Source organism: Brienomyrus brachyistius, chromosome 11, assembly GCF_023856365.1.
Source record: "Brienomyrus brachyistius isolate T26 chromosome 11, BBRACH_0.4, whole genome shotgun sequence".
In the NCBI taxonomy this organism is placed as follows: domain Eukaryota; kingdom Metazoa; phylum Chordata; class Actinopteri; order Osteoglossiformes; family Mormyridae; genus Brienomyrus; species Brienomyrus brachyistius.
This window is the reverse complement of record NC_064543.1, coordinates 8,660,876-8,805,054: the sequence shown is the minus strand read 5'-3', so window position 1 is coordinate 8,805,054 and position 144,179 is coordinate 8,660,876. Positions and strand designations below refer to the sequence as shown.

The 144,179-nt window shown below is 49.1% G+C and overlaps 4 protein-coding genes and 1 long non-coding RNA gene across 8 annotated transcripts; all 5 read right to left on the bottom strand.

The window, feature by feature from the left end:
• Positions 1 to 8,702: 8,702 nt before the first annotated feature.
• polr2m (RNA polymerase II subunit M) lies at positions 8,703 to 11,352 on the bottom strand. Of its 3 annotated transcripts, none has more exons than XM_048969516.1 (4): positions 11,254 to 11,352; positions 10,137 to 10,727; positions 9,827 to 10,061; positions 8,703 to 9,152 (listed from the first exon to the last, which is right to left on the bottom strand). In XM_048969516.1, exons 1-4 carry the CDS (start codon positions 11,268 to 11,270, stop codon positions 9,009 to 9,011), a joined length of 987 nt encoding a protein of 328 aa, XP_048825473.1. In that variant the 5' UTR covers positions 11,271 to 11,352; the 3' UTR covers positions 8,703 to 9,008. The 3 variants fall into 3 exon arrangements, with proteins under 3 accessions (XP_048825473.1, XP_048825471.1, XP_048825472.1); XM_048969514.1 differs by having other exon boundaries at positions 11,119 to 11,331; XM_048969515.1 differs by having other exon boundaries at positions 9,827 to 10,049; positions 11,119 to 11,328.
• A 1,543-nt stretch (positions 11,353 to 12,895) lies between these two features.
• Positions 12,896 to 24,676, bottom strand: LOC125751846 (myocardial zonula adherens protein). The gene is made up of 15 exons (XM_049031222.1): positions 24,551 to 24,676; positions 24,124 to 24,295; positions 23,061 to 23,147; positions 20,654 to 20,788; positions 19,071 to 19,232; positions 18,431 to 18,523; positions 18,170 to 18,283; positions 17,268 to 17,420; positions 15,963 to 16,088; positions 15,635 to 15,763; positions 14,830 to 14,927; positions 14,628 to 14,733; positions 14,228 to 14,311; positions 14,048 to 14,106; positions 12,896 to 13,958 (listed from the first exon to the last, which is right to left on the bottom strand). Exons 2-15 carry the CDS (start codon positions 24,187 to 24,189, stop codon positions 13,583 to 13,585), a joined length of 1,788 nt encoding a protein of 595 aa, XP_048887179.1. The 5' UTR covers positions 24,190 to 24,295; positions 24,551 to 24,676; the 3' UTR covers positions 12,896 to 13,582.
• A 4,230-nt stretch (positions 24,677 to 28,906) lies between these two features.
• On the bottom strand, positions 28,907 to 56,996 carry LOC125751566 (cingulin-like protein 1). The gene is given in 22 exon segments (XM_049030553.1): positions 28,907 to 30,155; positions 30,296 to 30,459; positions 30,801 to 30,909; positions 31,191 to 31,315; positions 31,987 to 32,070; positions 34,407 to 34,496; positions 35,160 to 35,321; positions 36,625 to 36,798; positions 36,906 to 37,055; positions 38,223 to 38,327; positions 38,462 to 38,668; positions 45,161 to 45,271; positions 45,273 to 45,296; positions 45,298 to 45,375; positions 45,590 to 45,731; positions 45,850 to 45,980; positions 47,317 to 47,418; positions 47,793 to 47,878; positions 47,881 to 47,897; positions 49,450 to 49,544; positions 50,074 to 51,841; positions 56,838 to 56,996. Coding segments are annotated over 21 exon segments (4,002 nt in total). The 5' UTR covers positions 51,790 to 51,841; positions 56,838 to 56,996; the 3' UTR covers positions 28,907 to 30,025.
• Positions 56,997 to 60,925: 3,929 nt separating this feature from the next.
• On the bottom strand, positions 60,926 to 141,492 carry LOC125751616 (transcription factor 12-like). Its single transcript, XM_049030663.1, is given in 22 exon segments — positions 60,926 to 63,905; positions 64,130 to 64,283; positions 64,414 to 64,646; positions 64,736 to 64,886; positions 65,128 to 65,236; positions 68,074 to 68,262; positions 68,686 to 68,757; positions 69,253 to 69,291; positions 69,293 to 69,327; positions 72,725 to 72,821; positions 75,028 to 75,095; positions 75,188 to 75,332; positions 75,944 to 76,068; positions 77,198 to 77,297; positions 90,907 to 90,959; positions 91,343 to 91,472; positions 96,586 to 96,647; positions 116,090 to 116,192; positions 121,360 to 121,433; positions 139,635 to 139,707; positions 140,281 to 140,373; positions 141,302 to 141,492. Coding segments are annotated over 20 exon segments (2,073 nt in total). The 5' UTR covers positions 140,353 to 140,373; positions 141,302 to 141,492; the 3' UTR covers positions 60,926 to 63,905; positions 64,130 to 64,140.
• On the bottom strand, positions 133,412 to 134,432 carry LOC125751617 (uncharacterized). Of its 2 annotated transcripts, none has more exons than XR_007400715.1 (3): positions 134,374 to 134,432; positions 133,825 to 133,999; positions 133,412 to 133,518 (listed from the first exon to the last, which is right to left on the bottom strand). It is a non-coding gene; the product is annotated as an uncharacterized LOC125751617 (long non-coding RNA). The 2 variants fall into 2 exon arrangements; XR_007400714.1 differs by lacking the exon at positions 133,412 to 133,518 and adding an exon at positions 133,520 to 133,625 and having other exon boundaries at positions 133,898 to 133,999.
• Positions 141,493 to 144,179: the final 2,687 nt, after the last annotated feature.

The window sequence follows — 144,179 nt, the reverse complement described above, 5'->3', positions numbered from 1 at the left end:
AGGAGCACAGCGGCAGCATTAGAGTACCGTCCCTGGGATTCAAACCAACAACCTTCTGATCACAAGCAGGCAAGCCTATCGGAGAGCAAGCAGTTTTCCCATCACACCCCAGGGCATCTGGCAACATCCGATTGGCTGTGTGCCGCTGGCTTATGGAGAGGATAGGACGCTGAGATCCTCTCACAGCGTGCGGCAAGCGGTCACCGTGTCTACCCTCATCCCTCTTCTTCAAACAGGAAACGGCAATGTTCAATCAACAAGGGGATAGAGAAAGCGATAAAATTAGCAAAATTGAGAGGAATATTCAGCAGTAATGAGAGTTACACGGAAACGCAAGATTCACCCATCAACACTCAAAGCCACTAACTTGTTAGCATCTGCAGGATGCTAATTTGGTCTAGTGGGACCTGAATGACAACCTCCTGGTCCCTTTTCCAGGAATTCCCCAAATGCATGCAGCAGGTGCAGACTGTGGGCAGGGATGACGGTCTATCTAAACCCCAGCCCAAGCCACACCCCCTTTCCAATCCATGGACACCCAGAGAGGTCAGAGGACAGCCATATCTCAAACAGCCAGGTGACATCCATCTGCAGCGTTTGCCCCGTCGTTCTGGATGGAGGGATGCAGCTCCCTGTGTGCCCCCCTCTCCCCCTCCCACCCCTGCAGCTGCTCCACCCTGCACTCCCCCTGCTGTAAATCTGGATGAAATAGCTTGCAGGTGTCCGGATTAAAGCGCAGTCACACAGGACCGCGAACCGGGGCTCCAGCTGGCCCGTCCTCCTGCCAGCTTCTCGACGCCGCTTGTTTGGTTTCTGAGATCCCCTGATGGTGCCGGTGATGGTTCTGGGCTGAGTTACGCTCTAAGCAGGATGAGTAAGAGAGCAGCTGTCACCCCGCTGTGTCCCAGACAGTTTAGGGTACCTGCCTCCTCCGGTTAAACAACATAACCTTCACACGCTCTCCTAGACTGCAGACGTCAGACAAGCACCGAGGAACAGCGACTCAAGGCGTTGTTATGGCAACCACATTCTCAGTTCCTATTGGGCACCAAGCGTTATAACCCGCTTGTAATGTGCAGTGAGCACCCAGCGGACAGACTCAAACCGTGCGGAGCAGGAGGAGCAGACAGCCAGATAGGACAGACGAGGATTTGTAGCAGCCCGAGTCAGACAGAGCAGCAGCTGGGGAAGGAGAGATGGACAGGGGGCAGGAAGGAAAGGAGGGAAGGAGGGAGGGAGAGAGGGAGTGAGAGAGGGCTTTTAAAGTCACATCATGGGGACTTCAGCCAAAGGGTTACCGAAATCTGTAACCACAGACGGAGGGGCACAAACTGACCAGCCTTCCCAGCCGGTCGCTCACATCTCATTCTTCATGGAAAAGTCTCCAGACTAAATAATCTCTTAGGGTTACATTATTAATGCACAATTACCAAATAGTATTGTGTAATAACTCATCTTCAGAGGCAAAAAAGAGACCCTATTAAAAGAAACCCTTACCAGAGGGACAGTAAACTTTTAAAATTTTTCAGTTCTTGGTGTGAGTTTGAAGGAAGTTTCCGGGGACCAGCAACTAACCTGCCTGCGGAGGCGAAGATGGCGCAGCGATGGACCAATCAGGCGGCACGATGCTGAGGACGCGAGGGCCCCTGCAAGCCATGCGCTACTCCCTCTTCAGCTGGAGGGGTCCCAAAGGCAAGGGGGGGTGGGGGGCTCGCCCTCAAGAGGCTGATTAGATAATGGTCACACTGTTGGAAGGGGAATGATAGGCGCTGTCGGAGAAACACAAGATGCCCCGGGGGGGCCCTTCGTGGTCCATCTGAACGGGGAGCAAATAAGAGGCGTTCTGTGCTACTCCCGTCAAAAAAAAAAAGAAATATGGGGGAGGGAATGATGTCCGCCCCATTGATGCCGAGTACCAGGCTGGGGAGGGACGCCTGGGCCGGCCTCCACAGAGCGAGCGAGCGAGTGGGCGGCTGGGCAGGCAAGCAAGTGGGAGGTTTTGTTTCGGAGATGTAGACGGTCAGCAGATGTGAACTCAGGATGGATTGTCCCCAGTGGAGGCGTTAATTCAGCAGGACTCTGGGATTATGTTGTGTCATTAAAGGCATTTCAACAACTGTCCACGCTGACATATTTCTCTGGCTGCGAGGAAGGGAGTGAGAGCAGGTCTGAACCTACACCCCTGCCAAGAGAGTTACCGTCAGGAAGCCCAGAATGTCCCCCCCCCCCGCCCACCGTACGGTTTTCGGGTCTTTGCCCGGAACAGACAAGCTGAACCACATTTGTGTCCTGAATGAGTGTCTCGTCCGGGGTTCCCGCTTCCGGCCCACATTCGTTAAGTGAGGATGAATGTTCCACCGGTGTGGACAGCGACCTGGCCTTTCCGGCCCACGGTGTGCGAAGCAGTGGAACCCAGAGCGATAAAATGCGGCATCATCACCTGCCACTAGTAGGTGCTATGGGCCCATACTCTTCTGCTGAGATACCTGCAGGGAATCACACAGGAAAGACAGCCATTCTTCAATTTGTCAAGCTCCTGTTTTTTATCTGTTTCCACTCTCATGGTGAAGAAAAACAGGAAGTGAGACAACAATAAATGTACCGATCAGTTATATCTTTAAAATCACTGACAAGTGAAGTGTTTTCTTGTCACAACGGCACCTGTTGTTGATGTGTCATGATAGAAAGGTGCCAGAACGCAGTTCAGCGCTGCACAGCGCACATGCTGACCCCTGCTCATCCTCGAACGCGCCTGCAATGGGCAGGTGAGCATGAGAAACAAACCATGGAGCAATGGAAGAAGGTGGCCTGGTCTGATGAGTCACCATGTGGACGGCTGGGTGCGTGTGTGTCTGGGGGAGGGAGGGAACCACGATGCATTATGGGAAGAAGGCAAGCCGGCAGAGGCAGCGTGATGCTCTGGGCGATGTTCTGCTGGGAGACCTTGGGTCCTGGCCTTCATGTGGATGTTACTCTGACACATACCAGCTACCTAAACATTGCTACAGACCAGGTACACCCTTTCATGGCAACACGATTCCCTGTGACCTCTTTCAGCAGGATAATGCACCCTGCCACACTGCAAAATTGTTCAGGAATGGTTTGAGGAACATGAAAAAGAGTTCAAGGTGTTGATTTGGCCCCCAAATTTCAATCCGATTGAGCATCTGTGGGATCTTTTGGACAAACAAGTCTAATCCATGGAGGCTCCACCTCACAACTTACAGGACTTGAAGGACCTGCTGCTAATGTCTTGGTACAACCGGACACCTTCAGAGGTCTTGTGGAGTCCAGGCCTTGTTGGGTCTGAGCTGTTTTGGCGGCACGAGGGGGACCTACACTATATCACAGGTGATTTTAATACTGTGGCTGATTAGCGTATTCAAACGTTTCCATAGATGTGCCAGCCAACAGCTGTCCAAAAGTATAGAATTTTAAGATAGAATTTTAATGTTTCTGCCTTTCAAATACATTTTCTCTTTATGGCTGGTTGCATTTTGTCTTAAAATTTTAACCATGTGTGGTTAAAATTCTGCCACAGGTGATGATTTAAAAAGGGAGAAATTGTGACACTTTTAAGAGTGATCCGAAACCCCAGGATAATCGATGCATTTGATACTCCAGGTCTCTCTCTCTCTCACACACACAGACCTGTATTCATATCTTTGTGGGGACTCTCCATTCATTTCTATGGGAAAAACCCTAATATCAACAAAGACAACCTTAGGCCCTACCCAGCCCTCACCTTAACCATAAATAAGCAAACAAAATTCAGCATTTTTTGTTTTTTGATCACAGATTTTTATAAAAATTGAATTTCCCCTTGTGGGGACCATTTTTCGCCCCCCCACAAGTCACAAATTATAGCCAAAGTGTAATATAATGTAATGTAATGTATACCTGGACCACACACACACAGACACACACACACACACACACACACACACACACACTCACGACTCACCGAGGCTTCCACAGCACAGCCCTGATTCCTGTGTGCATTATGTCACTGGCGACATGTACACAGAGGGATCTTTCGAACCCAAGTACTGAGATCCCATCACAACAACAGTAAGGATAACATGACCAGGAGAAAGGGCCCGTGCCCACAGCAGCAGGGCCTCCACTCCGCCGTGACGTCGGATCAAATCAAAGGGCTCCCCTATCTGCAAATTCAATCCAAAGCAGGCTTTTTCTTAATTGACATTTTTGGCAGGGTAAATGAGTGTGGTATGACCGTAGAGGAATCACACACACACACACACACACGCACACACGCACGGACCCCACACTGTAGCCCGTCACAAAAACCCACAATTAGTAGCAGGTTTCAAATGACTGATAACGGGAGGCTGGAAGTTATGGGGTCTGGGACGGAGCCTGATACACTCCAGGCGGCTCAGTGGCAAAAAAAAATAACACAAAACAAAAAAAAATCAGGGAAGCCTGAACAGTAATAGACCATAAAATTAGACAACGGAGAGGAAAAGCTGAATGGCGGCTTGAAACGACAGAAGAATAACAGGGAGACAGAGGGAGAAATTAAGTCTCATTTGCAGTCATTAATGCTGACAGTTTTGAACCGCTTAAGATAATCGCCTCTTGGCTGGCGGTGCCGGGCGCGTTGGAAGAAGACGTCCAGCTCTCCAGCAGAGGGACGGGAAGAGACCAGGCAGCGAAGATGCTGGCCATTGTCTCAGCTGAGGTTCCCGAGACAGGCAAACAAACGGGGAACACCCCCTGCACACAGGCGCGCACACACAGGCGCACACACACACACACACACACCCACACTACCCGGTCCTGCACAAAGCTGGCTTCCGAGAGAGGCCTGTCCAGCGCAAAGACAGCAAAAGCACAGCGTAACAAGGACAGAAATTTGTATTTAAACAGGCCTGCGGTTCCCTGCCGAGGGCCATTAAGTGTTATGAGCTCAGCTAAGTGGGATTACATCCGTTTTACTGCATGGTTTTACCACGCTTGTAAGACACAAAGTCTACAGGGGACCGATTCTATTACCCAATACTGACCTCATATAAGACCCCTCCCCAGGAAACACACTTCACTCTGTTCCCCGCTGCATCTTTCCTGCCGTACCCCCAGTCGCATGAATGCAAAAAAACACGCTCCACAATGCACCATTGTTCTGAACGATCCCTACACAGCCACCTCCCCCTTCACACCTGCAAAATTATAGCTAACGCCAGCGATAATGATGTTTGACGTTCTGCCGATTGTGTTTCATGACCATTAAACGAAGTTACTACTCTCAGTTTGAAACGTCTGGCTTGGCTCCCTGACTAACTGCTAATTTACACTTCTGGTACATGTCAGCCGTGTCCAGAAAACAAGAGCAATGATTTCACTCAGATGGAATGCAAACAAAAAAATAAGTATATTATTTTACACTCTTGTATTCAGAGTCTTTCTGGTGACAAGCCTCCCACCCGCCCCCCCCGACACACACCAGCTGAAATTTTTTAAAAAGTGAGAGCTGCATAAAGCCCCCAGAACTTCGCACTCTGGACTGGACTGGAATTTCACCACACTTCATGGATCATGCAAAGAAACATTTATGAAACCAGTTAAGCTCTAACAGCCAGAGACGTCCAGGAGAACAAGAAAAGCGACCAAGATACAAGACAATGTTGTTTCCGCTAAAGTGGACCAGCAGCTTTCCTGTCAACCTGAAGTATAAAAATGTTTCGCCTCCTAAGTGATTTTCTGTAACCATTTAAACCCAAGACAGAGAGCAAAAAATAACACGCAAAAACATATTGTTGTTATTACACTAGTCAGATTACAAGAATAGGAATTTTCCTCCTCATTATTACACAAGATGCTGGGCCAAAGGCTTCAGTTTCTCACCCCTACGGTGTCCTGGCAACGCCGCAGAGTTCCTACAGAGACGGCTTCCTCGCGGTGATGAGGCCCTGACAGGCCCCGGCACCGGCCGCTTAATACGGTGCCAGTCCAGACGCAGAGCGGCCGGAACGCTGGCAGCTTTTTGGCCCACGTTGCTCCTCTCCAAAGGCGCTGCCGCCCGCTCATTGTCATGCCAAGATTCCCATGCGGCCGCCATTGTGGGCACTTGACAAGAACAGGGTCGAGGAGCCCGATGTTGAGGGGCAGGTCTTTGTCCCGCCATCGGAGGGCGACCTGTGCCGTGTGACCCTCTGGTGGACCTGGGCAGGAGTGCATGGGAGAAAGGCGCAGCTAAGCTGTCATGAGAGACAGCCATCCAGCGCAGCATTCTTCATGCGCCGTGCCCTACATCACGCTGGAAGACAGGCGCACAAAAATGATTTCCATTGCTGACGGCTCATGACATCACCCAGCATGCTTTGCTGCTTTCATTCCATCCCATTGCACGCAAAGTTCCTGTGACCAAAGCAGAGTGGCACAGCAGACAGAACCCCACACCTGTCCAGTGCAGCTCCACGCACAGTACAGGTCTTACCATGCAGCCTTCCCAGCATGCTCCTCGGTGATGTAATAGGCAGCCCCAGAAATGGAGCAGACACAGCCAGGCCACCGCAGCCTGGAGCACAAAGACTTAAGTGGCACTTCTGCCACCTGCTGGCTCCCTCATGTCAATGCAGGTACAGACCTGCATGTATGTTGAACTGGTTTTTCACCTACTGGCAACCGAGGTCAATCTGTCCCGAGAAAAGCAGAGTGCACTCAGTCTATGTGCCACAAACAAGTGAACATCTCAGACAGGAGGCTGACTAAAACACCAAACACCTGCCAGCCAGACCTGCTGTGCTGGACGAGTCTGCTCTGATTTAGTTGGTCTCCAAACCCCCCCCCCATCCTAGATAGTGATGTCACTAAATACCTAGGAGTAGAGCTGTTACACTTTCCCTCTTTACTGTAAGTTGACTGTAATTTTAGTGTAAGCGGACAAAGTTGCCCTCTAGTGGTGGACCTTGGCGATGAACAGAGAAATTGACTAATGCCATTTAGTTGGGGAGACTAGGATGGGGGGGAGAAAATGGCATTAATGGCCTGCACAGATATCCATAAATGGCGCAAGGCTTGTTAATCTGCAAACAAACTATGATAGGAGCATAAATCAAAGTGTTATTTAAACAAATCCCGTAGGAATGTAATTCTGCTGTAAGCAAGAAGAAAAGACGACTGGTTTTAATTGGGTAGCATGATACACGGCAGCCGTACCCACAAAAGGCCACTGAAACTTTAAGAGAGCAGAATGACTTCATTTGTGTCAAGAAAAGAAAATTAAAAAATGACAGCAGAGGGTGAGAAGCAGAAAAACCTGGCAAACAATGTCAGAGTGCAACCTGACAAACACAGCATGGCCGTTCGACCCGCAACGCAGAGCGAATGTTTGACCCAAGCATACATCACGCGTGAAGTCCTGGGGCGTCCTGGCCGAGCAGGAAAAATTTGGATTTTTTTTTAACACTCATATTTTATTTTTTCCTCTCCGGTGCCAAGACTATCGGAGATCCCCTGGAGACGAGCACTTTCAGTTCCACAGCCCAGCAAATCGTTTGCAGACTACGGCACTGAGGTGAGGGGGTGTGGGACACCAGAATTATAAAGAAGTTTGGAGGGTGGCGACAATCAGGGTCTCTGGGCCTTTCAGCATCAGCCCGGAACCCCCTCCCCCCCCCCCCCCCCCCGACTTTATCAAGCGGGCCTGTGACTGATAGCATTGGGCGGATACAACCAGGGGAAAAAAACAGCATTTAATTGGTAACAGTCTCTGTATGTATGCGAGGAAGGTAGACCTAATTAATACCAGTAATAGGGCTGACATATTTATTATTGGAAGTCAGCGCGACTCCATCTGGGGCACGTCGGCTGACGGGTCCGAACGGGCCGCCTGCTGTTTGTTCAAGCACATCCCACGACCGCGGTAACGCCTGCCAGTTACCGGGGTTATCAGAGATCATCACCGGCAGAGCTCTACTGGCTTCACCTCGCCGCCCCACCCTAAACACCCCCCCCAGATACTTGCCTCCCTTCCCCAATATGTTGTTCATCCTCCCGCCTCACAGTGGTAAGACGGGCCGTCTCTGTAATGAGTGCGAAGCACTTAGAGAATGAGCGTTCTGCCACGGTGTTGATGTTGGCCGCCCTTATCAGCAGGGCGGCGCTGATGCCTGCGTTGGACCTTCCATCATGCCCTGCTGCCCAGAGGACGGACGTAATCTAAATCCAGTCCAGATGTACGACTCTAAGCCCTGGGCAGCTTCCTTCAATGTTTTCAATAACTCACTATGCATTTTTGTCTTAACCCCTCGCCCCTCCCCCACCAAAAACATCACAGATCATCCGTGATAACGTCGGCCAATTAAAACACGTCCTCACCTCACCGAAAGACTGGAAGAAGTTGAACATGAGCCATATTATCTAAACAGTGGGTTCAGCTCTAGTAATCAATCATCTATCAATCAAACCCTTTAAAAATAATCTATTGGCCTCCCTGGGTTGTCTAATCTGATCCAGTATCAGGTTTTACTTGCCAAACTCTGTCTCTTCCCTGAGTATCTCCCCTTATCACTGCAGCTTATATGATGCTAGCTTATTAAAAAAAAACAAGGTCTAGTATCATTTGAAGATTCATTACTGGGGTGTTATAAACCAAGACCTGTCGATCTAATCGCTGAATAGTGATCAAAGCGTGCTAAATATGCTAAGAAAAACACAAGCAGCTGAAAATCAACAGGCATTTTTAAGAACATTGATTTATTTAATAAATAAGCACTGAAGAGTAATACAAAAATAATTCACTTTGCGAAGTTAGGAGCTCTGTGGACAAGGCAACGTAAAAATCTGCGGATGACAGCAGGTGCCACTCTGAGTGCAGCACTTAGGGCAGCTGTCTATACATGCTGGAAAAGGGCTCTTCTGATCAGGTCCGGGTCCTCTGATCAGGTCCCGGTCCGTGTCTCACATGTACCATCCCACTTAGGTCCTTTTTCTCATCACCTTCCATATGATTCACCCAGCATCCTGTGCGGATGCCCGACCTCCTAATCCTCATCTGAGGGGACGTGGTCTCCAATGTCACGCACCTCTCGATACGCCCGCAAGACCCGCACATCCGGGCCACAGGGTTCTGTGCTGACGCCCAACCTCTCGGCCAGCTTCTGCGCAGCCACCTTGGCCTGCAGCTCCTGTGATGCGAAAACACAGAACGTTCCGCATCAGGGTGTTAAAATATGCATTACGACAAAGCAGAGGAGTTCATTCACCCCACTACTGCGGAACATACCTCACTGTAGTCACTAAACTCTCTAAGCACAGGGAAAGAAAGATGAAAAAGATTCCAGACTAACTGAAACAGCAGGTGGTGTAAAGCCAGGTCTTAAATTCAAGTGTTACAAAGTACTTATGGTTATTGGTGCTTTGTTTCCAAGCAGTACTCTTCCTAACACCTTACTGGAGCAAATTTCAGTAAATCTATCACATCATATGTATTTTACAAACAACCCATCTAACACCTGCAGTTTTCGCCACTGTAATATATTCTATTATACTGGGGCTTTTTTTTGGGGGGGGGGGGGCATACTAATTGTTTATACTGTGGTATATGGTATTTTGATGCTATTTTCAAAAATGAAATGAAAATACCATGGGATACCCAAAATGCCACAGCAAACTGTATTACTGCCCAAGCCTATATTACAGACACAAGACAGTGGGAAAACATAGTAGTTGTATATATTTACTAATTACTGAATCAGTTAAGCCACTGGATTGGGCTGCAGTGAAAACACAGGATTCTGCGGCGGCAGGGCTGCACTGGGACTGGGTGTGTGAGACGCCAGGGCGACATGTCAACACCCACCTCGTATTTCCTGCTGTGTTCCTGCAGCAGGGAGACGGATTCGGCCAGGTTCAACAGCTGAGCAGGGCTGTGGTGCAGCGGCCGCTGTTTGGCCGCCGTGATGTCGTCCAGGTGTTTCCGGTCCCGCTGCCTCCTGGCCTCGATGGAGAGCGGCGACACAGTCCCCGGAGACTGAGCAGATGGGGAGGAGTCACTCGGGGAGCCGTCGGCCTTCAGAAGAGGCCTGTCAATACATCTGCAGAGTCAACGCCACCCCACTTGCATTATTAAAACACACACAGATATATATATATATAAAAAAACAGCTTACTGGTTGGGCTTAAACTTCACTTTCCTAGACGATACGTTTATCTCGGTCTTCTCCACAATCTCCACGCAGTGTGGCTTTTTCTGTGGGCGCCGTCCCCAGAAGGGATTGTCCGTCACCCCCTCACACAATCTGGCTTTGGACAAGCTGGGGGCGGCTGCGTCCTCAGACAATGTCACCCTCTCAAAGGCTTCTGTGATGTCCTCCTTCACCCCCTCCAAGCTGCCGGATTCCTTGTCACATGTCTCCATGCCAACCACATCGAGAGCCGTCGAGTCAAGGAAACCTATGAGCCCATTAGAACCAGCACTGTCCTGTACACAGGCCCCCAGGGGTACAATGGGAGAATCCGTGTCGCTATGTCCCATGACTTCCTGGGATGTCTTGGAAAGCTCTGGACCCGACTCAGTGTCATGATTTCCAGGAGCTCTCTGTGCCAATGCTTGCTGATATTTAGACTGAAACTCAGTCTTCACAGCTAACAGCAGGTCCTGTTTTTTCTCCTCTTCCTCATCTTTGGCAACAGCTAGATGAAGTCTCTGTACAAAGTCTATTATCTTCTTCCCTTTATCTGGAAGGGACTGAACAAATTTCCTTTAAAAACAAGCAAACAAAACAAACGCTGTCAAAAAACAAAAATACTAGCTAATAATACTCGCCTAAATGCGAACGAAGGTAGCTGGTTAGTATGACCTGTATAAAATGCATAAAAGATATTAAAGTTTTTAGTAAAAATTACATCTATACAAACATATCGATTGGTAAATTGTACATACATTTATGAACAGGTTATCAAGCAATTATCAAGCAAACATAGTGAAAATGGCTATCGGGGACTGAATGTAGGTCAAAAAGGTCATGAATATTAAAATATCAGGCGGTCGGACTGACTAGAACCTTCTGTTACTGAGCTGTGCAGACAGATACTGAGCCGCAAACGATACTTCTCCCGCTTTCCAGCCAGCTAAGGAGCAAAACATCTCACTTGTTACTAAGTAGTTTCTCCTGTCGCCGTAAAATTTCGCAAAGCTCTTCTTTACTCTTGCCCTGAAGATCTCCGACTTGTCCCTGCCGTTCGGTCCACGAAGAAGTCATTATAGTAAGTAAAAAGCGCGCTTACACTAACAACACCACCATCTCCCAGAGGACCGCTGCAGCCTGTCAACCACATTCCGGAAGTCAGCCCGGAAGTACCATAGAGTAGTTGAATTATTCTGCGACAGCGCGTTGTTAATGTTTGTTTGACTAATGGATATTGCACATCGCCACCTACTGTCTTGGAGTGTGACAACGACCATCATCCGTCTTCTAACTCATCAGGGTTGCGAGTGGTCCTGGAACCCATGCCAGGCAGCGCAGGGCACAAGGCTGGGGTACACCCTTGATGGGATGCCATCGCACGGCACATATATACACACGCACAGAATCACACTCTATAATAGAGGTTATCAGATGGTTTAGCCTCAGGATCCCTATTATTCCTTGTTCAGTACAAAAATTCCCAGAGGGGGGGCGCGACAGTTGTCGACCGATTAAACAAAAAAAATTTATAAATTAGCCTGACGACCCACAAGTTGGAAAATACTGGCCTATGGGCAATTTGGAGACACCGGTTGGTTGCCTTACGTGCATGTGTAACCCCTCAAAGGTATGCGTTGTGGTTTTCTCACTCAAAGAACGAGGGGACGTGTGACCATGCAGCCATTTTATTCTCCTGGCACAAAACAGCAGAAAGTTGGGATTCCGCAGGAGAGCACAGCTCGAGATATATCAGCAATGCGCTGGCTTAATCTCCAAAAACTGAGAGAGCCTTATGAATAAGATAAAATACAAAATGAACATAAGAAAGTGCATGATATGTACCTGGCACAAAACAGGAGAAAGTTGGGATTCCTCGGGGCAGCACAGCTCGAGATATATCAGCAACGCGCTGGCTTAATCTCCCAAAACTGAGAGAGCCAAGCAGTTCTACCTGATATCACTAGGGGTCAGTGTATGTGAAAAGCTTAAGCTCACACAGGAGTGCAAGTGGAGATAACAAGATGTCTACTGTTACACATGCATATAGAAAGAGCGGAGGCCTTACTCGCACTACCAACCCTGTAGCTACATGCCCACAAACATAGTTCAGTTCTTTATTCAGAGTACATTAAACATAATGGATAAAAACACGTATAAACTGCTATTGTTAAAATATGTAATATACATTTCATATGTGTTTTTTTAGCCTCACACCTCTGGGACCCAGGTTCGAGTCTCGTCCTCGGTTACATGTGTGTGGAGTTTGCATGTTCTCCCCATGTCATCGTGGGGTTTCCTCCGAGTACTCCGGTTTCCCCCCACAGTGCTGAGGCTAATTGGAATTACTAAATTGCCCGTAGGAGTGCATGTATGAGTGACTGGCGTGCGAGTTAATGGTGTGTGTGTGCGTCCTGCGATGGGCTGGCCAACCATCCTGGGTTGTTCCCTGCCTCGTGCCCATAGCTTCCGGGATAGGCTCCGGACCCACCCCAAGCGACCCAGAAGAATATGAGGTTTGATAAATGGAGGTGGATGTGTTCTTTTACAATTTATGTTTTTTATGTGTTCAAATACAAAACGTATTGCACATATACGAATAAAGAATAATTATTTATTACACTGGTCAGTTGCTTGCCTCGAAAAAAAGGCTGTAATAAAACTGCTGACGTGAATATGTCGCCCCCTGCCGGTATTGAACACTGTTGCAGATCTTCAACACCAGTAAGAATTACAACCACGGGTCAGCGTTTTCATTGCAATTTTAATGGTTAACGTTAGCAGATATACAGATTTTTATAATAGTAAACACAACTTGTAATATAAAAATAAAAAAACAACTCATTGAGAGGCACTGGACTGGCCATATTTACATGTGCTTTGGCCTGGATATTTTGCGATTCATACCTGACTGCTCACACGCGACTAAACGACGGCTCAGTTTTATCAAAGCATTCATTCAAGGTCTTAATATTTTTCAGTGAGCATATTCTCCTTTCTACCTTTCAATTTGTACTTTTAAACTCTATACATACATAGCACATGAATGCCAAAATGCCTAAAGCATTAAGCACTAATAAAATATTGCAATTTTTCTTTATAACTTGGTAATAGAAATGTACAAATTTTTACAGCCATAGGTTTCCATGATACTTTACCACTTATGTAAACAAAAACAAATGCATAAAATACTATCTGTACATTTATTTACAATGAAATAGAACTATTTATAATTATTTATTAAGATACTAAAGTATGCCTTGTACTCCCACAGACTGCAATGTAAACAAAGGAAGACTGTTGAGAAATCAAATCTCTTCTTCACGTGAGTAACTCGAAACTGGAAATACTGGTGAAGAAGGCGATGCTGCGAATTCAGCCACGCTTTAGGTGGAACGCGGTGTTGCGGCGAGATGGCGATCTACTGTCACTCATTCAGCCTCTGTGTGTTCTGTGATGTCATACAGTTTTTTGACTGGTGAAAATGGCTCTGCTGGACCGGAGGTCGTGCTTGGATTGGATGGTGATGGCTGGGCCGTTTCTTGGACTGAGGGGCCCGGGGGGGGCTGTACTGAGGTCTGTTGAGGTGGGCTGGGCTGTGCAGGATTTTGGGGGTCACCTGCAGACCACATGGGGCTGGTACTGGTGCTGGTACTGGTGCTGGCTGTCTGGGAAGACCTGGATTGCAGCATTAAGCTGTACTGCTTCGGGGAATACCTGAGGAGGCTCGACTCCATCCGGTTTGACAGCCGCGGGCTCCACCTGACAGGCGTGCTTTGCAGTTCCACTGGAGGCTGAGCCTCTGACCTGCCCCAACAATACAGAAACACTTCAGAACAAAAGGCTTCACTGTCACTGCAAAAGAAGAAGTGGGCGTTCCGGCTCATTCTCCGTACCTGACGGGCAGATCACAGCCCACTCCGACATCTTTGGTTTCCACACGTTTGGCGTTGTTCTGCAGAGGAAGCCAAAGTCTGCCATCAATGCCAGCCGCGTCCACATTCACGGAGCGTGTCCACATCAGCGAGCGGGTGTTAACAGGCTCTGACCGCGCATTTCAATCCTAACGTTGTTACCTTGGACTCCGCTGCAGCGATTCTGTCCAGAAGCTCGGTAATGAAGAGGTCCTTCTCCGCTACCGTAGCTCGCAATATTTCAACCTGCAGATCCCCAGAAGACGAGCAACAATTCAGACTTCATCGTTTCTGTAATGTCGACCGTTGTCCCTGTTAGTACGTTCCCTCTGGAAATATACTCCTAGATGTAACATCATGTGACAGCCAAGTGTGAACTAGCTCACACACTGCAAGTATGAAGGGGCCCTGAGCAGCCTGTGTGTTTGAGACAGACCTCCCCCTCCTTGATCAGCATGTAGACTTTCACCTTCCCTGACACCTGGCTGCTGTGTGTGAGACGACACCTCCACCCCCCTCCCCGACCATGTCATCCACCTTCGCCTCCTGCAGACCCCCTCACCTCCTCAATCATGGCCTTCACCTTCCTTTGCTGACAGAACACCATGTCATTCAGATGTTTAATCCTCTCCCGCAGTTCTGCGGCTTCGTCCTCCAGCTTCTGAGACCTGGGGAGGGGGGGGGGGTGTTGAAACACGTTAGACATCCCTGTGAACGAGGCCTTCTGAAGAAGACAAGAAGTTCGACGGCTCTCCTGATCTCACTTATTGAAGACGGCCTCGTCCACGCGGTCCGTCTCCTGCTCCAGGATGTGCAGCCGTTGCTCGCAGTTCTGCAGTTTCGCCAGCAGGTGGCTTTTTTCCTTCGACACACAAAGCGCACAAATAATACACAGCGGAAAAAGTTGCCAAATATATATATATTATATATATATAAAATGTTATTAATCACCTAAGAAAAAAAAATTCAGATTTATTTTTGGGGGTTAAAAACATTTTAGCCCCTCCCCCCCCCCAAAAAAAACAGGCCGAATGACACCCCTGGCCACTAGGTGGCATCACTGTTAAAAATATGGGCTGATACACAAAAGGGCGCTAGTTGAATTCCATGAGAAAGCCTGCTAAGAACTCTTCTGTAGGAAGCTGAACGATTCAATTAAACATAGAATAATTAAGACTTTGGATAAAGCTCAGGGTAGAGTGACCACCCAACCCATGTCACGTCCTTAACCCGATGAGCTCGGACAGGGTTTGTAAACTTGGTTGGCTTGTAAAATATTTCAATTAAAAAGACCTGGATTTCACTTTCGCACTGAGCTCTTGCTGTGTGCTGATTGGTCAGTCTCCTATAATCATACATGTGTCACTAATGTTAATGTGAAACAGCTGGACTAGTTTTTCAATCAAGGAAACAAACTAGTCAAAGCACAAGATGAATTGAGCTAATTAGCCAAACACAGGAACCTTTCAGTTTCAAAGTAGTTTGCAAAACCTGAAGCAGCTCAGAGTGTCCACCCTGACAGGTATTAGGTGGTCGCCCTAGGTCAGGGTCGGTGCCCCGGGCTGTTACCTGGCCCATACAGTCCAGAAGACGTTCCACCTCGCTGATCCGTTTGTCCTTCTCCACAATCTTGGCCTCCGCCGTCCTCACCTTCATCTCTGCTTCCTCCAGACGCTTCACGTAATTGTCGATTTGAGCCTGGTTTTGAGAGCACACCATGTCCCAGATAAACGCACCGTGTGACATCAGATGATGCAGAGAGTCGGCTTCTTGGGACGGCTTTGTCAGAGTGACGTTCTGCAGCAGCGTCTATACCCGGCGCCCGTTTAGGGATGCAGGAATCAAACCTTGCCGCCGTGTTTCCCGAGCCGGCAGAGGAGGCAGCGAGCGCGTGTACCTGCAGTGCTTCGATCTCCTCCCTGTGCCTCCTCTGCTCCTCCTGCAGTCGCTCCTCATGGCCCCTCTGCAGCCGCTCAGACATCTCCTGCAGCGCCTGGCAGCTGGCCTCCTGGGAAGATTCTATCTAAGGCAGGAAGAGGAGCGGGTCGGGGACCAGTGTGAAGGGGCCACACGCTGCTTCGGGATGGCAGCCTCGCGTACACCTACTGCCTACACCTACTGCCTACACCTACTGCCTACACCTACTGCCTACACACCTACTGCCTGTACAGTACAGCACATGAGAATATGACTGGAAACATTAAAGCAGACTAGCATATAATATATTAATATGTACATTACAGCACATTAGAATATACAGTATGTGTGTGTATGTATGTATATATATATATTTTTTTTTATATATATTTATATATATATATATATATATATATATATATATATATATACGTATATATGAATATGGTACTTTTATTTAAAGTGACATATAATTGAGACAGCAGGATTAGCAAGTGCTTGGATAAATTAGGGTTAAGGGCCTCACTCATGGGCCCATTGGTGACATCACTCAGGGGTCCATTGGTGACATCACTCTGCCGACCACAGGGACTGAAATCCTAACACGCAGAACTGTTTGACCCTAGTGTGTGTCTATTAATATACACATCATGACATTCAACTATACAACAGCATATTACATTATATTAATTAGCGTATTATGACACGATGATGATATTATAGCATACTAGCACATCTTATGGGAACGTCATAGCTATAAATTACTGGCCAATAAGGTGTTAAAGGGAGTGAAACCTAAGACTTGGATTAAGACCAGCAGTAATTCTTTGGAATTTGAGCTACGATCCAAGTGCTGTCAGTCGATACCACCCTGAAATATGGGCAAGTGGGACGAGCCGTGGTGAGCTCATCGTGACAACCAGGAAAGCAGAAGTAAACAGAGTAAGAAATTGGCTGTGGCTGGTCTGGAGGAGGTCACCGGCTCACCGACACCCCCTACAGGAGACCCACGTTTACATCTCGCAGGGATACTTGAGGGGAAGCATATCCGGTCCTGGCTGTGGACACGATGCCGGGCACTGGAGGTGACTGACATGCCGGGCACTGGAGGTGACTGCCATGCCGGGCACTGGAGGTGACTGCCATGCCGGGCACTGGAAGTGACTGCCATGCTGGGCACTGCTTCTTCCTCAGGGGGTATGGCCTTCCCCTCCCATCTCCACCCACACTGCCCCACTGCTGGCTAACCACCGCCCCCTGCAGGACGTCCTCATCTGCCTCGTACCTGCAGCCGGAGGGCCTGGTTCTCGGCGCGCGCAGAGGCCAGCTCCCGCTCCCTTTCCCGCAGCTTGGTCTCAGCTTGGCGGCAGGTGCTCCGCAGGGTCTTCAGTTCGTCCTGCTTCTCCACACGGTCCAAGCAGTTTTCTAGCAGAGACTTCTGCAAAAGGGACCCCGCCCCCCTCACTTAGCAAATCATTCCATTACCTTATTCAGCATGTGACGTGGGTGAAGCTGAAACGGATCTCAAAATAAAGTCCAGTTTCTACACCCCCCCATGAAATACGCCCCAAATATCAGAGTCATTTTAAGCAGCATTATCCTGTGATTTGCTTGGTCACTGAGCATCGCAGCGGGACGAGGCTGTGGGGGGAGCGGAGGGCTATCATCCACACGTCAGGCACGTGATGGAACTACTGATCCCCGGCAGGAAGTGGGAATGCAGGAAAAAGCGATGGGGGGGCGATGGGGGACAGACAGCCTGATGGTTCATTCAAAACACAAGTAAAGCTGATAAAATAAAGGCACAATCATGGATGGACATTAATTAAAACAAAGCGGAATTCTGGGCTCGTTCGCTTGCTTTTACTCTTGTTTGTTAGGATCTACACTTGTTTGTTTGGGTTTAGCCCTGTCTGTTAGGACTCAGTTCGGTCCTGTGTTTGGGCCTGTCGTTTTGGGTTTACATCCATGAAGTTGGCCTTGACCTCATTTGTTTTGGTTTCGATCCATCCATCATGGGCTTAGCACCACGTGTTTAGTTTAGCCGTGTTTGTTTGGGCTCAGTCCTGTAGGTTTGGATTTCGTTTCTGGGGCTTAGTCCCACTCGCTGTGGATTTTTCTCATTGGTTTGAGCTCATCATGACAGACGGGAGCATGTGTGAGGTTCGGACAGCGCTGTGATCTTACCTGCAGACTTATGTTGGCTGACAAGAGGGAGCTGTTCATCTGGTCCAAGCTCTCCATGGCACTGGTGCGCACCCTCACCTGCGCCTCCAGGTCTTCCCTCTGGGCATTGGCAGCCTGAGGAGAGATATCCCATCATGCACAGGGTCGTCACAAAGATCAGACAGGAAACCTTGGGACGAAATCATATATTCCTCACAGCTGGTCCATTTTGGTCTCGTTTCACTCAAAGGCTGCCCTGCAGCCCTCAGCTTGCCGCATTACCTTGATATCTTGTGACATCTTCTGCATCGACTGCTGCATTCCGCCAAATTGTCCGTACATCCTCTCTCGCACCTTCTCCAAAGAGTCCCTCACCTGGCAAACAGAGGATAGGGCCTACTGAGGGTTTTAACTTGATTTGAACCTGTATCTGTTGGCAAGGTCAATGAGGCGACGGATTTCAGAACAAACATTTAACAGATTTCTCCGACAAAGTAAAAATAGCAAATCCCTCAAATGGTTCAGCAAAAGGCCCTGTGCCAGAGTAACTGGCTGTCCTTCGAGGGGAGGGGCACACTGCTCTTCTAGCTGTTCATTAGCTGCCTGTCAGAGGTGGGGGCAGGAGGGGGGCATCTGGCGGACAACAGTAAGGGGTGCGCAGGAAGGCAGAATATGGGCCCAGGTTTTTGCAAACAGTAATAGGAACACGTTTGTCATTTCATGTTGAGCTTCATTTTTTGAACACTTCCCCGTGCAGAGGGTTAGGGTCGCCTTGGTGATTTTGTTAAGGAGCCCAGAATGTTAAGCCCCTGAGATATGGAAAAAAAACAAATGGAAAATAGATGGAAAATATACTTTTAATGATCACTGCGGGGATGACTGCCAGGGGACAGGGCTTCAACCCCATACCCATCACACTCACCGTTCGGATGTAGTTCATCTCATCCCTGAGGTGACTGACGGTCCATTCGTGCGCCATCACGCCCTGCTGGGTGTCGGTGTCCACCCCTTGCACGCCCCCGCCTACTATGGCAGACCTCTGGGACGGCTTCTCCATCAGCCCATTGACTGCGGGAGCTCCGTGCTGAGGGACACCAGAGAACCCGCTTCAGGAATCGACACGCATGGGGCGTGGCCTGTGCCTCCGTGTCTGTCAATGTCCGCATGCGTGTGTTTGCATAAGGGTGTGTGCGTGTGAATGTGGGTGAGAGTCTATGTCTTTATTTAATGTATTTAACCTATGTATTTAATCTATGTGCACACGTGTTTGTGTATGTGTTTGTGAGTTTCACACACGTGAGAATATTTGTGTGCGTGTGTGTGTGTCAGTGTGTGTGTGTGTGTGTGTGTGTGTGCATGTAGGATAAAAGCCTGTTACTTTGACATTGTGGGGACATTTTTTATAAAACTTTTGATTGTGAATGCAATCAAAAACCTAAAAATGCAGGCACAGTTTTTTGGTTAAGTTCAGGGTGGGGTGGGGGTTAAGGTTATGGCTGGGTAGGGGTTATCGTTGTCATTGTTGGGATTAGGGTTATGTCCATAGATATGAGTGGAGAGTCCCCACAAAGACATACATAGGTGGACTATTGTATTTGTGTGTGTGTGTGTGTGTGTGTGTGTGTGTATGTGACTGTGTGTGTGTCTGTGTGTGTGTGTGGCTGTGTGTGTCTGTGTGTGTGTGTATGTGACTGTGTGTGTGTCTGTGTGTCTGTGTGTGTGTGGCTGTGTGTGTCTGTGTGTGTATGTGACTGTGTGTGTGTGTCTGTGTGTGTGTGTGGCTGTGTGTGTGTGTGTATGTGACTGTGTGTGTGGCTCTGTGTGCGTGTGTGGCTGTGTGTGTGTGTGTGTGTGTGTGTGGCTGTGTGTCTGTGTGTGTGGCTGTGTGTGTGTGTGTGTGTGTCTGTGTGCACAAGCACAGAATTTTAATAACCTGAAAGTAAGAAACAGCAGCCCTAACAAATAATTATATAAATGCCCCAAATGCAGGGCTGGTGTCACGTTTCTGCAACACAGTAAGTTCGCCCCAGCCCCCACCTCCTCATGGGGATTGTGCCCCTGCAACCCCCCCCCCCCCCATCCCCCACTAGTGCTATACAGTACGAATGCGCTGTCCCGGTGCAGGAACGCAGCAGCCAGCAGAGACCGTGCCTCACAGCTCTGAGCACGTCCCCGGACCCACGGGAGAACCGGAGAGCACGGCACAGGCCCAACGATTCGGAGGCTTCCTAATGGTCAGATGCCTGCGGTACGTTTCTTTAATACATTTCAGGTACTCTTCATAAAACAAGCAAAGGTGTCTTGAATCTAAAGGTCCAGAGGGAAGCCTGTCTCTCAATTCACTTACAACCTCCATTCCAGCAAGCATTAGCTAACAGCTAACATCACAACAACACAGGACTCAGCGTGAGTCAGTGAGTCATTTCGGGAGTGTGCCTCCGCACGGATGACTTTGAAAGGCCGCGCCCGCCCCTCCCATGTGGCTTCGACGGCACCCATCCCCACCTGTTCGGTGTCCTCCGTGCCCACTGGCCCCCCTGGCTGCACGTAGCCGTTTCTCTTCCTGTAGGGGTCGCAGGCCAACTTGCCATCGTGTTGCTGCGCAGTTGAGAAGGCTGGAGTGCCGTTGTCAGACGCATCCTGAAAAGCGCACCACAATTCATAGCAAATATACCTTTTCAGCTTATTTAGGCAGCGTCTCAGGATAAACCTGGCGGACGGCATGTCTCCGGATGCGCTGTCACTGGGTGTGCTCCTTCTCAATTCACCTACTTCCACTGTGAGAGCGAAGGCCGCGACGCTGACAATCGATATTTGCTGTGTGTACATCCACTAATATGTCGCCACAGTACGAGAAAGGATACCGGTACGTTATGACACTTATAGAACTGTGATGCTCTCTGTTGTCAACGACCTGCGTTGGCATGGTCACATTTTCCGTCCGGATATATCGGGTTATGTGGGAATCGCTGTGCGGGGGCCGCCCAGTTCCCAGCTACATGTCATATTTTGGTGTGGAATGGTGCCATGAAACATGTAGCGACAGACAGTTTGCCCAGGGCACAAGGAAAAAACTGCCTCTTTCACTAGCGCACCTTCCCAGCTCCATCTCCACGTCGCTCACATGGACGTCATCACAAGACAGTGCTGAATCTCAACCGAAACACGCTCAGCTGCCTCAATTCTGAAGACCTTAAGGACCATGAGCCAAATCCTCATGGAAATTAGTATATCCATCATTCCTACAACTGTTTATCTTGGCCAGGGGTGCCGAGACCCCGGAGCTTGTCCTAGGTAGCATAGGACACAAAGCTGAGGTCACGCCCTGGATGGGATGCTAGTCCATTCCAAGGTACATACACTATAAGCTAGGGGTTCCCAACCTTTTGATGTCTGTGGGCCGAACTACAGATGGGGGGGTTCGCTAGCAGATGGACTGTTGATAAGTTCAACGGGTTGCATTTTTTTTCAGATGCAAACAGAACATGCGAATGTCAGGGGTCATAAAAAATTGAAGGCATATAGTTTATCTCTGGAAATTAGCCAAGCTCTCCATAAAAACCTCTTACTGTTCCATGCCGGCCCGGTGGGGGGGGGGGGGGGGGGCGCAACCCCTGATATAAGCTAATTTAGAGATGCCAATTAGCATAATGTCCCAGGATCGCTGACAGAAACTGAAGCAGCTGAAGGAATCCTGCGTGAGACAAGCAGCAAACTGCAGACACACGATGGAGGTGAGATTCAGAGTCCCAGCGTAGAGGTGCAAGGCAACCAAAGAGCAGCTGTGTCGATTCCAATAAAAAATAGGTGGTATTAAAAATAGATGCTCAGCCCCGGGCCCCGGTCTGGCCCAGCCTGCAACCCTGAAAAGGCCCATCAAAGACCCGCCGTAAGCTCTCGGCAACTTGTTTCTTTGTCACATGGATGTCGTATTCATTCATTCTGTACGATGTAACAAAATCCCTGTGATGTAAACGCAAGACGGCACAATTTTAGCTATGTCGCCATGCCTGTTTGTTATCATTCCCTCGGTATCATAGAAACCGAAGCCTCTGCTTATCTTTGTTTCGGCACAAAATTCCTACGTCACTCACTTTTATGCTGCGGACTGTCACACTAATTGATGACAGCTCATCCCCGATGACGCCGTCTGTTTTTCTGTAACCCATCCAAACACATATTTACAGAATGTGCAGTCTGTGATTATAAATAATGTAATAATTATTAATGTTAGACACTGAATTCCACACCTTAAACTTCAGCTTGTTTTTCAACTGTGCGAGGAAATTGGGCTTTCAGGGAAGAGAGAGAGAGTGGGGGGGGGGGGTCCATGAACTGGTGACCCTGAAGGAACAAGGCTGAACCCCCGTCCTTCTATATACAGGCACACATGAGCAAGGTAAAGGTGAGAGTGCTTTAGTGCAACACCTGAATGTTAATTTGTAGCCGTCAAGCGCTACACACCCAGGGGAATTCAGCAATCGTCCTGAGCAGCTTCCAAGCACCTCGGAATGAGACTGGGCCCAGTGTTCCTCGCTGTGTGCTGTTGACGTTTCAGACGCTGCATGGGACATGCAGCATCACGCCACTGGGCAGATGTTTAACAAGCTGCCACAAGGCCTGTTCGGGTAAACGATGACGTACAGCACCATCAAGATACGGAAAGCAAGCCAGGCAGTCCAGACCTCAGGCGGTCCAGACCTCAGGCGGTCCAAACCCAGGAACACATGAAAATGTGGAGCCCATTGTGCTTAAAGGGGACAAAGGCCAGACTAACTGAACAGGTTATAAGTGGCCAGAATATGTAAATGACAGGGTGAAGGTAAATGCCTGACGGCTGAGTATTTCAGGGAGGTACCAGCCCGAGGCTGTGCGTAGCACTGGGATGGAGAGTGTGTGCGTGCAAACTCACCGGGCCAGTGCTGATCGTGTGACCTTCAAGCTCTTCTGAGGAGGGGTCACCGGGGCGCAGAGTCAGACGCAGGCGCTGGATCTTCCTCTAGACAGACACACACATGGGATCAACTTTTCTAGAGACAAGAATGTGGCACCCACGGCTTGATATGACGGATATATTTAATAGAATCACATGCTTCCGCATCAATATTATTGCATTAACTGCCGCACCCCAATGATTTAAAACCCGACAGCATGTACAGCGGATTAGTGTTAATTCTAAATAAATAATTATTTATTTAACCCATTAAATAACTCCTTGTACATTAATGAGCTGCTTTGTCTGTCATTTAAGAACGTAAGACGAGAAGCGCTGGAAGAACAATAACAGGCTGTAGGGGCAGCGCTGCTAATTTTAGAGCCCAGCCAAAACAAACGGAAACAAACGAGTTGGCATGCATTACCATCACTGAGGGTACAGTGTTCAGATGCGGTGCGGGCAGCCTTTCGCTTTACGACACCCGAAGAGCTCATGACATCTGCAGAACTGAACGGCAAACTGCGCGGCTTGCATGCATTTCTGGGGCTCTTACTTCGATCGGTCTTGACGGCTAACGATTAACATTTTTTTAAGGGAAAAAATGCGCACTTCAGCTCCTTAATGGAAAGTTCAGCAGCATGTGGCCCCGCGGTGTGGATGTCAGCGCCAGCTAAGCGCAGAGTAGCGCAGGACTGGTGCAGTGAGCTGGGCGGTCGCACGGCTCTTATTACTGCCGCGGTTATACGCGCATCCAGGAGCAAACGCGAAAACTGCGATCGGGGGATCGGAACCTACCTACGGGAAATTTATTACCAGTGCAACGGCAGGACGTTTAAATGCAGCCATACGGGACCGGAAGCACTGATACTGCGAGAAAGGACGCAAAAGGGCGAATGCAAGCGAGCTGTCACAGGCGTCCGAGTACGGGATGACAGGCATCCCAGAGAGACCTGAGAGCTCTGAGCAGATTGAGGGAGTTCCTTCACCGAACACCCCCCCCCTCCTCAACCCAACCCAACCCAACCCCCCCATGTCTTACCTCAGTGGTCTCATCCGAGGTGTCCACAGCAGTAGTCACGGTACCCCTGGATCGGTGCCGCTGCATGTCTCCCTCTCCGGCTCCGCGGCTTCCTTACACTCCCCTGAGCGCAAACATACGCACGCCGCCACCTGCTCTTTGCTCTCGGCGGTGAAAGGGAACGAACGAGCGACTGAGAGAGAGAACAAGAGAGAGAGAGAGTCGGTGAGAGAGAGAGAGAGAGAGAGAGCGAGAGTTCTAAGTGCTAAGCCAGCTGATAAGGGACTGAATAACAAGCGCAGAGTATTCGCCTTGCTGTGTCAGGGAACAGCGGTGCTTCCGATCAGCATTGTTGTGTGGTAGAATTATGACACCATCCCCCTGAGCCAACTCTTAGCATCAATGGCTCAGATAACAATACAGCTCTGGGCCTCGCTGCTCATCAGACCTGTCAGGCTTGATCCAGTTGGTGAAGTTCCTTGTTCTGGCTCTTGCAGACGCTCTTCTGTGGGCTGCTCCACATCTCCTAACTGGACAAGCGTAGTTCCTCCTTCCCAGCCTACAGGAAGCTGGTTTGGGAACAGGGAGGAGGCTCTCAGTGGCACATGTTTCCTCCCAGTCCGGTTGGTTTGCTTGTCGCTGGACGGAGAGCTGTTAAGTCCTGACGAGTGAAGAGCTTTGTGGAGAATTTCGTCTTCCTCTCTTTGAGAGGAATGATAACATTTTCAGTAGGTCTTTGCGTAGTCTTTAGATTTGGGGTTTAACATTATCAAAACTATGAAATGTCTGTAGATTTTGTATACGTGATATTTTATAAAGATGAGTACTGCGTCTTTGCAGATATACTTTATCAATTGTTGGGGGAAGTTAATTTCCATACAGCAGGAGAGGGATATGAAATTCACAAAGCCGAGTACATAAACTCAGCAAAATGCAAGGATGGTACATTTGGTGCAAACTTTATGGATTCTACTCTTAAGGCGTAGTTGCTTCTTGAATCGAATAGGAATTCGCAGATGCAGATCTGACCAGCGCCTTACAGAGCTGACCCTCCATAAAGCGTTACAAAGGGCAGATATGCGCAGCTCTGAAAGGACACAATCACAACTGCAGCTGTGGTTCTAAGGTGTGGTTCCACTAGGGTGTGGATAGAGACTGGAGGGTGTGGAAAGTGTCACTGAAGCAACAGATTTATAGGCTGTTTATGTAAGAGTCACGGAATAAACAGTCTTTATCTGATCAGGACATAAAAATGTTGCCCAAACCTTAAAGAAGAACCTGTTAGAATTCAACATGAGCCGTATGTGTTGAAACATGTAGAAATGAATGTTTCTTAAAGCTAAAATGAAATTTTATATGCGGTTTACAGGGGTTAATATTGAGTTTCAGTCTGAAACAGGGGTGCTGTTCCCTCTCGTAATCTCAGAGATGCGTCCATGAATATAGAGAGGAAGTCCTCTATCATACAAGGTAAATCATTTGCTGAAATAAAAAAAATGTTTTGTTCTGTGTGGCAATTATTAACTTTCGACAGGGTTTGTATTCTGTGCACCCTTTTGGGAGGGGTCCCATCCTCGGTCTTTCTCTCTAGGTCATCATTAGCTCCGGCACGTGCCTTACAATTGGAGTTTAATATGACCCAATCCCCTCCCAGCGACCTCATCATCATGTCATTTAAAGGTGACAATAGGTCTTACAAGAATTACTTGATATTCATGGGGGGGGGGGGGGGTTTGTCAGCATTCAGCGAGTGATTGCGTAACATGCTTCAGGAGTCATTGAGGGGTCTAAGCCAAGTGCAAGTTCACGCAAACACATCATGCGCTGGTGCTGTCAGGGCTGGATGCTGATCTCTCCTCGACGTTCAGGCCTGCTCGGCAGGCTGCCCTTGTTGTCTCAGCAAGTCGAGGCGGATGTTGATCCAGCACAGGTCTCCGCAAGGCCTGTTCCACTGTGTACTCTGACAAGCATTTCTTGGAAGGACTAGGGGTTTTTGTAACTCGCATCTGGCCCAAAAGTGAATAGTGCATATCTGCCTGGACTGACGAGCTTCCAGTCCCACGCTTAAGAAGTTCCATTCCAGACGTGTAACTCACTCTATCATTTCTCTGTTTTCCATATAGTAACTTACCGCAGCTATTGAGAAATATATTTAAAGACATATATACTGTATAGAGTGTATGTATATTTAGGTAAAAAAAAAAGGTTTCTAATCAGACCACAAATTGGATTGATGAACTTGCTGTTCTTTAGCAAGAAAACAATACATTGTGACAGGAAATTACTGGCAGTCTGTGTAAACACTGCAGAAGGTCACATGTTCGACAGAAGAGGGCTGCAGCTCCCAGAAGGCCTTGCAGATAACTGTGGATGTTGGCTGTCTGAAAAGAACAGCACGGCTGATAGTTTAGAAAAATACTGATGGGGAGGAATGTTTTCTCTCCTCTTTGAAACCGTGCAGCTGAGCCCACAGGAACCCACCCCCCCCCTCACCACCACCACCAACCTCAGAACCAGCACAGGTCAAACGGCCCGCTCTCCACCCAGAACGGGCCAGACACTGGGTTCGCACACCGGATTTGGTCTCCGTCATGGAAGGAGCTGGGTTTCCATGGCTCCGACACAGCGAGTCGTCTCGTGAGGCATGAATCGAAGGTCCCGGCTGGAGGAAGAGGATGTCCTGAGCCATGATGGGGGACTCTGAGAGCGACAGGAAACCAGCACTGAGGCAGGAAAGCCGGCCTTCCTGCACAGCTCACGCCGCCCCATCGTCAAGCAGCCTCTCGCTTAACGGTGGTTATTCTTTAACCCTCCTTTTGCATATTTACAAATTCGCTCTTCGATTCCGTCGGAGGCATCATACACATTCCATTGTGTCCTGCAAACAGCAGACAGCAGAGTATGTTTTACTCCTGTCCGGCACCAGTGTCCGGCACCAGCATAACCACATGGTTTAGATAGAATCTTTTCCCAAAACCTGAACACAACAGCTTGAACAAAAATAAACACATCACCAAAGGACTACACTGGAAAACACTTTTTAAAATTCAGTTATAGAGGACATTTAGTGAATTCGTAATGGTAAGAATAACTACCAGTGTTAATTTTCTTTCATTCTCAGGAAATAATAGCGGTAAGGCCACTTAAAAAAAAAATTGGTTCTTGTCCTTTTTTTTTTGGGAGGGGGTGGGTAGGTAAGAAAATACATATTTGAAAATACATACCGAAGAGAGCAGACCTACTTAGTACACCTCCTCAGTTCTTCCAGTTTTTTGCGTTTCAAATATATTAAATGTAAGAAAATACAAGAATGTAAATTCCTTGATCCATGTGTATCTCATAAATGCCTTCCCAACTATGGATTTGGATACTTTATGCTGATGTTTCATTCGTGAATATAAAAATGACACTATTTGAAACCAATATTCTGTTTGTCATTCCCATTCTAAATGAACAACCAAGATTTTAAAATATATATCTAGAAAGAAAGTGTATTAAAACATGTTAAAACACGAGGAATTTACAAATACATAGAATGGTTGAACAAGGAAATGCAACTCTACAAACAAATACTTAAAAACATGTACCACATCACTTCCCCAGATTTAAATCTTTGCACCAGCCCATCTCAGGTAGAGACAAATTTAGGTTCATGAAACCATTCCAAGACTAGGATTACACAATGTGGATCAATCGTCGATGTGGAATGCGCGGGAAATTCAAATTTCGTCATTCTTGGGCATTTTCCATGCGATTTTAACGAAATAAAAAATAATAAAAAATTCGGGTCGGAGGCATTTCGGCGGGTCGGGAGGGGACGAGAGCATTTTTTTTAAGTGGCCCAAAATGATTTTTTTTAAATTAACAGATTTGTTCCACTAGAGGGCAACAGAGTATATCAAAACAGCGATGAACGCCCAAAATGAAGAGACGTGATACAACGCGATCACACATTAATTTGTGACAGAAGCTTCTTCTTGTGATAAAATCCAGGATAAAAGTAATACTGAACATTTGAACCATTGTTAGCCTGTTACAAGTTCAGTCGTTACATGTAGCGTTAAATAAGTATTGCACAACAATTTAGTTTAAATGTCATGAGTATTGCAGGTATGTATTTCACATTAAAAAAAACTTTAAGCAAAACATTGTTTTGCAGTAATTTATTACGGGGGTGCTGCATCCGCCCTTTCTGCGTGCAGGACTTCATTCTCTGGGGTGTGCTTGCGCTTATGCTCTCTCCCACGCATGGGACACAAAAATTCCAAAAATGGTTACCTCTTTCCTTAATCTATGTAGATCGTGAAATGACAAGTGGGGGGTCTGGGGGGGGGTTCCTTTCATGTTTAAAAGGTTAAATTGTCTGTGCTCTTTGAATTGAAAAGAAATGTAGGTCACCACCAGGAACAATAGAGCCAGGCCCCTTGGAGTGGAAGGGGTGCTGGGGTCTCATTCCTCCATCTGCATTCAGCACCGGGACTCCTTAAAAGGGTGAGGTCATCTTTAAAATACCCCCACTTCCTCTCCAACTCCATGAGTTCTGCCCCAAGGATCATCGATTTGGCTCCTCCAGGTTTGCTCTACGTCCGAGCGCATGGGCTTAGCAGGCAGCGTGCAAGGACACTGAGAGCTACGTTCAGGGGAATAAAATACCAGAGAGGATGTTGACACAGCTTGGAGGAGGTAAAAAGATGGCCATCTCAGAGCAAAGGGGAGCCAACCCAACTCAGCCAGCAAGCAGAAGCACGAAAACAACAACATTTGCTACAGATTCTCTCAAAGAGGGAAAAAAACCAGAAGAGGCTTTTAGCCAACAGTAACTTTATTGCAACAGAACAAGGTTGTTTTTAAGTCTTAGCAGAACAGCTACGTACATGGAGAGGTAGTGGTGAGATAGAGCCCTTCCCACAATGCACCGGTGTCACTGGTGTCACCAACAGCCTATTGGATTTACTTCTAAAAATCGGCATCGTTGGCAGTTCAGGCGTTTATCATGCAGTGCAACTCATGAAGCACCAAGTCACTCTGAAGCCTCAGAGTTTGCGACTCCCGACATGTCGTGTGAAGAGCCGGCCCACGCCCCGCCCCACTCCGCAGTCACGCATGTTCACTGCTAACAGCCCAAGTCATTAAAAAAAGCAGATTAAGATGTTAAGAGCACTGAAATAACACTGTCTTCTGTTAAACCTTCCCTTTGGCGGCAAACAACAAAAGAGATTTTGTAAAGCCACATTTATTAAAAGTTAACACACTTAAATCTTGGAACGTATAGTGAGCTGAGTTAAGCATTTTGCCTACTAAAATTAAGTTGTAGAAAAATTAAAAACATTAAAAATAAATGTAAATACTCAATTTGAGTGGCATGACGTAAATCCAACATTTAACAAAGCAATGCCTATTTTTATTAGACATTTATATACCGGTGTTATATAAAATATTTTAAAAGTCTTATATAGATGACTTTGTTGCATACTAAGACCACTCTGTCTTTTAAAAATATACAGAATATGTAAACTATATATGGCAATATATAAACTCCCTAACACACACACACACACTTCCCTTCCAACATAAACCTTCATTTTGCATATCCTTCATAACATAAAAAAAATTAAAGAAAAAAAATAAAATAAACTTAACATGTGCCCATTTCAGCTGCACTGTGATTCCCAGTTGCTCCAGGACACCACAGTAATGTGGGTCTCTGTGTGACCATTCACATCACTGACACTGAAATGGCAAAGATGCTTGAGCAGAATGCAACCAGGTTGAGAGGAAAGCAAGGCGTTACACAAGGGCTTCATCCTCGATAGCTCAGTCTGGGGGCTGAACAGGAAGGCGGTGCTTTGGCTCGACTTCTCAGCTCTGAATCGGTTGCGTCCCCAGCAGCCTCGCTCTTAGGACCTCCTTCTGACAGGGGGCGCTATGAGATGGAATCGTGATTTGACCGCTTGTACCCTGATGCTGATCTATAGTAGATCTCCCCGTCGGTGCTCATATCATCATCGTTGTCGTCGAGGTCCTTCAGCGACGGAGCCGTTGTGTTCTTTCGCCTGAAGGGCAGTTAAACGCGTAGAATGGACAGTTCAGAGTAATGACCTTTACAGAGAGCATGATTCACTGGAGCTGAATGGACATGCTTGTTGGAGGGACTCCCCACACGCCCGCCATTTAGCCTAACCTCAGCACTCACCTCATGTCATTGCGCAGGGCCAAAATCTGGCCTTGGAGCTGCTCGTTGGCTTCTAGCTGTTCCTCCAGCTCCCGCTGGAGTTTCTTCTTGCCGTGCTCCTGACGTTCAATCTCCTCCTCAGCCTCGTGCATCTGCCTTTTCAAAGCTTTCAGACGGAGGTTGAGCTTCGGGAAAATCGGGGGAAAGGATGAGTACATCAAAGCAATGCCGAGCGCAGGAACCCCGTGAAAGTTCACAAACCTTTCACAACAGTGTTTTCCAACCCAATCCTTAGGGACCCCGTCAGACTGTCCATGTTTTTGCTCCCTATGGGAGTTGGGAGGGAGCAAAAACATGGACCGTCTGGGGGTCCCCAAGGACCGGGCTGGGAAACACTGCTTCATATCACTGCCCACAGCAGGTTATGTTGTACTTCCTAACCTAAAAGCATTACCCAGTGTTTACAGTGGTACTCTGGCACTTCCTTCAGAGAAGGGGGGGGGGCATCTGCCTAACTGTATCTCACCTGGTCCTTCTGATCCTGCAGAGCAGTATGTTCATCATCCACCTGTATCATTAACTCCTTCACCTTTCTCTCCAGCTTGCGGTTCACCAATTGCAGGTTGGCACAATCCCTGGTAAACACAGCTGTGGGTCAGCCAGATGCGGGCAGGCCATCTCTAAGCGTGCGGCTGGCATGCTGCCAGTACCCAAGCTATGCCCAGCTTCTGATGAATGTGACCTGACCCACGAGGCACCGCAAGCGGCTGGACCATGAAATGCGACGGCAAATACTTGGTTGGATGTTCTGGCTACCATCATTATCCAAGAGCTACGATGCTGCTCAAGTGAGTAAGACTCTCCACCTGGCCTGAAGTGCCAGGAGTTACCAGTTCCCCCAGTAGTGCTCCATTACCGTTCTTCTCCTTCCAGTCTCCCCTCCAGCTCCTGGATCCGGGCCTCTAGTTGGGAGACCAGACTCTCCTTATTGGATTTCTGGGAACCTTCCAGATGAGTCACTCTGCTCTTCAGATCCTTATTCTAGAAGGTTCAAGAACATCATGTACTTTAAACACACCCTTTATAACTCAGCATAACACGCTACGACTACGTCCAACTGAGAAATTGTTTTAGAAAAATGTTCTGGCAGTGCAAAGGTAAAGCATAAAAATTCAAGTATGTTAATGGGTAACATTTTGAGTAATAGGATATAATGAGCAGTATCATCATAACTGATTATAACCTACTGGGATGCTCTCATGTGAAGCAGGAATCATTTCCACTGACCATTTTATTATGCTGTAAAAGTCTACAGAAGCAGACTTATCTATAGACTGTTTATATAGCGCGCCCCCCCTAGCCGGAGAGCAGTCACTCAGCGGCCTGAGCACAGCATGCCTGTAAATAACGGGAGAGCAGGAACGTCCAAACGCAACATGATGGCCTGTAATGGCCGATGCTCTGATCCAGGACCCGCTGCACTTATTCAGCGGAGGATGGGGGAAGTGCACTGAGACTCTGATGATTCAGAGAGTTGGAAATAAGGGACCTGGACACGGGGCTGATGGGATGCATCAGCGGGAAAATAAAAAGAGGGGGGGGGGGCAGAGGAGGAGAGCCAGCCTGGTGCCCCCGATTTAGATGTAGTGCACTTCTGCAGCAGCTGAGAGGGGCGTCCCCAGGCAGCGGGCGAGATGAACGGGGCCGTCTACCTGTCTCTCCAGAGCGACCTTATCGCACTCCAGGTCCTGCCTCATGCCTCTTTCCTGTAGAAGCTCATTCCTCATCTCCTCCACCTGTCACCAAAACACAGGGGGGGGGGGGGAGTCACGAACAAACTCAACCACAGGGGGCTCTCAAGTTCGAGGTGCCAAAGCTGAGTTGGGAAAGTACTGGTCCAGCGTCAGTCACCAGTGGTGTCGTGCGGCTCGACTTTGGTGCCAACATGGCTGATATTCAGAAGGTCTGATACCTTGAACCGTTAATTTGGATGCTTCATTTTACTCTGAAGAAGTCACTCATAACACTGGAATGCTGGGCCAATAGAAATATTCCTATTTCATTACCGCGAGATGAGTCACTGAGGCAGATCTGACAAATGTATAAACTGTGTGTATTTTACAAGTTTTAAGATATATGAATCATAATGATATTACTTACTTTGGTTGAACTGCTTCCCAAACAGATTTACTGCTGGTCGGACACCTAACAAACGCAAACCTTCTGTGTTACCAGGCTAGCTGCTGCCACAACTCACTTCCCTCAATCCAGCCAACATCTTGCATTAAGCCACCAATGAGCAAAGAACTTTCACCTGCGTCGGCTGGTTGGGTCACGTTTCCCCAAAGGTAACCGCTTCCCCCGATAAACTAGTGATTAAAAAATTCCCTTTGGGCACACTGGGGAAAGGGGGGGGGGGGGGGGGGAAATCGCGATCAATCCTCTCCTGCTGAACAGAAGATGATGAACTTAAAGTGAACTGAAAGACACCATTCTTTAATGACATTCAATAGCACTGATGCAGAGCGAGGAACAGGGAAAATGCAGGTTGGAGGGGGAAGAGAGAGAGACAATAGATCGGTACATAAAGCCTTGCTTATTTTTTTGTAAAACCCCAGAACAGGTGATATTTTATTCCAATTAGCAGCGGGTTCCCTCCTGTCTTTATGAATCACAGGCTGCATTACTGGTGTGCTCAGCTAAGCGCTTAAGGGAGCTGATTCAGCAGAGTGCATCACACAGCAAAACTAATCAGCTTTGGGAAGGGCGGGTGGGGGCTTATTCTCATTTAGACAGGGAAGGAGCACCTGGTGCTAGGAGAGGCGCAGGTGGTGTGCCTGTCACCAGGCTCGCTGCAAGGGGCCTACAGCCAGATCACCCACCCCCCTCCCCATCACATACTTCAACAGCCTCCTTCATCACTGTTGCCTTGGCAACTCACCCCAGCTACCCGTAACTGCTTTACCATTTAGATTCCATCTTCCAGTTTTGGAATTAAGTAAAAAAAAAAAGGTTAAGTAAACCTCATTCACGTCCTAGGTAAAGACTAGATCTTTATGTTCGGGAACACCCCCAACACCCCCAACCATGTTCATTCTCTTTTGCTCATTTCTCCTTGATGGTTAGCTGTAGTGATTCTGATAAGGTCTGGCCAGACGCAACCACATCCTCGATAATGGAAACATGTCCAAACAAAGATGTGTGGCAAAGGTGTCATGATCAGAGACGGTGGAGAAGGAAACAGAGAAACGCGTGGCGGACTGAAGGTAGCAGGCCTGGCTGCGGGGAGCGTGCGGTCACCCGGGAGCGCTGTCACCCCGTAGCCCACAATGAGGAGCGAGGTCCCTGGGAGTTAAATATTCACCTCCAGTTGTAAAGCACCCAAATCTCTCTCCTGGTTCACACACCAACGGCCTAGTTTTACATCTGTAACGTTTCACCCCAAGTATACAGCAGGGCATAGAGCATTCCAGCACCAGCATAATTCTCTCGTTGACAGCTGAAGAACAGGGAACGTCACACATCAGAAATACTGGAAAAATATCCATCAAGAGGAAAACCAGAGGAAAGAGGCCACAGATAAAAGAGGGGAAAAACATTCAATGCTAAATGCATGGACTTGATTTGGCTGCACAATGCAGTAACAGCTCAGTGAAACTCCAAAGCCGGCAAACCTGGCAGCCTTTGGCAGCCGGCGTATTTTGGCTGAAACGGCATTTAAAAAAAAAAAAATCCTTCTGTAATTGATGCATGAAAATTGGAAGGCGCTATTACACCGACAGGGCAACTGGCCAAAAATCCATTATGCAAGATCCTTTTACGATCCCACAATGCACTGCTCCCGCCAGAACATAAATCATCTTTGAGTTCTTGCTGCTGTGGGGGTGGGGGGGGGGGTTCTGAAAGTCTGACAGTTCTGGGGCTCGACCGGCTTCTGAGCTGTCAGCATTGCGGACGACAGACATCTTGGCACAAAGAAGTGGGGGGGGGGGGGGTTTGAAAACCTGCGAGATCCGACCTCCTGTGGCCCAAACGAGACGGTCACCTCAAGGACTTTCTGCGAGACGATGACGGAAGGCGCCATCCCTCCCCCCTCCCAGCTGTGCGGTTTGGTGGTGACAGTGCCACTCGCCTGCTTTCGCCCCTGCTCTATCCGGTCCATCAACAGGTCCCCGTTGTTACGTTCCTCCTCCAAGTCCATTTCCAGCTGGGTGATCCTGTCCTGGAGAGAGAAAGATGATCAAGGTCGCTTGTCATCATAACGATCCCCTTCCACCTCAGACCCAGCCATCTTCAAACAAACAAGAGTGCATTTGTAAATATTAAAAAGGGATATGACAGGGACTGAGTTTTATCAAGGCATCACCTCCTGCAGGACAGCGAGTCTCCCTCTTATACTTCTGCCTGGAGTCTCAGCGGGAGTCACAGCATTACATTCTCTATGGACCTTTTCAGGTTGTCAGCACTGGGTCCCTATAAACATTTGTGGACACTTTCCTTTCACCGTGTTTTGGCATCAGTGCGGCTGTCGGCATCGTGTGGTCCGGCTCCTCAGTAAGACCCAGCAAGCCCTTAGCCCTTCCTCACACACTAAAGCAGTGTTTCCTAACCCCCCCCAGACGGTCCATGTTTTTGCTCCCTCCCAGTCCTGTGCCAGACAGTCCTCATTTTTGCTTAGAGCAAAAACGTGGCTGTTTGGGCAGGGGTCCCCGGGGAACAGTTTGAGAAACACTAAGCTAAAGGACGAGGACTTTGAAGGATTAACAAAGAAGAGGAAGGAGATCCTGCAGGGGGGTTCAGAGCAGTTACCCCAAACCTGTCACTGACACTTTTAAACAGACTCTTAAAAGAAATTCAAATGTTAAATCATCTCCACAGGCAATACCTCCGTTATTTTGCTGTAGCGGGGCCGATCTTGTTTGGAGTGCGACACGTTCTCCAGCTCCACCTCCAGGTCAAAGACCTTGAGTTCCAGCTTCTTCTCCCTCAGAACTGCCTCATCTCGCTCCTTCTTGCATTGTTTCAGGTCCTCCTCAAGGTGAGACACCTGGATCAGCCCATAAAACAAGGGTCACATCCTGCCAAGCTGGGGCATTCAACCAGCACAGCATACAGTCCCTGTCCTTTCAGTTCCACGTAATTTCTTGGGGAAAGAGGCAGGGAATTTCTCACTAGAAAGTAAACAAGTTGCATCACAAAGGATATTTAAAATGTCTGAGAACTAATTTCCACAGCAACGAGGATGACTGGAGGATGTCTGAACATTCCAGACTGGAGCTTAACCATGACAGTAACATGAGACAGAAGACTGTTGGGTTCTGCACCGACTGTGGGTCATTTAGACCCCGTCCACCAGCTACATACAAGACCTTCGCCTCCAGCCTCTACAGGGTCTAATGTTGCAGAATCTACAGCGCTGCCCAAAGCTGGGACGACGACGTACATCTGGGAGCAGAGACTAAACGCGGCAAGAACAACACATCAGTACCTCTACGTCTCACATAACTATGCATCATTCCCGCACAAACACAGAAACACCTGCAACACTTATCAACGAACGTCAGCATGTTCAAGTTAAAGTGGACAACCGACTCAATACAGCCGTGGTACAACCTCTACAAATCAGCCCTTTTTTCCTACTTGATAAGAGGGCGTGGAGTTTAGAGGAATGTTAGTGGAGGAAATATTACCAGAATCAGTTTCCACACCCCACATTTTTTAAGACAAACTGTACTTATTGACTATTCCCTACCACAAAAAAAAAAAACATTCCCAGGATTCCTACATGAGCCAGCGGCTAAACACCACGTTTGTAACGACGGGAGTGGCCGTTGCCATGGTAAGTGAAGGACATTCCTGGGCAGTCACACCACATGAAGGCCCACACCACTCCAACTGCTAAATGACCAGAGACAAAGATGAATTACCGCGAGGAGAATCTGTTCCCCTTTGCCAGCAGAGCACTCCTACGGTGCTTATCGTGAAAGGCTCTCGGCCCACACCCACTGTGAAGCCGCCCGGCTCGCTCCCCGGTGCTGGTGGGGGGGGGTCACGTTTGGCGTGTCACTGATGAAACATGCAGCCCTATTCCGTCCAACTGCACCTCTGACCTTTCGCTCCGCTTCGGTCTGCCCACAGAACTCATAGAATAGCCAACATAAATCACCCCAGATAAGCCTTCTTTTTGATTTTGACGAGCTTTTGTAACCCGGCAGATAGGCATAACAGAGCCATGACCCGACTGTCCAGCTGGATGTGTGGAGCAGGAAAGGGCACCTCTGTGGACAAAGGAAGATCTTCCCGGTGGTCCTGTTTGTCCGGCGACCCCCCCCCCCCCCCCCACTCCATACCTCTTCCTGCAGCTTCCGCGTCGCCGTCCGGGAATTCTCCAGCTCCACACCCCTCTCCTGCAGCTGCCTTTGCAGTTCCGCGAGTTCTCTGCGATTCTTCTCTTTGTACTCGTCGATCTGTACCTGAAGGTCTTGGGTAGAGATCTGCGAGGCCTCCACCATGTCGCACATCTGGGGGGGGGAGCAATAAAACATCTGGCAGCCTCTCTTAGGAGTGACATTTCCCTGCATGCACATAACAGATCTCAGATCAGTGAGGTCCTCCCCCCGCAGCGCTACCTCTTCTGCAGCTTCTCCACAGTCCTGTCCAGCAGCCTCCTTTCGTCCTCTATCTCATCCTTGGTCCTCTTGAACTGTTCCTTCTGAATCCTTTCTTCCTTCAGCTTCTCATTCAGGTCTTTGTGCTCTTGGTTCAGTTTGGTCAGGTTTCTCTGCAGCACAGGTAATGGTCGTGGCCCAGTCGGACGTCAGCGAGAACAATGGATCATCCTCAACCGCAGCGTCAAGGATAAGCTTCATCAGGCATGCCTCTCACGCCGAGAGCTCCCGTAAAGGAGACCGTCACGAATGAGGCTGGAGTGCACGCTAAAAAGCCAATTACGACTGAACTTCATTATGAAACGTTCCATGTTCAATTTCACCCGATACACCATGCAGGAAGATGTCAGGAGCATTTCCACCCGAAAGTGATACTTGTAAAGGCATGAATGCAAACACATACATTTAATAAGTTTTTATCCACAGAGAACATTTGTCGCGCTGGATTTATATTCAAGTTCCTCCTTTAACCCCATTTGTTTTCACTTTGCCTCATTCTTTCGGAACACTCAGTCATAAGTGGCCAAACATCATTCATCACACATGCCTGCATAACACACTGTGGGAAACAGCGGTGCTTTGTGAGATGCTTGGCTTCAGGCTTCATGGGCGACTGTAAAGCTAGAAGTTAGAAGCTATTTATGATCATTTCCTTTTTTTTTTTATAACCTACCTACCACTGTTCATATTTATATTTTAGGCCAGAACACTACGTACTATTTAGAGACGCCATTTAAGCGAATCACATGCCTGGCGGCACGATACAGTGAGGGATGCGCAGTGCGGGGCGTGAAGGGAACCCTAAAGCCTTGCAGCGTGAGGTCGCAGTGCCACCCACTGCACCACTCTCACAGCCCGTATCGCAGTGAGTGTCAGGGGTTCCCAACATCTGGGCTGCAGTCCAAACCCCCCGCCACCAATAATCAGCGAGTGCTGAAATGCTGCGAATTGTGTTATATTTGTCTATATCGAAGGTTACCGTCAATTCATTAAAATTCATGGAATGCTGTTCTGTTACTGATAATTGTTCCAGACCTCTGGCTTAGAACAGAAAGTCAGATGTGGATCTTTGACCCAAAAGTTTGAGAACCACAGCTGTATGAACAAAAAATGAATACATAACAGTAAAGTGACTAATGTCACAGAATGATAAACAAGCCAATACTGTTATGTGGGCTGAAGTGAAACTATGGCCTGAAGCATGTGACAGCTACATTCCTAAAGCAGAAGCTTCCAGAAGGAGGGTGGAGTTTCCCTGGCGCTGCGTGGAAAATCCATACCTGCACGTCCTCCAGGCGGGTGGTCAGGGCTCTGTTTGCTCGCGACATCGCCTCCTCTTGTTCCCGCACCTCAGCCAGGGAATCTCCCAGGAGACTGTTCTCTTTCTGGTTGGACATGTGAGATTAAGTGCGAGGCCACTTCCCACCACCTCTAACGGAATTTGTCGTCGTCACTCTTTTTAATTGAGGTGTCATTGCATGGCTGGGTGATCGCATGCCCGCGCGAGCCGGCAGCTCACCTCTAGGTGGCGCATGTGATCAGTAAGCCTGCCTTCCTGCAGCTTGGACTCGTCGATGATGCGGTTCAGCTTGGCCACCTCATTCTCCAGCTCCTGGACCCTCCGGCGAAGCCTCTCAGTCTCCAGGCTGAGCCTCTCCGCACGGCTCTCCGCCACCCCCTTCGCTGCCTCCACCTCCTGCTTCTCCCGACACGCCGAGACATTGTTCTGTCAGCAAAAGGAAGGCAAGTGTTAAAGCACATCTCCATACCGCTCACACCCCTGCATTTGCAAACACGGCCACACAATGGCACTGCGGCGGGAAATGGCCCACTGCAGCGTGCCACCAGTGAATCACTGCGTTATATAACCAAACTTCACAGGCCCCATCTCCAGTGTGCATCGACGCATACACTGCCTTGTTAAAGGCCTATTTAACCAGAAAACTTCACAATATGGATGCCCAAGGCCCCCTTAACCCCTGATGAAGAAAAGCCTGACACATGAAGTGGAGAAAATGCAATGAATGCGAGGCAGAACCGCTACGATTGTAGTCCGGCACAGGCAGCACGCCGCTGGCAGCAGGCCGGCGATCGTCAGTGAAAGGGCTGCACAGCCAGTTTCCAGGGGCCGCTCCCACGTCTACGGGCGCAGCTAGCACACGTTCTTTTAGCCGACGCAGCCGGTTAGGTTGCCACAGCGCCAGGCCATTCCCACTCGTTTATGCCTGTGGGCCGTACGCGAGCGAACTGGCTAATGAGCCCGCCCACCGTCGGCGGCGCCCCCCTTTTTGTCCGCTCTTGGCCACCCCATGCGGGGGCTCCGTGAATAGGGGAACCGGCGTGGTTCCTTTCTGCCTGGGCCTGGCGACAGAGAGCCAGCATTCTGCCAACCGGCGAGGGGAGAAAGAGGAACTGGAAGCTCCGAGGAGCCTTCCTGCCGAACCGACAGGCGCACAGCGCAGAGTTCCCTCTGCTGAGGTCCCCCTACCCTCCCCTCCGAACCCCGGGAAAGAACCTCTGAAAAATAGTTTAAGTAACCACCAAATCATTTATTAAAAATTACGTGCTGCATTTCAAAGCTGGGATGCGAAATTCTCACTATCCACCGGTTCACATGTGACAGCATCCAGTGAATCCGGGAAACACTGGATCGCCCATTATAAAGTCGTTAGATATTAACTAGCCCCATCATAAATCATTAGCTGTATTTAAATAAAGGACAATGCTTAGAAAACACACGCAGCCCACATGTAGCCACGCTGATCCCAGCCAGGGCTGACTGCTCATGTCAGGCTTTGGATGTGAAGTCACTGAGCATTAGAGGAGACAGATGAATAGAAGCAGACACTGCTGTGAAGCCCCAGCCTGTCTGCAAAGGCCCCTGCCCCCCATCTGTGACGGCGCAGTGAGCTGCCCTGCATGGAAGGCCAAGCAACACCGAGCCAGAAACACATGGAGAACCACTAGGCATTATGGGGAAAGGACGAGGCGAAGCCAACAGCCCAACTGTGCCATGAGCTGCCGTGATTCCAGGCAGTACGCACAACAAAAGACAAATCAAAACTACATTACTCAATTGCAATTCTTGTTATGAACTATTAAGTCTGACCAATAAAAATGTAAGCAGTATAGACGCTCCTCTACTTACAAACTTTGACATACGAACGAAGAGGACTGCAAGTCCAAATTGTGTTCGTTGGGCTCCCGTTTTCAGTTTTTTTTCTGCGCGCCAATTCCGCTTCTGGCCGCTATTCCCGCCGCGCGGCAGCGTAGCGCGCGGACTCCCAGCATCCTAGTTCTTTGAACTTGCGCATACCCTTAAAATGTTCGTAAGTCATTATTCACCATCATTTTAAGTTACGAACGGCCGTTCTCAACGCATCTCGTTCACAAGTATAGGAGCATCTGTACTATAAAAAATTTCAGGGTTTTTTCAGTTTATATATATTCTGTGTATGGCGTGTGCCCTACAGTAACATTTACGGTGACGGGAGTAGGCAGTGACACCCAGAGAAGTAGCGCACCAAGATCCCAGCAGGTACTGGTAGGAATTCCAGTGCTGCCCATTCATCCCATTAGAAAGCTCCGCCCCCAAGCCACACCACCCCCTAATCCTGGGTGCCCATTCATCCATCCCTACGGCATCCAAATTGAATCACAATGACTCCCCCCCAATTCCAGGCCAGCATGAACCTCAAACCTTCCGAATCCTATCTGGACACAAAGGTTTCCTGTTATCAGCATGGTGGCCTGAGATTTTCCGATAGGACGGCCACTGTGACAAAGTTACAATGTTGCTTAATCCACAGCAATAAAAAAAAGAAAGAAAGAAAAGCAAATCCCTGCGGAGAGAGACGCTAGCAGCACAAGATTCGGAAGGGAGTCTGAAAAGGTTCCAATAGAACAAATGACAGAAAATTTAATTCACCAAAAGGCTGGACGATTAACTTCCCCGCTGAACAGCATGTGTTCTGAGGGTCCTGGAGACCCAGCGGGTTGCCCCCTCACCCCCCGTCTCCGACTTCACTACCCCAGTGTAACATTAGCCAGGATGGAGACACGACCTCACGACCTTCCCAGGCCCAGCTGTGATAACAGCACCTCCATAGGTGAGGCACAGAGCCTGCGTTTTAGCCCTTTACATTGGGTAATGGTAAAAATTCTTATCGCAGACCTTAACTTCTCATATCCTGGTGTTGGATAAGGTGCTGGTGAGATTTTACTTCACACCAGGGTTATTTACATTGGCAACGGTTTGGAAGGGCGTTCGACACTCACTGGGCTGGACAGCAGGACGGCGTCGAATCGAGAAAAAGTCTCATGTATCCTTAATGTCTGCACAAAGAAGCTGTTCAAGATCTTTGCAAGTCACGCGGTGAAAGCAAACACAGCGTACTGTACACAAAATCCTACAGACGGCCGCTTGCTGAGCTTGGCCAGCGTGGAGGTATGCCTTACCACATGCCGCCCCCCCCAGAAAGCACGGGTGTGAAACCTACTCACTACAGGAGTATTAATGGAGAGATCGTGAAAATTGAAAAGTGCTGTTTGAGAAGATCAGGCACGTCTCCAGCACAGGACGGCCGTAACCCGCAGCCACCCCTCGCTCAAATATCAGCGAGCCATGGCCACTTAAATTGTTAGGGAAAATAAAGACCTTTGCGGGGGGGTAACAGTCGGAGTCCAGCTTTCCCCCCCCCCCCCCGAAAGCGGCTGAAGCCTTGATCCAGCTGCGGCTTTAGCAGTAAATCAATTATTCAAGTCATTTAAGTTCATCGGCTCAATTGCTAGTGATATTAGTGGTCTGACCAGGCGGGAGAGGAGGCCAGCAGTGACTCAGAGGTGCTGGGTAATGTGGCAATAAAGGGATGCAGTTTTAAAAAGGCACAGTTTGGGGCGGGTGACAGACATGGGGCCGTTTGCCGCAGCTCTCCGGGTTTTTCCCTTATTCTCCAAGCCTCGCTAATTAGTCTGCCATGCGTCTGCTTCGATCAGCAAAGGACCCCTTGCTAAATGAAAAGCCTGCGGGGAAGTAGCTTGCAGAAACGTAGCTTGCCGGCCTCAGTCACATGGCGAGGAACAGCCCCAACTGTATCGCAGGTACGTATCACACGCTGATACTGGAGGACCTCGTCTTGCGTAAGGAGAGCCAACGAGATAGGATCAGATTACGTCTCCAAACCTGCTCTCCCAAACAGGCAACCTGGTGGCCGAATAAGGGTCCAACGGGGGAAAAAAATAAACACACATTCAATGGAAAAAAATCTCACCATTTGGCTCTTGACATGTAGGCAAACCAGCGATTAAAAGATCAAACAATCCCTTCTGCAAGAAAGCTTTCACAGAATGTGGGGGGAGGGGGCTACAAAGGACTGTTATGGTCATTCTGAGTTGAATCGAGTGCCCGGGCCCCCCACACAGCCCACATGCAAAGCGGGACCTCGGCAGGAGCGGCTGGCAGCTCGCTGCAGTGGCCCACTGAGGATCAGAGCTCAGCGGGGGTGAGGGAGATGGGACCACCGCCCCCCGCCCATCAGCCATGGAGTCCATGCCTCCTTTTTGTCATACACAAAATACACCAGAAAAATAAAGAGTCCTCAATACTGAAACAGACTCTCTCTGACACTCTCTCTCACCCACCGCGGGTAACAAAGCTTTTTCACAAAAGGTGACAGAACTAGAAAATAGGAAAGCAATCTAAGAATTTCTTCGCACTATCTTGCTTCACTGGGGCAGATCGCTGGCAGACGGGGTAACCAAGTTCCTGATTGCAACCAGATGAACGCTGCTCTGCTTATCTCTCATTCCCCCACCCTCTCTCTCTCTGACTCTCCCCCCCCCCCCCCCCCAACTCCTCCTCATCTGGCTTTACACCAAATCAGCACCTCAAACCGTCACCCCCAAAAGCCTCAGGCTTCTCGCCGGAGGCACCGAACAGCCTCGTACGTGCGAAATGGCATACAGGGGGGGTCCGTCAGACTGATGCAGCGACGCGTAACAAAAATGGCAAAGGTCTGTCTGTGGGGTGGGCTGGGCAGAACAGCCCCCCCCCCCCCCCCCCCCCCAAAAGAAGCACAGTGAGAACACCCCCGGGGTTTGCTCCTGGGGTGCGTCAACTAGGTTCACATGGGGCTGCTGACACCTGCACCTCAAAAGCAGCCTGCAAACGCCCTCAATCACAGCCGCTTTTGCAGACTGAACAACCATTTCCCCCCCAACACATACCAAACACATTGTTGGGGGTGACCTCCTCCCAGAACTCCAACAGAAGTCAGACCGACTGTACAATTTAATCATGAATCGAAACATCTAGACCAGGGGTCACCAACCTTTTTGAAACAGAGCTACTTCATGGGTACTGAGCCATACAAAGGGCTACCAGTTTGATACACTCTTCTTAAATCATGTATAATACACGTTTTAAACGTTTAAACGCTGCTCAATGGTGAGTTGTGCTATTTTTAGAACAGGTCCGTGGGCGACTCATGTGGTGCTTGCGAGCGTCCTGGTGCCCGCGGGCACCATGTTGGTGACCCCCTGATCTAGAAAATCTTAAACAAAACCTTCGCACTTCCCTACTGCAAACGTCAATCTTCAATTCATCATACTTTCTGGATTAAAATTTTTTAATCCCTCTTTAAACTTGGGGGGGGGGGGTTAACTAACCGCTCTTGTGGAGGAGTTTCACACAGCCCCCATTAACGAACCCCCCCAACACCAAGCTTCTCACTTAGCTTCTACCATCACCCTCATTATCATCTCATGAAACAAAGCTGTCATTCATCAAACCTGGCTGACAATTACCAACCTGCCAACGGAGGCACATGGGCAAGAAACACAAGGGCTCGTTAGATCAGTGACGGCCTGCCACTGCAATTAACGGACGGGGGGGCGAATCGGTGCTCCAGTTCCCAGTGGGGGGGGGGGGGGGGGGGCGACAGACGACAGCGTCGCTAAGAGACAAAACGGGACAGGAGAATCGCAGCGGGGCATTAAGCAGCAGGTCGCGGCCTCTTCCCACTGTGAAATCGGTCACCACGCAAACACGACACCAACCCCACACCGCCACTTGCGGGGAGGGGCAGGGGGAATATTCCCAGGGGGCTGCTCCAACTTCACATCATGGTGCTGAGAAGTATTTACCTCTAAACCTGATATAACGATGTCTAAATTGTTGCATTTTTAATGTCCTGCCCAGGCTAATTTTGAGAGTCATTCCACAGAGCAGAAGGATCCGAAACATACTAATAAACACTGGTGGATTTTAAGCTTATTAACCCAAGTGCTTTGAGTTTACAGGCTAGCTGCATCCCCTGGATCTGAGCACTGAAAATGCTACAAGTCATGTCCCCAGACCAGGGCGTTGAGCGTTGGTACGGTGAGAAAGTTCACACAACAAACCTCATGGCTATGGAGACTTCATACTCTTAACTTGGGAAATAACTCTATGTGAGGCAGAAAAAATGCGGAGGAAGGCTGATCCAGCAGGAAACCTGCTCCCGACACTGCCTAACAAAACAGGAAGTGGACCCCCAGCACACAGCTGCCAGACACTCAAAGCATGATGCAAGAGATTCACTCTCCAACAGCCACACCCAAAATATGCAGGGGGGGGAATAAACCAAGAGGCACAGAGGTTCTTTAGGGATATTTTTCCTGTGGCACAAATGTCGGATGATAATGCTGAAAGTACGCCCTCAGGCCTAGCGAGTGACGCAGCCCACGACCGCAACGCAGATCTGACTGTCTTCAGGTATGCCTCGTTACCCTGTCTGTCAGGGCATCGAAAGCACCTGTCGGGGTGCCGAGCTCTGGAAGAGCGGCTGACCAGAAAAGCTACACCTTGCCGTCTTCTGAGCCCTTTAGCAGACTGTCACAGCACGCTGCCGGCAGCAGGAAATGCTCACGGTCCTATGACACGAGAGAGAAACTGCCCTGGGGTATGGTTACGAGAGACACAAATGCATAAGCAGCTTTTGTCAGGAATTCAGGAGAGACCGAACCCTCGAACAGTGCGCAATCGCACTGCTAAGCATGCTGATGGATTAAGCAACATCAAGGACCACATTCGAAATAACTGAACCCAAACATCAGCATGAGAAAAACAAAGCAATTAAGAGATCCGATGTCAGCAAGCTACCACCCAGGAGAAGCTTTTGTGTTTTTTGTCACGAGTGTCATGGATTTACTCATGATCTCGTTCCACCAGTCGCCGTACCAGCTTGGCGTCCTCCACGCATGACAGCAGCTTGCGGATTTCCTCTTCGTACTGCTCCCTCAGTGTGTCCACTTCCTTGTCATGCGTGGCCACCTCCTCCTTTAAGGCCCCCCTTCAAGGCGGTCAGCTCGCGCTCACCGGCGCCGAATCAGCTCCTCCTGTTCCTCCTTCACCTGCAGCAGCTCCTGGAAGTCCAGCTTCAGCTGCATCATCTCCTGCGGGAGGAATTTGTGAGGAAAGGGGGAGGTCAGCTAGGCCAAAGCCACATACATCATCTTCCTCAACCATCAGTCCTGCAGGCACCACAATGCAAACTCCCTTATCAAGATCTCCTCTTCTGACTTGTCCCATTTGTTGTTGACAGGCGCCAGCGGGTACAGATCAAAGACAGATAAGTATCTCAAGGTTGGCCGTTCCACCACAGCTTACATCCAAAACGGCCTCCTGTTCCCTGCCTTCACTCTCGCCCCTCTTGGCACCATCCAACTCATCATGCATCTCCGACAGCTGATCCTGAAGATCCCTGATCTCCGTCTGGTGTTTTTCTTTCTCCATCTTCACCTGGAAGAGCCTTATGAGCGAAGAAGCAACATGAGAACCTTGGGAAGGACCTCCACAAGAGAGCCTGTAAACCTCAGGATGGAGTGGCCTGGGGTGCAGGCTAAGACAGCATCAGTAAAGCCAATTACTCCTCCATAGTGGTGCGCAGCTCCTCCTCTGCTTTGGAAAGCAGCTCCTGCAGGTGGGCACACTCCTCCTTACTCCTCTGCAGATCCCTCATCCCAATGTTCTCCTGGGCCTCCGCCGGACCAGCTGTCTTCTGTAGGACAAAAGCATTACGGTTCCCTTCTAACGAGGTACACCAAGGTTGGACATTACGGTTCCTCACTTCAGGGAATCTAACTGGTGCTACTTAATGACCAATTATTCCAAAGCAAACAGCTTTCCCATTTAACTGCTTTTAAAAATTTCATAAACTTTCATCAATTTATTAAAAACAAAAATGTGTCAAACAATTCAGGTATAGTGTCCTCAAATCAGGGTATGGAAGGATGACCCTCCCACTTGCAAACACAGAATCCTGCCTCTCTGAAATCAAACTATGGATGAGCCATAATTTTCGAAAACTGAAACTAGTGATAAGACTGAACTAATTGTCTTTGGGAAAAAAATCAACCCTCAAATTGGACCACACTACCATCTCTCCCTCTCCTCTGGTCCACAAGTTTGGTGTCACCTTTGACCCAACCCTCTCATTTGACGCACACCTTTGCGCCATAGTAAAAACAGGCTACTCATCTCCGTAACATCGCCCGCATTAGGCCATACCTTTTGAACTCTGCTGCAGAGTCCCTCATTCATGCCTTTTATCTCTAGTCATCTTGCCTACTGCAACTCACTACTCGCTGGTATCTCTGCTAAATCTTCCCATAAACTTCAGGTAGTTCACAGTTCTGCTGCCCTCCTTACTTACACTCATTCCTACTAACACAACACCCATCCTGCAGAGTTCCCTATAAAAGGGCGCATCCACTTTGAAATGCTGTCCGACATTCAAAGCTCTTAATAACCAAAGCCCATCGTGCCTTGCTGAACTGCTTCTCCCTTTCCAGCCTCCCCGCAGTCTCAGATCTTCCTCCACTGCTCTCTTCTCACCCCCCTTCCAAATTACATAGCTATGGTGACCGTGCATTTCCCCGTTTAGCTCCCCGCCTTTGGAACTCACTCCCCACTGCCATTTCGTTTATTGACCTCTGTTTCAAACCAAGCTAAAAACCTCTCTTTTTGCCAAGGCATCCAACCTTCCCAATGCATAATGTATTGTGTTTTTTGTGTCATTTCTCTGTAAGCGTCTGAGTTCATGTAAAGCGATATATAAATAAAAATCATTATTATTATTGTTATGACGACACTCCTGACCATAAACCCAGTACCATAACCACTGACCAGGGAAGGTCAAGCTTTTACGTTACTGTATTTTATTTTTGGCACATTGAGTCGGGGGACATTGCTTTCCCCCGTTATCCGCGTCAGAAGCAGAGGGAGCCCCCTGGACGCCATGCAGGAGATGAAGCAGCACGTTACAGAAAAACAGGACAGTGCACCAACATGGCCGCCAGCCAAAGGATCAGACAAGCAGCAAAGCGACAGGGCACCTTGGTTTCCTCCTCCAGCCGTTTCTTAAGCACTGTCACCTCTTTTTCCAGTTGACTCTTCTGGTCCTGCAGAGCTTTCACCTCACTGGCTGCTTCAGGAGGCTGTGGAGGGCAAATTACAACCAAGAATCCGCTAATTACACATGGCGCCTCCCACGGGTTTCTCACTAACCCGACTAAGACTTTGGCCTGGACTGTGGTGCGACCAAGCTACAAAACCTCTCTTTAAAATAGATTTTGTCTGTTTATAATCCTCCTGAATCCTTGACAGTAATATTTATATCTTCCAATGTTCCAACTTTTGTCAAACACACAAGGTCCCCCCCCCCCCCCCCCCACACAAACAAAAGCTTTTAACGCAAATGAAAACCTTCAATGACAAAACACATTCTAATGCTTACTTTCCTTTGCCTGCAGAGTAAATAGCTCTTTTACTACTTCTGGAAGCTTCCAGAAGGAAAAAAAAAAAGTCTTACTTTGTTGTCCCCCTGCACGTTCCCTGCAGCCCTCGACTTCAATGTCTGGATTTTTTCAAAGACCACGTTGACCTTCCTCTTTGTGTGTCGTCATTATCAGGGCTCCTAAAAACAGGCAAAGAAAGGCAGCTGTCACAACTGGTTGAACCGGCAAATCTCGGGCAGATCAAGGCGCGATGGCAGGCGTGACGAAGACAGTCTTCCATGGCCGTAACGACTTAGGGAGGGCGGCGCCGCAGGCCTCCATCACCCTCCTCATTCATTCGCTTAATCGTTTGCTCACTTTTTGCTCACGTTTTGATAGAATGAAAGGTGTCTTTGGGGGAAACGCAGATTTAAACTCATGACCTGCAATAAATCTCCCAGCCCATTATTACAATATATAACCAGTATTTTCAGCAATATTTCATTACTAGCACATGAGTAACCAACGAGGGTAAACCGCCCCGGGGCTCTGTGTCGGCACGGGATTAGGTTTCGCTTCTCTCCGCCGTTCCATCGCGGCGTTATACTCATAATTAAAGCACGGCTCCTCCGCAGGGCCCTGTTCAGCTCCGCGGCTCAGAAGAACAATGCTTTCTGTGTGGATTAGTCACGACAGGCAGGAGTGATTCCACCAAAAACAGGGCACAAAACAATTTACACGTATTAAACACGTAAAAGGGCTCTTAAGATACACTGACATAAACACGCCTTAATTAAAATTCTATGGGATAAAACCTTATCCCAATATTTATGCCTCTGACAAGCGGCTCCTCTTTCCACGTTTCCTTCCTCTGAACTTGCCGTGCCTTGAGATTGGACTCGAACACAGTACCTCCCCCATGCCGCTGCACACACACGTCCACAGCTAAGCATGCGCCATAACAGCCCCCTCCCTGTGACCCAGAATGCACTGGTCCGTATCTAAATTTCTCCCATCACAGTCTTCCCCCTATTGTCTTAATCAGATCAGCTGTGATGCTGACTTTCCCGCGTTGGGCGGAACAGGAGAGCCTGTGTGCTGTAATTCTTGAGAAACAAAGGAAAAAAAAAAAAAAACACACACACACACACACACACACACACACACACACACACACACACACACACACACACCTCTGGCCTGCATGCAGTTACGACGACGTGGGATTTTTCCATGTTTCTTTATGGATAGGGAGGCCAGGAGGTAAGATTTCAAAATAGGCAGCAGTTCAGGCCCTGGACATCTGTGGGAAGCACTTGAGCAACCAGAGGTCTGGTGTAACGTGGAGGAGCACAAATCATACGCAGGCTGACCGATGAGGAACATCTGCAGCTCACACGGGCCCCTGACAGGGAACTTTATAAACCAAGCAGGGGCAACGTTTGCACACAAAAAAAAAAAAAAGCTGTTGAGCGAAGCCTGAAATGTGGCATTAGCTTGTTCCTCCACTGTTTGCTCACGGTTCCTCCCACCGATCAAAACGTGTAGTTAACAGTCTGTGAGCTGCCTGTAGCGCGTGTGGGTGTGTGTGCGCAGTGTGCCACCCCCCTCCCCCCCCCCAGGCGTCTCGTGAGGATCCCATGCTGGATGAGCAATTACGAAAACGGCGGCGTTCACGAGGTATCGGCGACCTGGGGATACGCCAAAGGCACCGGCCTCCACGCAGGGCGGCCCAGACCCCAGCCCGCTTACCCGTCCTTCAGGTAATTGAATAATATCTGTTTAGCCGTCTCTTCGTTGGTTTGCTGCGAAAGCGTCTGCTGATCCTTCAGCAGGTCGGGAGTCACCTGCAGAAAGATGACAAGCAGCCCAATGACGGGAGGGGGTTCCCTTAGGCTGCGCTTATGATTAACTGCTCACTGCATGACTTCTCATCTTACCCCTTATAAACAGATCATTTCGTGAATGAGACACATTCCGATTGTTATTTGAACTATAATACACAATAATTGCGATCATCCATAAAACCTCAAGAATTATTATGCATTACTTATCAGTGTAGTGTAAATACAGTCCTGTAAACACGGTGTGTTTAACAGCGGGGATGCATTCTGAGAAATGCGTGGGCAGGCAATTTTGTCACTGTGCAAACATCAGTGTCCTTACACCAATCTAGGTGGTATAGTCCCCTAGGCACCCAGGCTATATGGTATAGTCTAAATAATGATAAAAATTAAATGCATAAATAACCGTTATCATCAAGTATTGCGTACTGTACATTATTCAGCTGTGCTATAATCTCGCGAGCGTTTCTGCGGTCCATCGTTGACCGAAACGTCGTTATAACTGTAAACGCCTCCCATCGATAACATTTACCAGATTGTCTGTGTCCTTCTTCTTGGGGGCACTACTCACGGACACGGCTGGAGAGGCCGCCGCCACGCCCGTCAAGACTTTGAAAGACCGCATGGATTTCGGCTCGTCTCCTCCCTTTGACTCCAGCGGCAGTGTGGAAGACCTGCTCACTGCAGTCCTGCAGCTCAGGGCGGAGTTCGCACCATGGAGCGCAGTGCCCTGTGGGGAGCCTGGAGCACTTCCGCAACGAGCCGCAGCACTTGTGCCCGCCTTGCCCCTAGGGGGCGAGGTGGGGCCAGGGGGGTCCTGGGCCAGAGCCCCCTTCAGCTGCCGCAGCTGTGAGGGCCGGAGCACATGCTCGGTGGACCGGCCCTGGTTCCTGCTGAACTCCTCCAGGTAATCGGTGTCCCCTCTGACGCCGAAGGGAAAGGCGCTGTCCACGCTGCGGGAGCGCTTGCGCTCCTCTGGGTTAATGCGATTTCGTCGCCCAGCCCGACCCCTGCGTTGGTGACCTTCCTTGCCATCAAACTTGTCAATTAGCTCCTCCACCGCCTTGATGGAGCCCGTGTCGATGTCACGGCCCGTGCCTGGCAGGAATGGGATGTACCGTCGGTTCTGGTGACGGTTGATGGGGTCTAAGCCCAGGGATTCCAGTGGGTCTCCAAGGAGAGGCCTAGAAGTGGATGAGGGAGAAGGGGAAGACTGGCTGGAATGTTGGGATTGCAGCACTGGACCGCTGGAGTCGTGCCGGCGAAGGAGCAGGACGTCCGGCTTCCGGCGACTGCGCTCCAGGCTTGAGCTGGCACTGGTGCTGGCCGGCGGCGCCACTCCGGCCTGCTGACCCCCATCAGGGGCAGATGGGGCCACGGCGGCAGCTTGAGTTTGCGGCTTCTGTTGATCCTGAGAGGTGGGCTGCACTGGCTTCTGGGGCTTTGCCTGCTGATGAGGGGGAGACTGGACCCGTGTCTCAGGTTGTGGCTTCTGCTGATCCTGAGTCTCGGGCCTGACCAACTGTCGGAACTGGGGCTTCAGATCTGGTAAGAGCATCTCCTGGGTCTCAGGCTGAACCTGGAATGCTGGCCTGTCTGGTGACGGCACGTGTCGCCGAGGGAGGGACTGGACCTCTGACGACTGCTGTGGGAACCGATCCTCGTACGCCGGTGTGGCAGAGGTACCAGGCTTATCCAAGCCGGGGGACATGCCGCGAGTGACTTGTGAGCAAGGGAGACTTCCAGTTTCGGATAAGGAAGCGGGTCGGGGCGTCAGAGCAGGAAGGTCCTCCAGGTTTAGCCGGTTGTTCTCAGGGTCGTATGGGCGGAGCAGCTCTGGGTGTCTCTGGAAGTTCAGCAGAGAGGATGCCTTCTTCTGCGACTCCCGGAACTCAGTAACCCCATTGTGGGATCCAGCAAAAAGCATCTGTTTGTGCGACCTGTACTCCACAAGAGAGTTATCTGGGTGCTGCTCCCAGGGAGGGGTGTACCTGTCCTGGCCGTACTGCGCGCCAGTGTCCCCATCGGCGCTGTGCCCATTGCTCTCGAGTTCCTCACAGGGTGAAGGCTCTCGTTCCCGGTTGTTGAGCACGACGTACGGGTGTCCGCCGATCCCCTGCACGCGGATGCTGAGGCCGTATCTGCCAGGTCCACTGCTCACGGGTCTGCTTGGGCACTCGTGGGCCAGGTATGCCGAAGGTAAGCTGCCACCAGAAATGCCACCGACTCGATAAGACTCCATCGCCATCAAAAAAAAAAAAAAAAAAATAGATCCCCGTCACTGGATAGAAGATTCGCAGCTGCAAACAAGCACAGGACCTGGTTACTGACAGATACAAGAGACTTATTTCAAAATGTTAAATAATTACAAATGAACAGTCATATGAGACATTGAACTACAGACATTAGTTACCATTCATTTAAGTACGAGGTACAACCAACTTAGAGAGAGGTGAGGAGCGCGCGCGCCGGTTACAGTGAGAGGTGAGGAGCGCGCGCGCCGGTTACAGTGAGAGGTGAGGAGCGCGCGCGCCGGTTACAGTGAGAGGTGAGGAGCGCGCGCGCCGGTTACAGTGAGAGGTGAGGAGCGCGCGCGCCGGTTACAGTGAGAGGTGAGGAGCGCGCGCGCCGGTTACAGTGAGAGGTGAGGAGCGCGCGCGCCGGTTACAGTGAGAGGTGAGGAGCGCGCGCGCCGGTTACAGTGAGAGGTGAGGAGCGCGCGCGCCGGTTAAAGTGAGAGGTGAGGAGCGCGCGCGCCGGTTACAGTGAGAGGTGAGGAGCGCGCGCGCCGGTTACAGTGAGAGGTGAGGAGCGCGCGCGCCGGTTACAGTGAGAGGTGAGGAGCGCGCGCGCCGGTTACAGTGAGAGGTGAGGAGCGCGCGCCGGTTACAGTGAGAGGTGAGGAGCGCGCGCCGGTTACAGTGAGAGGTGAGGAGCATGCGCTGGTTACAGTGCACTGCCACACCCATCTCACAACAAACCACCTCAGGGATGAGAACCTGAGTGCAAGGTGGCAGGTGACACCTCAGCACCACACTAGTCCCAATGGACCAGTGGGAGTTTTTTCCCCAGTGGCTGGACTGCCAATCCCCTCCACCAACCCCCAAATTTCCTTGTAAATTGGAGAACCAGCCAACAGGCCTGGATGCAGATTAACGTTACACCCAGAACAAAGCAATCGCAGGTTAAGGGCCTTGCTCTAGGGATTCACAGGATTCAAACCAGCAACCTTACGATTACTGGCAAAGGTTCCTATCCTGAGAGCCACTACTCCACCCACCAACTTAACCAAGGGGAGGAAAAAAAATGAAACAACTAGAAAACAGTAAACAATACTTGAGGCAATTTCAAATATTTCAGCTAAAAGGCAAGGACTAGTGCACATACAAGTTTTATCCACGATCTCCATCGCTGCATCTCAAGGCGATTCCTGTAACCTTATACAGGAATTCATACAGAACATTCATACAGACAAGTGCTCTGAGGTTAAGTAGCCCGATCAGAGGCAGCATTGCACCCGCATGCATCCTGCGATTTCACCCAGACACAGCTGGTAAGACGTTCCATTTCCCTTAATTACTACTTATCACACGCACACTTGTGATAAGTGTCAAATGTGTGTCGAGTTCCACTGTCAAGATGGATTACTGGAGGAAAAGGGGTTGCCATGGTTACAGACACCGACCCCAAAGGCCTCCCGAATGGGGTTTCGCCAGATCACTCTTGAACAAGGTACTTTTCTGAATTTCACCCCAAATTAAAGAGCCAAAACACAAGGCAGCTATGCTTAGTGTCGCTGAAATGACAGAGCCAACCTGGAGAGCAGTCATTAGCCAAAGCCACAATTTTTTTTTTAATTAGCCCCAGTAGGCTACCCAGCTAACACATCGAGAAACCATCAAACACACAACTGTCTGGAGACACACCCCCGGGAGATTACACATGTCCATCAAACATCTTCAACAAGCTGAATAGAGGGACTGTTATACAGCCATCTGCACTCTATACACACTGGAATTCATATTCTACAAGAGCCCTATTCGGCCAAGTGCAAGATACAAAGATATATAAAAATACTATGCGGCAAACACACACACACACACACACACACACACACACAGAACACAGTGTTGCTAATTCATAGATCAAATGCTGAACAGATGCCTTCCAGTATAAACGAACCAAGACAATAAAAAGTGGAACAGTACAGGGTGTCTATAGATAAAATATCTTGCTGCATTTACAGTGGGATTGTGGGCTCCACAAAACATCACTGTTTATTGATGCACATGTATGTGAGAGAGAGCAGGGAACGAGCAACGTTATAAACTCCGAGCCTGCACACGAGTCCCCAAAGCGGGGATCCGTGGTCACCTGACATTGTGAAAAACTCGAGATTTCAGTTGTAACATGCTTTCGCCAGCCTGGATGATTTCTTTTTTTCCCCCATTCAAGGACCATCTTTCACAAAGACCAGGTAAATACCAAGCCATCAGAATTCAGGGGCCGTTCTCCAAATCAGTGTTCGGTTACCTGTTCAATCAACCCTAATTAAGAGGCAGGTTGGGACACAAGCCAGCAGAGTGATGGGACAGGTGCCTGGTGACGCGTCTTACTGGAGGTCAAAGGTCAGGGGAGCAAGAATAAGGCGGATGGTTCATTCTTTGGGGTACAACGACATGGGAAGGGCACCGTACTAGTGCGCCCCATTATGGAAAGACTGCAGAAACAACCATATATCCAGTTACAGTCTATTTTAGGCACTTACACCTGAAACAATGTAAAAATATCAAACAATAAGAATATACAAAGAATAGGAGGATCTGTGTTTAATACTTCCTTGTCTTCAAGATGTCTGGCACATCTGGCTGTTAAATGGAACAACACACAATTACTGGCACCCTTCACTATATTTTTGCACAGCTCCATGCAGTGATTTACAACACAGTTATAAAATGTTTGTATGAGGCGACCAAAAAGCTTTAAAGTTTGGTTTTGATTATTACTGCAGCAAGATTTGCCGAACACTAAGGGTCACTTACAAGCAGAGCACGTCAGACAATGATAATCGGGGCCAGAGTACGACGTTAAAACACAGTATGAACCACTACTTCATATTCTTTTTGGCAGAGGCGCAAAACTTCAAGCCGTTGGCCACTTGTGTGACATTTGATCTTCACACGTTTCCGGTTGTTACTGGATTGCTGTGGACATGCCTGGGGGGGGGGGGGTCACAATTAAAGACGCACAAAACAAGCTGCACAGGAGCCATTCTTGTCTGGAAATAAGCAGACTGTGCGAAGCAATTGCTTACTAGCACGAAACAAAGTAAGGAACAAAACCAATACCATTAAGCAGGAGTGTGCAGTCAGGGGCTGCTAGGGGAACCAACAGGATCTTCAGAAGCGCTAAAATTCAGCCCTGAACTACCTAGAACCTAAACCCATGTTTGTAATCCACCTATTGTAATCAGATATCCAGATCCTACAACTTGAAGTTCCAGTATCACCCACCACAAGAATTTGAATCACAGTATGCCAGGTTTTGGTATGTACTCGATTGATCGGGGTTCATCTGAGAAAGGGAGTCATTTAAGCTCAAAAAACAAACAGGAGGTCTGAACAATGCATCACACACAATTAGACCCCATGCAACTTGAGACAATGGGGTGTTAATAAGTGGTCTCCTTTCAGGGCTATGGATAACATACCACGTTTGTCCAAACAGTCAAGATCATCGCTGTATCACCATCGCATCGAAAGCAAATGTGAAAATGGAAACGGGCAAGGTCACATTCCAACTGAAAGGGCGGGGAGATACATCCCAAGCTAAAATGTACCGCACATCGAAGTGCAAAACAGATGCGACCAGATACAAAAAGCTGTGGAAGTGATTTGAGGTGAACTCTTGCACCGGGACCGACATGATCCAAAACACCCTTGTTACACATTTTCCAAACGTTCTCGTTTTATTTTTCTACTGATCTTGCAATAATCGCTCCATTTAGACGTCCTGCTAACGACAACAATACTCTGGGGAACATCAAACTTTCCAGGGCTCAGGGAAGGAAAGAGAACAATGTGGGCGAGTTAAACAGCTGCATCGCCTTATCCAGAGGAAAGCTGCTCCGGCACCGAAAAAATAAAGGATGACAACAATAGCTGATCCGAGCCCACGGAACACGTGTATTTCCAGGGCACCATGCCGTGTGCCGAGGAGGTGTTAACGCGACTCTTTTCCGCTCATTGTCCGAAAGACTAGGAGACGCCTGTCCCGGTCCTCCTGTCCGAGCAATCGAGCCAAAAGTGGCCAATTTCAAGTTGCATTAAAAGGAATTCAGATAAATCAAAAAATGTACCACAATCTGACCCCCGCGTTTACCCGAGTCATAAAGCAGATAAATCTGTGGCGGAGGCAGAGCAGCCTTCAGCAAAACGCGCCTCTCAACAGCTGATAAAAGCTGATAATGTACAGAAAAATGTGAATTACGGATAAAGCAAAGAATGTGACAAGGAGAAATTAGAGATCAGTAGCGTTCAACGCCTATTTAGGCGTTTTCATTTAATTAAACTCGACAAGGAGCCTTAAGAAAGATGATTTAAAAGGCTCGGCGACAAAACTTCAAGTCACTTTCCATCTATAACTCGCACCATAGTTATTAGCAAATTACTTAAAACGTCCATTTCCCCCAAAAACAAGGTCCGTTTGTTTCAGAGTCATGGGAAATGTTCCCGAAGCACACAATCTGACAAGTAATTCGGAAAGAAAGCAATATAGCGGCTGCTGTTTATTAGTTTGCAACACTTTATAGTAAATATTAAGCACTAATGACCGAGTAATAGTACGAAATGTGGTTTTAAAAAAGATATTTCCGGTAACAATAGCTTCAGGTTAACTCGCCTAAGACGATGGTCGGTGCTGGTTACTATACTTACTAGTAGGAGCGTCACAGTTACTGCAGATACGTAACTTCGGCAAATTACATCTGGGTCAAGGTGATTAAAAAACAGTCAGATAAGATCGGCAAACAGCGACTATCACGATTATGTCGCCAATTTTGCAACAGTTAGCAAGTTAGCTTTAATGGTGTTTGCTGGAGATGCAACATGTGCTTCCAATACCCAAACCAGTTCCAGCATTTCTATTTTAAAAGTAGGTGACACAAGTAAGTAGAAAGGCGAACATCACGTTTATTTTGCACTTAATTACGGTGGAAGAACACCAGCTAAAAAAACCATCCGCATCGTTCCCACGCCGCGCTTATTCCAGCACTTAAGAGACAAACTAAACACTTACCAGTAAATGATTTAACACGCAGCAATCCGGATTGCCTTAAGTCTCAGCGGAAAGTCTGACGTTTTAAACAACGTGCCATCCTTGTAGAAGATAACTAAAACCACTTGTTACAACTGCCTGGCAAATCAACTCCAACAAGCCTGAAGGAGAAGTAGATCCCCGCCCCCCCGAAGCCCGTCTCGCCTTTAAATCCACCCTTTCTAGTCCATAACTAGCAGGAAACTTCGGAGTAGCTTGTGTGCGCTGATCTGATCCAGGATCAGTTATCTCCAACTTAAACCATCTAAATAGTTAAAGGCGAAAGAGGGAAGGTTGGAGTCAGAAAGTCACATAAACACCCTAAAGCACTTTTCTTTCCGAAGGTAGCGATATTTTCTGCGTTCGTTTTTGAAATACTGTGGTTGCAAAAAATGACAACGATGTCATTCATTAAAGGATTTTTCTTGTTATCCTTGTTACTTTTTTGCAACAATTAATTTCTGTGACAAAACTTCAGGCAGGAGGTTGACAACCTGAAAGAAAATGCGGACCCTTTAAACCTTTCATCTTTCTTTACAAGGTTGCTCGAATTACGCCTTTTTTGCACAGTCATAATAAGTAACAAACAGAAGAGGTACATGTTGAATACGTGCAGTGTACATTTTAGCTTGGTTTAGTCTGAAGTTCAGTAAAAAGTTCTATAGCTCCATCTAGTGCTCATTTACATTTATGCACATTAATGCGTTTAGATGTCAGTCAGACTGCGTTCCACTAGTAACAACCGTAAAACAATCTGAGTGGCAAATAACGCAAAATGTCTTTCACGGCCCTTCTTGCATAAACATTTAACGGAAATTGCTCAGAACGTAACGACAATATGCAATGGGTTTCCACATTTAATTCTTTATCTTTCTCGAATGCTAATTAATTAAAAAAAACGCTTCTATTTCATAACCACGAATGCGCATGTCCTTGCAGTTCTCAAAATCTAAAAGTGCTTCAATGTGACACTCGATTGCTAGAACAACAACGTTGGTTTTTCCATTATCATCTTAGAAAACTGATAAATCATAACGAAATAGCAACAGTGTTTTATGTCGATTTCAAGGATTTGCCAATGATTTATTTCTCACTAATGAGACGCATAAATATGTGCACTTAATGTAAAGGCTAGCAGCCCCTACTTTGTGCTGTGTTTTGACTCACTGATTTAATTTGTTTCAACCGGTGTGAGAAAAGTATAAATCGTTACAGACTCTAATCCGAACTGCAGAACGCGGTATAGAGTTACAGGGGAACACAAAGGGCCACTGTCTAGTACCGAACTGCTGCAGCTGTGCCAGGGCGCATGCGCAGTAGACTGTTTTTTTTTTTCTTCTCTGCTGCTGGACTGCGTGCGCAGGTTCACCATAAGTGCTTTGCAGTATCGCCAGATGTTCTTAGTAATGGTACTGGAAATGAGTAATCGTGACAGGTCTTCATAGAAAACATGAAGGCTCTATAACTGAATCTCCTCACCACTCATGGTTAGGTTAATGTGCTATTAAACTGAGACCTAAAAAGTTTTTTGTTTTTATTTAGTGTTTCAGTCGTGTATGAATTCTCGTATAACAATGTCAAACAATATAATCTGTACATGCGCTTAAAAGCAAACAAAAAGTTAAATTTAAAAGGATGCATATATAAACTTTCCGGCTATTATTATTATTATTATTATTATTATTATTATTATTATTGTGTGGTATTACGAGTTCCCATGCTGACTAGCCGCTCCTCCGTTACACTTTTAACACATATGTAATTTTATTTTAAGTGATCGAAGTATCACGCAAATCTGTAGTCGAAAAAATATGGATGATGCATTTCTTTGGAGCATTAATAATCGGTATTTTGTGGTATAAATGGAGAACTAGTTTTTATCATCTTTTTTCAGGGCTGAACGTGGACGATTGGTATGACACTACAGACAACAGGAAAGAACGAAAGCCAGAACCATTTAGTCAACAGGCCCCCTAGCGGTTAAATGTGGACGCCTCGGAGTGCTGGGTTCCAACACGGTGGTCCCACGCTTAAACGAAAGACGCGCATTTCCCACTCCTATAACTGACCGTGACTAACTCTCCACAGCATTCCTGGAGTCCAGCAGGAACATTTATTTATACGGCTCCATGGATCTGCTATTAAGGTCCTCTAGGCATGACAAAAACATCACAGACACTATGGTAAATGGTGAAAATTATCCGTTGGGAAACAGCTGAACTGAAACAGAAATACATCATTGCGAAGGCTGATTTTAAGGACACTAGGTCACTCATCAGGCATTTCGGAGGGATTCGTTTATTGCGTTCCTTGCGAGAAGTGCAATGAACTTTACATCCAAAAGAAAAAAGGGATCTTCAATGATAGCTTCATGGGAACACCTCTGTACAATCGCAACAATGGAATTTCCAGTTCCAGTAGCCAGATATTTTAACTGTAATGGATACGACAATTGATAACATTGTGAGCTGTTGCTATAGAACTGATGTTTCAAGACAACAAAAACGACTATAGACTCATCTCCCGGGCAAGAATTTAATGACTTAATGGAATGTGTATTGCATATCTTGGAGAACTGGCCTTTCTGAGAAAACAAATCTGTTTCCTATAGTTCAACCTAACCAGAAACATATTTTATCTGTGTTGTGTATGAATTATATTTATATAGATAGTTCATCTCAGTTATGTGTTTCAGGAAAGAGTTTTGACAGGAGTTGACATACAAATGGGTACCAGCTCAACAGGTATTTCAGAAAGATGACATGGCTGATGTCATTGCACTACACTCTAGTCATAGACGTCACATAATTATCCCGATTTACACCTCTCACGGAGAACCGGACAGGACTGGCTGGAATTCCTACTCACACACGCACACACACCCCTGATAACACTGTGCAGATGTTTTGAGTCTCCTGAGCTCTGGGACACACTCTGCGATTCAGATTTGTCTTCTAATTGCAGTAACAGGGCTAATGTCACCGAGGAGGAATGTGCAGAGAGTTCATCGTGAGAAACGGAGGAATTCAGCGACATCACGAAGGGCATTTTCTCATGGCTCATTTTGACTGTGTGCAGGTTTTCACTCATTTTCACTCGGAAATGCTGGAAAGGTTGAATCTGATCATCTTACCATTTATATATCTCTTCGTTTTTAATTTTGTTTATAGCAAGGAGATTACTCGTGCTTATATTACCCATTGTTGCTTTCCTAATTATGAATGAAGGTTGTTTTGGTTCAGGCTGTCCTCGTAATCTAGGGTAATTAGACACTTTTACTATAAACTCACTCTCCATGACAACTGAACTGGAATTTATCATTGTGGAGAACAAACATTTTTAAGCCTGTCATACTGGTTAAGCAGTAGTTCAGCAATTGTTGATTAATAGTAATTAGACCCATTACAGCAAACAAAAGATTGTGCATTTTTACATAATTATAAAATCAGTGCAACAAACGATTTGACTGCTTGTGAAATTAGTCCTGGCTCGTTGTAGAAAATGCTGTCCTTTTCCCTCAGTCTCTGTGTGTGTTCAGTTACCCCAGTGTGCCGGAGAGCTGAGGGGGGTGAACATGACCATTTGTCCAGTGAAGAGTTTCGCCCGGGACTTAACAGCGAAAAGAGGGATGGGGCAATTACAGGTGCCCTTTCGAAACTGAGGGACCCCTGTCCGCTGTCACTGTGCGACATGCAGACGTTTTCTAATCATACACAGCATGTGTGATTCGCAATGATAAACATCTGAAGAAACAGGTCCCGAGCATAGAATAACGTTCCATGATATTTTTGTGACGCTATAATTGTTAAAAGCTAATTCTGCATGCCCTCACCTTCTCTCCATCGTATAGCGCTCGTCTGGGCACGATTAAGTTCAGGGTCAAAGGGCAAAGAGAGGAAAAAAAAACAAAGGATGGGGGGATGGATATGACTATTGGCTTGAGAGGCACGTAGCATGTGACAGGGCGGCAGTCGAGAGTCAAACAAACACAGACACGGAAACAACGACATTCCGGAGAAAGAAAGATGGCGGATAACATCGCAAAAGAACGAAAAGAACGGCTCATACAGTTTTGTTAAAAAAATGGCACATTTATTGCTACATAAATGTTATATACATATTTTTTCCTGTTACAGAGACAGAAACCATTGAACTTCTTGCAGCTGGCGTCGTGATGTGCATCAACAATACCTTGAATTTTGACACAGGTACGAGTCTTTAATCAACCGAGAGTGGAGGCTGGAGACCTAGATGAGAAGCACACCATCTGAACCACTGAGCTTGTTACAATACCCCATACATACTAGACTGCAACTACAATCCTACTATGTTCTTTAGGTTGCTATTTGTAAATTTCTGATAATAATGGACAGGTTATGGTAAATAACCCTACATCTTTACTACCTAATATAGTAAAATAAAGTAAGAAACTTTTTTTTTTTACTGAAAACTTTTGATTTCAAAAATCTAGAAAGAGTAATATTTAGAATTCAAGAAACTTTCTTACAAGATTATTGTATAAAAGACTAACTACAGTAAAAATAAGCCAAATGTTTTTTTTTTTTTAATTCAATATATTTTTTATATTCATGGAGGAAAGCTTGTGGGCAAATGCTGAAGCGTAACAAAGCCAAAACAATTACAAAGAAACAAAATCAAGAACGAAAAACACGAAAAACACGAAAAATGGAAAGGGTGGGGGACTTCAGGCCTGGGAGTGAAACAGAAACCCATGTTCTGGAAACATCTTGAAGCTCAGAATACTGAAAGGTAGAACAAGGCTACACCTACAGTGGAGGGAAAGGGGCCGCGTGCCGCTGTCCCCGTCAGTATATTCTTAAGGGGCGGGGCCTAGCGAACGTGTCTTTCTTAGCCACCTGCCTCAGCGTTATTTATAGAAGCGTTTGTTCCTTTATTTAGCTGATTGTTATTCCGAACGTGGCAGCCTCGTTTGACGACGGAAGACGCCGAATGCAGAGAACCTCGCTGAATGCAGAGCCAGAAGAGGAAAGCAAAACCAAAAGAGCATGAAGTCTGCGCGCACACACACACACACACACACACACACACACACACACACACACACAGACAAATTAGCAAGATGAAAGCATCTACCACTCTTTTTCCTCAGCAGATCTTGATATAAAAAGAGAAATGAATGTATGTTCAAAACTGCTTTTGTTCATCGTTTCGCTGTCTGTCCAAGCAGGGGCGGAAGGACGGGGGGGGGGGGGGGGGGGGGGGGGGCGGCCTGTCTGATTCTTATGTCCCCTAGCTGTACCTTGCACTAAGGGGCCCTTCTGCACACAGCTCTCCCAGCACTCTTTAAAAGTGTATTAAGTGTTTAGTATTTTGCTGCTTAAATGAAACAAACAAACAAACAAACAAAGAACAACAACAGTCCAAAGCCATTCTAAATAACTTAGAATCTCCATCTGCTCATTCCACACTGGACATTACAAGCTTTTCTATGAAGCCTAGAAAGTATTATTTGTTTATAATTACAAATAAAAAAAAAGAACTTGACGTACATAAGTATGTATTTTTCTGTTTTTTTTTTTTGACAGCAAGATAATGATGCGATGCTTGAACTCAGGCCAGATGAGGCAATGGTCATGGTTTCGCTTACATGTTGGTGAGCTCTGATAGTGCAAACGGCGTGACGGAAGGCCGGAAAGTTGGGGTAGAAGCTTGGCCGAGGTCGCTCACATGACCAGAGGGCAAAAAGCAAACATATAAAACAAACGGCGGAAACAGCAATATGTTTTTTTCTCTTACACCGAACACTATATGGCAAAGGAATAAGACGACGTTAGGGTTCCTTTACGCAGCCAGGGGGCGCTAAAGCCTTCGCTCTCTCTGCCGCTTCTGATCCGCTTAAGTGGCTCCTAGCGGTACCTGGGGGTTGGAGACAGAACGCGGTGCCCTAACCCGAGCGGCCCACCCTGCCGGCCATCGAGGGGCTCGGTGCTCTCCACCAGGTTCAGCAGAACCGGCGAGGCGCTCCATCAACCCCCACCCAGGGCTTTTAAAATACTTGTGCAAAATGAAGTTTGCACTCCAGTTGCACCTGTGTGGTAATACTGGGATAATGCATGGGCCCGTCTTCGAACAGGGGCTATTATTAATATCATTATTATAAAAAAAAAATCCAGATTGTATTTGACCTTTCAGTTGACCTTTGCAGAGAACCACAGCTCATCGTCCTTGGGGAAGCATTTCCCTGCTGTACTCATAAACGAACGGTGCCATGTTGGCATGTCGCTCCAGCTGTCGACAGTAACAGTCGGTCTAGTAGCATCCTGCATGGACTGTACTACACAAACGACAAGTTAAGTATGTTTCGGCTACTTGCTGAAATTTGTGGAATGAATTTAATATGCATTTTTCTTTAAAACAATGGTCTGCGCCATAAATTCTCAGATGGGAAATTCATTTCTCAGCCTGAACTGGTTAAAAAGTAATAATAAAATGTACAAACTTCCTGGTCCAGCTGTCTGGCCCAGTCAGATGGGACAGGACAGATGTCTGGTACTTTGTGAGACGGACCAGGGCCCTGGTCGACAGGAAATCGCCTGAAACATCATTTGCCTCTAAAAGCGACGTCATAACTTTCCCTGTAGACACAGACTGTTTTTTTTTCTTAAACCTCAGTAACACAATAAATAAAAAAACAAAAACAAACAAATGTGATTACAATGCATTCGTCAATTCAGTTTAGGCACAAGTCCATGTCTTCCACAACTGGAGGAGGGAGGATCTCCTCGACCTCCGATTGTTCAGATTCGACACGCCGCGTGCAAACAGAGTGATATGTGCTCAAGTTTTTACTCGTGGGCAGAAATTCGCTGATCAACTTGGGGGGGGAGGGGGGTGGAATCTTCGCAGGGGGAGGGAGCCGCCAGTTTTACTCAATCTCAGGATTGCTTTTGCTGGATTTTTGCTTCAAGTGGTTTGTCTTCTCAAATTTTGTGTCACGAACGTGAGTCCTGTCTGTCCTCAGGAAGCAAGGTCAGCCATTCTTTATCATACAGATCTAGATGATGTCATCTATAGGAGAGAACGAAACATGAAGTGTTCGGGTTACAGGCAATCATTCCACAAAAACACGCACCTTCAGAGAGAACGACAGATATTCCTCTTTAAGAAACAGAAATAGTGTGGTGCAAGTGAAATGTAACCTAGACTGCACGAATAAATAAAGCAACGTCTTCCTGTTTCTCACAGGCTAAGCTGAGTGGAACGGACAGATGGGAGGCAGCAAGCGGGGGTACCTAGAGGCTGCTCAAAGGTGGCCCATAGGGTTGGCTGTGTCGGCCAGGCTGGGGTGCACCCCCGAATGGGCCTGCTGGGGGTCCACAGACACACCGGACACTTTCTCCTCTTCTCTCCTCTTAAGACAGGCCGCTTTGGGGTTTAGATTCCTCTCTGTGGGTGGGAGAAGAAAGTTTGGAGTTAGATCCTGAAAGACCACAGAACGAGGTGACCATAGCAGGCTTCTGGGCCTGCCCCCATCCCGCGGGGGCCGCGGCTCTCTCAGTCGGGCCGGCGCACTGACCTCGCACTTGCTGCTCCAGGCTGAGGATGACGGCCACGGCCTGGTGCAGGATCAGCAGCTTGGTCTGCGGCTTCTCGCTCTTCAGGTGCAGCTGGCACATGCGGCCCAGCTCCTTGAAGGCCTCGTTGATGTCGCGCACGCGCAGCCGCTCCCGCGCATTGTTGGCCATCCTGCGCTCCCGCTCACGCTCCGCCTTCTGCTCGGGGTTCAGGTCCTCGTCCTCGTTGATACTGCTGTGGAGCGAGGCCGGGAAACGCGTCAGCCCACCGCTGCAACCACGTTGGCTCTAAACACCTCCACCCAGCAGGAAAAGGAGCTCTACCTGGTTCGGGTCCCTCCCCTGGGAGTCTTCACGTCCCTCTTATCGCTCTCGTCGTCGGACTTCAGGTCGTCGGACGAGTGGTCCTGCATATCGTCCTTGTCTTGCTTCTCCACCTTGAGGGCACCTTGAGTGGGCAGGGATGTTCCGAGACCTAGGACAAAGGGCAGGATAGCTCAGCCCAACACGCAGCCAGCTGTGCCTCCGCACATTGTGGACACGCTGGAAATGCTTCCCAGGCAGCCCAGAAGAGCTTTGAACGGCGCCATTATTCACGCAGCGAGAGAAGCAGCAAACACTATCCGAATGTATTTTTTTTTTTCAGTCTTCTGAGCAATGCCATGGATACTTGTTTATACTGGGTGGGGGGGCATCGGTGGAGCCGGGGGGCTGACCTCTGAAGCCATCTGCCTGATGGTTGACGTCGGTGCTGGTAGCGGGGGCAGTGCTGGGCAGGCCGGTGTGATTGTTAAGACTGGAAGCTTCGTCACGGTGAGGTCCTCCCTGCCGGCGCGAAGACAAACAGAGGGACCGGTGAGCGCTGGAGGTCAGAGATGGCAGGAGCTAACCGTGATTAAACTGTGAAAGTCGCTCGGAGCATCGTACCTTTCGCAGCCAAGTGAAAACTCTATTCAACACCGCGGTGCATGTACTGAATGATAAATCATACAAAAAAAAAAAAAAAAAAAAATCCAGCCAAAAGTTTAATTTGCGACACTTAAAGGAAAACATTCATTGTAATAGTTTGAGGAAATGTGGGAGCTGGATGACTTGGCATGGACAGAATGTGTTAATGTCCAGTATTAGCACTAGGGGGAGCAGGAGAGCCAAGCGACTAGCCCTGTATACCCAAGGAACGATTTGTAGCCTGGCTAGTCACACGCTACATCTAACAAAGGCTCATTTGCCTTGGACAACAAGTAAAATAAGTTTTTGACTTATTTGACTTTGACTTTTTTTCTTGCCAATATGTCTGATTTTCTTTTTCATGCACTTAAAGGAACGATTTTTATTTTCAAGAAAAAATGGTCACATAGCCGCTAATGCTATATTCATTGAATATGATAGAAAGAAACTGTGAAAGGTATGTTAATTATGGTCTTTATAGTAACATTTCTGGTCTCTCTGGTGAAGTTCTTGACTTCTGGAGTGTCGGCCATATTTATAATCTTCAAAGCTTATACTGTGAATACTCAACGAACAGTTTATTTTAATGGCACCCTTTTAAACCAGCCCCTTTAAATTAAAAACAGAGCATGGTTTCCCAGTTTCCACACTGGGGGGGGGTTGCTGGGAGCTTGCCAGCCCCCACTAGAAAACCTGCACTGCCGTGTCAGTCCTCGGCGGGATTATCATGTGTCCCTGGGCTCTCTGGTTTCATTTTTGGGGAACACATGCGAGGTTGAAAGGAGCACAGCGTTGCTGGTAAGGAGCCCCCCCCCCCCCCACCCTCCCGCTTTCCTTTTTCTGAAGGAATGTGATTACAAGTCACTGTTGGCCTCTGTTAACCTCGGCGCCCCAAACTCCCTCCCCCAGCTTCTTCCAGGGCTAATCTCTGTGCTCTCAACAGGTGTCCAAACAAGTGTCTTTGTCTTTGGGGGGGGGGCGCTGGTGGTGGGGGTCCATTTGGGGGATGCAGGGCCAGGCAAGCTGTGAGGCCTTGACGCTCCGCATGGCCAGGAAGGAGCTCTGCCGTTTTATAATCCTGCTTGATTATCATACAGCTGAGCCACAGTTCCGCGATATTGGGGGGGGCGCATTTAAGATGTCACCCTTTGGCTGGGAAGCGAGCAGAAATCAGAGGGGTGTTTATCTAAGCGGAGCCCTGCTTCACACAGGCCGTGTCTCTCGAAGGCCAGGCGGGCATTTCTGCTCCTCTACTGCAGAACAAACCAACCTTCCTAACCGAAGGCAGCAGGGCTACAGCAAGCCAACAGTGCAGAGTCATAAACGCTACAGAGACCGTGAATATCTTGTCACCATTAAATGGCACCTCAATGTTAAGACAGGATGAATATTTCTAGAAACATGGTCAAGAAAAAAATAACGTAGACATGCCTCCCATTCATTAAGGGCAGCCATGTTTTGACAGAGCTTTCTTGAGGGGGAGACTTTGGCTGGTGTGGGATTGCTCAGTCCTGCCTTTCTGCTTTTCTTCCTCTTGCCTGCACCATGTGTGGTTATTTTAAAACTGCCCCACATCTGCGTTAAACACAGACAGCCCTCACAGTGTCGCCTAAGCCAGCGTCGGTCCAGCTGCAGGTGAAATGACCACATTCCAGCTTCAGGCCGTTAATGACATTCACGGCACAGGCTTCCCCTCTCTGCTTCCCCGCTGCTTGTTTTCCCAGCCTGAATGCCACTCCGGACACAAGTGGGTCCCCAGAGAGGCACCTCTCCTCTACCCACCTCCAGAGTGGATCAATTCTACTTTCAAAAACACGTTTAATCCAAAAAGATCTTAATCCTGCACCCAGCCGAGTCTGCCCACTCTTCACGACTGATTTTCACATTTCGGGAAATAAGACGGACTGAATTATTTTCAGCCGCCCAGGGATTAATCTAAAAATTGTTTCCTAAGTTGTTACTTCCACTACAGCTGTGCACAAATCCTCTTTCTCCTTAAAAAGGGGGGGGGGGGGTTGAGGCGGTGGGAGCGTAAACAGCCGGCGTTTCTGTGCTCTCCTTGGCCACAGCCGACAGCCCCTGACGGAGCTCACCCCCCCAGCGTTTTCCAGAACAGCGCGTGAAACCTTAGCCCGCGCAGCCTGCTTTTCCCATTCACTCTGTATATTCAACTTCAAGGGGGGAAAAGGCTTCTGCCAGCCGTGACACATCTGGAAAAAATGCAAGTATAAGCTAAACTGTCCTCCATAGGAAAGACTCGGTTTCTGCACATGGCTGTTTTATTGGTCGCCAGATTTTCTGCCCTCATACACACACACACACATAACACACACACACACACATAACACACACACACACACAGGCTTTACAAGCAGAAAACTGAAAACAAGACGTGTGAGTAGGTGGCCAGTGTTTGTAATAACAGCCCCCTTGGATCCACGCACAGATACACAGATGCTCTGATGTCTATTCTGCGTTTTCTCCATTTGATATACAGCTTTGCTTCATGGGAAAAATTTTATGGAGCTCAGAATCATATAGTGTAACCGATAAAAGAATTACAGTTCCACTTTACCTTTTTTTGTAAGACGCCACAAACCGCTGTACCCCCCCGCTGCAAAAACATCCGTAAATTTTCTGTAAATTTACCCCGACGCTGTCAGCGCATATGAGTTCCCATCGTGCTGAATGTGACGGCATGGAGGGGTGGTTACCATGGCGGCAGTGCGGCTGGCGGCCAGCGCAGACGCGGGGTAGTTCGCTGCCATGGACGCCACTGGCCCGTTGTGTGTCTGGCCCAGGAGCCCGTGTATGTCCCCGGGGAGGCCACTGGAGGCGCCAGCGTGCTTCTGCAGGACGTGGATGGCATCATCTAGCCGGTCCAGGCGGTCCTCCATCCGCGACTGGGGGGGGGGGGGGGGGAGGGGGGCATTAAAAAGTGCGTCCCGATGCCAATACAGGACACGGGTGGTGATGAAGATAATGACTGACGAACACGGAGCCATAATAAGGATGGAGGTAAACCGTGGAGACACAAAACATAAGCAAAATGGACAAACAAAAAGCACAGTGAGTGGGGGGGAAACGACGATTCTGGGGGGGGGGGGGGGGGGGGAATCTGAGAGTCTGAGAGGAGAGACGCCCACAGCATCCTGACACTGAGGGCGATCGTTACAGGGCAGCTGAAATGGCACCAGACAGACAGGCAGACATCTCTTGTAATGTGCGGAGTCGGCGAGGTGATCAGACGGGGGGGCCAGGCGTGGCGAACAGGGGGGTCGAGACGGGGTGGAGGGGCGTCACACGCGTGATGGGTGAAGCGGTACCTCGCAAACATCCTTTAAGAAAGACATGGCACCCTGCAGATGCTCATGGAGCTGCTGATGGACTCGGCTTTTCTGAGTCGAGACAGGGAACAGGAGAGAGTAAGAAGACGTTCAGGACACTGCGGGATCGTACGGCCCTCTCCGCTGCCGGGATCATCCACCGGGGTGCATGTTTGGGTGATGGGGGGCACTAAATAAAAATTAAATGACGACTGGCAGACAGATCCTGCATGCAGATATTTATCCCAGCGCGCGAAGGTGGGAATGCACAGTGAAGGGCTTGGTAATCTCCAGTGTTAGAGTTTCTGTTCCCAAGTCATCCCAGGAATTCTGGAGCCGTGGCAGGACTGGGGGGTGGGGAGAGGCACAGCTGTCTGCAGCCGGCCAGGGGGACCGGGGAACAGATGGCGGGTGACACACCCAGGGGGACAGGTATTGTTCGTCTGTGTAATGGTACCCCCTCGCGTGTGATTCCCCCATCGCTGCCCTCTGCTAACCCAATCGGCTTTGTCCCTGTTCATTAAAAAGTGCTCGGGAATTTGGGGGGGCGGGATGACGGAGCCTTACCAGGGAGTGCAGGGAGCTCTCATAGCCAGGGGATGGGGGGGGTCTGGCCAGCAGCTCGGGGCCACTGGCTGGATCCTGCAGGGAGAGAGGCTGCTGTTAGCCCCGACGACGAAGCGACCGGCCAGCCGGACAGCTGCTATCAACACGCCGCACCTTGGGGCTCCAAACTCCACTGTTTATTTCCTGCATCCTGTCCAGCCCGGTGACTCTTTGTGTGCCCCCCCACCACCCCCCACCCCCCACCCCCCGGCTTCCTACGGCTGGCCTACGTCCCGCCAAGCGAGTGGGTGGACTGCTCCCACCGGCTCCATCCGCAGCCGAGCAGGACATGCAATGCATCCGCTCGTTAATGAGCTAACGACGACGAGGCCAGGCAGAACAATGCGAGTGGGGCTGGGGGAGTCGGGGGGGGGGGGGGCGGCCCTGTTCTGCTTGCCGCGGCTCTTCGGGAAGCTCTGCCTGGGAAGGGCGCATAGGGCCAAACGGACACGGCGCGGCACGGGGGCCGTGAGCGCAGCCAGGCCGGTGCACCGGATGTGAGAGGTGGGCCTTGCGCTCATTAGCGCCTCACGCTGGACATGCAAGCATGTCAGGCTTCAGTGGCGGCTGCCTGTTTCACACAAAGCTCATGTCTAGGGGCCTCCTGTCCTCCATTTCCTCCAGAAAACCAGGCGGACCTGTTCATCGGGACCTTTTAGTCCCCCCTCTCTCTCCCCCACCCTGAAAGGGGGAGGGGGGGGGCGGCCCCAACCCAGCACCAGAGCACAGGCCACATCTGAGGAACTTTTATACGACGCAAGAAACCGTAAGGGAAAAAAAAAAGCCTTTAATTAAAAGGCTATTAAAAATAGCTTGTGGACGGGAGATGGGGGGGCGGGCTGCTCTCGGCCCTCGCGTGAATGGCGGGGGAGCTTTAATACCTACAGCCTGACTGCGCTAGGGCTTGAAAAATCAGTCTGGATTTCTCGGACCAACTTGAAACAGGGACCGTCTGAACCGCACCACCGATGGAAATGAGTAATTATGACTGTATTAAGGGCCGGCCCTAATGAACAGATGGATGTACTTAAGGTTAATCTGAATATCGTGCCAAAATCCGCACAGTCCCATAAATACAGCTCTCTTTTAATTTAATACTTCAAAAACAAACAGAGGATCAAAGGATAACACAACCAAGCAAATATTTCAAGTTTTAATTATTATCAGGAAAAAAACGGCTAAATGGAAAACAATTTTTAGTGGTGACTCAACCAGCCTTTAGCGTGCACTCAGCTAGGTATGCAGACATCTTTCATTTTATTTTTAATAGTTATACTTTAGCTTTTGTACAAAGAAAACCATAAGTAGTTGCTGTGACAGTGGTCAGACTATGCTCCATTTAGCCTTTTTTTTTTTGGCGGAGAGGAACATATTCCTTTCAGGCTGGATTTAAGGGACGTCTGATGGAGAGAAAAGAGGCAGCCACCATGCACAGGCATCACACACTGAGCACAAGGACTGCGCACAAATTCCTAGCACAGGCACCGCACGCACACACACACCGAGCACAGGCCCTACGCGCGCGCGCCGAGCACAGGCCCTACACAAATGCACTGAGCACAGGCACCATATGAAGGTTGGCGGTTGGTACCCTTAGGTCAGGTAGCAGAACAGCAGGTGATACAGCATTGTTCATAGCTTTTAGCACCATAACAACTAATTAAATGGACCATCCTTGAGCAAGCAGATCCATGCCCAGTACACAGGGACGACCAGGTTCTCCTGGGAACGGCTGGCAGGTTCAGCCCCTGGGGCAGTGTCACAGTAGGATGTGGGGACTGTGAGGAGGATCCAGTCAACACAAGTGATCACATGATCACATCTGGCACACAGCCACGGGTGAAAAAAGTCGGGCGCGAGAGACGACAACAGAGCCCACTCCCGGCGCCCGGCCCCCCCACCACGGCTCCATGGGAGCAACAGCTGAAGACGGAGCCCCGCACTTCAATGACAGCTGTCCCCCCACATCAAGCACGGGCTCAACACAACTGCTCACTGGCCATTTTTTCCCTTGCGTTCGGCATTCCTGCTGCCGCAACCCCGTCCCGCGGTGTGGCGTTTGGGCACGTCAGGGAAGTCGGCTTGCTCGTGACAAATGTGCAGCAGCTGGCCAAGCAGCAAAGGAGGCAGCCAAGGGCCCAGGGCTCGGAGCCCTATGATTTATATTATTATACAGCATTAGCAAGTAAACACAGAGCCCTCTGAAAATGTTGCCCTCACCTGACACCTTCAAAGCTCACCAGCATTTCCCAATAATAATGTTAAAAAAACAGAATCTATAGACACAGATCTGAAGGCTGACCGAGCTATTTCAAACATACATAATCTGTATGTAGTTAGTGATGAGTGTGTTGCGCAGTGAGAGTTGTGATGAGTCTGAAAATTATGTAAGATGATGACTATTGTGTGGCGATGACCGTGTAGATTGATGACACTGTGGATAGATGACTGTCTGGAATGATGACTGTCTGGAGCAATAATTGTGGGGAGAGATGCACTAGTAACTATGTGGTTCGATGAGCATGTGGAGTAATGACTGAGTAGGGTGATAACCATGTGGAGAGATATCTGTGTAAGGCAATGACTGTATGGAGTGATGACTGTGTAGGGTGGTGATATATGGAGCAATGACCGTGATGAGTGATGACTGTATGGAGTAATAAATGTATAAGGCAGTGACTGCGTGGACCGATGACTGTGTGGAGCGATGACTGTGTGACTTTATGATCATATGGAGCAATGAGGGGTGTAAGGGTGTGACCATATAGAGTGATGACTGTCAGGACTGATGACCGTGCGAAGCGATGACTGTGTGGATTGATGACCATATGGAGCGATGACTGAGTCAGGTGGTGACCATACAGAATGATGACTGTGTGGTCTGCTGACTTTAGGGTGATGACTGTATGTAATCATGAATGTATGGACTGATGACTGAGTAGGGAGGTGACCATATAAAGTGATGAATGCGTGAACCGATGACCATGCGGAGCGATGACTGTGGGATAATGATCATATGGCGCAATGACTGTGTGGAATAATGACCATATGGAGCAATGACTAAGTAGGGTGGTGACCATATATATTGATGACTGTGGACCGATGACCGTGCCAAGCGATGACTGTGGGACTGATGACCGTATGTAGCAATGACTCAGTCAGGTGGTGACCATATAGAATGATGACTGTGTGGTCTGCTGACTTCAGGGCGATGACTGCATGGAATGATGGCTTTATGTGATGACCGAGTAAGGTGGTAACCATATAAAGCAATGACTGTGTGGACCGATGACCGCGCGGAACGATGACTGTGTGAAATAATGACCATATTAAGCAATGACTGAGTAGGGTGGTGGCCATATAGACTGCTGACTGTAGGGCGATGAGTGCTCTGTGTAACAATGGTGTCCCAATGACCGTCTTTTCACTGTACCTGTTGTTCCGGCTGTGCCAGCGAGGGGCGATGGCGAGCCCACAGGTGTGGAAGGATTGGAAGGAAAGCTGCTGCTGGTGTGGTCAGGTGAATATATCTGAAAAAGAGAGGTGGGCATCAGTGAGATAGCGAGAGGCCCATGTGGGGTCAACCACTGCTGAGGTCTGCGAGTTCACAGCCTGGTCCCACGAGGAAGCTCCCCAAGTACAACTTGTATACTTCACACTGCTGGGGGGGGGGGGGGGACGCTCTTACACACTTCACCCCAGTACAAAAAATCATTATTCATTTGCCGAAGAACTACGAGACCACGGCCGGTGGAACAAAAAGATCCAAAAAGGACCGCGAATCACTCCTGGACACATGGCACCGTTACTGTGAAGAGAATCCACATGAGTGTTACTTTCAGACTCTGCTCAGTGACAACAGCTGACGTGTTGTTAGGCCGCATAGGGATGGTCGCTTCCAACATATCAATGTGATTCCTGCCCCTGTGTTTCTTACGGATCTTTCTCTCTGGGGGGGGGGGGGGGGGGACAGATAAATCCCTGCTTCAGCTGACAAGTGCCAAATCTGCCCCACACAGAGAGGGCGGTGAGGTTCAGGACAGGAAAGCGAATGAGCCGCCCGTGTGACCAAAGGCCCCGCCCACCCTGTGCTCAATCGCTTGGGAGCTTTTCTGCACGCAATGAAAGAGGAAAAGAATGCTGCAAGACAATTACTGAAGCTCATCCTCACAAACACCAGAGAGGCCTACTCTCCCATAGCACGCCACGGCTTGAAAACGCAATGCCTGAAGCTCTCTGCTAATACATGTGGTATTATGGGATTCTGCCACATAATGGAAACATCTTATGGAAACCTGGGTATTACACTCAGATCCAGCTCATTAGCTGTAGGACAAACAGCATGTCCTGAAGGCCCAGCCTGACGCCTTCCTGGGCCCTCAAACAGCAAGCCGACGAAGACACTCAAAGGCAGATACTCTCCATAATCTTCTTATTTGATCCTGAGTGACTTTTATGCGTCAATCAACTCGGCAAAATCCTGTGAGGGGCTTAATGAGTGCAAAGTGATTGTGTGAGTGTGGGGGTGGGGGGCTTTATGACACTGATTAGAAGACGCCACCCAGCAGCTGGTAGAGGGCTGGTGAAAGACAAAGACCCTGAAACCTGAAGATCTACAAACTTGATAACTAAGTCCCAGGGAGGGGGGGCTGTTGTAGTTCCCTCTGAAATAACCGACAGAATAAATCGCTACAACTATACGTTACATTCAGCTCTAAATACAAGCGTAAACAGGCAAAGAAATGAAATAATTCCTGGTGAAGGGACTGCGTTGTTAGCAGGCCTGTACCCTGATGTGAGAGACCCAGTCCCCAGTGTTACTGGCCCCCTGGCGGTACCCCCTGGCCAGGCCCACCCCCTGTTGGCTGATGAGCCGTCATTCCACTCCCCTGATTGGTCGCGCTCCGGCCAGCGGCCTCAGCAGCGAGCACACAAAAGCCGCGCGCCAGGCAGCCTATGGGGGCTGACGTCGGCCCGCGTAAATCCCATTCCCAAGCCCCCCCTTCCCAAAAAAGCCCCCAGCCGTCAGTGCTCCCCAAACCAAGCGTGTCCATTTCACAGCAGCTTTGTCATGCTAATAGAATTAAGGCTGTGGGTACAATAAGACTTCATTTGTGATTATCGCTGCCCCCCCCCCACAGCGTGCAGTGGATACCCCCCCTCTTACGGCAGGATGCACTTCCTGCATGCTCCTTATTAGGATCTGTCCTCCATCTCCTTTCGGAGCTATTAGCTATTAGGCTCCTTCTCACCTCTCCCTTCACTGGGAAACGCCTGGGGCAGCCTCTGCATTTTAGAGGTTATGGGGAAACACACATGAAGTCTTCATCACAAGGAGCAGATGTGAAACACTCCCCCCCCCCCCCGTATGTTTTTATTCTGTTTGATCTGCTGTGATCAGAGGGGGCCGCGCTCTGACATTGCGGCGTTATGCCCTCTTGGGGGCTGTGTTCCTAATCACTCCTGTCGGCTCGCAGCCGCAGGGTGAGTGTAGCTTAAGTGCGGTCCGAGAGTGCTTCTGCCGGGGACAGCTGTACACACCGGACCACCACGATCCCGGACCTCGCCCCCCCCAAGAACTGTAGGCCTCTGTAAAACACCCCAGGCAGCAGCCTATGGCTGGAAAGGCAAATTCGACCCTCTCACTTCTTTAACTTCGTTAAATGACCCCCCCCCCAATCACTCAGTGGGGTAGGGGGTGTCCTCAGGTCAGGCTGGGTGCGGTCAAGTACTCACAGAGGCCAGGGCCTTCCCCAGCGCGTCTCCAGTCTGTGACCCCCCTGCGGCGTTTCCACGGTTCCCCGCTGCCACAGGAGGAAAGAACAAAATGGCAGTTAAAGGGGCTAAACGGAGGCAGGAGCGGCACTGCAAGGACCCCTGGGGCCGGGGGGCTTACCCATGACGGTGTCGGTGGCGGTAGCGGGCGATGCGTGGGACACGGTGACGTAGGGCGAAGCGCTGGCGTTGCTGCGGTTGAAGCTGGACATGGGAGGAAGACTGGAGCTGATGTCCGTCGGGGACATGGAGTGGGGGGGGTAGTTCTGTGGGAAGTGGGGGAGCAGGTCACACCACACAGCTGGTATGAGGGGACAGCCACCGCTCAGCCTTCCCCGCATTTAGCGACGTGGATCCGAGTGGAGAGAACCGAGGATCCGCGTCTCCCCAGGTGCAGACCCTCCCCCACCCCCATGGCCCTGGAGTCGTGACCCACGGGCCATCACCAGCAGGCGAGCAGATGAACACAGATGAGACACTGATAAGGAGCCAGGCGGGTGGCATCCACCGCAGATAATCGCCAGACATGGCGGAGATAAGCAGGAATGGAAAAGAAAGAGTGCAGATCTGATAAAGATCTACTATCGGCCCCCGGAGGGCTGGAAAAACAGGGCCGGTGGTCCGATATGCCAGAGCACGGGAACGACACGCACACGCGCCGAGAAAGCAGAACACACGCGCACACACAAGAGCCACGTGGTGCCTGCAATAATAATGACGATAAAACAGGCAACAGCCCTGACTGAATCTGCTTCCCGATGACCTCACTAAACAATGCCGGTGACCTGACCGTGACCTCTGGCCATCGGCGGCGAACGTCACCCAAGTGCAGAGCACATCACCGTGAGCCGGGACCCAGGCGGCGCCTCGCTCTTACCAGGCGCTCATGTGAGTGCAGGTTGCCGTAGTTTCCCGACTGCGATCCTCCAAGCATCCCGGCGTATCCGGGCTGGCTGATCCCGTTAGAGGAATTCCAGGGGTCAGAGGAATTATGGGACCCGTCTGCAAATAAAAACGCACACAGTCGCAGCGGAATTCAAACGATGCAGGTACAGCACTTACACAGCTACACGCTGTTTAAACGAAAGGGGGTTTATGACAAACGTTCACCAGCAAAAAGGGGACAAACAAATATATTAATATTAATGGATGTAAGGTTACTACATAGCAAACATTTTTTTTTTTCTTAGTATTATTTGATTTGTATGAATTGTGAAGCAGGACGCTGAGAGCGATTCCCAAGCAGGACCCCGTCCCCCGCAGGGACCAGGCCAGACCACAGCCACGGAGCAGCTGGACAAACACGGGGGCCTCCTGGTGCAACCGGATTCCGGTCGGGAGGAAAGGCCGCACCCACGCTCACCCCAGAGCGCCAGCGACCCACTCTGTCGCAACACAAGTGCTCTTTCAAAGCTTTACTCCTTAAGTTAAAAAAAAAGAGAAGCTAACCCAATTACTTCAACTTGGAATTGCTGCTAAACCCATGGACTGCGTTGTATCAACATCAAAAAAAAAGAAATTAAATTAAAAATCAAGATGAAGCTGTATTTGATCTGCATGGTGTTATCGATTCAGCTGCTCTGTAACTAATGGACTTTAACATGTCCAATGTATTCAGATTCCTTATGTTCAATACATTCAGTATGTTCAAATTCTTCATGTCCAACGTATTCGGTGCATTCAAACGCAAAAGCTCAAACTCCTTTTGCTTAATATGTTTGGTATTTTCAAATTCCTTATGTTCAAAATATTGAATATGTTCAAACTCCATATGTCTAATACATTCAGTTTGTTCAAATTCCTTACGCTCAAAATGTTCACACTCTTTATGTTCAAAATTCCTTCTGCGATAAAAACCTTTAACCATTTCACTGTCTGAAAGATGCAACAAAGCCTGGCCAGGCTCCCAAACCCAAACCTGGTCTCACATTCAGGGGGTGGTGTGTGTGTCTGTGTGTGTGTCTGTGTGTATGCGTGCATGTTTGGGGGGGGGGGGGGGGGGGCGATACTGAGCCCAGCTCTCCGGTTTCACGGGGGTTAAACGCAAGGAAATGGATGATTTCAGAGACTGACATCATGGTCTCTGTTTCATGCCCGCTGATGTCTGATGAACAGATGCAGTTCCACTCACCAAAAAAAGTGCTTCCAAACATGCTGCTGGGAGGCTTTGGGGACGGAAAGGTGGGCGAGTCCCTGTTAAAGTCGTCCGAGTTCGGGGACGGTGCATAAACCTGCCAAGAGAATACAAATACCACCGCTGAGCACTGGAGACTCAAAGATGTGGATTTACTGCCTCTGTCAGTGGTGGCAAACACCCAGGACTAAAAGACATTAATTCAGAGCCTCTCCGTCGGCAGCGAAAAGCTCTCACACATTGAGAGAGAGAGGGAGAGAGAGAGAGGGAGAGAGTGGGTTTATCATTCATACAGGCTCATAAACACAGCCCTGTCTGCGGCTGAGGAAGGGACCTGCCCTCAGACTCGCCATATGCACCTGAGAAATGACGGAGTCTATCGGGCCTGACTACAGAGCCGAGCGCAGGCTGGTAATAACAGCGACGACACCATCAGGCTGCACACTGTGCCAGGGCTTGCAGGCCTTATATCACATGGTACAGGAGAGGCTGCTCCTCTCATGCTCTCGTGTCACTGGCTGATTGTCTTGACACTGGCACGGTGAAAACCACCAATCGTATCGCGTGGAAAAGGATCGGGGGCACTTTCAGGCAGTACCTCTGGGCAGAGGGGCTGGCAAAGCGGACGGGCTCCCTGCAGGGGCCCGAGCCAAGGGGAACAGGGCCCCCAAAGCAAAGCAACGTTTCACACACATAAGTCAGGGCAGAACAACGGTGTCCGTTTGGCTTAGTTAACAGATGCCAAGTATAAGGCAAAGCAGGCTGCATGGCAGACCATGTTCATGGTGTTTCTGAAGAAATGGAAAGATCCAACATGATGGGGGGGGTGCAAATAGCTGAATAAAGACTAATAAGTAACACCATCCATCGTGACACGGAAGATAATGAAGTTCAGACTGTTCTGGATTTGAGTTCTCACTGCTCGTTCCAGACGAGCTCATGCTGGCGATACCTCGCGTCCTTACATTAGCACGGGGCGAACCAAACAAAGGAGGAAAAGACGGCAGACATGAGAGGCTAAACAGCGACGGGGGTGCGTGGCTCGCTCGCTCCTGCACGCGGATGCCAGCCCGAGCGGCCCGGATCAAAGAGCCCCGTGGAGAGCGGCAGTGATGTGGGCTCCGACTTCGCAGGCTCCAGATGGAGGCCGGCCCCCCCCTCCCCCCAGCCCGCTACGGAGGGAGCTGCTTGCTGTGGTCTGGGGTCAGAGCACGGCGAAAATTAAAAGCAGAGGCCTCCCGTCTTCCCACTGGCAGCCCCGTCCTGTGATGGTCCGGGTCTGTCCCAATGTCCCGCCGTCCAGCATTTGGCCCCCGCGATTTACGGCGAGGCCTGGCTCTTTTCCTAGGAGCTGTACTCAAACCCCCCCCAAGGTCACAGGCTGCAGGAAAGTGTGGCCTCCCAACCCCTGACTCAAACTGCAGAAACACACCTGCAGACATATTACTCTGGCGTGATTTTTATTTACTTTGTGGTGTGACCTTTACTGTGACATTTGGAGAACATGAAACAGGGAAATTATATCTAATTTAAATTTTGTATGTCTATAAACAGGCAGAAACACGTACACATACACACATGTGCAGGAACGTGCAAGCAGAGATATGTACACACATACATACATACGTACACACCACCCCCACACACATACAAATACACACATATATATGCACATGCGATCCAGACATGAAGGAACAGATACACGCTGGCAGGCAGGCAGGAACACACACACACACACACACATACATGCTGACGTGCAGGAACAGGCACACACACGCGTATTTACACCAGCTACACATGTATTCGCGGCCTGTTCTGCACCTGCTCCCCTCCCTGACTTTGATGTGGCCATGGAAATGAGCAGAGCTTCCCGGTGCAGCTTCGGCGGTGGGGGTGGGGGGCCGTGAAGTTAACCAGCTAGGGCCCGGGTGACGCAGCTCCCATGGCGACCCCGGCCCTCCCTCGGCGGTGGCCGCCTTTGTCCCGCCCGCAGCCTCAATGGACAGCATATGGTGCGGGATAAAGCTAATTGTCCTCCTTACGGCCAGCGAGCGCCGGAGTCATTAATGAAGCTTCCCAACACCAGGCGCTTCGCCCCGCCGGCCTCCAAGGTCCTGCTCACGCAGGATGCTCTCCTCATACTCTCCTGCCAACTATCGGCTGTTTGGTCTGCCATGTCAACACTCATTCCATACAGTGACATACAAGCACGCTCAACACAGTCCCGGGTCCATACTCTTTTTTCGAAAATCATTGTGAGGCTGTTTTTTCCACACCAAAAATAAAGGAATTTGACAGTCTGGTGCATCAGGTGCTTTGGGCTTTGGTAATAAGGGAAAGAGGAGAGAGCCGAACCCACGGAGGACACCAGCCAGCTGCCAGCCTGAGGGAGGCTGCGTCAAGCGGGGAAAGCCAAACAAAAACAGGAAAAATTCAGAATTAACCCTAAGACAGCGTGAAATTATTTAAAGTAATTCATACATTTAAAATTTAAATGCGCGAAGGCAAGGAAAAACTGAGGGAAATGTGTTAAAAGATAAAATAAATCAAAGGAGGCACTTTTTAGCGGGAAAGGGGCTGATCGGCGGCGCTGAGAGGCAGAAGCCGATACCAGCGGCGTCCCGCACAACTTCGGAAAAGTGCACAATAGTTTGCTGAGCACCACTTCTGCCGACGCAACACGTCGAACCGCAAGCTGCGACGGATCCGGATCTCTCATCAAGTAGACACTCAACAACAAATAAACTGTTTATTAATATTTCAATTTAGAAATACTTAATTATTCCAATATCATTCTGTATGCTTCTAAAGGGAAATACTTTAGATGTCTCTCCTTCTAGCCATCTAGAGTGTATATGTCATTCATTAAATCTACACTCCACTTGAGAGATATTAAAACAGGGGACAGCTTAAATAAACTCCTCCCATCAAATCCAGAAATACACTCATTTACAGTTTTTTCCCCAATTAAAAATAATGGTGGGGGGGGGGGACAAGTGAAAGTGGTGAAGATCTCTGAGCCCTGGGAAGCCCGACACCCGGTCCGATCGGGCAGTGAGCGAGGTGCCCGTTTGGGACGATGGTTCTTTGATCGCAGCGTAAACTTGCTGTTTATGGCATATTTACCAACCGCTCTGGGTCATACGGTTCAGCTCAGACCAATTCTAGCCACATGCTACCAATTTTCCCATCTTCCCGCCTGCAGTCCAAGCCTGGAAATACTTAATATAAAAAAGATCTAAGTGGTCCCTTTGTGGTGCACGAACAAAAGGAATTGTTGCAAAGAGGGCACAGGCGGCACTCAGGCCGCATGAAGTCACATGGAGCGGGTGGGGGGACAAACGGGCGGGCCGCATTTCATCTTCTCCTCTGCTTCAACGAACACAAACCATCAGAACCTCCACATCGAACTTCACACAGAGAAATGTACCCAGTACATCTACATAAACCTTGTGGGCAAAGATTTGATTCAGTATTAAGACCCCCCCCCCCCCCCCCAACTGGCTCTGAAGCATGGAGCGAGGTGAGGGTCACATGACACAGCACCCCCTCATAGCGCACTTGCTTTTCCCGCCTGCCCTGCCAGCCAAGGTGCTCGGAGGCTCCAGGCGACATTCTGCACCTTGCCCCCCCCCCCCCCCCCACACCTGCGACCAGCCATCGCTTCTCACTCACACCGTCTATGACGCCTCGTAAAACGCAAAGTGCAGGTGTGTGCCCACACACTCACACGCACCTGCACGTGCCCGGCACACACGCACACACACAATCAACTGCAGACACGCAAGTCACCAGCACAGCTAAATGAAGTTTTCAGAAGGCAGTATCAAAGGGGACATTAACAGAGATGAGGAGGACCGGCATTAGGCTCCCCGTAGAGACAAGAATGTGGATTAAAAACAGATGGAATAAGAGCAACACTTGTGCCCGGACTTCAGTCTGCAAACAGGAAAAGTCTAACCTTAACAGGCAGGCAGCTCGCTGGCCCTAATCACTCCCAGACTCACGCTTGTGATTATTTCAACTCATTGCTAACAAACCAGCCAACGAAAATAAAGTTAAAGCTACAAAAACAACTTTCAGTAGATTCGCCTGATTAAGGAAGTCTGCAAAAAAAAAAACTATAAAAAACAAGGCACACACAGATAGCCCTAATCTCTCTCCTGTCATTTCCTTTTTTTTTTGTTCAAACTGATCCCCACCGGTTCGGATAGCTGCTCCAGCAAGCGGACCCTGTCGGTTACCGCTCCGGTTCAGCCGGCGCCGAGCGACTCTCCGCTCTGCTACGCACATCTACATGTCAGCGGCACCAGCGCCTTACACGGTGCGGGGAGAGGGGCCAGCAGAAAGTGTAAGGAGAGATGAGCGCGGTTCAAAATGCGTGAAGTGCAGGCGATGCTGGCAGAGCACTGAGAGGAGATGGACAGTTCCGGCTTGCGGCTGGATGGACGGACAGACAGAGATGCTACGATTGCTGACAACACACCGGTACCACCAGCACCAACCAGCACGCACACAAACACACACTCTGTCAAAAGAGAAGTCCACTCACTGATTTCCCGTTGTAGTAATACATCAAAGAGTTGGTACCCATTCCTGGCACAGGATATGCGCAATACATGATGGCTGTGCAGATTTGGCAGGAGTAAAGGGAAAAAAAAAAAAAAAAGTAATGTTTTGCGCTGGTTCAGGGCACAGCAACCGTACACAGCTCTTCTCCCAAGACACGCATCCAACCCGTTCAGAAAGACTAATTCCTTTAGTCCTGGCCCTCCACACATGGATCTACTCAGAGGGAACTTATGCAAATTAGGGCTGAACCATTCCGAGCTACAGTTGGGGGGGTGGCTGGTGGAAAGCGGGGGGAGGGAGGAGTTGATCTGTCAGGTTTTTTCCCTCCCCCTGCTAAGCTTCATAAGTGCTGATGCAAAGTGGAATGCTGGAAAAGCAAAGGAGAAAGACACAGTGAGGGAGAGAGAGAGGGAGAGAGGAAGTACTCAACTATCGCTGTGTTTAATATGGGAAAATACCTCCAAGCGTTAAAATGCTGATTTTCTGCTATAAGCTCTTTAGTACTGGAACTAAAATTATTTGAATTAATGCGCCTTATTTTAAAAAAGCAGCTAATTGGTGATATTGTAGTCAGCGAAGACACAGCACAGCCGTAATCCCACGCAAGCCGATCTTCTGTTTCTGTTTTTATTTAATTAGTTGCGGTGCAGAGGTGCAGAGGACAGCTGTGCGTCTCCCCACGACGGAGCCATCTGGCCCGGGTTTTAGTTGCCCCCAAACTCCACACATTTTCCAATTAGCGGCCAACAATTGGACACCATGACCCCAAGACCAGCACGAAAACCAGAGATGAAAACCAGTTTCCTGCGACCCCCCCCACCGAAGCCTGAGACAATTCATCGTCAAATGTTTCTAATTTAATCTGACAAAGCACAACGACAACAGAAAGTTTCGTGACATGATGCTTAAATCGATTAATGTGGAGCGATTAACAAAGATGGGGCACGCACTGGCGCTTATGGCAAGTCACATTGCCCGTGCGTGTAGCGGTGCGTGCTCGTGTGCGTGTAGCGGTGCGTGCTCGTGTGCGTGTAGCGGTGCGTGCTCGTGTGCGTGTAGCGGTGCGTAATCGTGTGCGTGTAGCGGTGCGTGTAGCGGTGCGTGCTCGTGTGCGTGTAGCGGTGCGTGCTCGTGTGCGTGTAGCGGTGCGTGCTCGTGTGCGTGTAGCGGTGCGTGCTCGTGTGCGTGCGAGCATGCGAGACCCCCGGCATCTCTGCTGAGCCTCAGAATGAATCCAGGCCGTAAACAGAAAGCTGCTAAAATGAGCAGCAGCTGGTGGCAGGGCGGAGCTCTGACATCATTTCCTGTGAACCGGGGGGGGGGGGTGGGGGGCTGTGAGAGAAATTAGAGAAACTGGAAATATGGTGGGGAGGGGCGTAGACTTAAAAAGAGGGCCGCCCCCCTTGGCAGTGCGGGGCCCCCCATGGGCGGCACGCTGTCAGGACCCCCGGGGTGTGGTGGGCCCGCGTGTGACGGTCCGGCTCCATGCCGCCGCATGCCTGCCTTCATGCCTGTCAGAGCACCGCCGCGCACCAGCGTGCCGCTTTGTTCCCGAAGGTGACATTTACAGCATTACTGTTACAGAAAGATGAAAGCGACCTGCCCTTAAAGGCCCACTCTTCATTATGCATTTTCTGCACAAGTATTGTTTATTCCTCTCTGTTCTCCGAGTTCCTTTCAAAGCGGTCCAAGGCGCAGGATCGGCAAGCTGGTATCACTTTACAAACTAGAGCCGCTTCAAGTCACCGCGCGAAGCAGGAGGGCGACGGCCCAGGAGCCCGATCACGGGCACGGACGGCGGCACGGACGGCGGCACGGACGGCGGCACGGACGGCGGCACGAACGGCGCGCCTGCAATAGCACGGGAACAAAAGCGAGCCAAATGAAAAGCACAGGCCTGGCATCGGAACGAAGAGGTTTTTATATTTAGTGCTGCCTGTAATGTTGACATGTTATTCATCACTCCCCCCTGCAGGCGAAAGCCGGTCCTGTCACGCCAGTGCCAAGCCCAGATGGGCGACACAGAGTGGCAGTGCTGGGACACAACGCGTTCCCTAACTCCCACAGTGGCTCGGCTCCGCCCCCCCAGCCTTGGCACACGCCAGCTAGCCTGTATGGTGTCATTATCAGTTCAATGCTGAGATGCACCAAATCTTTTTTTTCCCCCCACCACCTATGAAGTCTTTATTTTTACCAACCGATTTAATAGCCAGGTGTCCTTTTGTTGCTGGGGAAGGATGAAACTGCATTGCGTAATTTACAACACACACATTTTGAAGATTAGCGCTGGCGTTGCATGTGAGTAATCGGTGAAATTTATCACCGTCCGTGCCATGTTAAAAATAATAGCATTCCTGTAGAAAATAAACCCAGCGAGTGATTGACAAGTGCACACGTTTTTAAATACTTCACAGGGAGATACAGCCAGGAACAGGCAAAATCAGGACAGTGTAACAACACCACACAGGCAATGGCAGGAAGCTTGTCTGATTTACTATTATATAAAAAATAAGATCACCTGGATGAGAGGGGCGAGGCAGTGGAGCATTACGCCATGTGCACTGAGCATCCACAGATGGAACCAAGATCTTTTTCTACCCGCAACGGTTTATAAACAAAAACTCAAATCAAAAAATACTTCACTTTCAGAAGACATTTATAACCATGACAGTTTATTATAAAATACATTTATCTAAAAGCATGCTGAATTGATAACATAGCTAAATTTCATTTAGGAAATATAATTTCACATTTAAGAAAAAGTACAGAATACGACGAGCATTAATGGAATTATCGCTCTTTTTTCTTCCCCATGTCTCTCACAGTTCCTTAATTCACAGAATCCAGTCTTACATAAACCCCCCAGGACCTCTCCAGCATTACATCATCCATTTAGCATTTAAGGAGAGGCACCCGCCCATCGATGCCAAAAATACAAATAAAGCGGCTGCAGGCGGAGAGGATGTGACACGCGGCAGCGCGGAAATAGGAGCACGCGATGTGGGAGGCGGCCAGATAACTGCCCCTGCAGACGAGGAGTCTCCAGGTGACCCCCATTTCCCAGAATCCTCGGCAGCACGGCGGGACTGGAGGGCGGGAGGCCGCAGGTTATTTGTGAAACTCGCCGTCTGGGTCTCGGTCTCCTCCCATCTATAGTCCAGCTTAATCCCGTTAGCCAGCGTCTGCCGGCCTGTCTCTGCGCCTGACCTGAGATGGGGGGGGGGGGGGGGGGTTTGCCCCTGTGTGCTGTGACCTCTGCACCCCCCACCGGTGCCACGCACACCAAGACTCTCTCCCACACACGCGTCCCAGGGCAGCCGGCTCCCCACTCTCGCACTTGAGAGGCTCCCACATCATTTCACGCTGCTCTCCATCCCAGCCAGCTCCACTATCTCTGCCTCCACATTTCCGTTTGCGCAACACCCGGTCCCTGGCCCGCGCGCTCCCCATCGGCGTCTCCCCGCCACAGCTCGCCTCAAGGACGGCCTCCAGTACATCCCCGCCCCCCTGCCCGCCCCGCCCACACACACACACACACACACACACGCCCCACTGGAGAGCCTCCTTCCTGAAGCAATTAGAGTAAGTTTACATGAATAAAATAGCGAACAGACATCTCACTTCAGCCAACAGATACTAGTGACTCCCAAAAGGAGCCGCGCTATTCCAGCCTGCAGTTATATAACCGGAAACCGGAAAAACGTTGGGGGGGGAAACCCAAACCAATCGCAATTAGCTGAACAAACTTGTTAAAAAATATTGACCATGTCTGTCATTGCCGTTACGAGCATCTGATCAACCATAAATGCATTTAACATGTGTTTTGAGACCGCAGATTAGGCTACAGTTATGGCAGGAATAAAAATGAGCGTGACGCACTTTCACGGTTGGAAATGTATCCCACACGGTGGCGGCAGCAGAAATGGTGAGAGTAAAGTGCGGTGGCGCAGACCCAGCCAGCCCAGTGGGACCTAGAGCATCTCCGGAGAGTTCCGGAATCCAGAGCGCTATTTTTAGGCCGCTCTGGAGGGCCGCCGCCCGCTCAGGTGAGAAGTCTGACTGAGGTCACCTGGCAGGTGGCGGTCGGCAGCCGGTACGGCTGTCACCACGGGGGCGGGGTGGGGGGGGCACCCTTCAGGAGGCTTGGGAGCAGTCCAATCCAATCAGAGCTGTCCGCAGAGGGCCTTGCCGGCGCCGTCTGGCCCACGCGGGCTGCCTGACCCTCAGCCGCGTCTGGGACACAGAAAAGCCCATCAAATGTCAGCCTGCCGACAGGCCAACGCAAGGCAGGTGCTCGCGGTGAGATCTAACGAAAGAACCGCCGTATGCATTCTGCCAAAAAACACTTTTGTTTGTAGAAAATCTCCCAGTAAACACTAAACAGCACGAGTCCTGTGAGCCCACAATCTCATGGTTGTTTACGTGCTACGCTGGTTTAGGCTGACAGAAGTAATTTACAACAGGTAAGAATGCGGATAATCAAATCTGAGCATTAATTCAGTCTCTCTGTTCTAGTAAATCTTTTTGAAGATGTAAGTAAGCAATCTCTGGGCTGTTTACGGTACCTGATTGGTTATCTGTACTCCTCACATCAATGGGCCATTTTAAAAATCCAAACAAAAAAAGTCATGGGTCACTACAAAGGCCTTCTTTCTGTTTAGAATAATCAGAGCTAAGATAATGAGGAACATCTATCTAATCAGCTTTCAGACGCCAAGCTGAAGAACACTTCAGCACAGAGAGCATGTGCTATTTAAAAAAAAAAAAATCCTGCCCCCTGGTGGCTGGACAGGAACTCACCGCTCTGTTCACACACTATAGTTTAAAAAAGTTCAACAAAACTTCTGAAGCATTTTTGGGGGAAAAAAAACAAAAATATCATGAAATGATATTAGATTTTTATGATATTAAGCCCCTAGTATAAAATGAAAGAAAACATAAAGCTGAAATAAAAACATATATACTGAGTGCTTACTGCTGCTGATATTTGATTATCGGACTACACAACTTGGTTCTCAAAATTTTCACAGCAGGACAGCATACTTGTTTTGTTTCTGCAGAGAGCATCACTACCTCTAAAGGCTTCAAATCGAGTTTGAAAACATTAGCATGGAGGACGGCACACGGCTGAACCTTAAAGACCAACGCTTCCAGCTGCCTGTCTTAACAGCTTTTTACTCCACCTTGTCTACTAAATGTCACTCCCTCACATAGTGCTAAGTAAAGATAAAATATGCAGATCTACACATGCTTGTCTGACCTACAGGGGGCCCTCTAATCAAAACACTCAATCAAGTGCCAAATGGACGAAATGAAGTCAAATGTGGTCTCATGCACTCCATCTTCTGCCACTTTACTTCCATGATGTTCAGAACGTGGCCTCCTGGCCAAGGGGCACCTCAAACACGGAGACACGACAGCAGGATCACAGGCGGTGGGATCGTGTGAACGGTCTGTCAGAAGCAATCTACAATCTCTTTTCTCCCCCCCCATTCAACCGGGGTTTTTGCTCCCGGGACCCACCTCCGGGAGGAATCCAGCCCCGCGTCTGTGCCAATAGGCTGATGCTAGCGGATGTCACATGACGTCGCCGTACCGCTGACAACAAGAAGAGTGCTCCAAAAAAAGCCCAGCTATTTGCACATTCGCTGTTCCCTCTAGCTAGACAGGAGCCCCAGAAGGGCCCGCGTCTCCCCGTAGAATTAGAGGCGTTATCGTCCCTGTCCCCCTGTCAAATGGTACGTCATGCAGGTGGCCCCAAAATGCCTGCTGGCTGCCTCCCACTGCAGTCTCTTCCTACTATTTCCTCGTGTCCCTCTTTATTTCAGCTGTAGGTCAGGGTGCGTGGAGGGACTGCCACCGGCACAGACGAGGCTGACACTGCGGCTGAGTCACCCTGTGGTCATGAGCCGCGCAGCGGCGGAGGGCGAAGGCGGTGCGGCGGCGAGCGAGAGGCACGGCAGCCCGCTCACACTCTCAAAAGCACAACTAGCACTGCAAAGACAAGGCAAGCGGATCATCTAATGCTTCTTCAAGCAATTTTTAAAACCAGCCCCATCTATAACATCACATACCTTCAGCTGCAATACACCCTGACAACATCTTTTGTTTGTACTCATATTCAAACTCGGCTTCTCTGCACTTGCGGCAGAGAGTTTCTCCCCACACAATGCTGTGAGCTCTCCCATGCAAAAGTTAACATGCGACGCGGTATCGCCATCTCCCCTCCCGTGCGTAGCTGCATGGCTCCAGATCTGCCAAGGTAAGGGGCCCAGCAGAGAGTTCTGTCAGTGAGCTATGATCTTGATCTGTGTGTGTGTGTGTGTGTGTGTTTGCGCGCGTGCACAGCTCTCAGAAGCTACAGCGCCACTAATCAGTCATCACTCAGTTGGCACAGAGCTGATCAGCACTGGAGTCACACTGGGAGAGAAGCGACTGAAATGGCTCCCTGTCGGTGTTTCAGGTCTCTCTGTGTTTCTCTCTCTCTCTCTGCTTCTCTGCCAGTGTCTCTCTCCTTGTCTGTGTGTGTGTGTGTGTGTGTGTGTGTGTGCGTGCGTGTGTGTGTGTGTGTGTGTGCCTCGTGTGTCTGTGTCCCTTGCCTTGTCTCTCTGTTTCTGCCTCCGCGTGTCTGTCTGTGTTTGTTTTTCTCCATGTTACTCTGTGTCTCTGCCTCTTCTTGTCTGTGTCCCTCTCCCTGTATCAGTCTGAATCTCTCTGTATATCTGTGAATGCCTCTCACCTTGCCTCTCTCCTTACCTCTCTCCCTGCCTCTCTCCCTGCCTCTCTCCTTACCTCTCTCCTTACCTCTCACCTTGCCTCTCTCCCTGCCTCTCTCCCTGCCTCTCTCCTTACCTCTCTCCTTACCTCTCTCCTTACCTCTCACCTTGCCTCTCTCCCTGCCTCTCTCCTTGCCTCTCACCTTGCCTCTCTCCTTGCCTCTCTCCTTGCCTCTCTCCTTGCCTCTCTCCTTGCCTCTCTCCTTGCCTCTCACCTTGCCTCTCTCCTTGCCTCTCTCCTTGCCTCTCTGTCCCTCTCATTGTCCCTCTATCTGTCTGTATTTCTCTGCATTTCTGTCTCTGTCTCTCTCCTTGTCTGTGTCCCTCTCCTTGTCTTTCTATCTGTCTGTATCCCTCTGTATTTCTGTCTGTCTGTGGGCCCCCCTCCTCTCTCTCTATCAGTCTGTATCTCTCTATATTTCTGTCTCTCTCCTTCTCTATCTGTTTCTGTCGTTCTGTCTCTTTGCCTCTCTATGCATCTGCATCTCTCTGCATTTCTCTGTGTGTCCATGTCCCTCTGCATGTGTCAGTGCCTCTATGCCTCACCATGGACATGTCTCTCTGTGTCTGTCCTTCTCGGTACAGGCCCAATCACAGCAGTGTCCCTATGGGCCAGTTTCACGCCTCCCAAAAGCCAAAAGCCGATGCCCCCCACTGCAAATTCTGAGGGAAGCAGCCCCCCCCCCCCACACACACACACACACACAAACCATCTATAAACATACATTTAAACATACGGGCACATTAACTGTAGGTGCCGGCTGGCCTTTTCTGATAGACTTCAGATATCTTCTTATAGAGGACATGCATTTAAAGGCACAGAACGCCCTGCCAAAAGGATTAACACACAAATATTGAATCTATATCCATTATCACATTTAAAAATCATCCAGCTGCTGGAATGTAAATTGCTGCAAACTATTTTTATGTCTGGAGGGAAGAGAGGTAGAAAAAAAAATAAGTAAAAAATAAACAGATAAGTATTCCCAGGCAGGGAATAATGATGAGGAGTTGTGTTCATTATGTTTATCATGCAGCTATTCAGACCTCAGGTGGGCCCAGTGCTTACAGCAGCAGAACCTTTCAGCGGCGCCTGCAGCTGCACTCCTTCCGGTGCTTTCCGTGCACGGCCTCCGGCTCCCAGCCCACGCACCCGCCCCAGCCCAGGCCCCCTCCTCCCGAGGCCACACCCTGGGCGCCATTTTCGGCAGGGTGCTAGAGGAGGGCTCCCCCGTGACGTTCTCGGAGCGCGGGTGAGAGAGGGAGATGGGGCCCTATCTGATTGGCCGCTTTGAGTTATGAGTCATAAGAGTGCACCTGCACCCATGTGTTAAGTGCTGACCAATAAAAGCCCTGTGCAATTTACACAACAAAGAGACGCATCTCAGGAGGCAGCCAATCGGTCTCCGCCTGTCCCCAGCGTCTCACTCCCTATTTAAGGAGCTAAAACACCACCCTTCTCTAACACCCGGGATTGGCTTCCTCTCAGGCCCCCACCCTCCACAAACAAACAATCATTCAAACACAAATTGACAGGCTCCCCCCCCCCCTGGTTTCGACTTCCAGCGGAAACGCCGTTGTTAACTCCCAAAGCTACAGCTTTCGATTATCGCGATTAATAATGAACCTCCAGTCCTGTAAGCTTGGCCGCTCTTCAAAGCCTCTGCTGTTTTCTGCTGTTCTGTTCTCGCAGGATGAATCTTCCAGCAAAGTCAGGGTATCTCCACAAACTAGTTGCTGTCAAATCCTTCTCTGGTGGGGGCGCCACTTAATAAAGGGCCTCCAGGACGCAGCGGGCTCTCCGCAGCGAGCAGCCTGACCGACCGAGCGCCACATGCATATTAATGACCCCGGGCTGGGACACTGGCAGCCGGGATTCCGCTGGGATTATCACACATGGAAATTTCTCCGATTCTCGGCTATTAATCTCTGTCTGTCCTCCTGTTCGGCGACATAATGACTAATTAAACATCAAAAGACCTGCACTGGGTCTCTGCTCTGCCAGTCCGTGGCCCTGATCCCCCACCCCCCCGGGGGACGCAGCTCTATGACAGGCCAGAGTCCCTGGTCGACCCCCCCCCCCCCCCCCCCCCGCCACCGCTAAATACACACAGAGCTGAATTAAAGATAACACCGTTCATCCCTGAAAAGGGAGGGCAGGGGTCAAATCAGAGCCCAAACAAGCATGTGTACACACACACACACACACACACACACACACGCACACGCAGACTCACAGACAGATTCACAGTGCGTGCGCCTCACTGTTAACAAGGCCCGCAGTGGGAATGGCGCGGAACTGGCGTGACATCTGTGTGTGGGTTAGGGGGGAGGCAGGAGCGGAGACATTTCACTCACGGATGACGGCAGTCCTGGGGGAACCTTCCGTATTTTCTTTGTTTGTAAGGGATCTGCAGAGAGTTAAGAGCAGCAGTCAGTGCACATGAAGGGCACGGCGCCTGAGGAAAGCCTTGGCACCGCAAAGGACAGCCACAGAAACGAGCACCAGAGGCAGCAGATATTTACAATCATCAGGCTGTTTAAACACAATGATTACGCAAAGCACTGGCAAGTCTCACACTATACTAATGCACTGTTATTAATGGAGTACAAACAGACCGCTAACAGCAGTGTCGTTTCACAGAAAGTTTTATTTTTTATGTGTGTAAATCAAATGTCACTTAACTAAACCTGAGCAAAAGCTAAATCCTGTTTGTTCCAAATCTCCTCCTGTGCTCTGATGTTATTCTTAAGCCAGTGTTTCCCAACCCGGTCCCCGCCGGGTGGTACTGACCCATGGGGGCCGGATCCTGAAGGGGTCTTCTTCTCGGGTTGGTGCCGGAAAAGAAGAAGGGAGGGGCAGCCTTTCCGGGCGCGGCGCCGGACGCCGGACCCGCCAGCCCCACGTCGCTCCGAAGGCCCGACTGCAGGAGAGAAGCAGAGCGGCGACAGGCTGAATGCGGATTCCCGCGGAGCTCACGGCCATCGTGCCTCCCACTCTGACTCCTGCTCCATGGGCGTGACTTACGGACAGACTTGGCCACAAGGCAACATCGAGTCACAGCTAACGATGTTTTCACGGCTTCTTTAGCCCTTTGGGGTCGATATGAAAACAACGCGGCCTTCAGGTGATTTTCACCATGTTATACCCAAACAAAGGGCCATTCCAGATCTACATGGCGGGAAGAGGCACGATGCGGGTGCGAATAACCAGTTGGGATTTGGAACACAACCCTCAGTGTGTCATGGGCCCAGTGGGTTCCATTACGCTTTGGTTCATGCCAGATTATTAAAATAGCCCTGCATCCGCTCACGCTAACACATCCCTTCTTGGAAGTTAGGAACTGTAAGAATCAACATTTAGCTTCTCGTATCAGGCATCCCTAAAAAATAAAATCATCATAAATGGATGAAAAAAAATCTTTCCAAACTATGGCAAGAAACCCGCCATCAATGTTCCTTCTTCACTGTGTGATTTTAGGGCAAACAGGCAGTTGGGCCCGTCACTGCGTGGCTCTGAAAGACCCCGGGCTTAACACTACAACAGGAGAGTTATTGGCAGAGTTTGACACACCCAGTAATAAGGGAACGACTATTAACTGGGAGATGGCCTGTGGCGCAGGAGCCCAAGGGGCCAGTGCCGGGCTGCGGGCAGTTAACATCCTCACTGAATGCAGGGAGAAATCCATAGAAGAGCAGCCGGCCCTATCGATCTCTCTCGGCCCGGGTTCCCGCAGGAGAGCGACATCGATTCTGAGCGCTTTCAGCCCATGGCATCTCCGGGCCCGGCTGGAACGTGTGGGATGGCCATCCGCGGGATGGGACGGGACAGGAGGGCCGTGATGTGTGGGGAGCGGTGCCTCATTAAACCATCTGTCTGATCTGGGGAGCTACTGGCACCCTCCTAAAAAAGCCAAGATGCTTAACGGGCAAAGTAGCCGCCGCAGAAGCATGTGAGCCTACGGACACTGGCGTCAGACCGTCTCCTGCGAAACACGTATCCAATTACTGGATGTCCAGTCGGCGGTGGAGAGCCGGTCACGCACGGCGCCTGACATCCGCGGATTAACATGCTAATCTTGGGACGCTCGGAGAGACACCCCAGGGCCTCTGCTCGCTCTGCCGGCACGACCTCGGAAAGGCTGACGCCCCTCTGACCCACATCCACTTGTCTAGTCATCCATCAGCAAACTGGGTTAATGGGCCCATTAATGCTCAATCTCAATTAGCATAAGCATTTGCTCACCTCATTCGGGTGCTTGGAGGCAGGCGGCCGTTAGCATTGGCCGGCTTGCTGACGGCGGACCCTCAGTCGCAGAGAGCCGCATGTAATGACACCTAAGGCATGTGGGTGACATGGGGACACGTCGTCCATTTGGCTCCCAAAAAGATTTCAATAAACAATCTATTTCTGCCAGTGTGGTAAAACACAGCACTCGTAAATTTGGAATTCTTGATAAAATATAAACACATACCCCCTTTTTGTTCATTATAAAATGAGAGGGCCGACTCCCCATCACTCCTCATTCATGATATTAGGCACCGGGCACAAACGGGATCAGTGATCCGGACGACACACATCCAACACCTACAGGATACCTGTCAATCAGCCTGTTAATGCAAATGATGACAATTTGCTAGCTGGCTAATTAAGTTGATGAAATCAAAAGCGACAGGCTGATTGTAAACAGCACAGCTGATTGTGGATTGGGATTGGCAGCTGATGGGCCAAAAAAATGTAAAACAAAAAAAAATAAAAATTAACCTAAGCAAACCGAACTGCAACTCGAGAAACTTGCAGTCACAACAACAAAGACTGATGTGTATCCACAGTAGCAAACAGATACTTTCCATTGAAATAAAACCAGGCAATGTCAGCCCGGAGAAGTCCCAACACAGCTGACACTAGGGCATCCTAATTTAGACCTATTTGGCATTCCTGATTTAGATCCATTAGAATGACGGCCGTCAACTTGCACGACATCATTCTACTGCCGGACAAATAAAGGGAGAGGAGGTCAGGGAGAGTTTGGAGTGACAAGCTGTCAAAGGGACTGCCGCCATGACATTGTTGTGCCACAACCAATCGGATTCCAGCGCCTTCACCCAATGCCGTTAGTTCCTTACAGCAATGCTAAATGAAAGACAGGGACTCTCTCCAGCTATCAATGTCAGTCATTCTCTCCATCTCTTTTCAGGACTTAAGTTAAAGGCAACCGGCGGCTGATAAGACACAACAACCATAAACTGAACGTACGGGCAGAGAGAATGATTCAAAGCTGGGTTTTCATTGGGGCTAATCACGATTATCTTTTAAGCAAAGATAATCATGAAGTTTATACAGGAAAGGACTACGCTTTTGCAATACCGAAACCATAATTTACGATGTGAGATAACAAAGGGAAGGAACAGCTAAAAGATTCAGAGGAATGCAGACTTAGGGGAGGAAGCAGGCAGCATGGTGTTAGGGATCCAGGAGCCAGCGATGGGACCCGACGGTGACAAAGCAGTCGGTCATTCCCAAATCGGCTCTTTATACCTGGAAACTCTCTCACATGACACCTGCTGCATTAGCCTCCCAGCATCTGGATGCACCCTGCGGAACAAAGGGGCGCAGGCTCACGGATAATGGCGCTAATCTGTCAAAAGGCCGCCTGTCCCAGCCACGGGCCCCCCTTCTGCTCGCCTCCTCACAGCGCCGTGGACAGACGACCTGAACAGGACTGTCATCGCGAATACTTGCTGGCCGGCGACATCCTTGCGCGTGCCTCAGCAAAACCACTGAGGACTGCGGGCACCAGGTGATAATCCAAATGATTTCGGGGGCCCAGTCGATACCGGTGATAATCCCAGTGACCGGAGAGGGTTGGCGACACCAGAAGATAAACCCTACAAACCCCGATGCGTGGCAATATTCACAGCAAACTAAGGGGCCCTGAGAAGATTTGGTGAGAAACACCAAAAAAACCGGTGAGGCCTGGTGACAAGCCCAGCGTGTGTGGGCCCGGTGAGGCCCGGTGACAAGCCCAGCGTGTGCGGGTCCGGTGAGGCCCGGTGACAAGCCCAGCGTGTGCGGGCCCGGTGAGGCCGGTGAGGCCCGGTGACAAGCCCAGCGTGTGTGGGCCCGGTGAGGCCGGTGAGGCCCGGTGACAAGCCCAGCGTGTGTGGGCCCGGTGAGGCCCGGTGAGGCCGGTGAGGCAGGCGACAGGGCCACAGAGAAACCACGTGCTCTAGGCAGCCAGAGGACGCAGCTTGCCAGAACATTCCACGCAGCTCACTTAATGAGACCTGTCGTTCAGTGTGTCCGCATCACAGGATAACGCCGCTGAAACAGTCGGCCCGCCTCGCCGCAATGACAGCACCGTAACGGATGGCTCGCTCCACGAAATAATCGCAGGCTATTGCACCGCTGTGAGCGCTGATAGATCGCCCGTGCGCCACATTTCCATACACTACTCGGCAAAGATGTGAATATAGTTGCCTACTTATTAAGTTTGCAGGATGTGTTACTGGACAATTTCCAGCTTCCAGCAGAAGGTTATGAAGCTGGCGCCAGGCACTCTTTGGCTCATTAAAAACGTAAACACGGCGTGATAATCTCTGCACCTGAGACGCCATTTCCGATGTGCCGCTGTACGACAGCGTGAGCTCGGCCCAGCACTCGAAACACAATCAAACGGATGGCGATGGCAACTAGCAGCCTTATACATTATTAATACGACGGCTCTGCGGCCTGAATTCCTGCTGCATTCCCTCTGAAGCAAAATGACTTTTTTTTTTCCTTCTTCCTGTTTTTCTTCTGCGACTAGACAAACTGAGTCCCTGCCAGCCTCAGATCTCAGCAGCTGCGGAGCTGCAAAGATTCTTCGGTCCTCACACAAAATGTCTGCAATCCACTTTCTAAAGGCAGCTGTATGAGTGAAAGGCAGCATTACCCCCCGTGCTGATCGCAGAGGTACTTGCTCTGTTCTGAGCAGAGACTGTGATCTGTATAAGTGTTAGGACTCACTGCAAGGCGTACAAGTCATCAAAAAATTCACATAAAGCTACAGACTGCAGATAAATCACGGGGTTAACAGCAAGATCACCGCAGTCACCCCTAAATAGTTTACTTAAAGTTCAGCACAAACATTTTAAATGTAAACCCACCCCATCCATCCACCATTCATCTATTCAATCCAGTAGAGTAGCGTTTCTCAACCCAGTTCTTGGGGACCCCCTGACGTTTTTGCTCCCTTCCAGCAACCAGGAGGAGGGCAAAAGGTAGACAGGGAGCAAAACCATGGACTGGGGTAAGACTGCAGTGGATGATATGTAAACCAAACTGGCAAAAATCAGTATTAAGAGCCAGACCGAAAAAATGGCAAAAGAAAAACATCCAGGAGAGCAATGTGGCAGTGAGGAGGTCACCTTCTGAAGCGAGAGAAAAGGGAGCCTAAAACTCAAGGCCTGAGAAAGTAAAGTCTGGGTGGGGGGCTGCTGAGAAGGACACTATCTCCTCTGACTTCCAGACAGAGAAGACGGGGCACAGAGTGTACGGGCTGAGAATGCAGAGCTTGGGGCCTGTGAGCCCTGCCCCCCCCCCCCCCCACCCCCCCACCCACTGGGCCACACTGACTCCCAGAATTCCTGACCTCCCTGAGAACCACGGGGTGCCGACGTGCCTCTTATCTCACCCGCTCTGGCCACATTCTCACCGAGCTTCTTCGAGGGTGTTTACAAACATGCCGGAACTTTCCCAGGAAAGCCCCAATCTCTTCACCTTCGTCTGAGCACTGAGATGATTTACTCCGACGCAGACGCAGCTGGTGTGGGTACCAAAACCCCTCAGATGTCAGCAGTGGAAAACAACCAGGCCGGATTGTTCATGCTTGGCCACTTGCGTAATACATTAAAAACAATGGATGCAAAACCTGTCGTGTATTACTAGCATATTACACACATACATGTATCGTGCCTGTGTATGTGTATATATGTGCGTGTGCTGTACACGTGCCTGTAGGCTACGCCAAGGCGGGTGGGTGACGTCGAACTCACCGAGCAGCCGGAGACGGCAGGCTCCCGGCCGTACGTGGGGAAGGGACTCCTCTCTGTTTTACCTGTGTGCACAGACAAGGGTAATCCCCATCAGACGGGCAAACAGCACAGAGATGTTGTGCAGAAGCAGACAAACCCACTCACAAAGAGCTCTGTGCAACAGCAGCCGATGCCAAACATATGGGGATGCTTTAAACGATGAGACTGACCGCTCTCTGTACTTTACTGGGCAGACCAAGAAACTAGGATCTTGAGGTATCAGCCCGGGTGTGAAATCCAAACAGTCTTTGAAAGTCACAATCGTTGAACGGCAATTGCTGGCAAATTCGCGACAATGATAGAATGCTGGAATTTCTTCTCCACAGAAGCACATTTAATCGGTGCTGTTGGGAATAAGCATGCATATGGGGCAGGGGCCTCCAACTCCGGTCCTGGAGAGCTATTATCCAGTAGGTTTTCTATCCTACCCGGCTTCTGATGAGCCACACCTGCTCTCAGGTAAATACCAGGAACAGGTGTGGCTCATCAGAAGCCGGGTAGGATAGAAAACCTGCTGGATAGTAGCTCTGCAGGCCCGGAGTTGGAGACCCTTGATATAGGGTATGGCTTTCCTTAAATAGGCCATGTGATGGGCCATGCAATGAACCCTTCGCTCCGTATCGTCAGGAAGATCTGCAGAGGAGCCTTATCGTTAAGATATTGATTCCTCTAATAGATCCTGAGAGCGAACTCTAGCCCGGAAGGGCTCCATCAATGCCAGCCGTCCCATGTGAGTCCCCACAGGTCAGGGCTTCCAAAGAACCATCAGGAACTGGGGGAGGCGACGGCACACCAGCATGAATCATACTCTTCACATTATCTAAACTCAGCAGTTTTACGCCTATGGAAAAAATGTGAATCGTACATAAAATGATAAACAACTTTAACAACATCATACATTATTCTTGTCAGACTTTCAAACATTTCTGGAACAAATGGAGCTTTGAAAGTAAATTCTGTTTACTCTGGGGAAAGGTAAATATTTTACCAAGTAAAAAACTTGCACAGCACAGATTTTGTTTTACCTCTTCCGACCATTTTTTTTTTGGGGGGGGGGGGGGGTGTCACATAATGATTTACAGTGATTTACAGTGGCATCTATTAATGGATGCAGTCACATGACCGCGGATCCATGCTTTCCTGAGCCAGCTATAGAAAAGTATCCTTCTGCTGTTTAAAGTTACTGAATAAAACTATTTTCAGCGCATATGTCTGAAGGGTAACGAATGTACATGAGGGGGCATGTAGGGCACTGAACATCCGCGGAGGAGCTGAGCAAATTAGTCAGGCTTATTTCACTATTCCTCACTTCAGCTGCCCGGCTATCGGCTCCCTAAAAGGTGATATGTGGGAAGCTTCCCCTGCAAGGCGGCCTGTTCTAGGTGTGGATTCGAGGTGAGGTGCAGCGTAACTCTGCTAAGACGGTTAAAGGAAGTCCCCCCCCCCTCTGTTGTCTCGTAATCTGAAATGTGTGGTTCCGCGGAGCCGCTCGGCTCTGGCTTTGCGGCAGATGCGCCGATAGCCTCTCCCCGCCGTGGCCGTCCAGGCTGTTTTTCCCGCTCGTGCGTTTTGTCTCTGCCTAATGCACCCGTGCAGCCTCTCCGCAGTGAATTATTCATCATGCGCGCATTCGGTTTGAGCCGCGGCCAAGGCAGTGAAGCGCGCACACACGCGTGTACACACACACACACACACACACACACACAAAAATCATGTACCCCCCCCCCACCCCCCCACCAACTCATGGCAGCCCCGGGGCCCGGCCAAGCCAGGCGTGAAGATACGCCGAGGGACCTCTCAGCCAGGGCACGACAAACGGAGGGAAAAATATCACCCCCCCCCACCCCACCCCACCCCACCCCAAGGAATTAAATGGTAAACGAGCATTTAGCCGTTCAGAGTGAACACACCCACCGAAAAGTGCATTGCTCAAAAACAAAAAATATGTTTGCATTCTCACGTCACTGCACAAAAGTACCGCCGTTTGGTGAGATCTTAAAGGGAAAGTACACCCACACTTCACTACCATTCAGACATGTACCGAGGCTCATTATCGGGGGGGAGGGGGGGTGACTTTCCCATTATGTTGTACAAATGGCTGTTCCAGCTGATGACCTAAAAAATATACTGAAAAAATTTAAGAAAATATGCGGATCATTATCTTAAGAGCTAAAAACTGGTTATAAATAACACAACTCATTTAAAATAACACTGGAAATGAATGATATCAAATTAGACCTGATGAAAGATGTAGGAAATGTAGAAAAATTACACTCTGCCATGAATAACAACACACACTGATCCTCCACAGCCTCCCCCAGTACGAAATAAAAGCCCAAAACCTTCGGAATGTAAGAAATCAACAATGTACGGCAGCCCTAGAACTGCTATTGCATTTTGTTTAAGTGTCACTCCCGAGTGTTTGTGCCAAGTATTCTGGCTGCGAGGCCGGCGTTCGAAGGGAGCGGTGCCAACAAGCACAGCTGTGAAGCCACTGCCCCCCGCCCATAACAGCCCCCCCCCCCCCCCCATGCCAGGGCTGACTGCGAGCCAAATTACTCATTCAGTTAAGGGGGACGAGGCGGCGGGGGCACAAAGAGGTGCCAAGTGGTGGAGCAGCAAAAGGATGAACTTGGGGATCCTGTTTGGAGGTCAGTGTTTAACAGGGCCCTTGATTGTCATGGCAGCTCTGACCCCCACCTGCCCAATCCTCCATCTTCTCCTGGCTCTGACGTGATGGTTCGGGCCCAGAGGGTGTGGCCTGTCTATCCTCCATATGTACCGGCACTGGTTGGGCTCTTAGCCGGCCTGTCTATCCTCCATATGTACCAGCACTGGTTGGGCTCTTAGTTGCCTGTCTATCCTCCATAAGTACCGGTACTGGTTGGGCTCTTAGCCGGCCTGTCTATCCTCCGTATGTACCCCAGCACTGGTTGGGCTCTTAGCCGGCCTGTCTATCCTCCATATGTACCAGCACTGGTCGGGCTCTTAGTCGGCCTGTCTATCCTCCATATGTACCAGCACTGGTTGGGCTCTTAGCCGGCCTGTCTATCCTCCATATGTACCGGCACTGGTTGGGCTCTTAGCCGGCCTGTCTATCCTCCATATGTACCAGCACTGGTTGGGCTCTTAGTTGCCTGTCTATGCTCCATAAGTACCGGCACTGGTTGGGCTCTTAGCCGGCCTGTCTATACTCCATATGTACCAGCACTGGTTGGGCTCTTAGCTGGCCTGTCTATACTCCATATGTACCAGCACTGGTTGGGCTCTTAGCCGGCCTGTCTATCCTCCATATGTACCAGCACTGGTTGGGCTCTTAGCCGGCCTGTCTATCCTCCATATGTACCAGCACTGGTTGGGCTCTTAGTCGGCCTGTCTATCCTCCATGTGTACCAGCACTGGTTGGGCTCTTAGCCGGCCTGTCTATCCTCCATATGTACCAGCACTGGTTGAGCTCTTAGCCAGCCTGTCTATATGCAACTGGTGACCCTCCGTGACCGCCGCCCCCACTCCCTGCCGTTCCTTAGCGCCACCCTGCTACCCCCAAAAGCAGAAGTGAATCTCGGCGGCCGCTGCGGCTGGCTGAGCTCAGCGCCTGTGCCACGCGACTGCGCGTCCTTTCCGGCTCAGACTGGGCAACTGCAGCGAAACCCAAAGCATGGCGTCAAACCGCAAACCGCGACGACAAAAGCCCACAGATCGTGAAGACACTTCTGAAAGAGATGGAGCAGGAGAAAAAGGGCCAACGGTGGATTTCAGTCGGGTCAGGCAGAGTGACGCTGAAAATAACGGGGAACAAGCGCGGATTGCATAGCCTCCCCAACGAAGCACTGACAGTGACTGATACGTGCATTAAGCTCCTTCCCATATAAGGTAAACAAGTCATTAAAATGTCATTAAAACATTTTTAAAAGTACTGAGTAAACTGCTTAATATCCTCGCTGCCATAAAGCTGAGTCCACTGTTTTATTGCGACATAAAGCAAAATGAAATTCAATGACAGTATACAAAAAAAACTGCTGGATTACAAAACGTGTAACACGTAGGTAAACACTAATTTAATGCATTTTAAAAGCTCTTATATGCCATAAAGAACTGGCTTTATTGAAACATGTTTTGCATAAACTTGTAGTAAAATTAATTAACCTTACTACTGATTAAATTAGCTACAGACACAGCAATAGTTTGCTGCTATATTAAAGAACAGAAACCAAAATCAGCTATTGTTATTAAGGCTTGAAGTCTTAATATGGACATATGAAAATTTTCCCTAGAAAATGTTGTTTTTAATGTGGCAATTAATATTATTATTTAAATGCATTCTTTAAAATTTGAATGGTATGGCTCATTGCTGCCACCTACAGCTTTGCTGCGTAACTGCAAGGTACATCTGGGAGAGAACCTCGACATGCCTGTAATGCTAAAAGTGGTTTCCACAGCTAGGCCAGGACGAAATGAGAAGATGCACGACTCCCTGCGTGACACTAAACAGACTCATCACAGAAACTTCTGCCTCCGTGACCTTCAAGGAAACCCAGTTTCAGAACCTTGCTTAATCTTGCAGCGTCTACATTATGGGATGAAGCGCTTACCCCAACCTCACTTTGGGAAGCCTCACAAACCCTGAGGACGTACTGCTGTGTGGACAGGATTCGGAAAACACGCTGTGGGTATGGCTTATACCACTGCTGTTCTTGGAGACCCCTAACAAAACAACTAGGTGATCTCACTTGTGGAAAAACTACCTCAGACTGTTCCCTAGTACTTGGCATTGGCCCTCCCCTTCTGTGACATCACCTTCAGAATCTTCCTAAGCATCTTCAGACAGCTTAATGACGTTGTAGGCGAGGCCTTACCAAGCAAGGAATATCAGAGCACATGCCACACTGGTCACGTGCGCTGAAAATCACCTTCAAATTCTACCGTCATGTTTTCCATAATATTTTGGGAGAACAAGCTACATAATTATCCTGCATATACAATATCTACAGGTGGCCACCTTACCAACCCCTAACCATCATGGCCGCCATCTTGAGCACTCTCCACATTTCGCAGTGCACGGCAGCACACCCCATGCAGGAGACGACCGGGGCGCTCGTCGATCTTCTACAGGTTGAAGCTCAATCTTGTGAATGTATACCTTCCGATAATAAGCCACATTTACACAGCCAGAACAAGACACAAGCCATTAAACTGTAATTCTCTCTCATGATCCACTGAAGTCTGAAATGAGCCTATCCATCACAGCCAACTAACCTGCTGCAAGAAAATCATTACAAAAAAAAAAAAAAAACAAGAGACCAATTTCAGACGAGCTGCACCATGCCTTGTTTATTACCTCCTAATGCAGGCCTACATTATCAGAGTCCCGAATTCTGAAGAGCCTTAATACCGTTATTGCTGTATATGTTCACAGCAGGTGCAGCCCGGATAGATGGGGCAATATTCTCCAACTGTTCCATTACTTGTCTCTGACAGATTTTTTTGTTCTTTTAATGGACAGCCTGAAGTTTGAGCTGAGCGGAGGGCTTGGAAATGACTTCATCACTCTCCCGGTGAGGACTAGGCCGCTTTGAGTGGACCTGGCGCCTCCAGGAACCGCTGACACATGGAGGGTCCCGGGTCGCGGCAAATGAGACAATAAGCACATCGGTTTGATGGAACTGCAGCTCGACTAAATGGACGAGACACTTACAAGAGCGGCCCAGTGGAGTACAGCAGTCCCTCCCTCATTTAATCTTCTCGCTTCTCATTAAGAGCAAAATGCACATCCGTGATGTATATAACGTTAAACATGCTTTCAGGACTATTTCCCGAGAAAAAGTTTACAGTGCAACAGAACGTTAAGGGAGGTTGTGGGCATTCGCAGCGCCACATGTTTGTCAGATCGCGCTCCTGTATTGATCGAGGCGTCACAATGCAGCCACTGGTCTTGTTTTGATACTCTGACATACAGTGATCTAAACTCCTCCAGGGACCAATTCAGGATGAGCCACAAAAACAGCCAATTAGTGAACATGTTCCACGGGCCGCTGGAGCAGCCGCGCTACGCTGGGGCGCCCATTGTTCCCCGCCCGAGAAGCGTGCCTGGGCTTAAACAGGCAGAACCGCACTCCTAAAAGGCCCATAAGAGGCGGAAAAACACCGAAAAGCAGGACGGGTAGAGCGAACGCAGGGCCGAATTCACACGGACGTTTCCTGAAACTACCTCCCCCCAGCCCCCGTTCGCATGATTCCCAACTTGAGCTCCTATCCACACATTCAGTCCTGCAAGCCCGCTGCAATCCATTATCCCTGTCAAGTTAATGTTCCGTGTTGAGCCATATGGCAGAGCTGCACGCGCAACAAAGGAAATTCCTTCAACTTGTTATAATCAGCAGTTTCAGCTGTCCAAAAAAAAAAAAGAAAGAAGAGAAAAGGCAGCTTAAACAGCTTTATTGTGTTCGGTGCATTTTCTGTTAATATCCATGGTGAAAACAGGAAGAGGGACGGGAAGGCGGGGGGTGGGTGGGGGGAGGCAGCAGGCACCGGGACGGGGGAGGGAGAGCCCAGCACAGGAACGGGACGGGATCGCCACTCTAGATACTGTGCTGGAGCCGTGCAGAAGCAGGCCTGGATACCAACACGCACATCACCTTGCAGATGTCAAGAAGCCTATTTCCTTCCCATTTGGATTCCCAAATCCGGGCCTGTGGTTCTGACACACTTGTCCACACCACCCCCGGGTGCCGGCTGACGCCTTCCCTTCAGTGACGACGCCTGTCCTTTTTCCACAAGTCCATTCCCCCCGGCACCCCCTCCGAACAGCGAGGTGGGGTGGGCGGGGCAGCCACAAAGGAAGCTGTCCCCTGACACCCTGCGACCCTCCGTGCCGGGACAGGAGGTGCGCCGGCACCCGAGCCACAGAAGGAGGCGCTCACGCTGTGCCCAGCATCGCTTCCTGTTAATTACAGCCTTCTCAGCGCCGCCATTACTCAAACGGCTCATGCAAATGTTAATGAGCGCTTATTTGCATATTTATTTATTCCTTTGTTGAAATGTCATTGATTATTACATTCTAGCGTGATGAATGCCGCCGCTGATACGCTCTGATATGTAATTAGTCATTAGGTGGAATGAATAGATCAATTAAAGAGAAAGAGCGGGATTAAGAGAAATCAAACAAGGAAGGATGTGAGCAGGGACAGCGAGGGAGCAAGCGAGGAGCCTGGCCTGCCAAAGGTATCCCAGCGCCAGCTTCCTGGGGCCGACAGCCGCGCCGAGGACACTGCAGATAGAAGGCGGCACTCAGCACCGCGCACCCCATGCAGCCTTGGAACACGACTCTCAAAATCAAGGAGGACTGACCTCCCGAGTGAGGCAGAGTCCAGCCGCTGTCGGTGTGCATCTGAGTATGTATTTGAAACACTCTGCCCCTGCAGAATAATCAGGCATCCTGCCCTACTCTATTCAATTTCCAGCGTTGTTTAAAGGAAGAACAGGAAAAAATGGAGAAGGAGGGGTGTGTTTTCATTTGGCCTCTGCGGTTTCTGAGCTTAAGTATCCTCTAGCCAGTACTTGCTATTCACAGATGAAAAAAAAAAAAACACATTACTGGGGACCAGATGGGAACATTCCACATGACCAAACCAATCAATCACCTTGGTGGGACGCAGGTGCGACACAGCCGTGCAGCAACACACCATTTCACAGTCTATCGGGCACAAACACATGGCGACCAATCAATGGCCCCCCGAGGACCTCTGGGAGGGGGTGGGGAGCAGGGGTAGGGGGAGGCAGCCTCTCCGGAGTCCTACTGGCTCACGGTTGATGACTTCATAATCACACATTCTTGCTCTCACCGTAGGACACTGACCAGCCGTCTAATCGCTAAAGTGTGAAAGCTAAACGAGAAGCGCCGACGTTGACAGCGAGCCCAACAGCACAGGGCGAGAGCGACGGCCGCGCTGAGGCGCATGCCCGGGATGCGGCCAGACCTGCACCGTGGAAAGTACATCAAAAGCAGACACACACACACAACCATCTAAACAAAAAAAAAATGCACTTAAGAGCCTTGGAAGGGCCACAAAAGCTGGTCTTAATATCTCCGGAAGGATATTTTAGTCAGGCGGAGATCAATGCCAGCATTATTCAGCGTGCCACATCAAAGAGGCCGTACAGGGCTGGTATCCACCGCATGGCAGCCGTTCAACAGCCAGACGTCAGCGTGCCCAGATGAAGGACGGCACGGGAGGAGAGAAGGTCAGGAATCCTGATCCGGCTCGCAGTCACGAACCTCCACGGGCGGATTCCCTTTCACAGAAAGCGCAGGAGACGAGCCGCGCTTCTGACAGACCAATAGGAACGAGCTTCCACGGGCGGACTCCTTTAACAGAGAGCACAAGAGGCGGGCCGCGCTTCCGACCGACCAATGGAACACGACTCTCAAAATCAAGGAGGACTGACCTCCCGAGTGAGGCAGAGTCCAGCCGCTGTCTTCCTGTCGTGAATTAATTCGTTTCAGTGATGCCAATGACGTTCACCAGCGAGGGCGATTTATTCCGTGATGACAGTCTTTTTACAGCTGGGAGGATAATCAATAAGGGGGAACGGCTGTAGGGACTGGAATGAGTGTCCGCTCAGAGTGGGCCGTGTGAGGCTGCATGAGTGACAGGGGGGCGTCCCGATGCCCGGCCTCTGCGGGGACACTCTTAATAGCACATCACCGATGGTAATGCCGCCGTCGGCTCCGCCTACCTGCCCCCCCCATCTTGCCTCGACGACGGGTGAAAGAGACGTGATGTGGCACAAGTCGGGGAGGGCGGCAACGTGGAAGAGCGAAGGGGAGGGGCTCGACCGGCACGACGGGAAGGTCTGCGGCATGAAACATGCGACCGGCGGCGGACGAACGCACATGGAAATGCGGCTCGTGGAAACATAAGGTTTACATCCAATTAAGCAACACCGCCCCGGGGTGAGCGCAGCGGTAATGAATACCAGAATGCACGTCTAATAAAAGATTTGATATGAATGAACAATACAAAATAGGGGAATTAGGAGGTACTCAGGGGAGACTTTCTGTGTTTCAAGCCCTGCAGGCTGTGTTATATTACAGAGAGCAGCTTCCAAGGAAAAATAACACCATTTATTGCTATGTTTACATGTTGCTTCCGGGGCAACAGTTAAAATTTGTGCATCTCCGAAAGGCAGCGGCGTGAAGCAGAGCTCCACATTCACGGCTTTTTATGAATCGGAGCAGACAGCCAGCGGCTGCTGGCCAGGTGTGTGTGGCCCGCCTGAGCCTCGGTGTCCTGGGGGGAGCACCTGCAGGGCTGCCTGGCGCAACTTCCAGGCTGCTCAGCGCTCCAGCACGGCATCACACCCCCCCCCCCCCAACAGCCCACCTCCACAGCACCACCAGGCTGAAAACGTTCACCATGCAGCTGGAGCCTGGTCCAAAATGGCCACACAGAAATATGAAACGCGTCGCAGGACTGTCCTCATGCGAGTTTATGGTGCGCCCAGGGGGGTGGGACCGAACGTCAGGACCCCAAGGCCACCCTGCCTCCCCCGTGAGTGGGTAGGCACACCCCCCCGGTGGTCGGTAGAGGCATTCAGCCGTCCCCTCTATACGATTCTTTCCAAATGAATCATGGCACTTCAATGGCAGGGTTTAACCATGGGAAGCATCTTTCCTGGCATCAGCTGTCTGTGAGTGGCGGCCGGCAGCCCTGAATTCACCAGGTCTCACACTTCAGAGCCAAGCCAGGCCAAGTCGGCTGGATGGAGCTTCCCGGGACGCCCTTATCGGTACACAGTGGGGTTGGGGGGCTTTGCTGCCCCTCATCGGCTCTCTGCTGCTCCATCATTAAAGAGCAGCTGACGGCTGCACTGCGTATCTGTGTGTGTTTGATGTGTCGCGTTGCATAGCCGAAGTCTCTCTTATGAAGACCTGCCTGTAGCCGGGAGAGGGCAGGACAGGGGGGCTGCTGGCATGCGGCACTTTCATAAAAAAAAAATTTAAAAAAACAGCTACATGCTGCAGACATGAAGGAGGGAAAATGTGACAAGAAGGGGGAGGGTAACTGTAAAGCATTTCAGCAGATGTTTCCCTGAAATTCCAGGAAATTCCAGCACTCATTTATACCTTAACAATTTACTGAAAATACTTTCCGTCGCCATCAATACTATCATTGTGTTAATTGGTATTTATACAGCGGAATGCAGCTAAATTTCTGAGGACGCCGCATTGCCCAATGGCCGCTGTCAGCTGCGCTTGCGGTCGGGGCAGTGTCAGCAGTGACGTCGTCGTGGCCCGGCGGCCCGGCGGCCCAGGCCAGGCCCAGCCGCACCGCACTGCGCACACAGCTGAGCTGCCCAGCTGTCCTGCTGGGGGTGGCCAGTCTGGAAGTTCCCCCATGCCTCTCTGACCCCACTGGGGGGAGGGGGGGGTCGCTGTCACACGCCTTATCAGCTTCCATGGGATCCACCCAAATTACTGAAACACTCTGACTGACCTCAACACAGGGGCGTAGAACATGCCTGTGTAAACTGCCCAGAACACACCCGCAGAGACCAGCCCAAACACGGCCACGAAGCCCAGCCTGAACACAGTCGCACTATCCTGAACATGGGCCCATGGACTAGCCTGAACACAGGTGCGTTGACCATCCAGAACACAGATGAGCTGATTGGCCTGAGCAGGGACCTGTCGACCAGACTGAACACCAAACTGAACATAAGAGCGTTGATTAGCCTGAACACAACTATGTTCTTTTGCCAAAGCGAATGGCACTTATTCTGTATTCTAAACACATCAAAATTTAAAAATACATAACAGTTGGATGGAGAGATTCAGACCCACTCAGCCATATGGATGCTGTTTGGTTAGGTTGTCAATCATGTTTCTTTAGTGAATCAAGAGCCGTGGAAAAATGCTTAAATGTTGCTATTTTTAATCCCTCTGACTGTACATGAGGCTCTGCACCCGCCACATGGCTCAACGTTAAAAATAAAATGTCTGTTTTAAATGAGCATCCCAATCCCGCTATAGAGTTTTACAAAAGCATCCTTATAACACGGGAGAAGCTTCACTATTCAGCATGAATGGAGAATGGGGGGGTGCAGGATATTTAATTAAATCTAAAAATGAGTCTCCCAGCGACAGGGGCGGAGCCGGCTTCGCGGTGCGAGTGCAGTAACACAGGTATCTGCTCCTTACACAAACCGCTGAGCGTGAACTATGGCCACGTTCTCACACTTTAAGGCCAAATTCTCCTCCGCGATGTGCCCACAAATAAACGGCCGGCGCCGATCGGCCGGCTCGCTTGTTTATGTTGCCACGGCAACAGTCGCTAAATCTGGCCGATGAGTGACGCTGGTGACGAGGGCCACCAGACGGACGGAGACAGACATTTTCCGGCACGGCGAGGGTGGTTGTTGCGCCGCCCGCATGGACCTGCGCACGAGGGAGGTCATCTGCTTGGGTAGCCGCCTCGTCTTTCTCTCGCGTTGAAAAACAGGAAGGAAAACAGGAACAAAACGAGTGCGACGCCCACGACCAGCGGACCGGCGCAAAGTGTGGTGAACCTAAAGCCGCGCCCGTTCAGAGTCACACGCCACCTAGGGGAAGATGCCTGTAATCTCCACAGAGCTCCCAAGCTCGTGTCTGAAGCCCCGAGGCACGTTGGTGACCCTCGTCACACGGGATGCCCCCCCCCCCAACCCCCGCCCCCAACCTTCGTCATGCTGCCTCTCTCCACCTGCAATAGACAGACTAGGCACCTGGTAGCAGGAGCACCACCCCCTAGAACTCCTGCCTCAGATGAGATTCCCTTAGAAAGGTGTCACAGGGGACACTGGATGGGGAGGTGGGGGGGGAGGTGGGGGGGGAGGGGGGGGGGGTGCGGGGTCAAGTCAAGTCAACTCATTTATTTCGATAGCGCATTAAAAACAAGGTGGACCCAAAGTGCTTTCCAGTCTAGAAAGAACTGATTAACAAGAACTACATTCATAGTAAAATATATAAATAACAGTAAAATATCTAAATAAAATTAAAGGAAAACATAGTAATAAGAAAATAAAAAAGAAATATTAAAAATATCTATGTGTTTATGTCTGTGAGAGACAAGAGCATCAGCCTGCTACAGCAGTGGTAGGGGGAGGTGGATGATAATGAACCGGGAGAGAGAGAATGAGCTGGGGGGGGGGGGGACACACCTGTGACCTGCACAGCGCCTCGCAAGCGGCATGTGCACCTGAGCGGCACCTGACCACAATCACTGCCACAGCTGCCACCGGCCAGCGGGGGGGCCCTTCTCAGGGGGAGTGCAGCGAGCGGACACCTGCTCCCGTAAAACTGCGTCTGTGTCATGTGGGATTTCAGGCTCAGAGACGACCCTTAAGGAGCAATTAAACACAGAAGGAGGCCAAGGAGGCGGAGGAGGTGTGTGCTGGGCCCGCGGGGCGGGGGGGGGGGGGGGGGGGGGGACAGTGGCACACAGGGACTTCAAACGCCCCCCGTTAGCAGAAAGAAAAAAGACAGAAATCCTGGGCTATGTACTGCTCAGTGAGCTTGGCCGTTCCCACAGGACAGGGCTGGGGGGGGGGGGGGGGGGGCACGTAATTCAATTTCCCTAAAAACCCTTTAGGACATATCAACAGAAAATGAGAAACAGACATTAACAACAAGCCCACCACTCTCTGAGAATTCGCTGGTGTGACGGTAAAGATTGGGCAGCTATGGAGGCCCCGGCGAGCGTTTGGCCCCCGCAAGTACTAGGGGCCCCACAAGCCTGAGGTTCTGTGAGGACTTTGGGGCCCAGTGAGTGTCAGTGTTGGGATTCCCACAAGTGTCACTTGGGGCCCAGTGTGTGTTAGTGTTTGAATTCCCACAAGCATCACTGGGGGTCCAGTGAGTGTCAGTGTTGGGATTCCCACAAGTGTCACCGGGAACCCAGTGAGTGTCAATGTTGAGATTCCCCCAAACGTCACTGGGGGCCCAATGAGTGTCAGTGTTGAGATTCCCCCTAGCGTCATGTGCCGCCAGGGGGACCTACCATGCAAGGCCTCAGTGACAGAAAGCGTGATAATAACCACAATAACTGCTGAAAAAAATTTGCAGTGCCGGGTATGCTAATCAGCATCTCCCTGACTGCAATAACCGCTGCTACTGCGCAGTGCCGGGTATGCTAATCAGCATCTCCCTGACTGCAATAACCGCTGCTACTGCGCAGTGCCGGGTATGCTAATCAGCATCTCTCTGACTGCAATCCCTTTAACGACGTCATTAATTCATGAGAGGAATTAAATGTTTCACTCCAGGAGGAAGCAAAACTCCCAGGCCTGAGCTCCACGACGCTCTGCGGACAGGGGGCCCCCTTCCCTCTGTTCCAAGGACGCCTTCACAGATGGAGGCTGTGCAGCTGGATGGCTGCTGGAGGATCTACCGATATTTAGAAAGTTAGAGATGATCTGCTCCCCAAAAAGGTTCCGTTTAGGTGTCAGCTGTACCCTTAAAGCTAAACATTCAGCTTATTCTACAAGGAAATTCTTGAAATTGTTTAAATAAACTGAGACACACAAGCAAATTTTTTTTTTGCTTCCTGCTAAAATAAATGAGTTTCCATTTTCTGAATTACGCAGAGCCTGACTTATCTAGTAATACAGATTCTAACGCAAAGTGATTTCTGAAGTACCTTCAGATGAGGTACAGCAAAAAAAATGGAGATGAGAGAGAAAAAGAAGATTCGAGCTTGCTCAGGAGTTCTGGAATGGGATCGCGGCCTCAAAGGGGCAGAGCTGGGAGCAGCGATATCTGGGGACCCCCAGACTCCAGGCCACAACAAGGCATCAGCCCCCTCAGCAGCTCCGGCAGGCCGCTTCACCCGGAGAAGAAATCAGGAGAGTTTTTGGACTTTCTCATGCATGATCCTCCGCACCATAATGAACAAAGGAGTGTGGTCGATTGGCACTAACTTGCTGCCAAGACGAGCCAAAGTAATGCACAGGTGTCCTTTTTATGATGGGGGTGGGGCGCAGGGAGCACACACACTCACGCAACGTCTTTCATTAAGTCGGTATGGGTAAATCCTGCCTATTGAGCTCACCACAGGCAGATTACTTTAATACACAACACTGGAGGCAGGGCTCAGGAGGGGGTGTGTGTGTGTGTGTGTGTGTGTGTGTGTGTAACTGCAGGTCAGCAAAGATAAAAATACGCACCCAGCCACATGGGCCAGGTCATCGGACCTGCATTCATCTTCCCAGCGGAAGCTTTTATTAATTCGCCACAGTGGCGCACGCACGCAGGCGCACGCATGCGGACGCACGCACACAGACACACATGCGTGAGTGAGCAAGCACGAGTCGCATGACGTAATGGTCAGATTATCCCATTAGGCAGAAAATTTTATGCTGCAATGGAAAAATAAGAAACAAGACACAAGCAAACCAGCAGCGCTCGGCAAAGCCCGTTAATGTCCTTGTAGGTGCACTTCCTGCTGCCGCCCCACCCGTCTGAGAAGGGATGCGCTGCTCTGCGCCTGAGACACGGGGGCGCCAGAGAGCCAAACAATGTATGGCAAAGATGCCAAACAAACTTAGATGAGGCAAACCGGACCGAGAGGAACAGGGTCGGGCACTGGGACTCCATTTCATTCTTCTACTAAGAATAACTGAAGAAAGCATTTTGAACAGCCATTCCACCTGTGACATCAAAAGGCTGTGAAAGGTACTGCTAGGGCTTTGGTCAGCCACAGCCCCTCCCACAGCATCCAAACCCGCCCCTAGCCCCTCACACAGCATCCACACCCAACTCTAGGCCCTCCCACAGCACCCAGACCCTCCCCTAGCCCCTCCCACAACATCGAGATCCCACCCCTAGCCCCTCCCATAGCATCCAGATCCGGCCACTAGCCCCTCCCACACCATCCAGATCCTGCCCTAGCCCCTCCAACAGCTTCCGAATCAGCCCCCTAGCTCCTCCCATAGCATCTGCATCCCGCCCACAGCCCCATCTCCATTGGAAGGCACAGCCCTGATATCCACGGCAGTGCTGCTGCCCTCCGCCTCCTCCTCGAAAGTCGCACGGTACGCAACGGAGGCCATTTCCTTCTCGGCTTCACTTGTTTACGAAGGCGAGATTTCACAGGAAAATGATCTCATGCCATTAACACGTCCAGTCGCCAGGCCGTCCTCCGACAAAAAAAAGCAAAAAAATAAATAAAAGCACCTGGAGAAGCAGCAGAAATAACAAAAATCACTGGCATCATTCGTTCCACTGGCATCAAGGACAAATGGACTGGCGCCTTTTTTAACCTACAGAATACAGCTAGAAAATTATGCACTGAACTTAACATCTTATAACAATAAAAGCATTTTGGTAATACTTTACTTAAGGCCATGCTTTTAGCAATTTATAAACACATTCATAATGCATTATAATGTATTCATAAAGCTTTAAAAACATAGCTACAAGTATTTATAAAAAAGCATAATTAGAGACATGTTTATACCTCATGACTGTTTTATGAAGCTCTCATCTATAATACATTATAGATACCTTTATATTGCAGTACAGAGCATCCTTAAAGCTTATACCTATCATTATAAAGGTATTTATAGTGCATCATGAGAGCTTCATGAGGTATTCATAATGCATATTAAACATGGCTATATGTTTAATATGCATTGGTATATGAATGGTATATGAATGCATTATTATTTGTTATGAATGTGTTTGACAATTGCTAAAAACATGGCCGTTACCATGTGTTTTTTTTATTTTTTTATATTTATCAATGAAAACTCTCCAGTTACTGCTGTATACAGAGAGGTCACACTGCACCCCGTGCCACCATAGCAGAACAATGTCACTGTTCTTCTCAAATATAAAAACCGCTTTTATCACCAGCGACTAACTCAGCCTTATCAGGCCATCAAAATCTGTCTGACCTGTAAAAAGGGCGTGAGCTGAGGAGGCATAAATTCTTGCCTGTGGGCAAATTCCTCTTTAATCTAAAGCTGGATTAAATTTAATCGATATCACTTAAAAACAATGAATCACCGGCGTCGTCATGGAGCGATTAAAAACCGACACCATACGCACTCTCCACCGTCTCACGCACCACAGCGCTCGCCAGCTCTCGAACCTGGGCACTCAGCACCGCGACCAGTGCTCCCAGTAAGGGGCCTGGCGGCTTGCTGGTATCGCGGGATTAGGCAGGCGATGGTGTTGAGCGGGGGGCCCACGGTGCTGGGGGTGGGCTGCCCAGGTCAGGGGAAAGAGGATTGAAGGGGCACCGTGCCACGCCGGCCAACCTGGCCGACCCTCAGCCCGCAGAGCCAGGAGAGCATTCCATGTAATCCAGGCTGCCCCCACTCCGACAAAAGCCACGAACGAGAATAATCATTATGAGAAACGAGAATGAGAGCGTGTGGCGGGCACCCTCGCCAAGCGCCGGAGTGGGCGTCGCCCTCATCATCGGAATGACTCATCAGCCAGCCATACCAAATATTCATAACCGTCACGCCAACTTACATCGAAGTCCGGCGTCACGCTGAAGTCCCAGAATAACCCCCCCCCCTTCATTCTGCCAAAAAGCCCCCGCGTGACCTTCGAATCGAACTGGCATCCTTCCATCTGAGCAGCACTGAATAGTAGTAAAAGCAATTAAAATATACTGTCAAATAAGCAGCCATTACCTGCCATCTGCCAGGCTCTGGAAAAGAGAAACAGGTTCATTACCGCTGAGGACCGGCGATCCGGGGTGAATGCAGGCCGCCCTGTGCAGCCCACAGCTCTGGCCGCACGAACAGCACCAAGTACCCAACAACGGTAACATAAATCACAGCGCACTTAGATTTCGGTATCTATCTATTACATTTAAAGTACGGTGCCATTTCTAATAATACTCTAAGCTGATTTACAGCCTTTTCACCACAATGAATGGGTGTCAGACTTGTGAATGTACACAGGACAGAAATGAAAGCCGTGAGTTATGACTGTCCTCTCGCTAGCTACACCCCCCCCCACCCCAACATACTCGTTATTCATGGTAATTCCGTTCCATATAATGCTTATTTGGTTATATTCTTTCTATACATTTTCACTGCCTTAACCCCTAACCCTTTCATATTTATCCTTAACTTAATTTCTTAAACTTGCACAGTCTCAGGACCGAATCAGGCTACATTTCGCTACATGTTATACTTGTATATCTGTGTGTGACAAATAAAGAATCTTAAATCTTGAAACAGCAAAGCCCTTAACCTGGTGCTTGTGGGCCCATGGGACAGGATCCCCTCCCCACCTCATTCGGCACGGTGAGCTTCCCGGACATTCCCCCACCCTGCATTAGCCTCCCACATCTGCGTGGAGGCCTCCCTTTTCTGCAGAAGAACATTTGGACTGATCTAATCCGTCCAGATTACCGCGGCGGCAATGAGATCACAGAAAAAGGGGTCACTGGCACAGGCACCTCCCAGATTCCCCCGGCCAATGGTGCTGCATCTAACATGCCACGATGTAACATCACGGGAGAATTCACCTCTCTCATTGGCTAGTACTGACCTTATGGCTTTAACGTGACAAGGACACTCAAAAGCGCATCAAGTGACAGAAATTCACAGCGTGGCCACTACCATTCCGAGGAAAGGAAGAAAACAGGCCATGCGACTGCCGTCTTGAAAAAGTGAGGCTGACTCGCGCTCTGCGTCGGGACAGCAAATCCCCAACGAATCGCTTCAGATCTGTCACTTTAGGTGTTATTCTCACAGCAAGAAAAAATGGGGAGGGGGGATTTGATCTCAATTAAATTACTTTTTTCTGCCGCAAAAAAAAAAAAACACTTGAAAAAAACTGCAAGTAAATATTTCCTACATATCAGCAGAGTGGTGAAAATGAGCTGAGATTTTCTAATATGTGTAATAAAGAACATATAAAGTAAACAAGCTTGAGATGGTAAGCGCTCCCAGCATATGGCCGGGTTCCCCACACCGCCGCTCAGGCAGCACACACATATGGTGACGCCTCGCGCTCCATCTATGTGTTGTTTGGAAAGCGCAAAAGTCCACGGTATTTATAGGCCGAGCGAGCCGCTCGTACCAGTCCACTCTGGCGAGTGAGGGCTAACGTTGGCGGCCGAGCGCTAACGCCAAAGTCACGGAGACAATAGCGGCTGCTCGTCCACGAAAAGTGAGCACTCGCTCCAGTCCATCCCACCTGCTTGAGGTCCCGCTCCTCTGCACCACGAGCCAATTTAACCAGCATCCCTGACTTTCATCGGGGAAACACCTTTGCGGCATTCCACCAAAGACGGCTCCGAGTTATGACCAGCAGCCGCTAATAAGGAGGCTGTCAGTGTGGGACTGCACATTGCCAGTTGCTAGTGGAAGCATCAGCGTGCAGCTCTCTGGCGCCACCTTTGGCCACCCTGACAGCAGACGGGATTTCAGACGGGATGGCCGTGCTGTGGAGGAGACCATGTCAAATCCGACTGCTGCTCTTTGACGGAGAGCGAATGCTGTGAGATGGTAACTGACTGTTACCGCTGGTTATAAGCAGCGATCGGAGCAATCGGGCTTCTCCACTCAAGATGGATGAGATTACCGTGAGCCAGGGTCAAATTACCGTGACCCAGGATTTAACATACTCTGCCCCCACCGTACAACCACCAGCTCAAAGCTTAATTTTCAATGGCTCCACCAGCAACTGCAATACTGGAGATGGAGGGGGGAGGGGTGGGCGAAAAAATAAAATAACAACCTGTTAAAATAAAAAATAAAAAACCGTACACACCTGTACATTTTCTGTGAAATTACACCTAGGTTTCCAGCATTACACAGCTCTGCACAGCATTATCAAGTGGCATCAGAAACAAACAGTGCTCAAACAGCCTGTTATTTTCACGCTAATGTTTACTTCTGAGGCAGTGGGATTCGCACATCTGCGAGCAGCTGCACTGGATGCCGGCTGCTGAATATACATGAAACGGTAGCTTTAAATGCAGAATGCTCTCCGCACGGGCAGGGAGCCGGCTAACCACCCGCCCGTTTATACCTGTAACTAACCGATTCATTCCTGACCCGGCTGCCTGACAGCGCATTTAGCAAACTAATTAAACTGCAGCTTCTCCACACGAGCGGCTTCATCCATAATCAGATTAAAAATTTAAAGCGAAAAGTACAAAATAAAAGCGGGCCGGACGGCCGCGCGCAGGGTGGGGCTCTGACACATGAGCTTTGTTTGGTAACCACCCACCCCCCTCCCAACTTCCTCCCACTAAGACGTGTGGGAAGAGGGGCTTTTGTAATGCAAAGTTCTACTGCTGGGGAGACTTCCACCCGGGGAGAGGGGCGGGAGAGAGGGGAGGGGGGGTCATCTTCTGAGGGGAAAAGGAGACTGGGGGCGAGAGAAGAGGGTTAAAGAAAGAGGCACCCCAGGGTTCAACAAGCTGGGCTGAGGTGGTGAGTATTACCTACTTACCCGTCATGCTGGAGTTCATGAAAGGTGTCGAGGACATGCCTTCGTGGGACACTAATCGACTGTCGCTCAAGTGATCACCATAATGAGGGCTGTCTGCAAAACCCTGGGGGAAGAAGGATCACATTATTAGGCTGCACCGCTAATCGAGTGCTATGACACTCCTCTAATTACTGAGGGAGGCGCTGCCATTGGTCAACTGTCCCCCGAAACGAGAAAAAAAAAAAAAAACTATTTTAATCTTGTTTTGTTTATAAGCGGGGAAAATGTCGCCCCGGAGAGCAGGGGACAGGGAAAGCACAGATGTTTCGGAAGACAGACGCGCCCGCAGCTGCCTTAAGGTTACCACTGTTCCGCCGCCACTCCTCACACGAAAGTGGGATGGCTGGTGTGCGTGTGCGTGTGCGTGTGCGCAGCCGGCAATTCTCAGCACAACACACGCGCGGGCGTGCGCATGAGAGCGCACCGCTGGTATGCTAATCACCGTCACCGCGGCGACGGGGCGACAAAGACACGGCGATCAAGCGGACACCCCCCTGAATGAACCCGGGTCATTAATCATCCTGGGGAAGCTGGTATCGGGCTCTGGGAGCCTCGCCACTGGTGCCAACCCGCTAACCAGGCTACAGCCCATCATCCAGCGAAACAACGTAACAATTACCGACATAGCAATAACGAGGCTTATTTGAAATACAAATTATTACGTATGCGCAATAAAAAAAAAAAAAAAAATGAAAAGCCCTCCGTATAAAAGGCACGATTTCCGGAGCTCCGGAGGTAATTTCGGCAGTGCTGCACAGAGCCTTTTTCACGACAGTTATCGGGCTCCTTGGCTTTGGTCTAAATATCAGTCACAGTTGGGTCTTTTAAGAAGCCCGGAGCTGTCGGGGTAGCGGCTGGCGGCCTTGCAGCAGCGCTAATCCCAGAGCCTGTGAAGATCTGCCTCCAGCTCGGCCCAAAACTACATTAACTGCCGGCGGCGGGGAGGCACGCTGCTGGCCTCCATTTCTATAAGCTTTTTCACAAATTCATAGTCCTCCCTTTCCGCACACGCTACAGAAATATATGTACATATCTCTGGCCGGCCTGCCAGGGAAGCCGCTGAGATTGCCCATTGTGCAGCTGTCAGAGCCGCCGTTTTCCCATCAATAACGCCATTAGCCCGCTCATTATTAGCGCCCGGATGGGGCACCGCGGCCCTCCTGTCTCCGAGGGCCGTCTCACGACGGGCCCATATCCTTCCGCTGCCATTTCGGGAGAACTCCCAAAAGATGCTGCTGGATCGGAACCTGTGTTCCTCCCCGTCCAAAAAAAAAAAAATATGGCTGCCAGATCGTAACAGGAAGGACCGGGTGAGGCAGCGAAGAGGAGAAGCGCATGGTGATGAAACAGCGGCGGCCGGGTGCTGTTCACCGACTCCCCCCGGGGGACAATCACATCATAAATCAGAAGACATTCATCACTGGGGAACCGCGCGGGTCTCCGGCTGTTCAGGCGGATGCTGATGTGCACTGTCAGTGTGACCCGAGGCCTGGCTACCGCTGGCTAAAGAACCGTCAGGCCACTGCTTAAGGACATGCATCACAGAACCCCAGGCCAGTCCAGGTGAGCCACTGCCTGTGCTCATGACTGAGAGGGGGGCAGGCCAGACGGGTGGTGGTCTACGTGGCCGAAGCAGACCGGACAGGCAGGCAGCGACCAGTGGGGGGTCTCTCATGGCAGCGGGCCCTGCTGTCAAGATGACACGCCGGCGGCCGCAATCATCCGGGATACGCGGAGGAGCCCGGCCAAGGTCAGCTTGGCCGGCCGGAGTCTTCGTTCACTGCCGAGCGGCCCGGCGCGTGAGCACAGAGAGAGAGAGAGAGAGAGAGAGAGGGGAGCCGAGACTCGTGCTGCGGCTCTGAGGAGGCTGACAGAGACGGAAAACACAACGATTCGGAAAAAAAAGAGAGAAAAAGCCCGGTTTGAAAAATAACACGATGCACAAAATAAATATTCACAAAAAAAAGGACACGCTCAAAATGGATATAAAAACCACACTCGGACAATTCTCTCTGGGCTCTTCTGAGAACTGATGCTGGTAAGGCAGACTGGCGCTCTCGAAAAGTCTATCCTCACCCTAAATCTTAAATCTTCAGCACCATAAAAATGTAATTAGTCGGTTTCCCTCTGCGACGGCCTAATTGGCCACCTTTATATGGCACCCCCCCATCGGACAGCCCCTGACACATCATCTCACGCCGAGGCCCATTGCTGTCACCCCACAGGCACTGCTGATGGAGCCCGGAGGCACTGCTGTACATCTCCCACCATGTTTAAGGGATGCAAAATATGCAGAAGACACTAATTTAATGCAGCATTTCTGGCTAAAACAGGGAGGTACGAGTTCACAGGTCGGCGAGCCAATCATGAAAATCACATCCGGGCTGGTACGGACGTGGCCATAGCCGGGGGAGAGAGACCGATCAGCTTTGTGACAGACAGACAGACAAATGCATCAGCCAGAACACAACGGACAAAATCCCTTTCAAGATTTCAGGTGCTAAAATAAGTGTTGAAGACGCCGAAATACTGCCACTGAAATTATGGGCAAAACCCAACATGAGGTTCAGAGATGAATCAGGACGCGTGTGACTGACATTCAGGCCTGTCTTGCTGACGTCAATGTGGACGATCGTGTTTACTGTGAAAACGGTGCGGCCTGGACTAACTAACCCTGCTTCCCAGGAGTCGGCTCCCATCTTCGCCTCGCCGAGACGCGAACATCTGTCTGTTTACGGATGCCTGTCCCTCACCGCGTGTGTATGGGGGTGGGGGAGGGGCTGATTTATATGCACCTGGAGCAAAAATATCAAGCGTCTCGACCCTGCAATTCAAATCAGCCTCCTGGCGGGGAGTCGCAGCCCGCAGACGTTCGTGCGGGAAGGACACTGGGAAAATAAACAAGGTAAGGCGGGAACGCAGGCCACGCCAAGCTGACATTGCGCTGATTTCTGATGGGAAGTGACAAGAGAGTGACGTGTAATGAAATGCATACAGGGCAACAGTAACAGCCAATGTGTTAAAGAAAGGAACACATTCTCAAAACAAACAAGAGGCAGAAGCGGCCAGCAGCGTCGCCGGTCAGACAGACGGGGGGGGGGGGGTAAGATTGTGACCTGGGGCGCAGATTTGGGGAAACAGCCGCCAGCCCTGTCCCGCTCGCTCTCACATCGCAGATCACATACAGAAGAGCCCAGAAGGCCAGTGGCTCACAGTGTGACACTCACTGCAGGCGGGCGGAGTGCATGCAAGGGGTGAGCACTCAACCACGAGATCTACTATTAAATTTTGCCCTTTGCATACTTTGACCTATAAAAAAATGACATCACAAGGCTAATAAGAAGTGCACAAAGAATCCATCAGTCCATCCGCAACGTGTAACCGCTTGTGTAGCAGGGTTCTCGGTGAGGCTAGGGGCCAGTCCAAGGCAGCGGACGGCAGACGACTCCCTGAATGGGAGGCCAGTCCAACGTGGGGAAATGCTCACACGCTACGGACAGCTCAATTACAGCCAGTCACCCTTCTGCTTGTGGGGAAACACCGGGAGAGCATGAGCACACAGGGAACGGGATTTAAGGCACCGGCATCAGGTACGAGAGCAGTGCTAACCACGGCGATGAAGTACAGAAATAGGCTTCTACAAAATAATATTAATATTTGAATTTAGGAAGCAACAATGATAAAATTCAGCTCAAATTTAAATTCCATTCAAGTCAAATAAACGAATGAATGGCTAAAAAACCTTTTCGATCCAATGATACGTCTGACATTTTCAGGTTACTTCCAAGGGGGGAAAAAATCATATCACTGAAAGGCTAAGAATTTACAAAAATATGATTTTATTTTAGAAACAGGCAGCTGCATTAGCCACTTAGTGATCTGATCTTAACAGGTGTCTCAGCCCCTGTTATTAATGCAGACAAAACATTTGCACGCCACCATTACTCTTTGCAGCAGATGCTGAAAGATTTGGGCCAAAGGGCTAAAAAAATGTATGCATGGATATACTGCAGCTTCGCCATGTTGCCCCACGGGCAGCAAAGCACTCGGACTGCTCTGTCATCACGTAACCATGGTACCGCGCGCTTCCGTAAACCGTCACTCTCGGCAACCGGCTGCTCAGGCTCCATTTAGGATTTTAATGGATGGCATCTCTGGAGATTGAAGGCGGTCGGAACTGACCAATTTCTCAGAGTAATTAACTGTAAGTGATTTCCAGAATGCTCATCGAACACGATAACACCCCCCATCCACTCCAAAAAAAACCTCTTCTTCCCCAAAGCAGCAACACCCCGAAATTGAAATGAATCCCGTTTTTAAAACTAGGTGTACGACTAAGAATAACAAAAACAACATGTGTTTATGCAGGCATCTACCATTTAAGTAAAATTACTTTTCTAAATTGAGCATTTTTTTTTTTGATTTACTGGTTAAATCTGCAGAATCGTATATGCAAGGTGCGTTGCGACATAGAAAATAAATAATTATTTTCAGAGCAGCAGCTATCCTACAAGCCCCACCCCATCCAGCCCCTCACCCTAGACGGCACAAGTTGCGTTTGATCCTGTGACAAACAAAAACGATGAGCAGAAGAAAGAAAGAAAGAAAGAAAGAAAGAAAGAAAGAAAGAAAGAAAGAAAGAAAAAGAAAGAAAGGAATAAAATCACAAAAGGGGAAGGAAACATAAAAATGACATTTGGTGCGTGAAAAGTGAAACAAAAAAACAAAACAAAGTGAGCTATACTCTTATGTGTTGGTTTTAGATTTACTCAGTTCCTCTTTCCTTCGTTCTTCAGAAAAAAACTGAAAAGTACGATTCCGAGAAGCAGAGACAGGAAGAAAAAAAAAAGGATCAATAAACAGATCAAACTGCAGCAATTTAAACTAATTACGATGCTGAAATCTGCATCATAATTCTCCGCAATGCCAGATAAAAGTGTGCGTGCACTGCAAGTGACCCATTTCACCCATTCTGCTGGTTAATAAGGTTTCTGTATTTTTCGAATTTCAACTTTAATAAATAAATGATAACCATCCCGAATGTCATAAAAAAAAATATCTATGACGGCAAATGCGACAGAACACCTTTATCGACATCCTGAGGTGTGTGGAGCCCTGAGGAAGATTAAACAAGCAGAACGTAAAAAAAAAAAACAGAAAAAAAAAAACAAGCTTATTTAGCCAGGCCTGTCGGGGCAGAGTTATGGTTTGGGTAAAGAGGTGAATCTTACCCTGGAGGACTCGTAGGATGGACTGGGCTGGCCACCTGTGCCCCAGGAAGAATGGCTGCTCCTCTCATCCATTCCTGCCAAGGAGAGGGACACACACAATTCATTTACTAGCCCAAAAACAGGCACCTCTCATCAGCCGGCTCAAACACAAACGCACTGAGCAGGGGGGTGCATCAGGAGGCAGAAGTGAAAAGGGCGAGCTGGTCAGCGCCACTGCCGCTGCATTATGGTCCGGGATACAGCCGCCACATAAACGGATGATCCATTCGCAAGGGGGACCAAAAACAAATAAATTCACTCAATCAATTCAAGGAGAGTTTAAAAATAAAAAAGGCTGCTGGGAATGGAGATTCGCAATGCTACGCGGCAGAAAAGCCCATCTTAAGGTCTGAGTCACCAGGGGTGTCTGCTGCAATTAATTTGAGAGAATATGGGGGGGGGGGGGGAAACACAACCACACCAAGAACTGGTGACTAATCATTTAGTTCTGTTTTCAAAGGCTCTGCTTTCTGTGCATGCAGCCAATTAGTTGTACATAATTTATGTTGGTTCTCATAAATTGTGCAAAACTCCCAAACTTACATTAACACACTAACGTTGACTAACAGCAACTGGAACGAGGTCATCAAATTACATAAAATCTAAACCTATACAGACCAAAAAAAAAAACCAAATATAACAACATATTAAAAAAATCACTCCTGTATTTTAAATTGGTCATGGTGTTGTAATGAAGACAGTGCTTTTGAGTAGCACCAAGCGAAACTGCATGGCGGAATCCAAGCCACGTTGACATCTGCATCCCCCTGTGGTACAGAGACTTACAGGGCCATGACCAGAGTGGAAAAATCGACATCCCACCAAACAGAGGAACCTCTCCTCTGGGAAAGGAGCCGAGCTCTCGCACCGTGGCTGGGCCCCTCACCACCCCCCCCACCCCCCCAACAGCCCCCTGCACCCCTGGTGTCTTCGGGGACGTTGCCGGCTACCTCATGCACCACTGACATGTGCCGCCAGACGACACAGCATAAATATTCTGACCTCTATCTAATTGACAATGTTTGACTTTCATAGGCAGCACATCACACTCACGCAGGTCAAGCATTAAATTACACACGCGGCAGAACCAAACAAACAAACAAAGTGAATCTCAGCCTGCTGCTGATTTACAAATAGCTGAGAAAAGGATCATTTCTATTAATTCTCCTTTAGCGCAGAAATCAAGCAGAAATACATTTCAGAATTGCTGTTATATATTGAGCATAATGGTTCACTATTCATACATTTTAAAAGACGTCATAAAATGCTATAAACTAGTGCAGTACCACAAATGTACTTACGGACAGAATTATACAGTTACAGTTCTTAAAGCCTCCCGGGCATTTTGACTTTTTTTTTTTTCTTTTTCACAGCGCAAATTGGACCCCTCCATACAAACACCTACCGGGTCCAAGCCGACGTTCAGCACAAGACACCACGCCCAGCGGAGGTCACCGAATGGCATGAGGAACTTCAGAAGACAAAGAGGCAGGTTATCGGGAACTGTAGCTTCTCCTCTGGCTATGAGATCACAACTCCAAAGCGCACGGGCGAGAAGCTTCATGCCCAGAGACTGTGTCTGACGGGAAAGAGGACTCCCTCACTGGGCACACGGCACGCAAACGCAGTGTGCGGCTGCATAAACTGCAATATGCAGGGTGCCCACACACCTGACCTCACTGAGTCAATTTCTCAATGTACATTAACGACATTAATGAAATTACTAATCAAGATTCGAAAGCTGACTAGAAGCTCCTGTTATATCTGGACACTCCTGCCGCAAGTGCAGCTTTATTAGTTACGTTCACGGTGTTTGCGAGGCAAAGCGAAGGACTTGAATATAGATATTGACCTGGCAGGAGGCCACATTCTCTCTGTTTGCCTATAGTGGTTTCAAGTCTGTCAGATAAGAGGTCACACATTTTGTCTTTATCTCCTACAGCAGCATGCAGATATATTTATATATGTACATTCATATTTGTCACTGTGTTTATCAAATCCACTATATCAGCATGTCAAATTCAGCCAAGAAAAACAAAACAGGGCGGATGACATCAGAGTCGACCGGCGAAAACAGAGTGAGCATGTAAGGGCCTCGCAGGGCTGAGTGACCCGCAGATGGGCTGAGTGACCCGCAGATGGGCTGAGGACCACCGTGTCCACAGCTTCTCCTGCCACATTCTTTCCGCAGCTGCTTGATTGTTCAATTAAAAAAAATATACAAACTGAGGATGATTCGAAAACCAAGTCGTGTTTCCCCCGGGCCAAACGAAAGACAAAGCCCAGAATCAGCGTACATGCTAAAGCCAGGGAATTTAATAAGTGTAATTTAATAATCTGTAAATAAAATGAAAAAAGAATTGGTTTAAGGGGCATTAAAAGCAGGAACTGAAATCACGACGGAAAAAAAAAATCACACCCATTTGCCGCAAAATCCAACATACAGTATTATTTTCTATTTTCTGCAATGTAGCAGTCATAGTAAAACTGCCCTTTACGTACACTGATAAAATACAGAATGTTACCCAGAGCTTTCCAGCCACAGACTTCACGGGAAATTGAACAGTGGCAATGACTGAACACCAACACCGAATACCTTTCTCAAGGATCTTCTTCACATCACGTCCCCTCAAGTTTGAAGCTAAGACGTGACTGAGTGCGCAGGTACGATTCCGGAGAAAACGAAACCTGCTTACGACAAAGGGCCAACACCCTGACACAGAAATGCACAACTCGTGCAAAACTCTTCTTATTCTACAACAACATTATTAATAATCAGGTACTGAAATAAATGTACAAACTTCTGCAAGGGTGACATGCTTAACGATACACACACACTGCATCTTCAAGGGACGATCACATGCCACCGACTCGCGGCTGATTAAAACCGCAAGCGATGCAGACGCACACACTCCAGGACTTCAGCGGCTTCACCAATAACATGACAGGAAGCTTTGTTTACATTTGTCTCTCCATTCCCGGCGGTTGCCACGTCTGCTGGCTGGCTGAGAAGCACCACCCCCAACACACATCTACGCCGGATTATCGCATCTGGCCGGTTTAGCAAAAATCCGAAAATCAGATTCTAAAAATTATTGTATATTTTCAGTGAAGAGCCAAAGATGAGCATGTTCAGTGCATAGGGTATGGGAATTCGAGTGTGTTCCTGGCCACATTCACCCAGTTTCACCAGTACAGGGAACTACATGAGCTAAGCCACACGCCATGATGGTCCCTCCGCCGACACCCACAATCTCCAAGGCCAAGTACCGGCTAACCCTCTTCCACCTCCCAACCCAAAAAGAAGCAGGGCTAAGAATTTCCAACAAGACAAGCACACCTGACAAATCTGACACCCACCGAAAATCGCTTCTTCTCCCAGCTCATGTACGTCGCTACCGGCTTGCGACAGTGACACGGAGAACACGTCTGGCGGGACGCGACATCATGAAGTCACTTCCTGGCTTTGTTATGTTTTGTTTTGTTTTTTTTTCCCTCCCCCCTGTCACAGCTAAGAAACAACATATTCTGCTAAGCAGCTAACAGCTGTGCCCCCCCCCCCCCCCCCAAGCAGAAACAGAACCTCCCGGAACGACTCTGGGATATGCGGCCTCGCAACGTCTCTCTAAAGTGAAGACGTCGAAGCCTGAACAAATTCGAACTGCAATACTGCATAAAGGTGCAAACTTCATAATCTACTGTGAAAATAGTTTAATAAATACACACAGAAAAAACAAGGCATGCAGTCCGCAAATGGGGAGTCACGCTAACACACTGAAAATTTCAGCCACGGCGAGCAGCAGGGGACAAACAGCCTTCTAGAGCCAGCGAAAGTAAAATATCGGCCTCCCTGCGCGATAACCGTCCGCCGTGTCAGATGTGAGCAGTCCCTCCCCCCCCCCCAGCGATCTACGCAGTAAAAGGACGAGCCGCGAGGCTGACAGGCTGTGAATAAGGGAATGAAGGAGAAGTCGTGGGCTGGGGCCCCGATAAGGCCGCGGTGGGACCCGTCGCAGTGAAGTCAGAGGTGTCGCAGCACTGGAGCGCACCTGCGCTGGTGAGAAAGCATGCGGGGGGAGGGCTTGTCAAGCCCATCGAGGCATCTTCATTAGACAGCCGCCGCGCTGCAGAACTCAGTCATCCGAGCAGCGCTGTCAGGAAGAAAGGGATCGGTGGGTAGCGCACGGTATGGCGGTGCCACAGTGCTCAGATTAAGGCTCCCTGTATATCTGAGCGTGTCACGGAGGCTTTCCGGAAACAAAGGCGAGGCGAGACAACGGAACAAAACACATCAAAGGCCCCGTAAGGCAGGCCAGATCTGGAGCACAGCTTGCAGAAATTAACGGGTTTTTCTTTTTTTGTCTCTCCAAGCTGTTCGCTTCTAGCCCTACGAGTCACACTCTCGTGATGCGTCTGCCAGTGGTGACAGACCCCCCCCCCCCACCACCACCTCACACACACACCTACAGAAGTGCTGCACGAGCGAACACCCGGGGCTAGCAGTGTCAGGCCGTCTCCAGCTTCTCACGGGGTCCTGTTCCGACCAACGGTGACACCAGCCTGTGGGTGAGACCTCGGTGCTGGGATGCACAGTGCCCATGCCAAAGAGAAACCCAACCCCCCCCCCCCCCCACCCCCCACTAACTCATTCTGTTTCTCCTACCATGAAGAAACGGCACCCCCATCACTGACCCAGGCCTCACATTTCATGAAAACGTCACCCTCTGAGGTCAGAGCGAGACCTCCTTCTCCTCACCTGACATCTGAAGTTATGTACGCTGTGCAAATCTGGATTTTTTTTTTCCCTTCTCCAATTTGCGAGCATACACACTTTACGTTGTCTTTTGCAAATGGGTGCGTTCCGCTTCTAAAAATGCTACTGCGACACGCACATTTAGAGTGAGATCCGTCATTTACACATTTCTGATTTCTAACACCCCTTTTTCCAAGGATCCTGCGGGGCTGCAAAAAGGTAAAAGGAGCCGTATGTGGTGGCAGAACTGTACCGTGAACTGTAAAAAAAAAAAAAAAGCAACAACAAAAAATGGCTGTATGGAGCCTGTGCTCCACACGCAAAGACAAGAAAAACACAGAATGCTTGTTTTCTCACAAGAAAACTAAACTGCATTGTTATTGAGGCAACATGAAGCTATCAGATTTCAAGGGGTAAAACCTTGCATCAGGCATGACTGTAACCCCCAGAGAAGCACCTGGCACCTGTGGTTTGGTTTAGGGGGATTTGGGGAGGGGGGGGGGTGCTGTGGGCAGGCGGGGGTAGGTCACAGCTTTGGAGCTCTCCCACATTTTAATATTAAATTCATCCCCCAGAAATACAGATCAAATCTATCTCAAACGTGAACCGCAACAGACCTAATCTCACCTGACACAGTGCGGAACCTTAAAATCAAATCGGATAGAAAGAGGCTGATTCTGCTGCGTTCTGTGGCTTGTTTACTTGAACTAGAAGTCAGTGGGTGCCCGGGCTAACCTCAAGGCAGGTGGACCCAGCTGAAGTTGCATGCTGCCAGGTTACAGGAAGGTGAGTGAGCCAACGTAGAGTCCCCACACCACACAGACGTACCACATTAAACATGCGTGGGATCCGGCCGTGACACTGCAGTTCACAGCATAACAGTGACCTTTTACGAGAAACCAGCCACCTGAGGAGACGGATGACCCAGCTAAGTGTATCTGTGATAGCCCTTCCCAGCAAAGAGAAACCTGAGAAACAGGCTTTGGTCTTTCTTTCGCTGCTGGCCTTCATGATACGCCATTGCGGGTCATCACTGTCATCCCAAGCTACAGAACCGCTAACGGCTCCCGGTGGGTCATCACCATCAGTCTGAACTAGAGAACCGCTAAAGACACACAGTGGGCTATGGCCGTCAGCCTGAGCTACAGAACTGCTAGCAGCACATGGTGGTTATTACCATCGGCACGGGCAACAGAACCTCTAACAGCTCACGGTGGGTCATCACTGCCAGCCTGAGCTACAGAACCGCTAATGGCTCACGGTGGGTCATCACTACCAGTGTGAGCTACAGACCCGCTAACGGCTCACGGTGGGTCATCACTACCAGTGTGAGCTACAGACCCGCTAACGGCTCACGGTGGGTCATCACTGCCAGCCTGAGCTACAGAACCGCTAACGGCTCACGGTGGGTCATCACTACCAGTGTGAGCTACAGACCCGCTAACGGCTCACGGTGGGTCATCACCATCAGCATGGGCTACAGAACCGTTAACGGCTCACGGTGGGTCATCACTGCCAGCCTGAGCTACAGAACCGTTAACGGCTCACGGTGGGTCATCAGCGCCAGCCTGAGCTACAGAACCGCTAACAGCTCATCTTAGGTCATCACAAGCCCATCTGTTCCCCCCGTGCACAGAGACATGGGAAATTGCTGTGATATAACACAGGAGGGGGGGGGGGGGGGAGAGTGACAGAAATATCCATCTCTACAGAAAACACCACTGGGCTCATCTCTACACACAGCACAGTCATCTACTCCAATTACATCCGAGTCTCTATTACACACACTGTATTCAATCAGTATTACTGCACCCACATTTGCAAAATTAACAGCCTGCTCCAAAGAACGGCACAACAGTCACATGCATGGAATAAAAAATTAACATCAAACACGCTGCATGCATATTTAAGCATATATGGAAATGCACATATGCATATATATATATATATATATATATATATATATATATATATATATATATATATATATATATATATATATATATATATATATATATGCATGCGTATTTATTTATGTTTATATAAACGTATGCATGTCTGTACATATATGTTTGCGTATGCATACTTCAGTACATCCAGAACAGCGCTGCCAGGATCCTGATGAGGGTGCGAAAGCAGGATCACATCACCCCCATCCTGAAAACCCTTCACTGGCTCCCTGTCCCACTCAGGATAGAGTACAAGGTCTCCCTCCTCACCCATCAGTGCATCTATGGACATGCCCCCCTTTACATACAAGAACTCCTCACCCCCCCCATACCTCCTCACGCACACTGCGCTCTGTACACACCAACACCCTCCAAGTCCCCAGAACCAAGCTCCATAGCATGGCTGATAGGGCCTTTTCATCTGTGGAACGACCCTCCCTGACTACCTGAGAGCCCCACAGTCGACTGATGTTTTTTGTTTTAATCTAAAAACCTATCTTTTTAGAAAGACATTTCATTACGTATTTTATAGTATAATCTAGTTTTTTAATTATTTTTTTTTACTTTGTAGCACTAAAATATAAGTTAAAATATAAAGTGCAATACAAATAAAATTTATTATTATTATTATTATTATTATTATTATTATTGTTATTATTATTATTATTATCATTATCTGTGTATGTCCCTGAAGGTACACGGTTAGACACATAGGCAGATTATTAAGTGCCAGCTTGGCTGCATCCTGCCGCGATGACAGCTAATTACTGCAGTCTTAACCGCAATAATGAAGAGAAATGGGGGCGACATAAATGCAAAGCCAGGGGCCCCAAAGAAAGGTGCTCTACAGCCAGGGGCCCCAAAGCCAGATGCGCTGCACCCTGTGACCCTGAAGACAAAGACCCACAACCAGGGGCCACAAAACCAGTGGCCCAACAGACAGGGGCCCCAAGGCTGCCGGCCCAGAAGCCAGCGGCCCTGCTGAGAATTCGGCAGTAGCCAGGCGCCTGCGATTTATTATTTTAAATCCCTTAAAAGGAAAATGATAAACGCAGGGCTAAGGCGGTGGGACAGGCTGCCCTGTGAGCTTCCCCGGCTCAAAAAGGAAGAAGATTGAACTTGAATTTCATTGGCGTAGTGCACGAGGCAGCAGAAAGCCCATCTGAAAACCCAGTCCCAAAAATAGGCAGCCGGGTGAGTGCGAAGGCACCGGTAAACAGCTCTGCACGGGAGGGAGGCCCGGACAGCCATGGCTGGGGATTAGGGAGGTCCACGACAATGGCTTCCCCTCATCAGCATTTTCTATATCGCAAATGCAAATCCTGATAAAAGTATCAGGGGTCTGTTCACGCTCAGCTACACACTCTGCGTCTGCTTAGCAAACCACTGGCTGGCCCTCGACCATGGCCTGTGTGTGCGTGTCTGCATTATGTGTAAATTACAATGTGGGAACCAAATGCACCCCACAATGTGATAAAAATCTGCTTTTTTTTGACGTTGTGGGGACTATTTCTCTGGTCCCCACAAAGATCTATGAATGCAATCCAAAAACTTAAAATGCTAAAATTCTCGTATTTTTGGTTAAGGTTAGGGTTGGGTTAGGGGTTAAGGTTGTCATGATGAGGATTAGAGTTTGTCCCATAGAAATGAATGGAGAGTCCCCACAATGATATAATTACAAACCCATTTGTGTGCGTGTCTGTGCGTGCGTGCATGTGTATCTATTATGTATGTGTGTGTGAATGTATGTGTATTTGTATGTGTGTGTGCGAGCACGTGTGTGTGTGTATTTGTACACGCAAATGAGCAGATGCGGAATAAGTCCGTCACTTAACAGCTCTGACTCTTCCCACAGCCGAACACCGCAAAGAATTTTTTGGCCATAATTAACACAAATGTAAAGCGACTGATGGCGGGGGCAGGGGGAGTTTTGAAATAAGCCAGCAGGAAGGTTATGAAATGGGACTTTTCAGTTTAACAATATTTGATCAGCTGGGTTTGTTGGCAGCGCGGCGGGCAGAACGTAGGCTGCTCCCCGCCGACTCACCGCTGGCTCCCCTCACATCTGCTCAGGCATCCCATCGGAGATTTTCAATACTACGCTGCTTATCTCTAAAGGCAAACAAAGCATGGAAGGGAGGGAAAAAAAAAACATATAATACCAGCAGCCCTGTTGGCGGAGCTTGAATTAACGGAGGGAAAACAGGAACGCCGCAGCAACTCCTGGGGGTGAAGCACGCGCCGCATGTCAGCGGCCCCCTGGGGGGCAGGCCGGGCCCTGTGCTCCGCCGGCATCAGGCACACACGTCGCTAACATATCCAGAACTGAGAGGAACTCACTCAGGCTACCATGAAGGAAGTCTGCTAACGGCTAACAAAGAGCAGCAGACCCGGCTATAGCACTGCGAGGCGATTCTGCTGGAGTGTCTCTGGTTGCGGTCGGCCAGCCACTCTGCCACCGTCACACCACATCACCCCGGGGGAGTCTTACGAGGTTCTTAGGGTTGGGGGAGCAGGGTTTTAATGGTGACGTTCACCTCGGGAGGAATTCCCATGTTACCCCTCTGAATCACCAATACGAAAGGGGAAAAGAGGACAGCACCCCTTAGGAGGCTGGTCTAAATTACACCAGGGTCGCTTAGCCATGAATCGCAATGTTATAACGCTGTGGACGACCACGTGAAAAGCTCCCCAATGCTTGGGGCCTGTCTGAGTACCTTCAGGTTAAATGTTAATGCCGTGTGTCGACGTTAAGAGGGAAGAGAGTGACGCCTCCATCAGTCTCACCGGCACCTCCGCCATCGAGCCACCCGGGTCACTCCTGGAGGATTAATCCCAACGTGCCCATTAATTTCCTCCCTGCTACTGCAGCCGACACGTGTGGAGGAAGCCGGGACCGGGCAGGATGTGAAGCTCCATCCTGGGCATCCCTCTTCATGGGCGATTGGCGGATAAATCCGCTTAGGCACGGCCTTCGGAAAGGCGCCCACACTCACGGTTTGGTCGTGCGTGCGCGAGATAAGCGGCAGCCCGGTGGCTCTCGCCATGAAAGGCTCTCCTCCTCTTTACAGCGGAGACTCGGGCGCCATCGTCTGGGGCAGGCCCTTTCCGGTGGGAGCACACATTTCCAGGGAATGCCGCGATCTGCAGCGCAGGAGGCAGCGTCTGGCAGAGAAACGAACCGCGCTCGTTCACCTAGACCTGGGTCATGGGGTCATGCAGAATGCTGGCACCTGGAATTTGCCCCGTTTTCTAACAAGCTACACTGCCCAGCTCCTTGCATCGTTGGTCCCCTCATGACCACAAGATGCTCAAAGTAACAGGGAGGCGGGGAGCATACTGACAAACCTGCTCATAACACACCCTGAGTAGAGCACCATTGGTTCCCATTCCATCCATGGCCCATAAGCCTCAGCGTCCCACAGCAGGGCTCTCTGTGGCAGCGTGGTGATTTCCCGCGTCTGGCTACAGCAGAACAGCGAGGCCTGACACCAGAGCCCCCCAGCTGGGATGCCCTGTCTTGCACTCGCAACGTGCTTAGTGTCTCCGGCCTGCATTCCCTGCCCGGACGCTGAGAAGTCCGGTGAGACCCAAAGTGCTCCCCCTTCCCAAACAGCCTGAAGTCATGCCACGCGAATACAATCAGCCCCATTCATCTCCCTAACCACCTCCCCCCCGGCCCCAGTGGCAGGGGCCACTGTGGGGCCCAAGCCGTTCAGATGTCTGTGTATCACTCGATCTAGCCGCAGGGGCTCAGCCAGCTCGCAGCGGCAGGTGGCCCCACTCGGCCCTCCAGGACACGGTGCGGGCAACCCCAACCCCCACAGCCCACCTGAGAAAACCTCACCCCTGACCCCAGCCGAGCTCCAAGTTTATAACCTCGCCAGTGGTGGCGAACGCAGATGTGGGAGCGGAGCTGAGCCATGCCGTGACTGGGGGGGTGGAGGCGCTCGAGCAGAGACAACTGACCAAAACCGGGCAGAGAGGCACCATCCAGCTCGCACTGCACGTCCCCCAGACCAACCGCTTCTGCTAGCGGCACCAGCTATCCACTACATCTATCATCACATTTATATTTTTAATTGCATGCAGAATATTTCAAATTATAATAATTAACAACTTATAGAAACACTTTTTTTTTTTTTTTTTTTTTTTTACCAACCAAGAAAAGCCAGTATGAGGCTGTATCACGTTCATTCGCACACTGGGGTGTTTTCAAGAGTCACTGTATATGATGCTAATTCGTACAGTAACTGTATTCCAACACACCCCTCGGTGCAACTGCGAAACACGCCGAACACAGTGCCAAGTAACCTGCCTTCAGAAGACCTCCATCGCCATGGCAACAGAAGGATTCTCCGTAACCAAGTCAGGAGGTGACCTATGATGTACACATGAAAGATGTCCGGAGTTACTGAATCCGCCATGCCGAGGACAGACGGCCCCGGGTTCCGGCCCGTGCAGTGGGAAAGGGATCGGCTTCCACATGCGCATGCATGACTGGCTGACGGTTCACGGAGTACAGGCGGTCTAAAAATAAACAGCCACCGTGGGTAGAGAAGCATCCAGCTTTAACGAGTGAGAGGAGGGTTATCAAACAAAGGTGCCAGATTGCACTAAAAAAACAGGAGTGTGGTAACAGGTGAGGCCTTCAGCTCAATTTTTTTTCCAGGAGGGTCAAAAAAAGAAAAAAAAAACTTTGATATGTAAAAGAATTTAAGCGCTGAAAGGGATGCTTGCAGTTATAGAAACAGCACTGGCACATGCATCTGACATAACGCGTCTCTCTTTTTTAAATAAATGCTTCCTTAAATGACAGTGAGACTTAGAGGGTGTTTTAAACAAAAAAGGCATCATAACACAAATGTACAAATCCGAGGCAAAGGCTTTGAAGATAAGGGGGCGCTCGAGCAGAGCATTGTCACCTTGCATATCTTCACCCATTGTGTCAGCTGGAGCGCGGCACAAACTCCTTTTGTTCGCCGCAAGAAATTATCTCAAACTGCGCACAGTAGCTCTCCAGCTTTCTCCAGTTTTTTTGTTTGTCAAAAAAAAAAAAAAAAAAAACCAGAAACTCCCGTGGCTGAAACTCCTTAACGATTAATTCCAAATAACACTTGTATGTTATTCTCTCAGCTCGTTAATAATTAACTGGCGGCGGTTCGCTAATCCACACGTTTAGATGAAATGCATACCCAGACTGAAGCATTTGATGGCGTCGGGAAACTGCGTCCATTGAGGGAGGGGGACACAAAAGGGGCCAGGGCGGGTCAAAACGCGACAGGAAGTGTGCGCCGGCCGGGAGACCAGACTGCGGGGTCTGCTGACGGGGCCGCGCTCCCGGCTGCGTCTCCCACCGGCCATCTGCAGCCGGGATGGACGGCTGGGACAACCGAGAGTGGAGTGAGGAAAAGGCACCTCACCCGGCGTGTGCACTGTCTATCCAAGGCACCTCACCTGGCGTGTGCACTGTCTATCAAAGGCACCTCACCTGGCGTGTGCACTGTCTATCGAAGGCACCTCACCTGGCGTGTGCACTGTCTATCGAAGGCACCTCACCTGGCGTGTGCACTGTCTATCGAAGGCACCTCACCTGGCGTGTGCACTGTCTATCGAAGGCACCTCACCTGGGGTGTGCACTGTCTATCGAAGGCACCTCACCTGGGGTGTGCACTGTCTATCGAAGGCACCTCACCTGGGGTGTGCACTGTCTATCGAAGGCACCTCACCTGGCGTGTGCACTGTCTATCCAAGGCACCTCACCTGGGGTGTGCACTGTCTATCGAAGGCACCTCACCTGGCGTGTGCACTGTCTATCCAAGGCACCTCACCTGGCGTGTGCACTGTCTATCGAAGGCACCTCACCTGGCGTGTGCACTGTCTATCGAAGGCACCTCACCTGGGGTGTGCACTGTCTATCGAAGGCACCTCACCTGGCGTGTGCACTGTCTATCGAAGGCACCTCACCTGGCGTGTGCACTGTCTATCGAAGGCACCTCACCTGGCGTGTGCACTGTCTATCGAAGGCACCTCACCTGGGGTGTGCACTGTCTATCCAAGGCACCTCACCTGGGGTGTGCACTGTCTATCCAAGGCACCTCACCTGGGGTGTGCACTGTCTATCGAAGGCACCTCACCTGGGGTGTGCACTGTCTATCGAAGGCACCTCACCTGGCGTGTGCACTGTCTATCGAAGGCACCTCACCTGGGGTGTGCACTGTCTATCCAAGGCACCTCACCTGGGGTGTGCACTGTCTATCGAAGGCACCTCACCTGGCGTGTGCACTGTCTATCCAAGGCACCTCACCTGGCGTGTGCACTGTCTATCGAAGGCACCTCACCTGGGGTGTGCACTGTCTATCGAAGGCACCTCACCTGGCGTGTGCACTGTCTATCGAAGGCACCTCACCTGGCGTGTGCACTGTCTATCGAAGGCACCTCACCTGGCGTGTGCACTGTCTATCGAAGGCACCTCACCTGGCGTGTGCACTGTCTATCGAAGGCACCTCACCTGGCGTGTGCACTGTCTATCGAAGGCTCATTAGCATAGTTTCAATAAAACCTGCAGGTGGCTGTCGAGGACGAGGACTGGACGCGACCGGCACCACTCATATGACAAACAATGAAACATTCTGCTGCTAGTTCAGAAGTAACATTCCTCCAAAGAGGAACACCACTGAACCCACAAATAAAGTTGGTTCTGGTTCAGTCTGAACACACTGATGTCCTGCTAAGCAACATAAATGCAAGAACGAAACAATTTATATAGAGTAATTAAAGGGACAGTAAAAGGATCAGCTGCCACAATGGATGAGGTCATCATCGCACATCAGCGCCAACTTTCCGGACACTGTTCCACTGCATGCAGACCTGTACCTGACCTGGAAACACTGCGAAAAGAGGGGAGCCTGACCTGTCAGATCTCTGGCCATGAAGACGGAAAGAACTGCCGTCGTGGAGAAGCAGAAATGCAAAAATAAAGCAAGCAGACACGCACCAAAGGTTGCTTGGAACCTTCTGTCAACCGGCGCTGCGTGTCTTTGGGGAGGGTCCCTCTGACGAGGCAGGAAACAGGAGCCCGCGGCAGAACCACATGCAAAAGCTGGGAGGACATGCAAACTGCGCGCCTCGGAGAAACATGTGACACCGGAGCCCGGAACGACAGTGTCAGCCCAGTGCTCCTTCAGGAAGAGTCCTGCTCTCGGCGCTCAGTGCGTCGCTGGCAGGCCATACAATCAGCCGCCTGGTGCCGTTTCTGACTACGCCGTCATTCCACTGCGACTTCGCCATTTGTGAGAATTTGGCAACATTCACACGTGATATACAAACAACAACGATGGATTAAAAACAACTAGTGGTGCACGGATTCAGAAATTTTGGCTCATACTGATAATCGATATAATTTAGTCTAATATAACCGATACCTAATACCAATACCCGACTAACCTATAAGCTGCACGAACCTGTGGTGAGACTGATGTTGTTGATGTTACTACTTAAGATACCATGAATGTGGGTACCAGCAACATTATATAATGCAGGCAGGGAGACATCAGCGAACTGACACCGACTTGACAGAATGTAGCGAGATTTGAAGTGGTGAATGAGCCAAATTCCGACTAAATCCCTCGTCCTCCACTACAGAAAATGGCTGATCGTCCAATGCAATCACCTCTATTATTTCGGTGTTTATGTCTTCAGCTCAATCAAGAGTGGCGCATGGGACTCATGCCAGCGTTTCAATCTTTGACGAACGTCGGCCAAGACCGATATGTTAAATGATATATTGTGCATCTCTAAAGACAGCTGGAAAAATGTAATACTGTCAAAGAAAAAGAATTCCATACTTCTAGGGAAAAAAACGGCGGAGTCACAACACTGTCGAGACCCAAACCCCCACAATCTCTGCTTTGAAGAAACACAATAGTGGTGTCAGTTCACAAAGCGCACCCCCAGACAGATTTCCCTGTACGACCCTTAAAGCTGGATAAAGCTTCTACTTGATTTTCTACATGGATGGAGCCGGCTGACAGTGGCCCGGCAGTGCCGCTGTAATTCGGCCCGTCTTCGCTGCCAGCCTCTCCATAATCGCCGAGTGACACAGGCCGCTGCGTTAGGGCCCATGGACGCACCCACATGCAAACTTACACAGCGTGTACGTCGATACCTGTCAGTACTACGGAAGGAGCAGAGCTGAGCAGACCCAATGCAAAAAGCTTAACCCTGTCAAAATTACTCATACAAATAAAACACACAATGTCCACTTGTTGTGTACGAAGGACAATAGATCAGAGAGAAATGAACAGTATGGAGTCATATGATGTTAAATAAGACCCCCAAAAATGGTTTTCTTTTTTGAAAATGAGGTGTGTTTTAGATCTACACTGCAACTTCACAAAACAACCACCGAGACGAACGCTGATCCAGCACGTCGTCTTGGTAAGGTCACCGCCAAGGCCGACATGCCATCTTAAGTGGGCATTTTATTTTTCTCCCTTTTTGCAACACTACATCCATGCGCATCAATCACTGCACACAAACCACTGGATGCCAAAGTCTACACCATGCAAGAAGAAGAAGATGCGCAGTGTCAGCCAGTCCCATGTGGCAGTGTGAGGACCAACAGGGATATTTAGCTGGTTGCCCCCCGGAAACACATCGGAATATATCTCAGAGGCATGCAAAGAAGCAATTTAAAATGGGGGCCGTAACAGGACAAACTCCACAGCAGAGGTTCACAGACATCCACATCCCGAGAGAAGCCAGTTTTAGCACTTAACCCAACTGGTGAATGAATAAATATTAACCATCAATGTCAATTTAAACAAAACAGTTTTATAGCAATATCAACATGCACTCAAACACAACGGCTAATGGAGATACATGTGTAACGAGCGTGATAAGCTGTGTGTCCCACCCCCTCGAGTCGACACGCTCCCCTCCCCCAGCGACACCACATCACGCAGCCAAGAAGCAAAAAAAAAATATTTAAAAATGCACAGCGCATGCTCCAGACGATGGCACAAACCTGAAGAACTTCACAAACAAGGGGGGGGTAGAAGAACGAATCGGTTTAAGAGTCAACAGAGACGCCGTCCCGCGACCTGTGAGCTATCCTGGTCCTACCGCTTCACTCGCTCGCTTTTAATGGCAGAATATCTGCTCGACATGCACCACATTCCAGCCCCTTCTGGATTAGCCATTTGAGAGGGAAATAAAATACACACACTGTCAGTAAATATTCTGGCAGCATTTTCCCAAGCTGACAAACAAAACAATAACGGACTCCTCTAAATGCAATTCCATACCTGACTTCATGTCAAGGTTAACTGACGGCCATCTGGCCCTATTTTTTAAATTTTGTCATGCTTTATATATTTTAATTTCATTATAATAATTACTATTATACAGACTTGAATAGTTGCGAATTCAGCTTAATTTCTCATTAAGTCTGAGTCATCTACTTGAGAAAAGGTGCAAGGTGAACCGGTACAAAAAGCGGAAGAAATAAAATAAAATTATTTCGACTGCACGCATCACGGCATCAAACTGCTACACAAATCGTGTAACAGGATACCTGCACATGTGTAAATCATATCCGCATAAGCTAATCAGCTGTTGTCTAAACTGAGGCAGTATGCACACATGCACACACAGCTATGAAAGCGTTCTCTCTCTGCGCGATGGCAAACAGCCTCCTAAGCACGCTAAGTAAGGGAGCCTCGGCTGTTTACGGCGGAAGAGCTCCGTCGTGCCCTGACGCCAAAGACGAGGCACGGGAGAGGCAGCATGGTCACAGCCGCTCGGCTCAGCACGGGCGGCAGCAGAGAGAAGCGCTTCCCCTCCGATCACGGCCGCGGCGTAAAGTGAGCACCCCTCCCGGCAGCAGTAAATCATTTTTTGCAAAAAAAAGTGTATATTCTATGCTAGCATTGTTAAATTTAGATTTCAGTAGAACCCTAAAACACTGAAAGAGATACCACTGCCCAAGCTTATAATTAAAAATATTTGCTCAATATTTAACATTTAACTCTAGAAGTTGGTCCCGGAAACCCTGAGAAGGCTTCCAGCTGATCCTTAGATGATCACAATGCAGCTGCCTTATTGTTTTGAAGGACACGTGCCAAGGAGCCGGTCGGGACCCCCGGGAGCTTTGAAGGACTGCGCAATTTGTGGCCCCCTTTCCTGTCGCACAGCATTCGTAAATCATAACAATGACACGTCTTCGGCCACAACGGCCCGCCTTTGCTTCTCCCATCCCAGAATTCAGTTATCCTCTAAAAAGTGTCTCATTTACATCACAGATAACTAGAGTACAAGTAAGGCTTTGTTGCCAGGCATAAGACAAGTGGGGATGAGACATAATGCTCAATTGTTGCCTTTCTCCAAACGCAAATCAGACAATAGAGCAGTTTTAGGGGTTAGGGAGCAATACCGGTTTAATAAAGGCCCCCTTTATTAGGAAACGTTTATGATTATGGTTTCTTAGAACCACTGTCGAGATCGACGTGCCAACTGACAGCCTCCCCTTCACAGCAAAACTCAGCGGACAAATGAAGACGACCCACATGTGACACAGAAGAATCTCACGGAGAATCAGAAATGTGTGAAGACCACAAAAATGGACCCGTCACTGGGGAACTCGAGCTACAGGAAACCCCCACCTATTAATACACGACTCCCCCAAAGGAAGAACCAGAGACTGAAAAGTAGTACGGTAATAATCACATAAAAAGGAAAACATGGGGGAAATGACAGATTTGGGGGGTTTAGAAAAACCCCCTTGAACTTTTGGAAAGTTAAAAATAAATAGAAGTTAAATAAAGAATAAAATTAACTCAGTAAGTAATCTCCAAGGACATTTATTATAATACTATGATTATGAATACATCAATCCTTTTAAACCATTATTACAATATTAGACAGAAAGCTTTGCTGTAAACTGCTACAATGAGCAATTTATGGACAATTACCTTAATTTTCCAACGGATTCGCTTAAGCATAAAGTACCAGGTATAATTGGCAAACTCATATGCAATGTTAAAAAAAAATAAAAGTTGCCACTCACAAAACGTAAAAAATTGCAACAATTCTGTTAGACAGCAGTTACTGTAACAGAGTAACACTGTAATCCGTCTGCTATCACTGAAATAGCTCTTTTGGGTTTTGTTATCTGAACTTTATTTCCCTTCCAACAACAGCCAGAACGTTCCGATTCCAGGTGGATGGAGTTTGAACGCTAAACGTGACATTCACGGACTAGTACACAGAACACCCAGGTACAATAGCTGAACACTGATTCGACATACTCCACTCGCTGGCTGCATGCATAATTTAGAAGTCTTTAAAAAAAAAATTAAAAATTTAAATACACCGGAATATGCTGGAAACCATCCATGCATTGAGATTAAAAAATATATATCACTAAGCACATCACCCATGATACTGCTGGAAACGCAGGAGCCGCCTGACAGCGTCAGTGAGATGAACACACTGCAAGATGGAAACCGATGGATTCGGAAACACGATCCTACCTGATGCATTGAACTGGCTGCTTCCCAAGGTGGTTGGCCTGTTTTTCCCACTGTTTACCGGAGGAGAAAACATCTAGCAGAGGGAATACAGAAGACTCAGTGTCCCTAGGTTCACATCAAAAACATCAACACATACTTCACAAGACCTGGCAAAGAGTTGCTCTGTTAAATTTAAAATGCTATGCAGTCATCTAATTTACTGTATTACTAAAGATAACACTAACTCCACTTAATTTTTAGGCAAATATATATATATATATATATAACCATTGTAAAGATTCAATAACAATCTTCCATTTAAGTAAATTAAGCAGGGTATCATGCTAGGAGTTCCTGAAAAAAAAGCAATAGAATAATATAGGGAAAGATAATTAATAATTAATCTCATTTGGGGGGGGGGGGGGGGGGAACTGCTGAATCCTTGTATATATGCGCTTGTATATATGTGTGGACCTGTTGACCCACAGCATAAAATCTGAAGATGTCTAGATATTAAGTTCAGGTGCCATGTTTTGTTTTGTTTCAGGAGCTATTCACGAGTCAGCATCCTTATTTTGCATATTGTAAGAAATGTTCTTCAGGAAAAAGAACAATATATATATGTATAATTAAGAATTGCACAAATACTTAATTAGCAGCGTCCTACCGCACTAAAATCCAGCAGATCACTCAATTCTTTATCAGTTCCAATAGCGGCAATCCGCTGTTGAGGGTTCATCCTGGCGGTCCTTAACTACGCCTAAAAAATAAGCATGGAAAAACGTGTGTTTGTCCTTTATCTATTTCACATTGTTAAATGTTGTCCGCTCTCGACCACCAACACTGTGCAGCAAACGCGACGTCTAAAATAAAAACTGACCCGTCAAAGCCGCATCGGGCCGCCGCGCATCCCATCCCCGTAATGAAGGCGGACCGCGATGGGACCCGGTTCAGAATCAATTATCGGGCATTAAACCCAAGCCATCGGGGACGGATCAAGAAACTGTGACTTTTTAAAATGACCACATGAGAGAACAAGAAAATATGGATCCTCAAGGAGTTCACAGGACCGTAAATGCATATATACGCAATCGACATATGCATGCATGCATGCATGCACACACACACACACACATAATACACACACACACACACACACACACACACATACATACATACATACATACATACATGCACGTTAGAGTATGTTGTCTGTGATGTCTATATGCATATGAAACGGAAAGCCTGTAGATGCTGAGCAGCAGGGACGATTCGCAGTCAGCTTGGCATCATCGCCCGTATTTACGCGGTGTGGCCAGTGCATCACTGAAGAGCATCGCGGCCGCTCCGTTACAAGTTAGTTTGGAGCAGTTCGGCTGCACTTCGGCGGCACGTCGCATGACACGGACCCATTCCGCGCGGCTTACATAAGAAAACATCACTGTGAAGTGGCCGGTGACACGGGCTAAACTGCTCAGCCCGTGTGTGGAAGATGTTAACGCACGGCCGCGTGTTACAACTACAGGATATCATTAATCCCTTACAAAAACAAATAAAACATATTACGTGGAGAGCGTAAAAGCGCATTCCGACCCCTTTCTCCAAAGCAGCTCCAGTCTTTCTTGTATCCCAACTTCTTTCGCCCTGTCCGTAACCCCCTTTCCAACTCGTTACATTATTTCTTTTACCTTTTCCTGTTAAAAATCCAACTAGGGCGATCTGGCGTGAGAAAGGGAGTCTTATTTTCCTTCTTCGCACCCGGCCGAGTCCGGAATCACGATACTTGCCGTATTATTTTGCAAAATATTCCCTGAATGTAACTTGCGAGTTTCCCTTAGGCAGACATTTTTGCTAAGCAAACCTCAGCACCACGCTGACGTTCGATGCGATATCCCTCCGCCAAAGGAGCCAAAATGTATTTTTAACCCCTAAAACTCCACGAGCTAAATAAATGTGATGATGAAGAGTGCTGTGCATAGAATGATTATCATAGTATTATATGGTCTAAGTAACTCAGACTCATATTTTACATAAGTGGTCTTCTTACTTCCAGTTCCTAAATGATCTCATGATTTTAGAATCTTGAACGACGAATTGTCATTTGAAGTGTAGTTTCTTGAACACGCACGTATTAGGGACCAAACCTTTCTCTTAGATAAATTAAAAGTTCAACAGCCTCCAGAATTAAATTTACTTTAATCTTTTAGCAATTATAGTTCTAATAGCCTACTTAGATATCAATCTTCCTCTTAAGTCAAATATCTGCATTTAAAAGTTTATGTTTTATGAAAATCAAAAACTGCACACTTACTAATATAAATTACATGTATCCTACCTCAGTTATAACATTTTGCAAGTATTCCAATATCGCAGTAGATCTGTCTGAAAAACCGAACCCTTGGTGTAGATTATGCAAATTACAGAGCTATTTTTTAAACGGTGATAAGGCTTTGAGTCACTGATCTCTAAATAGATGTCTTATAACTGATATTTAGACTGAGCCTGCGTATTTCTTTATTTTGCTCGAGGGCATCTGTAAGGTGAGGGACTTGGACGAGTGGGCTCAAAATTCTCGGTTAATCAAATTCACCTTTCACCTTACCGATTTGTTATAAAAAAGCAAAACATATGGTGTATTTTAGAAATTAATATTAAGTTCCCCAGAAGTATCTTCTTGTAGGGACTTGAACGAAAATGATAATTCAGGTAGAACCTGTAAGCGCTTCTATCTACATATCAAGCTTCGTGTCCGTTTTTCGTACGTCTGGAAAGTTCAGACTGCAACAATTAATGCGTTAATATAACGACATATTATATTATAAATATCATATAATTTAATTCTATACAGACAAACAAAGGTTATGTCTACTCTCAGTGCAAGTGTAAAATTGAACAAAAAGGATTCTTGGGAAATATTAACAATGCGACGGGACTACTTTTTCTTCCGCTGAAGCAAAAAAAAAAAAAAAAGTGGTGCGCTATGCTCAATGTTTTGTTGTTGGTGACTGACAGGAGATTACTGGGCTTCTTCGTAATGCAACCGCAGCCCCTCGTATAGAAAGCGTCCTACCTTTAATCGATGGATGCACAAGACGGGACCTGATGTATTTTCTTGGATTTTGTCGTAAAATGTATTTGAGTTATCACACAAAGATACACACACATACCTTTCAAATTACGGCATGACTCATTTCGCAAATTATTCTAAAATCAAGGGAAAGAATTTGCCAAATAAAAAAGTTGTAATTGCGATATATGTGTCATCAGTTATTGTTATTCTGGACCTAGCGTTAATTTACGCTGTTCAATGCATCAGGTATTACTGAACTGCAAAAAAAATCCTTGAGCAATTTTGGGTAAAAATATACACGAAGTTGGCTTGTACGCAAAATTTGATTTATCAACATACTCAAAATGAAATTAGGGTTCTAATCGCATAGCGATTTTGCTTGATTTACTTTGATTTTACCGAATTATTAACTATAGCGTAGATGCATATTAATTAACGTAATTCAACACTTATAATTGGAGCAATATAAATGACTCATTCTCGTGTTTTCGAAAATACGTCTGGTAAAAGTCACTGTAATACAAAACAATATTTTTAATTTCTAATTTGCATGCACGCAATATCGTTTAAGATCATTTCTGGGACTTTTTGACAATATATCACACAGATATATTTCGGTCTAATAACTTTCAGTAAATATGTTAATATCCAGTTTAATTCTTAACTGATATATTTGATTATTAAATGTTATATTGTTGCTACTTTATATCAAAAACGAATTTTACTCAGTTTCTTCCTGTTTTATAAGCTCGTTCTCATTGAGATAATGTACATCAGTAAGCGAACTAATGAAACAGCTATCATCTATTAATATTTTTAAACGTATAGTGCCACCTGTTGGATGAATTACTATTACTGAACACGCTTAGCAGAAATGGTTAGACACTTCCGGAGGAGCGCCACCTGTTGACCTTAAGTAAGTATGAAAAAATTTATGGTGCGCTATGTTGACTTCGATTTCGGGTAATGTATTTCTTTAACACTAGCAGACTAATGAATGAAATAACTGCATGAAATGATATCCATATAGAATTTGTATTCTGTACCTTGTAAATGTACTATGATAAAGGTATTTTACTAAAAACTAGTATGTACCAATTTCTCCACTGCCTACAATTTCTGGGATTCTTGAGAAATTTGGCTTCTTCGCAGAGATATACTACTAGTGTGTACGTACTAAATTTAGTTCTCCACATAAGTAATCGCGTTACTTTTTTACTTTGAACGCTTACAAGTGTTCTTCATCTTATTGAGTATTCTTTATATCATAATTGTTATGGATTGCGTCCGGGAAACAGCACAGTAGTAGTGAATTAGGGGAAACGGGGATTTATTTAGAAATTACAAAAACCACAGGACAAAACGCAAGGACGAACGTCTATGACCGGACACGGAAGCACTAAATACAAGAACCAATTAACAACGACTAGAAACATCTGAGAACACCGGGATTGCACATGAGGTAAGAAGGGGACGTGGCACACAGGAGGACTGGA

What these genes read in the sequence shown, in the direction of transcription:
- polr2m (XM_048969514.1), bottom strand. Translation starts at nt 11,228, where the DNA reads ATGACTTCTTCGTGGACCGAACGGCAGGGACAAGTCGGAGATCTTCAG. An exon ending in GAGAAACTACTTAGTAACAA is followed by an intron (nt 10,728 to 11,118) that starts GTGAGATGTTTT and finishes TTGTTTTTAAAG; the next exon opens with GAAATTTGTTCAGTCCCTTC. An exon ending in GTGAAGTTTAAGCCCAACCA is followed by an intron (nt 10,062 to 10,136) that starts GTAAGCTGTTTT and finishes TTGACTCTGCAG; the next exon opens with ATGTATTGACAGGCCTCTTC.
- LOC125751846 (XM_049031222.1), bottom strand. Translation starts at nt 24,189, where the DNA reads ATGCAGCGGCACCGATCCAGGGGTACCGTGACTACTGCTGTGGACACC. An exon ending in TGAAGGCCATGATTGAGGAG is followed by an intron (nt 14,312 to 14,627) that starts GTGAGGGGGTCT and finishes GGGGATCTGCAG; the next exon opens with GTTGAAATATTGCGAGCTAC. An exon ending in TCGCTGCAGCGGAGTCCAAG is followed by an intron (nt 14,107 to 14,227) that starts GTAACAACGTTA and finishes CTTCCTCTGCAG; the next exon opens with AACAACGCCAAACGTGTGGA.